This window comes from Podarcis pityusensis, assembly GCF_964106645.2.
Source record: "Podarcis pityusensis genome assembly, chromosome: 2".
Classification (NCBI taxonomy): Eukaryota; Metazoa; Chordata; class Lepidosauria; order Squamata; family Lacertidae; genus Podarcis; species Podarcis pityusensis.
Genome location: NC_138029.1, coordinates 125,566,256 through 125,669,002, shown reverse-complemented (window position 1 = coordinate 125,669,002; position 102,747 = coordinate 125,566,256). Strand labels below are relative to the sequence as shown.

The following is a 102,747-nucleotide window of genomic DNA, read 5'->3' as shown; positions in this document are numbered from 1 at the left end:
AAGGACACTGATGTGTTAGATCTGGAGGAAGTAGGAACTCAATTTGGATGGCATGCATACCTAATAGATGGAAAGGAGAGAGTCCACATGGGTTTTATAAGGAAATCATTGTATAATCAGAGATGACAAAAGAGGAAGAAAAAGGATTTGAGAAAGAAATTTCAAGATTGGATGCGTACTTACTCCAATCTAAAAGTAAACATATTTCCAAACTATATGATTTGCTCCTAGAATGGGAGGTAAAGGAGGAGCAAGTGAAGACAGCGATGGTAAAGTAGGCCCAGGATTTAGGGGAAAATATGATGAGCCAACTACTGTGAGACAGGGATATTAAATTTACGGCATGCTACAATTTAAGAGAGAATGTAACGAAAATGCAATACAGATGGTACTTGACCCTGGTTAGACTGGCAAAAATGTATAAAAACTGTAGTGATGTTTGTTGGAGATAGAACAACGGGGCGGGAACCTTTCTACACATGGGGTGGGAGTGCAAAGAGATAGTGGGATTCTGGGAAAATATTTACAACATGTTGAAAAAGTGAATAAGGAGTGGGCTATCTTCAAGGAAGACATCAAAAGCTATGTGGAAAAAGTCGAACTTTTGACAGATATTGAGTGAATCCAGAACATGATTAGAGTGAAAGGAGAGTAAAGTTAAGATAGAAGAAGAGATTAAAGAAATAATGAAATGTGTTTAAGGCAATTGGAAAAATAAAGTAGTGTAACAAGAACGGCTGGAAGTCAAGTCAGTTTGTGGGTGTTCATGTGGGGTAGATGTGTTGGTATGTATAGTATAGTTAGGCATAATATAGAGTAATGTAGGTATGCTTTATGTTAGGAAAATAACGTATTGTGTATATGTACTGTGCAAATGTAAATGTATGTATTCTATATGTATGTGGTTCTTTGCAGGAACATTTGTATTTCAATAAAGGCCTATCTTTCCACCTGGAGACTCCCTCCTTTTTTTGGGGGGGGGGGTTTCTGTGTGGATAACCTCCAGTCTGGGAACCTCTTTTTGAATTTCTACTACATATACATGACAAGATTTTTTTTTAAAAAATTGAAAGTGATTTATAATGAGATTGAATATAATTATTGGTAGAAACTATTTAAAACATTCAAAAAATGAATCAGCCATACATTTTTTCTTAGTGTTTACAGTTCAGTTTACAGATGGTTGGGGCGGGGGGAGGGAACAACATGCCGAAGCAGAGCCCATCTTTTTCAAGGGATCCTTAGTAAACCTGGGAACGTCTGCATGGGATCCCACCATAAAGAAGGAGGCTGGAGCCTGAAAGGCTAAAGCATTGGCCCCGAAGGGCGATTTTCCCCATGGAGACCTGGGACCCCTTCTCCTTCTAAAGGGACCTCCAAGGAGGAAGCCAGGGCCGCCACGGCAGATCATCGGGTGACGATGTTTCTATTTTACTTAATATATGTGGGGTTTTGTGTCAGCATTGCTTGTGCGGGTTCTCTGCTGTTCACCTGTGTCCCTTTGGTGATGAGAGAGGTTGGGGTTGGCCTAGGGTGTGGTTGTTCATTTGTGGCTGGCTGTGGTGGTCTTTGTTTTCATGGGTGAGTGGGGTGGGTGGGTGTTTTGGATCAGGTTAGCCACATTGATTTGTATGCTGTTGGGGGGGTTTTGTCATTGTCTTGTTGGGCTGTGTGTGTGATAAAGGGGAGTCATACTGGGGTGATGGCGTTAAGAATGGACCTCCAGAACGAATTAAGTACTTAACCCGAGGTACCACTGTAGTGTGTTGTTGTGGTTTAGTGTTGTTCAACACTGATCTTTTAAAAAGAAACTAATAATAATAGTAAACAACTGTGAGGTTGGACCCCAACGGACATCTAGTCCCACCCCCTGCAATAAAGAATCCCTGACATTTGGCCTTCCAGCCTCCATTTGGAAAACCTCCAAAGAAAGCAATTCTGACACTGGTGGTTTACAAACAGAGATCGGGGAAGGAGTGTTTGCTGACACTGAAGATCCGGAGAATCATTTAATTCCGTTTTACTTCTTAACGCAGGAGTGCTGGAAAGGAGAAAAATCAAGTGTGTGTGTGTGGGCATTATAATTAACACATGCCCAGGTTGGGAAATGACGCATCAGCCCCACAGCGAAATGGGTGCAGTTTGCCAGCCTCAGTTGTGGCGCCTGTGAAATGGGTATATCACAGTGTGGCTGAATTTAGAGGTGCTTCAAGGTGAATGAGAAGCAGGGATGGGAAGGGGGCCTGGTTTTTATTTTAAGGGCAGGTCTCCAGACCCAGGACCTGGAAGACCAGGCCAGCCTCAACATCCAGGGGCAACTCAGACTTCAGGGCAGATTCTTCCAGGCGTCTCCTGGGTGGAGGCAGGAACAAAATGGTGAGGCGCTGCTTGAGGGCACTGGGCATGACTGAGCCTCTGCCCCCAGCCTCCTCCAGGAACCAGCAGCCCAGCTTGGCCACCGGTGGCGAGGATCTGCCGAAGGATGCTCCTGCGAGGAGGAGGAAGAAGGGGGTGGACTAGATGGCCCCTGGGTGTGATTCTAGGAGCGGAAGGGCCTCAGGAGAGCCCCAAAGCAGCAGCAGCAGCAGCAGCATCTGGGTCCGGACCAAGGGGACCCCTCCCACCTAGCCCAGCCTCCTGTCCTCACAGCAGCCCAACGCCCCACAGAACAGAGCCGTCTGGGTAGAGTGCCTGTGGGCCTGGAGGCTCCATAAGAAGAGCCCTGCTGGATCAGGACCAGGGCCAACCTAGCCCAGCCTCCTGGCAGCAGCCGACCAGGCGCCCCCCCCCCTCCAGGGAACTCCGCAAGCAGGAGCGGAAGAGCATCCTCCCCTTCTCCTTCTCCCCCGTTCCAAGGTAGACTGGCTCTGTCCATGGAGGATCCCCTTGGGCACCGCGGGGACAAAGCAGAGCCCAAGGGGACCAGGCTCCCCCCAAGCCAAGAGGCCCACGGGGGGGGGGGCAGCGGCACTCTCTGCAGGACTACGCTTCCAGGAAAGGGGAGGGACTATCCCGGGCCACATTCCCCTCCTCCCCGCGCCCTCCCGGATCCTGGCCATGCCGCCCCACCTTCCCCCGCCTGGACTAGATGACCCTCAGGGGTCCCTTCCAGCTCCAGAATTCTACGCTTCTCTGAATTCTAAGATTCTGAAGTTGAATCGGAAACAGCAGGAAGCAAGCTGCCTCCTCCAGAATTTGGGGCGGGGGCGGGAGGGAGAGCAGCCGGGGGGGGGCGCCCCATCTGACCTTGGCGCCTCTGAGTCTTCCTGCCTGAATGCAGAATCCGACCTTTGTCCCCGCTGAAGGTCACTTTCTGAGTCTGGAGCGAGTTCTCCAACTGGGGAGTGTACTGATTTATTTATTTGCATTTCACAGATTCACAGTCCAACCCTTTGCGATGCCTAAAGTGGGGCTTGAACCCAGGACCCCGAAATCGAGTGTCTCCTGCTTTACCAGCGGAGGCTTTTGCTCCCAAGGGACCCGTGTCTCTCTCAGGTACCCTCCTAATATTGCAACAGACTTTCAGTCCGCTAGTGAGCAGGTGAAGCATTATTATTATTATTTTATTTATAGCCCACCCATCTGGGGGCAGGGCACCAAGCGGCATCTGAGCCGAGAATCACAGAGAACTCTGCACATGCCCTGGACCCCCGGATTCTGGGAGGGAAGGAGGACAGCCAGTCAGCCAGGGGGCTGTGCTCAGCTTGTGAAGGGTTAAATGGAACAGAGCCGGAGTCCTAGAGAGGACAGGAAGTGGAGAGTCGGGGCGGGCCCTCCAGAGCCGAATCCCCTCCCTCCGTGCCCAGTCCCGTCTCTTGTCTCTTGTCTCCTCCCCGCGCTGCCTCGGTTTCCCTCCTGGGAAGAATCCGGTGAGTCTCCTCTCTCTTCCCCCTTGGGGTGCCCATGGGAGAAGGGGGTCCCGGGGCTGCAGGGGGAGACCCCCAAGTCTGGGAGCAGAGGGTCCTGCCCCCCAGTCCTCTCTGCCAAGCCTGGGAGGGGGCGAGTTTCCAGGGGGTCTGCAGCTCTGCTCTTCCTTGGCATCCTCTTTGGGGAAGGAGGGAGGGGTCTGGGGGGGGGAGGGCATGCCCAGAATGCCCCTTCCAGTGGAGGAGCCCCTGCCAGGCCGGCCTTTCCCCCGGGCAGATCCTCCTCCAGATCAGCTCAGGTCTCCAGCCCAGAGCCTCAAGGGAAGCCTCTCTGGGCAGGAGCCACGCCTGGGGCTCCTCCGTGGAGAAAAGGGGAGAGCCAGAGGGCTGAGCTGGCTGCACTGGGCTTGCCAGGGTTCAAGGGAAGGGAGCTGCCTTCCTTGAGAGGAGAGGGTGGAAAGGCGCCTTAAGGACCCCAAGATCTTGTCCTGAAGGGGGTGAGGCGATGCAGGGAGGAGAAGGAGGGGGCTCTGGGTTGCAGGTCTGCCAACGTTTCTCTCTCTGATCCCAGAGTGAGCGTTCAAGGATGTTCCCCATCCCGGAGTTTCTCTGCAGCTGCTGCTGTTGCAGAATGTTTTATTTACCGTATTTTTCGCTCTATAACACGCACCTGACCATAACACGCACATCGTTTTTAGAGGAGGAAAACAAGGGAAAAAACATTCTGAATGAAACAGTGGATGTATCATTATTGAGCTTCATGCTGTGGCCACAGACATGTGATCTGGTGGTGAATTTGGGGTGACCCAATGCAAAAATCCTGAGAATCCCTGTGGATCCATGCTTTGTAACCACGTTTTTGCACCATTGCAGCCCCAGGCAACAGTGGGTGTGTGATTTTTGGGGGGCAGGCTGTAGCCATGGACATGCTATGTGCTCTGATGGTGAATTTGGGCTGACCCAATGCAAAGATCCTGAGGATCCATGTGGATCCATGTTTTGTAACCACGTTTTTGCACCATTGCAGCCCCAGGCAACAGTGGGTGTGTGATTTTTGGGGGGCAGGCTGTAGCCATGGACATGCTATGTGATCTGATGGTGAATTTGGGGTGACCCAATGCAAAGATCCTGAGGATCCATGTGGATCCATGCTTTTTAACCACATTTTAAGTGGGGAGGGAGGGAAAAACAGAATGGACAAGGAGCACGAGAGGGGTGTGCAGAGAAGCAGCTGGCTAGGAATGCAGGAGAGGGGTATAACGGGAGGGAGGAAAGGAAGGCAAAAGTTTTCCCTCACCTACCCACCCAAGCCAGCCAGCTCGCGGGCTCTCTCTCTCTCCCTCCCTCCTGCATGTTTTCAGCAGCTTTCCCCTCTGCTTTCCCCTCTGCTTGCCTGGAGGGGAGGGGCTTTCCCTGCTCTTTGTTCCGTTTGAGCAAACACAGCAAGGAAACAGGTGGGTGGGCAGTAAGACCCTGAGGCAGAATGCAGGAAAGCAGCCGCTTCCTCTTTTCAGGTTTCCCTTCTCCGAGACGCGCAATTTGATTTTTGCCTGATTTTTTTTGCCATTTGGCTCCAGGGACCACACATTCGCTCAATAACACGCACAGACATTTCCCCTTCCTTTTTAGGAGAAAAAATCTGCGTGTTATAGAGGGGAAAATACGGTACATTAAACTTACAACTTCCACAGTGCGTAGGTAAAACTGGAACTCCCTCCCGCAGGAGCCAGGGATTGGAGAGACTTTTCTAAAGGGAAATAATCTATACATGGCAAGCATGATTGTGAATAATACTCTCTTAGAAAAATGTAAGATACAGAAGGAGGCATTTATTTATGTATTATCAAGAAGAATAAAGCAAGGATAAACGACACCTACTCCCCACCTTCTGGGACGAAAGAGGGATTATCAGTCATTGTGTGGCTCCTACTACTAACAGGGGACATTGGTGCTATCTCAAAATAGACTAGTTCTATCAAGCTACCCTAAGCCTTTGGGAATCTTGCCACAAGAGGAGCGTAAAGCTCACCTCTGGAGTTTTTGGAGGATATACATGCCTGTTGTTCTTAAGTACACTGCAGATTTAGGACATGTGGAAGATCTATACTTTGATTGCTTCCGTGCCAGGGTGGGGGCCACATTTTGGGACTGGAGACTTGCGAAAATGGCTCCTCTGCTTCCACATACAGATTTGGTCCCCGTGCAACTCTTGACAGAGGTGGATACGGCTACAACATCTGTCTGGCTTGTGATGAGAGAGCTCAAAGATTGTGAAAAGGGCTCTCCATAGAAAGCACCTAGCATGGGGGCACCTACATGTAATATCTACTCTGCTCTTTTCTGCCCATGCTCTGGGGTTCCAGTTTTCAGGCTTGCGGACAGGACGGTGACTGGTTTTTTTTACCAAGTTCTGTCAGTTATCCCCACTGAGTTCAATGGGATCTACTCTCAGGTCACTACTGTGCAGACCATGCCAGGCTTGCAAGTGGGGTGAGGAGCATATGGAAGAAATTGGAATCACTGGAGATGTTTAGAAATGGGGCTTCTCTTGAGAAGGGGCTGCCCCATTTATGCTTCTCCAGGGGCAGGAGAATATCTAGGGCAAGAGGATCCCTGCAGGGCCTCTGAGGCTCCCTTTGTTTCTTCCTCTCTCCCAGGACCCTGCAGCTTGTTTTCGCTTCTTGGTTGCTCAGGAAGGATGAAAGAGACGGATCCTGCAAAGCTCATAAGGATGGAAGGGGGAAGATGGACGGTTGACCTGGTCAGGTTGTCTCCTGCATCCCTCCTCACAGCCTCTGAGCGTTCCCTCCCAGGGACCTCGGAGAGATCTGGTGAGTTCCAGGGGAGGGGAGATGGGGACATGGATGGAACCGGAGAGGTATTGGGGCTTGCTCGGGGGGCACCATTTCGGGCTCCTCCACCTGCCTGCCTGCACCTTTGACATCTGCAGGCAATTTGAGCTAGGAATACATCACAGCTCCCCGACCACCACAATGTATTGGCAGCTCAAAATGTCTAAAACCAGTACCGTGATTGAATGCTCTACCAGTGTCAGACAACTTACCAATCCTTCAGGCAGCACTAGAAGTCATGACTCTTGAAAGTAACCTGATCCTGGGCTTCCGATTTGTCTGCGAAGGGAAATGGTGAGGCAGTTCGAGTTGTCCGTCTAAAAGACGACTGTTACCGGGGCTTTTGAGCAGTGGGGGTGACTGCCAGGGTTAGACACCCCCCAAAAAAAGCCCCAAGGGTAGTGGGGTGTCGAGGGGACCAGCCGGGTGTGAAGAGGCTTGCCGTGATTGCTGGAGCCCTGACGCTGTATCGGCAGGTCAGCAACCACACTACCTGGGGTGTACGAGGCATCCATATCTTTCTGGTATAATTCCTCTGTGTATTCTTGCCACCTCTTTTTCATGTCTTCTGCTTCTGTTAGGTCCTTACCACTTTTGTCTTTTATTATCATAATCTTTGTACGAAATGTTCCTTTCATATCTCCAATTTTCTTGAACAGACCTCTGGTTTTTCCCATTCTATTGTTTTCCTCTATTTCTTTGCATTGCTCGTTTAAGAAGGCCTTCTTGTCTCTCCTTGCTATTTTTTTGGAAATCTGCATTCAATTTCCTGTATTTTTCACTATCTCCCACGCATTTTGCTTGCCTTCTCTCCCCCGCTATTTGTAAGGCCTCGTTGGGCAACCACATTGCTTTCTTGCATTTCCTTTTCATTGGGATGGTTTTAGTTGCTGCCTCCTGTATAATGTTACGAGCCTCCATCCATAGTTCTTCAGGCACTCTGTCCACCAAATCTAAATCCTTAAACCTGTTCTTCGCTTCCACTGTGTATTCATAAGGGATTTGATTTAGATTGTATCTTACCGGCCCAGTGGTTTTTCCTACTTTCTTCAGTTTAAGCTTGAATTTTGCTATAAGAAGCTGATGATCTGAGCCACAGTCAGCTCCAGGTCTTGTTTTTGCTGACTTGTATAGAGCTTCTCCATCTTTGGCTGCAGAGAATATAATCAATCTGATTTTGATGCTGCTCATCTGGTGATGTCGATGTGTAGAGTCGTCTCTTGTGTTGTTGGAAAAGAGTGTTTGTGATGACCAGCTTGTTCTCTTGGCAGAACTCTATCAGCCTTTGCCCTGCTTTGTTTGGAACTCTAAGGACAAACTTGCCAGTTGTTCCTTTTATCTCTTGAGTCCCTACTTTAGCATTTCAATCCCCTATAATGAGAAGAACATCCTTGTTTGGTGTCATTTCTATAAGGAGTTGTAAGTCATCATAGAACTGGTCAATTTCAGTTTCTTCAGCACCAGTGGTTGGTGCATAAACCTGGATTACTGTGATGTTAAAAGGTCTGCCTTAGATTCGTATCGAGATCATTCTATCATTTTTGAGATTGCATCTCAGTACAGCTTTCGCCACTCTTTTGTTGACTATGAGGGCCACTCCATTTCTTTTACGGGCTTCTTGCCCACAGTAGTAGATATGATGGTCATCCGAACTGAATTCAGCCATTCCTGTCCATTTTTGTTCACTGATGCCCAGGATGTCAATATTTATTCCTGCCATCTCATTTTTGACCACATCCAACTTACCAAGGTTCACGGTTCTTACATTCCAGGTTCCTATGCAATATTTTTCTTTACAGCATTGGACTTTCCTTTCGCTTCCAGGCATATACGCAACTGAGCGACCTTTCGGCTTTGGCCCAGCCGCTTCATCAGCTCTGAATATACTTGTACTTGTCCTCCGCTCTTCCTCAGTAGCATGTTGGATGCCTTCCGACCTGAGGGGCTCATCTTCCAGCGTCATAACTTTTATACAGTGGTGCCCCGCAAGACGAACGCCTCGCAAGACGGAAAACCCGCTAGACGAAAGGGTTTTCCGTTTTGGAGGCGCTTCGCAAAACGAATTTCCCTATGGGCTTGCTTAGCAAAACGAAAATGTCTTGCGAGGTCCTGCGGGTTTTTTCCCTTTCCCGCCTTTTTCTAAGCCGCTAAGCCGCTTATCAGCTGATCCGCTAAGCCGCTAAAAGCCGCTAAGCTGCTAATAGCGCTAATCCGCTAAGCCGTCAATGGTCTCGCTTCGCAAGATGGAAAAACCGCTAGACAAAGAGACTCGTTGAACGGATTAATTTCGTCTTGCGAGGCACCACTGTATGCCTGTTGTCTTTCTCCATGGAGTTTTCTTTTTTTAAAAAAATAATATTTATTGAGATTTTCAAAATATTACAAAATGAAATAAAAGCAAAGAAAAATACAAAAATAATTGGCAAGTTAAAAAAAGAAGAAAGACAAAACCCTCCCACCATATAGATAGGGAAAAAGAAAAAATTCAACAATACCACACAAACAATTAAAAACAATTACAAAAAGGGGAAAAAAACAAATTCATTATTTCCAAATCCTCAACTGTCATCACCTTCTTTCTTAGACCTCCTCCTCCTCCTCCCTTTCTTTGTATCCTAGTTATTAATTATCCCAGCAAATCCTTTCCATAATATAAAAAATTCTGTCATTGCATTACCCTAAACAATCTTAATCTTACCTTTCTATAATAAGATAAATCTTAAATCTTAAAACTTAAATCTTGTCCATACCAGCTTATAACATTCTTTCATAATTCTTTGAACATTTTTACTAAAACCAAGTAATTCCATTCCAGCATTTTTCTAATGCTCATCAATTATTATAAAACACTTCTAATAAAAAGAGAGAAAAAAAACAAAAAAGAAAAATACAAATAAGTCTGATCTTCCAAGTTTTGTCAGTCCTCATTATCACATCAATCTAGCTCATTAACCTGGCAACCTTATATCTGACGCCCTCAAATCTCTTCCTTGCCCCTTCCGCCACTCTTCTTCATGTTCGTAGCTATATCTTCCCTTGTCTCCTGCTCGTGATAACTCCAGCTTAACAGTATTTTCAGCCCTTCTCGACATATCAGCCCCTTTTCCATATTCAACCTTAAATTCCATGTGGTATTTAATAGCATATTTCAGAAGCCCTCCAAGGTTAAGATCCCACACAGTCCCAAACATCTCACGGCTCATTACCATATTTGAAAAGTCCAGACATCCCAGCATTGGGGGATCCATCCAGCCCCCCATTTCCAGACCAAACCAGACATTTTCTTTCCAAATCTGGCTTTTCCCAGGATCATTTGTCCAATCCGAAAACTCATATTCCTGTTGGGCCTGATCTGTCAAAACACACTCTTGATGTGATTCCTGAGTGGGCTCCACATATTTTCCCACTGCCTGTTCAAAGTTTCCCACTGCTTGTCCCAAATTTCTGACCGAAGTCTTCATCCATTTCACTTTTTCATGTAATTGTTCCAGTAGGGCATTTGTTTTGTAAAGGGCACACAACAAGGTTTCTGAATACATTGTTCTGCAAGGTCAGATGCCTGTTCCCACGATCGTAATCTATAACAGCTGCCGGCTCCCTGGAGTTAGTTACAGTTTCACAGTCTCCCTCTAGGGGGAAAACTTCTATTTGTTCTCGCAACAAAATTTCCCCTTTTAAGATACTTTGTCAAAATTTGTTCCTTTCAAATGCGAAGAGGGACGATGGAATCACTATGTTTCTCTTCTTTTCACTATCTGTCAAAACCACTTGTTTCTGGTCAATGAACTTCAAACGTCGGTCCTGACACCCCTGCTCCAGTATCAGGACGGAGGAAAATTACTTTGCTTAAACTCACTTTGAACAATCCAAAGATAGTCCTCCCCCTTCTTCTGTCAAAAAAGGGGGGTTGCACAATTATAAATGATGGAATCCAATCCTTTAAAGACGATTTTCTTAGCTCTAGTTTAGATAGTCTTTGCTTTGTTCTGTTTACAAAGGAACGGAAGGCTGACTTCCTGTTTAGACCTTCCCACTCCGTACCAAATAGAAAAAATATTTTAAAATCCAATTCTTTTCTGCTCGTTAATCCTTATTTAATGTCCAATTGTTCAAGATTCTAATTACTCACGGGTGCTTATTTTAGAGTCCAAATTGTCCCAGGAAAAAGGCAGCGCTCCTCCGGCAACAGCTATGTGGCTTCGCTCCACGGAAATAGCAGTTGACTCACAGCACTGCGCCACTTCCCCCTCTTCACTTCGGAGCCCGTTCGTGGGTTCTTTCGTGAGTTGGGGGGCGCTAAAGGTGCCCGCCGAGTCCCATGGTCACAGGCTTCTTCCACCTGTGATTTATGAAAGGGTCCCCGCTTCGCCGTAGCGGAGAAGACCCATTTCCCGCTGAGCTTCCCCTGCAGTTCAGAGGGAGACCGCCATTGCCGGTGGCGCCACCCCGGAAGTCCCCTCCATGGAGTTTTCTTGGCAGGGATACTCGAGTGGCTTGCCGGTTCCTGCTCCAGGTGGATCACGTTTGGTCAAAACTCTCCACTATGACCTGTCCATCTTGGGTGGCCCTGCACGGCATAGCTCATAGCTTCTCTGAGTTATTCAAGCCCCTTCGCCACGGCAAGGCAGTGATCCATGAAGGGGGGAATAACTTTTTATTTGCTTTTAAAAACAAGGATCATAGGACTAATATACAAATATGTAGACCAAGTATCTCTAGCATATGGTTCACCATTAGTGGTCAGTGTATGAGTTCTGGGTTCCTGAATTGGTTTAAATTGAAAGAAAAAAAGGGAAACAGGAGAGAACAGAGAACATTCAACATTGCATAGCTGAATGCCTAGTCAGGAGCTCTTGCGGCTGTTGTGTTTAGATTAAGAGTGAGTTAGTCACTTTTCCTCTTTTGTCACCAATGAAACAATACAGAGTTAGTCTACTCTTGAAAATGGGAGTGGGGTTCAAACTGAAGAGAGTGATTTAGGTATAAATTAAAATTTAGACCAAATTTAGATTGAGGCAACAGCTGGTGGGGAGTGTGCAGGTGAAGATGTTGCTGTTTGTTTCACGGACAATTTGCTGGATCTTGACCAGAGAGCTCTGCATAAGGAAGTCAAGGAGGAGAATCGTGCGGTCATGGACCCTCTTGGTAACGCTTCCTGTTGGATCATAATATCTGTTCTGAAATTAAGCAAGTAACTTTGAAAGTCCATACATACCTCTATGTGATGAACCTTCACTATTTAGGTGGAGACCAACAGCATTCGGGATTCTAACATCCCCACCATGAACCCTGAATGGAGGGATATCCACTGTTTTCTCTGCAATTTTTTCCCTTCTAGTCATGCCTTTTAAAGCAATGACCAGGTTGTCTGAACTGGCCAGGCCTTCTTAAATGTCAGCCTCAGAGCTTTAAGGGAAATTGGAGATGGAGTGGATTCCAGGATTGAGCCAAACAAAATCTATCCCAGATAAAAACCAAGCAATATGTCAGTTAATACCAGCCAACAGTGAAAACTATAGTAAGGGCTCACATCTAACTCTCTTCAGTTCCTCCTCTATCACAAGCATTCATTAACTTTGTTCTTCCTGAGGCTCTAATTAGCTTTTCTCTTAATTGTAGATGGTGATGAATTGGAAGGGAAGACCAAGGGGGACCACAACAGAATTCACATAGCAGAGAAGTCAGATAAATATACAAAGTGCGGAGAGAACATCTGCCAGAGCCCCCAGTCCACCTCACATCAAGGAAAGAGCTTTGTTCGGAGGGATAGAATCTCTTCACATGAAAGAACTAACAGCGGAGAGAAATTGTATCAGTGCAGAGAATGTGGGAAGAGCTTCAGTCACCGTCAGAATCTCACTTGCCATCAAAGAATTCATACAGGGGAGAAACCCTATCAGTGCTTGGAATGTGGAAATAACTTCAGTCGGAAAGAACAGCTCACTTCCCATCAAATAATTCATACAGGGGAGAAACCCTTTGAGTGCTTAGAATGCGGAAAGAGCTTTAATCGGAAGGATGGTCTCAGTATCCATCAAAGAATTCATACAGGGGAGAAACCCTTTCAATGCCTTGAGTGTGGAAAGAGCTTTCGTCACAGTTCCAGTCTCACTTCCCATCAAAGAATTCATACAGGGAAGAAACCCTATCAGTGCTTAGAATGCGGAAAGAGCTTTAATCGGAAGGATGGTCTCAGTATCCATCAAAGAATTCATACAGGGGAGAAACCTTTTCAATGCCTTGAGTGTGGAAAGAGCTTTCGTCACAGTTCCAGTCTCGCTTCCCATCAAAGAATTCATACAGGGAAGAAACCCTATCAATGCTTAGAATGCGGAAAGAGCTTCAGTCAAAGTTCCAATCTAACTCTGCACCATAGAGTTCATACACGGGAGAAACCCTATCAGTGCTTGAAATGTGGGAAGAGCTTCAGTCACAGAGAGATTCTCACTTGCCATCAAAGAATTCATACAGGGGAGAAACCCTATCAGTGCTTGGAATGTGGAAAGCGCTTTAGTCAAAGTGCACATCTCACTTCCCATCAAATAATTCATACAGGGAAGAAACCCTATCGGTGCTTAGAATGTGGAAAGAGCTTTAATCGGAAGGATGGTCTCAGTATCCATCAAACAATTCATACAGGGGAGAAACCCTTTCAATGCCTTGAGTGTGGAAAGAGCTTTCGTCACAGTTCCTATCTCATGACCCATCAAAGAGTCCATACAGGCGAGAAACCATATCAGTGCTTGGAATGTGGAAAGAGCTTTCGTCAGAGAGGTGATCTCACTTCCCATCAAAGAGTCCATACAGGCGAGAAACCATATCCATGCCTGGAATGTGGAAAGAGCTTCGGGTATATGCAGTGTCTTAGTTTGCATCAAAAACTTCATACGGGGGAGAAACCATATCAGTGCTTTGAATGTGGAAAGAGCTTCAGCCAGGGGGCCCATCTCACTTCCCATCAAAGAATTCATACAGGAGAGAAACCATATCAATGCTTAAAATGTGGGAAGAGCTTCAGTCTCAGGCACAATCTCACTTTGCACCAAAGAATTCATACAGGGGAGAAACCATATCAATGCTTAAACTGTGGGAAGAGCTTCAGTCTCAGGCACAATCTCACTTTGCACCAAAGAATTCATACAGGAAGGAAACCCTATCAGTGCTTGGAATGTGGAAAGAGCTTTCGTCACAGTTCCACTCTCACTTTCCATCAAAGAATTCATACAGGGGAGAAACCCTTTCAATGCCTTGAGTGTGGAAAGAGCTTTCGTCACAGTTCCAGTTTCACTTCCCATCAAAGAATTCATACAGAGAAGAAACCCTATCAATGCTTAGAATGCGGAAAGAGCTTCAGTCAAAGTTCCAATCTCACTTTCCATCAAAGAATTCACCCAGGGGAGAAGCCCTATCAGTGCTTGCAATGTGGAAAGAGCTTTCGTCAGAGAGGTGATCTCACTTCCCATCAAAGAGTCCATACAGGCTAGAAACCATATCAGTGCTTTGAATGTGGAAGATCTTTCGTCAAAGTGCACATCTCACTTCCCATCAAAGAGTCCATACAGGGGAGAAACCATATCAGTGCTTGGAATGTGGAAAGCGCTTTAGTCAAAGTGCACATCTCACTTCCCATCAAAGAGTCCATACAGGCGAGAAACCATATCAGTGCTTGGAATGTGGAAAAAGCTTCACTAAGAGGATGCACCTTACTTCCCATCACAGAATTCATACAGAGGGAAAACCAAAAAAGAAAAATAATAACGCAAACATTATTGAACAACCCTTACAAAACACATTTGTATAGAAAAGAGAAAGGGCATGGGAAAATAACTAAAAATACCCTTTATCACATTTGTATCATATCATTTGTCAACACATAGAAAGGCAGGCTCCCCCAGCGCTCCCCTGGGTGCCCCCTCTTCTCCCTGTCTCCCACCCTGAGTGATCGTTGCACTGTAGCAATAATTACTGAGAATATGCACTCCTGGATAAACCTAGCTGTATTTAGTATCCAGCCTTTTCCCTCCCCTTTAGCAAGATGGCACTTTCCCTACATTCTGCCCCCCCCCAGCCTAGCCTTCAAATCTTAACCACTCAGATAGTACAATATGACTCTTATTATGATTGTCTAATAATCCAAATTAGTATTTCTCCAGTTTCTAGGTCCAGTTTCTATAAAGCCTTATTAAAACCGTTCCAACAAATCTCAGTCAAGTCACAGTCCAAAATTATTGTCCTTTTTAATGTTCATCCAATCCTGCTTCCTCTTCTTTTATTAAATCTTCTTTCCTAATCCACTGGGGGTGGGGAAGAATGCATATTAAATCCCTTTCCTCATACGAGATCATAGCTTGTGTTATGAACAGTTTCAGGAGTTGCACTGCATCCCCTTTTGCTGGGTGTACCTTTTTCTCTGCCAATAATTCCCACACCAGCTCATCCCAATGCAGCCTTGTATTTCCATGGAGCTCTTTCTCTCTCCTCCTGTTCTTCCCTTACCTGCTCAACAGAACCTTCTGCCACTCCCAGAGACTCCTTTCCAACGACTCCCAGCTTATGACCCACACATTCACCTCAGTCTCTTTTTCTGGAACCCGTCTTGGTCTTCAATGTCAAGGTGCTCCATGTCTGAATGGAGAGCAGAGCTGCAGAAGTTTGTTTGGAGTGGATGCATCTGGTTCTCCATAAATCAGGCAGAGACAAAGTTCATTGGCAAAAGAAGAACTTTCTACTAAAGGTTTTTCAGCTTCGTTACAGAACAAAGCTTCAGGGGACTTAGCAGATGTGAAAGTTAGAAAATGAAAGTAAGAAAGAGAAACCAGCCCACTGAGCTCACAGATTTATCTTTCTGGCTCTGTGTGACCTTGAGATAACAAAACACAAATCATAATAAATCCAGTTGCCTCAGCAGAAAAGGACAAAACCTTCTGGAAGGAACAAGTGTTTTCCAGTATTTTCGGGTTCCGCCCTCGGGATTTTATCTGTGACATTTTGTTCCACTGCCAGAAAAGCATCTTTAGCTCCCTAGTTCCTGTGGCAACACTTTGGTCCAAGTTTCAAACTTTTTAAATTAGCACGGTGGTTAGCTTGTTGCAGGCTTGTTAAGCCTCTTTGAATATAGGATTTCTGGTAAGTTCCCTTCTACTCCCTCATAAAAAGACACGACACAATCTTGTTAAAGTCAATATAAAAGTAGTTTACTCATTCAGTTCACAGATGCATCCCTGAAGGCAGACTTGGGTTACAAAAGTGTCTAACTATCCACTGATCTTAGCTCCCGGACGTAAGAAGTGGGATTTCTATCTGGAGCAAGACATAAAAGTCCTCCTAAATTCCCCTGAGATCCTAGCCCTGAAAGCTCAGCTGTTAACAATGAATGTGAATCATTTCTCAACTTTCCAGCAAATTCTAGCCTTCTTGCTTCCTTCACTTACGAAACCTTCCCGTGCGATTCTAACCTGGAAGAATCAAACTTGGTTCGACCAAGAATGCAAACAGTGCAGAAGTAGGCTTAGATTTCTTCAGTCTGATATGAAATCAGACAGCACCCAGAGCAAAATCAGGGAGTTAGCCCAATTCCGTTCATACTACAAGAAGCTGCTCCATCATAAGAAATTGTTCTTTGCGAAAGAACGCTGGACGGCACTGTCAGTGGCCATTAAAACCCGTGACGACAAGAAATTCTGGAATTTAATTAATGCAGGTTTAAGACCCCCCTCATTCATCGCTAATAACATCACAGCAGCCAGTTGGCACTCTCACTTTGCTCAGCTGTATTCCGCCCCAGATCCCGAAGTAAATGTTGTCTCCACTCTTCCAGCATCTGCCTTGCCCACCTGGGAGCCAGTCTCCCCAGAGAGATGTATACAACTAATCAGCACGCTTTCAGGGGATAAATCCCCGGGGGAGGATATGATACCACCTGAGGTATTCTTATCGAACCAGACGTGGTGGGCCCCTATTTTAGCATCTCTCTTCACCACTATTAATGCTACTCTTAAGATTCCACCTAATTGGAAACAGAGCATAGTCATCCCAATACATAAAAAGGGGGACCCACAAGATCCGCGTAACTATCGACCTATCAGCCTGCTGGACATATCATACAAGGTCTACTCTAGATTCTTGCTAGAGAAATTAATCGAGTGGGCAGAAGAAACAAAGCTATTCCACCCGGAACAGGCTGGCTTCCGTAAAGGTCACAGCACATCTGGCCAATGTCTTGTTCTATTTACCCTGATTGATAAATACCTAAACAGGTTCAACTGCAAACTACACGCGGCTTTTGTGGACCTGACCTCCGCCTTTGACTCCATCCCCAGAGATAGGCTATGGCAGAAGCTTAGTTACACTAACATAGATAAGAGACTCCTCCACCTTCTTATGGAAATTCATAATGACATATCGGCCAGAGTAAAATTCGGCCCTCTGGGAGCTCTATCTGATCCTTTCCCTCTGAATAAAGGGGTCAAACAGGGCTGCCTCTTGGCCCCTTTTCTATTCAATTTCTACATCAATGACATCGTTACAACCATGAAGGCCCTAAATCAATCTGCCCCCTCTTTACAACAGCTCAAGATCCCCATATTACTCTATGCGGACGACATGGTGATACTGTCTTTAACCAAGCAGGGCTTAAACAACATGCTCAGAGGGCTCATGACATATTGTGACACCAACTCCCTCAAAATCAATTTCGCCAAAACCAAAATTCTTACTTTTGGCATGAAAACTCGGAAGCCTTTCTGGAATTTTGAGGGCCACTCTATTGAATATTGTTCAGCATTCAAGTATTTGGGTATCACTTTTCAGCATGGGCTTAGCTGGTCAGCTCACCTAAATATGACCATCCTGGCTGCCCGTAGAACCATCAAAGCTTTGGAGAAATTCTTCTATGCAAAAGGCGGCCAGTTGGTTCCACCAATCAGAAAAGCATTTATCAGCAAAGTCCTCCCGATGTTACTGTATGGGGTTGAAATCTGGGGGTGGAATTTAAAAACACTACAACGGCTGGAGATTCTGCAAAACTCTTTTGCACGAAAGATACTGGGCCTCCCCAAGGGCTCAGTTGCTGCACAGTTAAGAACAGAACTGGGCCTCCCCTCCATTGTTGCGAGAGCCCACATTAGAATCATTAGTTTTTATTGTAAATTAATCAATGCCCCAGGTTCCCTATTAGCTAGGCAAGCCTTTTTAACTTGTTCTCATACCAACAAATGGTCCAAGGCCATGGAGACTATTACTGCACGCTACTCCCTCCCAGATCTCGACATGCTGTCATCTTGGGACCAACATAAAATCCGGGCCTGGATTCTTACAAGAGACGAGGCCATGGACCGGGCACAGTCCACTACAGCTCGCCTCTCCATGTGGCTCCCTAAAGTGAAAGTGGTAAGATCACTTGCCAACTACTTGATAGACCTGACGGAGCCCAATTTGAGAAGAGCGTTTACTATGGCCCGTTTCCATTCTATACCCACGGCCTTCCTGCAGGGGATTTACTCTAAGACCCCTATTACTCAGCGTTTATGTCCATGCACAATGAATGAAGTAGAGGACTTCATACATTTCTTTTTCTACTGCCCTATTTATGAGCCAATAAGACCTAAGCTCCTCCTCTTGATCCCGTCCACCATTACATCTAAGGAAGACTGTTTGAAATCGCTTCTTGTGGACGCAAATCCCCAAATTTCACGTGGGGTGGCAATCTTTATAGTGCAGGCTCTGAAACTCAGGGCTACTCTGACTGGGTAGTGAGTCCTAGACCTGGACCTGTTTTAATTCTTTTTATTACTTTTTCAACCCAATGTGCCGAGCCTATTTTGGGGCCATTTTATGTTTTATATACATCCGCACTTTAGATTCTTGGCGCTGGCAACTAAATCTTTACATTATTGTCTTAGGGTAATTTAAATGTCATTACGCCAGTAATATCGCTTTGAATTTTGTTTGGTTGCTTGTCTCTAGTATTTTTGTCTTATTTTGCTATGGCTGTATGCTAATGCAATAAAGGTTTTTATTATTATTATAGTGTCTAACTATATGAACTATCCCATAAGGGTGTTAGTCCCAAGTGACTGCAACTGAGCTGTCACTTCTCCTAACATATAGAAAGACAAAATGGAGAAAAAGATCAGAACGTGGAGGACATGTGCTCCTCTACCCAGAATAGGCCACACCTACTTCAAGTCACATGTAGTGGAAGTCTGTCCCAGCTCAGGAGGAAACAGGAAGTTTTCTCCTGAGTAGTAGAAAACATCCCCAAACATGTCCACTGTAGAAATGTTGTACTTGACTGCTATAAGTTTCACATCCCACAGGAAGGGAGCCTGGGTGTCACCGGGTCCTGCCCCCTGCAAGTCAGGAATCTCGTCCAAGACAGATGGCCATCCAACCTCTGCTTTGAAAACTCCATGGAAGGAGAGTCCAGCACCTACCAAGGGAGTCTGTTCCACTCTGGAAGAACTCTTCCTGTCCTAAAGTATTTCCTGAGGTTTAGCTGGAATCTCCTTTCTTGTAACTTGAAGTCATTGCTCCATCCTGAACACCTTGCTCCATCCTGCAGGTGACAGCCCTTTCATAACATGTATACGTTGTAGAAAATAACAATTCCATAAAACGGCATTTGGATGATTCCGATTTCTTTTAAGCCTATGGCCTCACTTAACTGAAAAGGCCTGTGCCTGCCTACCTTTGACGGAACAGAACGAGCTGCTTTTAGGTATTGTATGTAGCAAATGTCTGTTCCAGAACCCTGAAAAGAAAAAAGTTGGAGTTGTATGCATGGAAAGAGAATCAGCCAGGCATGGCAACTGTGATTTATCTTGAACTGTTTTGTAGATGGATGAAAGAGGACGTTGTAAGACATTTAGTGGTTAGGAATATTAGCCAAAGTCTTAAAAAAGAAAAACACAAAAAAATAGTTATATGTCATCACACGATTATATGATGAGGGCTTATCTGAAGAGCCAAATGATTTTGGTTAGCTCAGGATGATGACATTGGGCTGCAACTATTAAGATTGCAGCGATCCTTTGGTGAATAGGAATGATGTGCAATTTGCCATTCCATCCCCAAAAAAACCTAGAACCCGAAACACCTTGGGGGATCTCACATTAGAAATCATGACCGTAAAGAGAAAGAATATGAATAACAACTGGGCAACATATAAGGATTACTGGAAGAGTAAAATAATAAACCTAAATTGAAAGAATATAATAAAGTTAAGAAATATTTGAACAATTGGCTGCAATTTTTTTCAAATTAATCAGAGATTGGCAAAAGATAAAAAGGATTTGAGAAAGAAACTTCAAGATTGGATGAGTACTTAATCCAATCTAAAAGTAAACGTATTTCCAAATTATATGATTTGCTCCTAGAATGGGAGGTAAAGGAGGAGCAAGTGAAGACAGCGATGGTAAAGTAGGCCCAGGATTTAGGGGAAAATATGATGAGCCTATGGAAATGGCTGTGGGAAAGGGATATTAAATTTACAGCATGCTACAATTTAAGAGAGGATGTAATGAAAATGCAATACAGATGGTATCTGACCCCGGTTAGACTGGCAAAAATGTATACAAACTAGTGATGTTTGTTGGAGATGCAACAACGGGGCAGGAACCTTTCTACACGTGGTGGGAATGCAAAGAGATAGTGGAATTCTGGGAAAAGATTTACAACGAGTTGAAAAAGTGATTAAGGGATGGGCTATCTTTTGATGAGTGTGGAAAGAGCTTTCGTCACCGTTACACTCTCACTTTCCATCAAGGAATTCATACAGGGGAGAAACCATATCAGTGTTTGGAATGTGGATAGTGCTTCCGGGAGCAAACCAAGCTCACTTCCCATCAAAGAATTCATACAGGGGAGAAACCCTTTCAATGCCATGAGTGTGGAAAGAGCTTTCATCATAGTTCCAGTCTCATTTTCCATCAAAGAATTCATAAAGGGGAGAAACCATATAAGTGTGTGGAATGTGGAAAGAGCTTCTGGGAGGGGGCCAAGCTCACTTCCCATCAAAGAATTCACACAGGGGAGAAACCCTTTCAATGCCATGAGTGTGGAAAGAGCTTTGGTCACAGTTCCTATCTCAAGACCCATCAAAGAACTCATACAGGTCAGAAGCCATATCAGTGCTTGGAATGTGGAAAGAGCTTCAATCGGAAAGATGTTCTCACTTCCCATCAAAGAATTCATACAGAGGGGAAACCAAAAGAAAAACTAACGCAAACATTATTAAACAACCTTTACAAAACATATTTGTATAGAAAAGAGAAAGGGCGGGGGAGAATAACTAAAAATACCCTTTATCACATTTGTATCATATATATCATATCATTTGTCAACACATAGAAAGGTAGGCTCCCCCAGCTCTCCCCTGGGTGCCCCCCTTCTCCTCGTCTCCCACCCAGAGTGACTGTTCCTCTGTAGCAATAATTATTCAGAATATGCTCTCCAGGATAAACCCAGCTGTATTTAGTATCCAGTAACCTTCAGCAAGATGGCACTTTTCCTACATTGTGCCCGCATAGCCCAGCCTTGCAATCTTAACCACTCAGACGGTGGTCCAGTGGCGCAGCGGCAGCAGGGGTCCCCTATTAGCTAAAGTGGTGCTTCAGTTTAAGAACAGTTTCAGGTTAAGAACGGACCTCCAGAACGAATTAAGTACTTACCCTGAGGTACCACTGTAATACAAATTAGTATTTCTCCAGTTTCTAGGTCCAGTTTCTATAAAGCCTTATTAAAACTGTTCCAACAAATCTCAGTCAAGTCACAGTCCAAAATTATTGTGTCTTTTAATGTTCATCCAATCCTGCTGCTTTTTCTTTTACTAATCTTTCCTAATCCACTGGGGGTGGGGAAGAAGGCATATTAAATCTCTTTCCTCATACGAGATCGTAGCTTGTGTTATGAACAGTTTCTTCCTCCTGTTCTTCTTTCACCTGCTCAACAGAACCTTCTGCGCCACTCCCAGGGACTCCTTTCCAATGACCCCCGGCTTACAACCCACACATTCACCTCAGTCTCTCTTTCTGGGACCCGTCTTGGTCTTCAATGTAAAGGTGCTCCATGTCTGGATGGGGAGCAGAGCTGCAGAAGTTTGTTTGGAATGGATGCATCTGGTTCTCCATAAATCAGGCAGAGGCAACGTTCATTGGCAAAAGAAGAACTTTCTACTAAAGGTTTTTCTAGTTTCTCCTCTCAGGATTTTAGCCATGACATTTTGTCCCACTGCCAGAAAAGCATCTTTAGCTCCCTAGTTTCTGTGGCAACAATTTGACTCAAGTTTCCATCACAGAATCGTAGAATGGGAGAGTCGGAAGTGTGGGGATGTTTAGGGAGGCAGGAGAAGGATATATTGTTTACTAATACAGTGGTACCTCGCAAGACGAAATTAATTCGTTCTGCGAGTTTCTTCGTCTTGCGGATTTTTCGTCTTGCGAAGCACGGATGCACCCTGGTATTAACGGTTTTAAGAAAAAGGAAACAAACTTGCAAGATGTTTCGTCTTGCGAAGCAAGCCCATAGGGAAATTCGTCTTGCGAAGCAACTCAAAAAACGAAAAACTCTTTCGTCTTGCGAGCTTTTCGTCTTACGAGGCATTCATCTTGCGAGGTACCTCTGTATCCTTCCTAACTTGCATTAGCAAGTTCTATAACTTAGCAGAGTTCCAAACATTCCCCTTTTTAAATTTGCACGGTAGTTAGCTTGTTGCAGGCTTGCTTAAGCCTCTTTAAATATAGGATTCCTGGTAAGATCTCTTCTACGCCCTCATAAAAATACACGACACAATCTTGCTAAAGTCAATATAAAAGTAGTTTATTCACTCATTCAGTTCAGAGAAGCATCCCTGAAGGCAGAATTTGGTTGCTGTCACTTCTCCTAATATATAGAAAGACAAAATGGAGAAAAATAGCAGAATGTGGAGGACATGTGCTCCTCTACTTATAATAGGCCTCACCTACTTCAAGTCACATGAAGTGGAAGTCTGTCCCAGCTCAGGAGGAAACAGGAAGTTTTCTCCTGAGTAGTAGAAAACATCGCCAAATATGTCCACTATAGGAATGTTGTACTTGACTGCTATAAGTTTCACATCCCACACAGGGAGAGAGCCTGGGTGTCATCTGGTCCTGCCCCCTGCAAGTCAGGAATCCCAGGAATCTCGTCCAGACCAATTGTGATTCATCTTGAACTGTTTTGTAGATGGATGAAAGAGGACTTTGGAAGACATTTAGTGAATAGGAATATTAGCCAAAGTCTTAAAAAGAAAGACAAAAAAATTGTTATATGTCGTCACATGATATGATGAGGGCTTATCTGAAGAGCCAAATGATTTTGGTTAGTTCAGGATGATGACATTGGGCTGCAACTATTAAGATTGCTGTGATCCTTGAAGATGATGGGTTTTTCGGAGCTAGCCAACCTAACCGGAAGAGTCCGCGACCAGAAGGAGGAGGCATATCAGGAAGAATGGACTAAATTTAATGATTATTTAGTTAAATATGTCAAGTTAGATGAATTGGAATCAGCTTGCAGATACTTAATCGACTTAGGATTTTATATAAGTTAAGTGATGAATTAATAGGTGTAATTTCAAAATGAAAAGATCTAAGGATGTTAATGTTCAAGTTAAACTTTATAAGAACTGTGATTTGGAAAACCCCTTAAAAGGATTAAAAGGATGTGTATCTGAAGAAGTGTGCATGCACACGAAAGCTCATACCAAGAACTAACTTAGTTGGTCTTTAAGGGACTTCCGGGGGCGGCGCGAACGGCAATGGCGGTCCTCTTCTGAACGGGAGAGGAGGCTCCGCAGGCAACGGGTCGTCCGCTACGGCGAAGCGGAGACCCACTCTGGAAAACCCCAGGCGGCAAGAGCCTGGGGTCTTGAGGCTCGGTGGGCGCCTTGAGCGACCCTCCAAGCGCAGAAGGAACCCCGTAAGGGGCTCCGGAGCGCGGAGGGGGGTTGCGGCGCTGAGAGCTGTTTCACAGCCTGAGGAGCGAAGCCGCGCTGCTACTGTCGGTGAGCGCTGATCCCTTTTCCTGCTAAATTACGGATTCGGACGAAAAAGCAACTAACTTGTGAGTAAAAGACTGAGTCACTTGAATTTGAGACTTTAAAGGGAAAATTTAAATTGGCGTGAACTTGGCTGAAAGCGGAGAGACGTGGAAGCAGGAAGTCCGTCTTCCGCAGCCATTGAACTTGAAAAAAGCAATTAGCTGGAGGAGTGGAGGCTGAAAGAAAGAGATCCTAAGTTTTACAGATCTAAGCATCTATTGAACTCACATCTTAAAGTAAAGACTTTAAGCTAAAGATTTGGGATTTTTACTTGCACTTGACTTTCCTCCTTTTATTGGATTACAAATCAGAAGGTGAAACCCAGAGTCAGGAGCTGCCTGAGCACTAAGGGAGCTGTCAGCACTGCAGATTTGGATACTGTATATTGGAACTTGAAACAATCTGAGGGTATTGAGACCTTTTAAATTTGAAACATTCTTTTTGGAGATAAATAAGCACTGTCTGCAACAAAGTGACCATCTATAAACTCTGCTAAACATTTGTAATTGAAGGTTCTTGGACATTAAATTAGACTCTGAAAGACAGATTAAGCTCCCTCTAGAGGATTGGATTAAAACAGTGACTTTACATGCACTTTTTACTTTCGATTCCCTTGCTGTTTGCTTGCTCTGGACCTTTCCATTCCCATGGGAATAACTCAGTGTGACCTTGACTGACAGATAACGTTGGAATGAGTGGCACAAGAAAAAGAGGGAGAGCTAAACAAACAACTTTAACAACTCTAACCTCAGCCTCACAGACACGTAGATCATCTGTGCCTACTTTGCCCTCAGAAGTGGAGGGAGAGGGCGAAGCAGAGCAGTTACAATTGGAAGATATGGCCTCAGGAGCATCTGCTTCTGTTCTAGACAAAATTTTTGAAAAATTGGAAGCTTTGGACAAGAAAGTAGATGCGCAATCAGCAAAGATTGACAAAAACACAGAATGTCTAAATAAATTAACCACACAAGTGGTACAGAATGCACAAGCAATTGGACAGTTAACGGAGGCCTCAGCAGAAAATCGGAAATTGACTGAGGACACCAGACAAAAATTAGAAAATTTAGAGCAAGAGGTAAGACCACTCACTAAACAAGTTGGGGAACATCAGATTTATCTCTCTATGATAGAACTGCGAAACCGTGAGAACAACTTAAGGATTAGATCACTACAAGAGGCAGAAGAAGGACATCTAACTGAGTTTTTGACCAAAGAATTCTCCAAGTTCTGGAACTTGGAAGAAAAGGACTTTAAAATCGTGTCAGCTTTCAGACTTGGAAGATTCATAAAGAAGGAGAGGCCCAGAGACTGTTTGATAACATTGAGATCAAAGGAGGAAAGGGATAAGATTTTGGGACTACATTTTGTAAAATCACTGGAGGTTTTGGATAGAAGAATTGAAATTTATAAAGATATCCCAAGACTACTGCTTGATCTTAGAGCCGCCTATTCTGAACTTGTCAAACTACTAAGGAGCAACGCAATTCCATTCAGGTGGGAATTTCCCCAAGGAATATCTTTTACCTTTAGAGGGAGAAAGGTTAAAGTAAGAACACTGGAAGAGAGAGACAAATTCCTGTCTACATACGGAGAGGACCTTCAAAAAGGAATTGAACTACCTTCTGGGCCTGAGGCAACGCCAGTACCAACATCAGCATCTGTGGAACCTGAAGATCCTGAGAAGATACCACCCCTTGAAAAATAACCAGATAGTTCAGGATGTCTCTGCAACTGTTGAGCTGGAATATTAATGGTTGTAACATTCCGGAAAAAAGGAAGAAAATATTTCATATATTAAAAAAAGAACAATTGGACATTATTTGTTTACAAGAAACACATGTGACGAGGCTCCACAGAAAAGTGTTAATAAATAAAAGATTGGGCCAGGAATTTGTATCGTCCGACAAAGTTAAGAAGAGAGGCGTGGTGATATATGCAAAAGAGAGCCTGTCACCTAAATTCCTATTTAAAGATGAACATGGAAGAATTTTGGCTATTGAGATACAATATCAAGGAGAGAAATTGCTGATATTAGGAATTTATGCACCTAATGAAGGGAAATCGGAATTTTACAAGAAGTTGCAGGAGACAATGCTGGACTATCTAGACTACAACAACATCATAATGATGGGAGATATGAATGGGGTCGTATCAACTAACATGGACAAGTCACAAAGTCAAAATGTTACAAAAGACGGCAGACTACCTAAAACCTTTTTTGAAATGACTGACAATATGGATTTGATTGACATTTGGAGGACAAAGAACCCACTAGGAAGAGAGGGAACATTCTTTTCTGAAGCCCAACTGACCTGGACAAGAATCGACCAAATATGGATTTCTAGAGGCCTGGCACCTAAGGTCAGAAAAGTGGAAATCTGCCCAAAGACCTGCTCCGACCATAATGCAGTAAAGATGGATATGACACTATTACCAACTGGATCCTTTAGATGGAAGATGAATGACAATTTGTTTAGAGATCAGGAAATTACCAAGAAGGCCCAAAAAGTTTTGAAGGACTATTTTGAGATAAATATGAATAATATGGTGGAAAAAAGAATAATCTGGGACGCAAGCAAAGCTGTAATGAGGGGATTCTTGATACAACAGAATGCAGTAAAGAAAAGAACTCAAAATGAGAAAAAAGATAAGATCTTGGATAAAATAAAAGAATTAGAGAAGAAATTAAGAGTGAATCCGAAGTCACAGCCAACTCTGAGAGAAATTAAACTTTATCAAACACAATATTCTAAATTGATAAATCAGGAAATTGAATGGAAGGTTAAATTAATGAAACAAAAAACGTTTGAGTCGGCGAATAAATGTGGAAAACTGCTAGCTTGGCAGCTGAAGAGAAGACAAAGATTAAATACTGTTACAAACTTAGAGGTTGATGGAAAAAACATCCAGAATCCAGTGGACATCAGAAAGTGTTTCCAGAGATACTTCAAAAAATTATACACCCAAGGGCCGCAAGATGATGCTGAGATTAAACAATTTTTGGTAAAAAACGGACTATCTAAATTGTCACAAGAAAATAGGACAATCCTGAATTCTAAAATAACACGACAGGAGATCGAACAAGCCATCCAGAACATGCAACTTGGCAAATCTCCAGGACCAGATGGGCTGACCTCCAAGTACTATAAGACATTAAAAGACTATTTGATACAACCTTTGATGGAGGTCAGCAATGAAATTATGGAGGGGAAGAGGGCACCGGAGTCGTGGAAGGAAGCGTTTATCACATTAATACCAAAGTCGGAAGCTGAAAAGACACAACTTAAGAACTACCGTCCCATCTCTCTTTTAAATGTGGATTACAAAATATTTGCAGACATTTTGGCAAATAGATTTAAAAAAGTTTTAAATGAAGTAATTCATAAGGACCAGGCCGGCTTTCTCCCAGGAAGACATCTGTTTGCTAATACAAGGAACATTATTGACATTTTGGAACTTTTGCAAACAGACATAAATACAAAAGCAGTTTTAATTTTTATAGACGCGGAGAAGGCCTTTGACAATATCTCCTGGAAATTTATGATGGGAAATTTAAAAGAGATGGGAGTGGGACGGGGTTTTGAGAATGGGATCGGGGCGATATATTCAGAACAGAAAGCTAAACTGATAGTTAATAATGTGGTTACAGAAGAGTTTAAAATTGAAAAAGGGACACGACAAGGTTGCCCTATTTCCCCTCTGTTATTTATTTCGGTTCTGGAAGTGCTATTGAACATGATTAGAGAGGATCGGTTGGTGGAAGGAATTCAGGTCGGTCAGAAACAATACAAATTAAAAGCTTTTGCAGATGACCTGGTTTTGACCTTGCAGAAGCCAGAGCCCAGTACGAAAAGAGTATTACAACTGATTAATGACTTTGGTCGGGTGGCTGGATTTAAACTAAATAAACAGAAAACTAAGGTTTTGGGGAAAAATTTGACTGATACAGAGTCAGAACGGTTTCAGAATGAGACGGAACTTAATGTGGTTAAAAAAGTAAAATACCTAGGGGTAAACATAACAGCAAAAAATCTAAGTCTATTTAAGGACAATTATGAAAAATGCTGGACAGAAATTAAGAGAGACTTAGATAGTTGGTCAAAATTGAAACTTTCTTTGTTAGGCCGAATTGCTGCTATCAAGATGAATGTATTGCCAAGGATGTTGTTTTTATTTCAAACACTTCAGGTCTTGGACAAAACGGGGTGCTTTCAGAAGTGGCAGAGAGACATTTCTAAGTTTGTCTGGCAGGGCAAAAAGCCCAGAATTAAGTTTAAGATATTAACTGATGCAAAACAAAGAGGGGGCTTTGCCCTGCCAGACTTAAAGTTGTATTATGAAGCCGCAGCGTTCTGCTGGCTAAAAGACTGGCTACTTCTTGAGGACACTGATGTGCTAGACTTGGAAGGGTTTAACAATGCTTTTGGATGGCATGCATATTTATGGTATGACAAGGTTAAAGCAAATAAGGCCTTTAAGAACCATATTGTCAGAAAATCATTGTTTAATGTCTGGACAAAATATAAAGACTTGCTGGAAAATAAAACACCAAGGTGGCTTTCACCTTTGGAAGCCAAGGCCCGAAAAAGACCCAATATGGAGGCTAAATGGCCAAAATATTGGGAAATACTAGAAAAGGATGGAGACAATTGGAAATTGCAGAGTTTGGAGAAAATGAAAGACAAAGTGCGAGATTGGTTACATTACGCTCAGATTAAAGAAGTTTTTAAAAATGATAAGAAACTAGGGTTCCAGGTGGAGAAATCGAAATTAGAAACAGAATTGTTAGAACCAAAGATTAAGGTACTTTCAAGGATGTATAACTTGCTGTTGAAATGGAATACACAAGACGAAACGGTTAAATCGGCTATGATAAGGTGGGCACAGGACATTGGGCATAATATCATGTTTGAGGACTGGGAGAGGTTGTGGAGTAATGGATTGAAATTTACTGCATGTAACGCTCTGAAAGAAAATGTAATGAAAATGATTTATAGATGGTATATGACCCCAGTCAAACTTGCCAAAATTTACCACCTGTCTGATAATAAGTGTTGGAAATGCAAAGAGTGTGAGGGAACGTTCTTCCACCTCTGGTGGACTTGCCCTAAAGTGAAGGCGTTCTGGGAAATGATTTATAATGAACTGAAAAAGGTATTTAAATATACCTTCACTAAGAAACCAGAGGCTTTCCTTTTGGGTATTGTCGGCCAAGGGGTGGCAAAGAAGGACCAGACATTTTTTATGTATGCAACAACAGCAGCAAGGATACTTCTCGCAAAACATTGGAAAACTCAAGATCTACCCACACTGGAAGAATGGCAGATACAACTGATAGACTACATGGAACTGGCTGAAATGACCGGCAGAATCCGTGACCTGGGAGAAGAGAGGATTGAGGAGGACTGGAAGAAATTTAAGAACTATTTACAAAAGTACTGTAATTTGAGTGAATGCTAAACAAGACGCTAGATCAAAATAACTGAGCACCACTAAATTTAGAAGTTTTTAAGAAAATAAGTAAGATTGTGAAATTTAGCTCCTTTTGAGAATTATAAGATTATGAAATATAAGGGATATAAGAATTTAAATAAGATGATAAATTGCTGACAAAACGTTACAACGATGAAAGTGGGAGCGGGAGATGTGAGGAAGTCTAAAGAAAATGTGAAAATATGTTAAGATCAATGTTACATTGTTTATTATGTTTATTTTTATTGTAAAATTTAATAAATTGCTTTAAAAAAAAAAAAAATAGTTGGTCTTTAAGGTGCTACTGGAAGGAATTTTTTTATTTTGACCTTAAAAGGATATGCATTGAAATTCAACCAAGGGGAAGTGAGGAAGGCACTTAACAATGTTAATAAGTGAAATTTTTAATACGGTTATGATTTATGTTTGTTTGTTTTATGTGTTTGTTTATAATTTTGTGAAAACCAATAAAAAAATTGAAGTAAAAAAAAAGATTGCTGTGATCCTTTGATTGGTGAATAGGAATGATGTGCAATTTGCCATTCCATCCAAAAAACACCTACAATAAAATATAAATTACTTATTGATCGGAGAAAGAGAGGCGGATTTGACCTACCTGACCTGGAATTATATCATGCTGCAGCAGGTCTGACCTGCTTAAGGGAGTGGATTAAGTTAAAGGACACTGATGCATTAGATCTGGAGGAAGTAGGAACTCAATTTGGATGGCATGCATACCTAATAGATGGAAAGGAGAGAGTCCACATGGGTTTTATAATTAAATCATTGTATAAAATATGGATGAAATATACAGGGATTCTAGAACCCAAAACACCTTGGTGGGCCTCACCTTAGAAATCATGACTGTAAAGAGAAAGAATATGAATAACAACTGGGCAACATATAAGGATTACTGGAAGAGGAAAATAATAAACTTAAATTGAAAGGATATAAGGAAGTTAAGAAATATTTGAACAATTGGCTGCAGTTCTTTCAAATTAATCAGAGATAACAAAAGAGGAAGAAAAAGGATTTGAGAAAGAAATTTCAAGATTGGATGAGTACTTACTCCAATCTAAAAGTAAACATATTTCCAAACTATATGATTTGCTCCTAGAATGGGAGGTAAAGGAGGAGCAAGTGAAGACAGCGATGGTAAAGTAGGCCCAGGATTTAGGGGAAAATATGATGAGCCAACTACTGTGAGACAGGGATATTAAGATATTTATTAAAGATTTTAAACATTATTTTCACCAAACACGTATAAAACCATCACCAAAATACAATAATCAAAGAAAAACAGAAAAAAGTAAAAAGATTGACACATAATAAAAAACAAACAACAAAATCAAATACTTTAACAGCCATATTTTCTTCGCTTTTTGGACTTCCTCGCATCTCCCGTTCCTGCGTTCCCAATTATAAAATTATAAACAGCAATTTATCAACTTGTTTCAACTCTTATTTTGTAATTTTCAAATATTATGTCTCCGACTTTAAATATTTTTATCAAAAACTTAAGTACTTAATTTAGACATAATGTTAATCCAAAATTTATCTTTTTCTCAAATCTCATATTAAATTTACGGCATGCTACAATTTAAGAGAGAATGTAACGAAAATGCAATACAGATGGTACCTGACCCTGGTTAGACTGGCAAAAATGCATAAAAACTGTAGTGATGTTTGTTGGAGATACAACAACAGGGCGGGAACCTTTCTACACATGGGGTGGGAATGCAAAGAGATTGTGGGGTTCTGGGAAAATATTTACAACAAGTTGAAAAAGTGAATAAGGAGTGGGCTATCTTTAAGGAATACATCAAAAGCTATGTGGAAAAAGTCGAACTTCTGACAGATATTGAGTGAATCCAGAACATGATTAGAGTGAAAGGAGAGTAAAGTTAAGATAGAAGAAGAGATTAAAGAAATAATGAAATGTGTTTAAGGCAATTGGAAAAATAAAGTAGTGTAACAAGAACGGCTGGAAGTCAAGTCAGTTTGTGGGTGTTCATGTGGGGTAGATGTGTTGGTATGTATAGTATAGGTAGGCATAATATAGAGTAATGTAGGTATGCTTTATGTTAGGAAAATAACGTATTGTGTATATGTACTGTGTAAATGTAAATGTATGTGTTCTATATGTATGTGGTTCTTTGCAGGAACATTTGTATTTCAATAAAGGCCTATCTTTCCACCTGGAGACTTCCTCCTTTTTTGGGGGGGGGGGTTCTGTGTGGATAACCTCCAGTCTGGGCGCCTCTTTTTGAATTTCTACTACATATACATGACAGGATTTTTTAAAAAAAATTGAAAGTGATTTATAATGAGATTGAATATAATTATTGGTAGAAACTATTTAAAACATTAAAAAAATGAATCAGCAATACATTTTTTCTTAGTGTTTACAGTTCAGTTTACAGATGGTTGGGGCGGGGGGAGGGCACAACATGCCGAAGCAGAGCCCATCTTTTTCAAGGGATCCTTAGTAAACCTGGGAACGTCTGCATGTGATCCCACCATAAAGAAGGAGGCTGGAGCCTGAAAGGCAAAAGCATTGGCCCCAAAGGGCGATTTTCCCCATGGAGACCTGGGACCCCTTCTCCTTCTAAAGGGACCTCCAAGGAGGAAGCCAGGGCTGCCAGGGCGGATCATTGGGAGACGATGTTTCTATTTTACTTAATATATGTGGGGTTTTGTGTCAGCATTGCTTGTGCGGGTTCTCTGCTGTTCACCTGTGTCCCTTTGGTGATGAGAGAGGTTGGGGTTGGCCTAGGGTGTGGTTGTTCATTTGTGGTTGGCTGTGGTGGTCTTTGTTTTCATGGGTGAGTGGGGTGGGTGGGTGTTTTGGATCAGGTTAGCCACATTGATTTGTATTGTGATAGGAATTTTATGGTCTTGGATATATGGTAACGTTCATAACCACACGTACATAGATCAGCACAGGAAAGCCAACCTGGAACCATTTTGATTCCTAAACTGAGCAAATGTTTCTCTGCAAGGTTAAACTGGAAAAGCCTCCCCATTGTCTCTTTCCTCACAAATCCTGTCTCAAGGATATGTCTGTTTGAATAAGGTGTGAGCCTGTGACCTGGCCCAGGAAATAAGTATTTTACCACTACAAAAGAATGGCCAGGCTCCCCAGGAAATCCAATCAAGCAACCTGCCAGACAGGAGATAAACAAGGACAAGAGAAAAACAACATTTAAATTTCTGTGATGTAGGTGGGATGTATCTGAGGGGTGGTCTTAGGTTACACCCCTTCTGTGATGTATGCATAATGTTTCTGGGGGTGGTCTTGGTCTAGAGGATGGGAATTTCAAAAGTCTTTATAAGCCCATGCACAGCAATTTTGGGGGTCCTCTTCCTCTCCTGCGTGTGAGGGGAGTACCCTGTTGCAACAGATCAATAAAGATCAAGCTTACTAGCTGCTTTGCTTCTCAATATTCTCTGGTTGGCCTCTGTTATTTTCTCCTACCAATAGGGAACCTATGTAAGGACTCTATATGGGCTCTTGGATACCCCAGAAGGGAAAAGGGCATATTTTTATTTACAACAGATGGCGACCACGCACGAAGGGACTTTTGGTTACCCGGATTCTGGAAACGAGGAAGGACTGGTTATCCAGCGCGCACCAGGCAGTTTGCCAGGAGGAATAACCAGTCTTCCATCGGTCCCAGGGTCTGGAAATAACTGGAGTTTCAGCGGGGCTAACCAGAGGAAGCAACGCTTGATCAGGCCGGCCTTAAACAACCAGTCAAGAGATCGTGGGATCACCAGGAACAGCGCATGCGGAAGTGAGTATTAAGTAGGAAACACGGGTAGTGGGTTGGGTTCTCTAAACCACAGCAACCAAAATTCTTTAATTCTTCCTTTTCCCTTCAATTCTAAAATTTCTACTTTTTTCCTCATCTAAAAATTACCTTCTCCTTTCTGTCCCCTCGATCTCAACACCAGCCCTAGCCCTTCGGAGTATGCCCAGGCAAAAGTTGTGTGTGACTTCTTTCATTTCCCTTCTGCAGTCTATATGCTGACCTATTCCTTCGGAGTTTTGCCCAGAAAAAGGTCGTGCTTTTTCTTCTGTACTGAAAACTATAACTCCCAGGTGCAGCCGCACCTCTGCCATGGCGATCTTTGTTAGAGATGACCTGTGAGCAGAGAAAGCAAGGGCACCTGATTCCTTTCCTTCTTTGTCATTTCTGAGTCCCAATCTGGCACTGCGCTACGCAAGCGTCCAGTAGGGAACTCTCAGGTTAGATTGTAAGAGGCAGGAGGTTGCTGTGGGCTCCCTGGCTGAGTAATGACCAAGGGGGGGGTTTGAGATCGCTGACCGCACTGTTAGCTTAGTAGCCAGGAAAGGCCAACAGCTGTACCAGCCTAGTAAGTCAGGCCAGTCGAACGGCGGTGTGTCACAGTACTAATTCTCGGAGTTGTCCAAATTGAGTGTACTGTGGGTTATTTATTGTGTTTCCTGAAAAGTGGGGATAAAACCCTGACTGCAGTATAAAAGTAAAAGCTAGCGCTATTAAAAATTCTTAAAATGGGTGCACCTCAATCAAAAGAAATGAACCCGCAGACTCCTGATGGGAAAGAAGCCCAGTTGGTGCTTACTTCCCGCCTGGACTCTGACAGTCCCCTTCAATTTGTGTTTAAGAAACGTTTTTCCAGTGTTTAAATTGTACTTAGGTAACATCCAGCAGCTGCTTATCTTAAATGTTTGTTATTTGAGAGAGGCTCTAAAAGAGAGTTTTCCTCCCAAGTGGTAAAATCCTGTATACGTGCTACTTGTGTTCTGAAAGGAGGATTACCCCACCTCCTTCCTCCAATTTAAGTGAGGAGGGTGATTTTAAGTCTAATGGTAAATGATGTTGTGTTGTAACTTTTGAGTTTGTGAGTACACCTGTGTTCCAGTCTATTTTGGAATGTGAAGTTAACCTAATGTTTCTGCTGCAAATGCCTAGTTGAGCCAACTGCTCTCTCAAGCTAAAATGCAGTGTATGTATTTCATTAAGCATATGCCTATGAAAGTATGGTGTTCCTTCTAAGAAAAATATCTGAGTCCAGTTTTAACTTTGATTTGGTTGGACAGAAGAGTTATTGTAAGGCTCCTGATATCAGTCTCTATAAGACTTCCTGGCCTCTTTTCTTAGAAAATGCCCCCCCTTGTTTCATTCTGTCTCTTTCAGGTTTTTTTCCCTTCTCCTTATTCTGTGCCAGGTAAATTTACTCCCGAGTAAGCTTCCTTTAAAGGAAACTGCAGGGGGGGGGCATAGATTAGGCTTACTATTCCTCTGCAAGTTCAGGAAAAATTGTTTACTTTTGTATTCCTTTTAAATCAAATCTATGGCTGTTTTAATTATTTGTGAGTGGTTATATCAATTGAATTAACTTTGCTTTATAAAAGATCCTCTCCCTATCTTAGGAAAAAAACTGTTCAATTCAATCTTCCTTTAAAGATAATTTCTCTAGGAACTTGCATTCTTTAGTCTAAGGAAGCAAACTCACTCAAACTATCTCAAGATCTGCTAAAAGGGTTCTGTGTAAAGTTGGGTACTTTTATTTTCCTCTTCCTTAGTACATGATAGGACCATAGATGTTTCCTTTCCCAGTTGTAAATCTGTACTTAAATGTGTATGTCTCTTTGGTAGTACAAATCTTGCTGCGAAATCTTGCTGTGAACCCTATATTTTGGAGGGTTGGACTAGATGACCCCAGGGTCCCTTTCAACTCTCCCAATTTGTGGCTGTGTGGAAGGCCATGTGTCTGCAAGCATTGGAGGGTAATTCTTAAATTCTGGTGAGGTGATGAGTTGAAATTCAGCCTAGCTTTGCTCTTTGGTTTTAAAAGGTGAGAGGTGAAAGCTGTGATGTTTTTGAAGCACAACTGGTAATATCAAGCACTTGAGTGATTACAGTATTTATCATTTTGTCTACTATTAAAAAAAAAAATCAAACTTAAAAGTCTATTAAAAGTTTAAGCACATAAAAATTCATATAGTCAAGTAGAATGCGCCTTGACCAATCCTGTAAATAAAGGGCAGAAAAAAAAATTGTCTGCAAATGGTAAGGCTGAAATGACTGAGAATGTTAAAAAATCCTATGAATTCTGACTCTGGCCATTTTTACTCATAAATAAGAGAGCGGTTGATTGTTCCGCGAATGACCAGATAAAATGACCAATAATGATAGCCCTTTCCTGTACATAAAGGAAGCACTCCTTTTGCTTGGGCTGAAATTGCTAGCTTTGGTGAATACTTAAATTGCTGAGTTTCTCTTTTTTGTTTTAAAATCTAACCCTATTTTTAAAATCTACCCCTTACCTTTCCCTTCCTTATTCTAATTGAGCCAAAAGATGCAACATTTTCAATAGTATAAAAGGTTTGCTGAGACATGAACTCTGCACATGCACAGAGGCTAAATCAGCTTTTAAAAAAAAAGAGAGCGAGAGAAAGGAGGGGGGGAGAGAGAAGGTTTCCAGAGCTTGGGCTGCAGGGAAAAACCTATCCAAATTTCCTTATGTAAAACTTGGAACCATTGAGGGAAATCACCCTTAATGTGTCTTGCTCCAGGGGCTACGTAAGACAAAAGGTTCGCCTCCCAATGGAATTTAAATTTTATAAGTTTTTTTTTGGTGTGTGTGTGTATATGCCTATGCATTTCCTGACAGACCTCTCACATGAAATAATTTTCCCTTTTAACAGAGTGTCCTTTCCTTTCTCCCACAGCACAAATGATAATGAGGGGATGCAAACAGTGATTTAAATACTCTATAAAAAGTAATTGCATTTGTTTTTCTTTTTGTCTTTCTTCCCTTAAAGCCAAACAGTCACTTTCTTTCTGTTCAGCAAAACAAGTCTGAATCCCGGCTATATTAGTTGATTTCCCTCTATCTCTTTGTGGCTTTGACATTTTTTTTAGGTTACAAATAATCTGTTTTCGTTTATTAAGTTCATTTTATCAGTTCTTCCATTATATATATGAAATTAATCGAAGCACAACCAAACATTGTTTATGGAATGGTATTTGTTTACCTTTTTGCCTGAGCATTTCTTATTAATTCTGTCATTTTGGCTAGTGCAAGGTACTTGCACAACTTTAAATTGCCATTCATTTTTTCTTGGTATTAACTCATTTCCCAGTATTCCGCTATTAACATTACAGCTGATGTTGTCATATCATTTGGGATGTTAGAATGCCAAAACAGATTACTTCAGGTTACTTCAAGTTTCTTATTAATTGTGTGTCTTAGCATTTATTTATTTTTGGTTCCTCATAGGTCATTTTGTGTGTGTGTGTTCTACTTTGGGGACATGTTCATCACATGTTGAAAGTCAGTTTCATGAAGTTCTTTTATCAGCACATGGTGAATTTTAAGTTTTTCCCCATTGTTTTCCCATTTTTTTCAGTCCAGTAGTAATCTGTGCGGTTTTTGATAATATCTTTGTATTATTTAATAATAATTCTTTTCTAAATCTGATGTCTTTGTGTCAAGTCTGTTTTCATCTGACTGGTAATCTAATTTTTTTGCTTTCTTTTTTATTTTTTAACCTTTGTATTTTTTACAGTTCTCTTTCTATACACGTGGAGTAATTTTTTATTTTATAATATGAAAAACAACAACAACAACAAAAACTAAGTGAAGGAAAGCAAACAAACTTAGCAGATAATAACAGTAATTATGTGGAAATGTGATAATAATATTGAAATGAATAAAATGCTTAATGTGCTAAGATTGTTATTATTTGCAGCTTCCCATGGAAACTGGAGGACATCCTTTTTGCCTTTTGCCCCTTCCTTGTCTAATTGTGTTTTTAAGTCACCCCAAAACCCTGCCCCCTTACAGGATATCACTTCTACAGATGTGCAATGATGAAAAGCAGCAACAACCCCTCAACTCATTTCTTCGCCATCACAAGACCTGCAACAACAGACACCAGAGTTTTCAAAATGCCCACAGCTATCTCTTTCAAAGGATATAGACTGACGGGGGAGTGGGGCTGACAAAGGGGGGAGGAGTTGAATTGCAAGGACATTTTCTCACTTTTGAAACTCAAGCCTCTGTGCTCCAGGATTCAAAAGATACATACGTAAAAGATCACAATTGTGTCAAGATATGCAACTGATATTTAATTAGTTTGTTTTGTATTATGTGTTATTATGTAAGAATGTTGAAATGTGTCTGACAGTGTGATTTCCGCAAAGGGGGGGAGGCTATTTTTGTGTGTAATTGTTTTTATGTTTAATGTCTTATTGCTTACACACCAATGGAGAATTCTCATGCATTTTATACTTTCTAATAGCTCACACTATTGTGTAGTCCAATGTTTAGATAACCACATTTCATTGTCCCACCTGGCACTATGCCAACCTTCCCTACCCATTTTAAAAATGTGCTAAAACTTGCTTTACCAAGGAGAAGCTTATAAGAAACATGAAGGTGGATATGCTTTGGTTTAGCAGGAATGATCCCTTATAGACTTAAATTGACTTATTTGGACAACTGCCCTTGTTAAGAATGGTTTTCTTTTAACAGATTGGTTTGAAGAGTTGAGAACCATGGGGCAAGATAAATTCAAATTGGACTCAGTTTGAATTGGGCAAGTGTATCCAGGCTGCAATTAGCTTTTTGGTCCTTTAAGTGCAAGTGAGCAACTTCCCATGAGTGCAAGACCACAGCCTATAATAAAATCCCATAGAAAGGCCAAGGCCAAGGCATCTCCCTCACGAGATGTCCAAACCTGTGCCAGCTATGGTGAATGCCAGGCGACATGGTTAATTGAAAGCCCTGAGGGGATTCAACAGACAGGATGTGTTGCTGTAGCACTGTCGGTGTGAGACCACAGAAGAGCTAGCTTGACACCTGAGAAACACACAGAAATGGCGAAGGACAAAACACCAACTGCATTTTTCAGTCATTAGTGGACCTTCCTGCTAGGTGTAAAGCATAGAACACTATTGAGTAAATGGTCTCTCCCAAAATGTTAGAATGCCACAAGTAATTTAGTAGCAAAACGCAACATGTGTTATTTTTATATGATATATTTATACAAAGACATCCATTTACAACATACGATGTTATTATTTGTGGGGCAAAAATTTTTAAGATAGGAATTTTATGGTCTTGGATATATGGTAACGTTCATAACCACACGTACATAGATCAGCACAGGAAAGCCAACCTGGAACCATTTTGATTCCTAAACTGAGCAAATGTTTCTCTGCAAGGTTAAACTGGAAAAGCCTCCCCATTGTCTCTTTCCTCACAAATCCTGTCTCAAGGATATGTCTGTTTGAATAAGGTGTGAGCCTGTGACCTGGCCCAGGAAATAAGTACAGTGGTACCTCGCAACACGAATGCCTCGCAAGACAAAAAACTCGCTAGACGAAAGGTTTTTCCGTTTTCGATTTGCCTCGCAAGACGAATTTCCCTATGGGCTTGCTTCGCAAGACGAAAACGTCTCGCGACTTTGTTTCCTTTGTCTAAAAACAAAGACATGTTTTGTTTATAAAGTTAATTTATTTTCCCTTCAATTTTTGAACTGCTCTTTACAGTATGTGTGACTTTAAAGAGCAGTTAATAAACTGTTGTTGTACCAAATTTGGCTTTGTTTGGACTTTTTTTGACCATAGGAACGCATTAATTGATTTTCAATGCATTCCTATGGGATTTCGTGATTCGCAAGACGAAAAATTCGCTAGACGACAAAACTTGCGGAACGAATTAATTTCGTCTTGCGGGGCACCACTGTATTTTACCACTACAAAAGAATGGCCAGGCTCCCCAGGAAATCCAATCAAGCAACCTGCCAGACAGGAGATAAACAAGGACAAGAGAAAAACAACATTTAAATTTCTGTGATGTAGGTGGGATGTATCTGAGGGGTGGTCTTAGGTTACACCCCTTCTGTGATGTATGCATAATGTTTCTGGGGGTGGTCTTGGTCTAGAGGATGGGAATTTCAAAAGTCTTTATAAGCCCATGCACAGCAATTTTGGGGGTCCTCTTCCTCTCCTGCGTGTGAGGGGAGTACCCTGTTGCAACAGATCAATAAAGATCAAGCTTACTAGCTGCTTTGCTTCTCAATATTCTCTGGTTGGCCTCTGTTATTTTCTCCTACCAATAGGGAACCTATGTAAGGACTCTATATGGGCTCTTGGATACCCCAGAAGGGAAAAGGGCATATTTTTATTTACAACAGTATGCTGTAGGTGGGTTTTTGTCATTGTCTTGTTGGGCTGTGTTTGTGATAAAGGGGAGTCATACTGGGGTGATGGCGTTTGTTCAACACTGATCTTTTAAAAAGAAACTAATAATAATAGTAAACAACTGTGAGGTTGGACCCCAACGGACATCTAGTCCCACCCCCGGCAATAAATAATCCCTGACATTTGGCCTTCCAGCCTCCGTTTGGAAAACCTCCAAAAAAAGCAATTCTGACACTGGTAGTTTAAAAACAGAGATCAGGGAAGGAGTGTTTGCTGACACTGAAGATCCGGAGAATCATTTAATTCCGTTTTACTTCTTAACGCAGGAGTGCTGGAAAGGAGAAAAATCAAGTGTGTGTGTGTGGGCATTATAATTAACTCATGCCCAGGTTGGGAAATGCCGCATCAGCCTCACAGTGAAATGGGTGCAGTTTCCCAGCCTCAGTTGTGGCGCCTGTGAAATGGGTATATCACAGTGAGGCTGAATTTAGAGGTGCTTCAAGGTGAATGAGAAGCAGGGATGGGAAGGGGGCAGGCTGGGCTTTGCAAAGGGCCTGGTTTTTATTCTATGGGTGGGGGTCTCCAGACCCAGCACCTTGAAGACCAGGCCGGCCTCGACCTCCGGGGGCAACTCGGACTCCAGCGCAGATTCTTCCAGGCGTCTCCTGGGTGGGGGCAGGAACAAAATGGCGGGGCGCTGCTTGAGGGCACTGGGCATGACTGAGCCTCTGCCCCCAGCCTCCTCCACGAACCAGCAGCCCAGCTTGGCCACCGGAGGCAAATGGTGCTCCTGCGAGGAGGAGGAGAAAAAGGGGGTGGACTAGATGGTCCCTGGGTGTGATTCTAGGAGCGGAAGGTCTCAGGAGAGCCCCAAATCAGCAGCAGTAGCAGCAGCAGAATCCGGGTCCGGACCAAGGGGACCCCTCCCACCTAGCCCAGCCTCCTGTCCTCACAGCAGCCCAACGCCCCACAGAACAGAGCCGTCTGGGTAGAGTGCCTGTGGGCCTGGAGGCTCCATAAGAAGAGCCCTGCTGGATCAGGACCAGGGCCCACCTAGCCCAGCCTCCTGGCAGCAGCCGACCAGGCGCCCCCCCCTCCAGGGAACTCCGCAAGCAGGAGCGGAAGAGCATCCTCCCCTTCTCCTTCTCCCCCGTTCCAAGGTAGACTGGCTCTGTCCATGGAGGATCCCCTTGGGCATCGCTGGGGACAAAGCAGAGCCCAAAGGGGACCAGGCTCCCCCCAAGCCAAGAGGCCCACGGGGGCAGCGGCACTCTCTTCAGGACTACGCTTCCAGGAAAGCGGAGGGACTATCCCGGGCCAAATTCCCCTCCTCCCCGCGCCCTCCCGGATCCTGGCCAGGCCGCCCCACCTTCCCCCGCCTGGACTAGATGACCCTCAGGGGTCCCTTCCAGCTCCAAAATTCTACGATTCTCTGAATTCTAAGATTCTGAAGTTGAAACAGCAGGAAACAAGCTGCCTCCTCCAGAATTTGGGGAGGGGGCGGGAGGGAGAGCAGCCAGGTGGGGGCGCCCCATCTGACCTTTGTGCCTCTGAGTCTTCCTGCCTGAATGCAGAACCCGACCTTTGTCCCCACTGAAGGTCACTTTCTAAGTCTGGAGCGAGTTCTCCAAGTGGGGAGTGTACTGATTGATTGATTTGCATTTAATAGATTCACAGGGGAGTCGAGGGTCCTCCAGTCCAACCCTTTGCGATGCCTAAAGTGGGGCTTGAACCCAGAACCCAGCTGAAGCATTATTATTATTTTATTTATACCCCACCCACCTGGGGGCAGGGCACTAAGCTCCTGTCTTGAGGGACTCTGAGCCGAGAATCACAGAGAACTCTGCACATGCCCTGGACCACCCGGATTCTGGGAGGGAAGGAGGACAGCCAGCCAGCCAGGGGGCTGTGCTCAGCTTGCGAAGGGTTAAATGGAACAGAGCCGGAGTCCTAGAGAGGACAGGAAGTAGAGAGGCGGGGCGGGCCCTCCAGAGCAGGATCCCCTCCCTCCGTGCCCAGTCCCGTCTTTTGTCTCTTGTCTCCTCCCCGCGCTGCCTCGGTTTCCCTCCTGGGAAGAATCGGGTGAGTCTCCTCTCTCTTCCCCCTTGGGGTGCCCATGGGAGAAGGTGGTCCCGGGACTGCAGGGGGAGACCCCCAAGTCTGGGAGCAGAGGGTCCTGCCCCCCACTCCTCTCTGCCAAGCCTGGGAGGGGGCGAGTTTCCAAGGGGACTGCAGCTCTGCTCGTCCTTGGCATCCTCTTTGGGGAAGGAGGGAGGGGTCTGGGGGGGGAGGGCATGCCCAGAATGCCCCTTCCAGTGGAGGAGCCCCTGCCAGGCCGGCCTTTCCCCCGGGCAGATCCTCCTCCAGATCAGCTCAGGTCTCCAGCCCAGAGCCTCAAGGGAAGCCTCTCTGGGCAGGAGCCAAGCCTGGGGCTCCTCCGTGGAGAAAAGGGGAGAGCCAGAGGGCTGAGCTGGCTGCACTAGGCTTGCCAGGGTTCAAGGGAACGGAACTGCCTTCCTTCAGAGGAGAGGGTGGAAAGCCGCCTTAAGGACCCCAAGATCTTGTCCTGAAGGGGGTGAGGCGATGCAGGGAGGAGAAGGAGGGGGCTCTGGGTGGCAGGTCTGCCAACGTTTCTCTCTCTGATCCCAGAGTGAGCTTTCAAGGATGTTCCCCATCCCGGAGTTTCTCTGCAGCTGCTGCTGTTGCAGAATGTTTTATTTACCGTATTTTTCGCTCTATAACACGCACCTGACCATAACACGCACATCGTTTTTAGAGGAGGAAAACAAGGGAAAAAACATTCTGAATGAAACAGTGGATGTATCATTTTTGTGCTTCATGCTGTGGCCACAGACATGTGATCTGGTGGTGAATTTGGGGTGACCCAATGCAAAAATCCTGAGAATCCCTGTGGATCCATGCTTTGTAACCACGTTTTTGCACCATTGCAGCCCCAGGCAACAGTGGGTGCGTGATTTTTGGGGGGCAGGCTGTAGCCATGGACATGCTATGTGATCTGATGGTGAATTTGGGGTGACCCAATGCAAAGATCCTGAGGATCCATGTGGATCCATGCTTTTTAACCACATTTTAAGTGGGGAGGGAGGGAAAAACACAGAATGGACAAGGAGCACGAGAGGGGTGTGCAGAGAAGCAGCTGGCTAGGAATTCAGGAGAGGGGTATAACGGGAGGGAGGAAAGGAAGGCAAAAGTTTTCCCTCACCTACCCACCCAAGCCAGCCAGCTCGCGCGCTCTCTCTCTCTCCCTCCCTCCTGCATGTTTTCAGCAGCTTTCCCCTCTGCTTTCCCGACACTCTGCTTTCCCCTCTGCTTGCCTGGAGGGGAGGGGCTTTCCCTGCTCTTTGTTCCGTTTGAGCAAACACAGCAAGGAAACAGAGGTGGGTGGGCAGTAAGACCCTGAGGCAGAATGCAGGAAAGCAGTCGCTTCCTCTTTTCAGGTTTCCCTTCTCCGAGACGCGCGATTTGATTTTTGCCTGATTTTTTTTGCCATTTGGCTCCAGGGACCACACATTCGCTCAATAACACGCACAGACATTTCCCCTTCCTTTTTAGGAGAAAAAATCTGCGTGTTATAGAGGGGAAAATACGGTACATTAAACTTACAACTTCCACAGTGCATAGGTAAAACTGGAACTCCCTCCCGCAGGAGCCAGGGATTGGAGAGACTTTTCTAAAGGGAAATAATCTATACATGGCAAGCATGATTGTGAATAATACTCTCTTAGAAAAATGTAAGATACAGAAGGGGACATTTATTTATGTATTATCAAGAAGAATAAAGCAAGGATAAACGACACCTACTCCCCACCTTCTGGGACGAAAGAGGGATTATCAGTCATTGTGTGGCTCCTACTACTAACAGGAGACATTGGTGCTATCTCAAAATAGACTAGTTCTATCAAGCTACCCTAAGCCTTTGGGAATCTTGCCACAAGAGGAGCGTAAAGCTCACCTCTGGAGTTTTTGGAGGATATACATGCCTGTTGTTCTTAAGAACACTGCAGATTTAGGACATGTGGAAGATCTATACTTTGATTGCTTCCGTGCCAGGGTGGGGGCCACATTTTGGGACTGTAGTCTTGCGAAAATGGCTCCTCTGCTTCCACATACAGATTTGGTCCCCGTGCAACTCTTGACAGAGGTGGTTACGGCTACAACATCTGTCTGGCTTGTGATGAGAGAGCTCAAAGATTGTGAACAGGGCTCTCCATAGAAAGCACCTAGCATGGGGGCACCTACATGTAATATCTACTCTGCTCTTTTCTGCCCATGCTCTGGGGTTTCAGTTTTCAGGCTTGCGGACAGGACGGTGACTGTTTTTTTTTACCAAGTTCTGTCAGTTATCCCCACTGAGTTCAATGGGATCTACTCTCAGGTCACTACTGTGCAGACCATGCCAGGCTTGCAAGTGGGGTGAGGAGCATACGGAAGAAATTGGAATCACTGGAGATGTTTAGAAATGGGGCTTCTCTTGAGAAGGGGCTGCCCCATTTATGCTTCTCCAGGGGCAGGAGAATATCTAGGGCAAGAGAATCCCTGCAGGGCCTCTGAGGCTCCCTTTGTTTCTTCCTCTCTCCCAGGACCCTGCAGCTTGTTTTCGCTTCTTGACTGCTCAGGAAGGATGAAAGAGATCCTGCAAAGCTCGTAAGGATGGAAGGGGGAAGATGGACGGTGGACCTGGTCAGGTTGTCTCCTGCATCCCTCCTCACAACCTCTGAGCGTTCCCTCCCAGGGACCTCAGAGAGATCTGGTGAGTTCCAGGGGAGGGGAGATGGGGACATGGATGGAACCGGAGAGGTATTGGGGCTTGCTCGGGGGGCACCATTTCGGGCTCCTCCACCTGCCTGTCTGCACCTTTGACATCTGCAGGCAATTTGAGCTAGGAATACATCACAGCTCCCCGACCACCACAATGTATTGGCAGCTCAAAATGTCTAAAACCAGTACCGTGATTGAATGCTCTACCAGTGTCAGACAACTTACCAATCCTTCAGGCAGCATTAGAAGTCATGACTCTTGAAAGTAACCTGATCCTGGGCTTCCGATTTGTCTGCGAAGGGAAATGGCAAGGCGGAGTGAGTCGTCCATCTAAAAGACGACTGTTACCGGGGCTTTTGAGCAGTGGGGGTGAGTGCCAGGGTTAGACACCCCCCCAAAAAGCCCCAAGGGTAGTGGGGTGTCGAGGGGACCAGCCGGGTGTGAAGAGGCTTGCCGTGATTCCCGGAGCCCTGACGCTGTATCGGCAGGTCAGCAACCACACTACCTGGTGTGTACGAGGCATCCATATCTTTCTGGTATAATTCCTCTGTGTATTCTTGCCACCTCTTCTTCATGTCTTCTGCTTCTGTTAGGTCCTTACCACTTTTGTCTTTTATTATGGTAATCTTTGTACGAAATGTTCCTTTCATATCTCCAATTTTCTTGAACAGACCTCTGGTTTTTCCCATTCTATTGTTTTCCTCTATTTCTTTGCATTGCTCGTTTAAGAAGGCCTTCTTGTCTCTCCTTGCTATTTTTTGGAAATCTGCATTCAATTTCCTGTATTTTTCACTATCTCCCACGCATTTTGCTTGCCTTCTCTCCCCCGCTATTTGTAAGGCCTCGTTGGGCAACCACTTTGCTTTCTTGCATTTCTTTTTCATTGGGATGGTTTTAGTTGCTGCCTCCTGTATAATGTTACGAGCCTCCATCCATAGTTCTTCAGGCACTCTGTCCACCAAATCTAAAACCTTAAACCTGTTCTTTGCTTCCACTGTGTATTCATAAGGGATTTGATTTAGATTGTATCTTACCGGCCCAGTGGTTTTTCCTACTTTCTTCAGTTTAAGCTTGAATTTTGCTATAAGAAGCTGATGATCTGAGCCACAGTCAGCTCCAGGTCTTGTTTTTGCTGACTTGTATAGAGCTTCTCCATCTTTGGCTGCAGAGAATATAATCAATCTGATTTTGATGCTGCTCATCTGGTGATGTCGATGTGTAGAGTCGTCTCTTGTGTTGTTGGAAAAGAGTGTTTGTGATGACCAGCTTGTTCTCTTGGCAGAACTCTATCAGCCTTTCCCCTGCTTTGTTTGGAACTCTAAGGACAAACTTGCCAGCTGTTCCTTTTATCTCTTGAGTCCCTACTTTAGCATTCCAATCCCCTATAATGAGAAGAACATCCTTGTTTGGTGTCATTTCTATAAGGTGTTGTAAGTCATCATAGAATTGGTCAATTTCAGTTTCTTCAGCACCAGTGGTTGGTGCATAAACCTGGATTACTGTGATGTTAAAAGGTCTGCCTTAGATTTGTATTGAGATCATTCTATCATTTTTGAGATTGCATCTCAGTACAGCTTTCGCCACTCTTTTATTGACTATGAGGGCCACTCCATTTCTTTTACGGGATTCTTGCCCACAGTAGTAGATATGATGGTCATCCGAACTGAATTCGCCCATTCCTGTCCATTTTTGTTCACTGATGCCCAGGATGTCAATATTTATTCTTGCCATCTCATTTTTGACCACATCCAACTTACCAAGGTTCACGGTTCTTACATTCCAGGTTCCTATGCAATATTTTTCTTTACAGCATTGGACTTTCCTTTCGCTTCCAGGCATATCCGCAACTGAGTGTCCTTTCGGCTTTGGCCCAGCTGCTTCATCAGCTCTGAATATACTTGTACTTGTCCTCCGCTCTTCCTCAGTAGCATGTTGGACGCCTTCCGACCTGAGGGGCTCATCTTCCAGCGTCATAACTTTTATACAGTGGTGCCCCACAAGACGAACGCCTCGCAAGACGGAAAACCCGCTAGACGAAAGGGTTTTCCGTTTTGGAGGCACTTCGCAAAACGAATTTCCCTATGGGCTTGCTTCGCAAAACGAAAATGTCTTGCGAGTTCCTGCGGGTTTTTTCCCTTTCCCCCCTTTTTCTAAGCCGCTAAGCCGCTTATCAGCTGATCCGCTAAGCCGCTAAAAGCCGCTAATAGCGCTAATCCGCTAAGCCGTCAATGGTCTTGCTTTGCAAGACGAAAAAACCGCTAGACGAAGAGACTCGTTGAACGGATTAATTTCGTCTTGCGAGGCACCACTGTATGCCTGTTGTCTTTCTCCATGGAGTTTTCTTTTTTAAAAAAAATAATATTTATTGAGATTTTCAAAATATTACAAAATGAAATAAAAGCAAAGAAAAATACAAAAATAATTGGCAAGTTAAAAAAAGAAGAAAGACAAAACCCTCCCACCATATAGATAGGAAAAAAGAAAAAATTCAACAATACCACACAAACAATTAAAACAATTAAAAACAATTACAAAAAGGGGAAAAAACAAATTCATTATTTCCAAATCCTCAACTGTCATCACCTTCTTTCTTAGACCTCCTCCTCCTTCCTTTCTTTGTATCCTAGTTATTAATTATCCCAGCAAATCCTTTCCATATTATAAAAAATTCTGTCATTGCATTACCCTAAACAATCTTAATCTTACCTTTCTATAATAAGATAAATCTTAAATCTTAAAACTTAAATCTTGTCCATACCAGCTTATAACATTCTTTCATAATTCTTTCAACATTTTTACTAAAACCAAGTAATTCCATTCCAGCATTTTTCTAATGCTCATCAATTATTATAAAACACTTCTAATAAAAAGAGAGAAAAAAAAACAAAAAAGAAAAATACAAATAAGTCTGATCTTCCAGGCTTTGTCAGTCCTCATTATCACATCAATCTAGCTCATTAACCTGGCAACCTTATATCTGACGCCCTCAAATCTCTTCCTTGCCCCTTCCGCGACTCTTCTTCATGTTCGTAGCTATATTTTCCCTTGTCTCCTGCTCGTGATAACTCCAGCTTAACAGTATTTTCAGCCCTTCTCGACATATCAGCCCCTTTTCCATATTCAACCTTAAATTCCATGTGGTATTTAATAGCATATTTCAGAAGCCCTCCAAGGTTAAGATCCCACACAGTCCCAAACATCTCACGGCTCATTACCATATTTGAAAAGTCCAGACATCCCAGCATTGGGGGATCCATCCAGCCCCCCATTTCCAGACCAAACCAGACATTTTCTTTCCAAATCTGGCTTTTCCCAGGATCATTTGTCCAATCCGAAAACTCATATTCCTGTTGGGCCTGATCTGTCAAAACACACTCTTGATGTGATTCCTGAGTGGGCTCCACATATTTTCCCACTGCCTGTTCAAAGTTTCCCAATGCTTGTCCCAAATTTCTGACCGAAGTCTTCATCCATTTCACTTTTTCATGTAATTGTTCCAGTAGGGCATTTGTTTTGTAAAGGGCACACAACAAGGTTTCTGAATACATTGTTCTGCAAGGTCAGATGCCTGTTCCCACGATCGTAATCTATAACAGCTGCCGGCTCCCTGGAGTTAGTTACAGTTTCACAGTCTCCCTCTAGGGGGAAAACTTCTATTTGTTCTCGCAACAAAATTTCCCCTTTTAAGATACTTTGTCAAAATTTGTTCCTTTCAAATGCGAAGAGGGACGATGGAATCACTATGTTTCTCTTCTTTTCACTATCTGTCAAAACCACTTGTTTCTGGTCAATGAACTTCAAACGTCGGTCCTGACACCCCTGCTCCAGTATCAGGACGGAGGAAAATTACTTTGCTTAAACTCACTTTGAACAATCCAAAGATAGTCCTCCCCCTTCTTCTGTCAAAAAAGGGGGGTTGCACAATTATAAATGATGGAATCCAATCCTTTAAAGACGATTTTCTTAGCTCTAGTTTAGATAGTCTTTGCTTTGTTCTGTTTACAAAGGAACGGAAGGCTGACTTCCTGTTTAGACCTTCCCGCTCCGTACCAAATAGAAAAAAATATTTTAAAATCCAATTCTTTTCTGCTCGTTAATCCTTATTTAATGTCCAATTGTTCAAGATTCTAATTACTCACGGGTGCTTATTTTAGAGTCCAAATTGTCCCAGGAAAAAGGCAGCGCTCCTCCGGCAACAGCTATGCGGCTTCGCTCCACGGAAATAGCAGTTGACTCACAGCACCGCGCCACTTCCCCCTCTTCACTTCGGAGCCCGTTCGTGGGTTCTTTCGCGAGTTGGGGGGGCGCTAAAGGTGCCCGCCGAGTCCCATGGTCACAGGCTTCTTCCGCCTGTGATTTCTGAAAGGGTCCCCGCTTCGCCGTAGCGGAGAAGACCCATTTCCCGCGGAGCTTCCCCTCCAGTTCAGAGGGAGACCGCCATTTCCGTTGGTGCCACCCCGGAAGTCCCCTCCATGGAGTTTTCTTGGCAGGGATACTTGAGTGGCTTGCCGGTTCCTGCTCCAGGTGGATCACGTTTGGTCAAAACTCTCCACTATGACCTGTCCATCTTGGGTCGCCCTGCACGGCATAGCTCATAGCTTCTCTGAGTTATTCAAGCCCCTTCGCCACGGCAAGGCAATGATCCATGAAGGGAGGAATAACTTTTTATTTGCCTTTAAAAACAAGGATCATAGGACTAATATACAAATATGTAGACCAAGTATCTCTAGCATATGGTTCACCATTAGTGGTCAGTGTATGAGTTCTGGGTTCCTGAATTGGTTTAAATTGAAAGAAAAAAAGGGAAACAGGAGAGAACAGAGAACATTCAACATTGCATAGCTGAATGCCTAGTCAGGAGCTCTTGCGGCTGTTGTGTTTAGATTAAGAGTGAGTTAGTCACTTTTCCTCTTTTGTCACCAATGAAACAATACAGAGTTAGTCTACTCTTGAAAATGGGAGTGGGGTTCAAACTGAAGAGAGTGATTTAGGTATAAATTAAAATTTAGACCAAATTTAGATTGAGGCAACAGCTGGTGGGGAGTGTGCAGGTGAAGATGTTGCTGTTTGTTTCACGGACAATTTGCTGGATCTTGACCAGAGAGCTCTGCATAAGGAAGTCAAGGAGGAGAATCATGGGGTCATGGACCCTCTTGGTAACACTTCCTGTGGGATCATAATACCTGTTTTGAAATTAAGCAAGTAACTTCGGTTTTGAAATTCCATACATACCTCTATGTGATGAACCTCCACTATTTGGATGGAGACCAACACTCTTTTCTCTGCAAATTTTTTTCATCTAGTCATGCCTTTTAAAGCAATGACTAGGTTGTCTGAACTGGCCAGTCTTAAATGACAGCCTCAGAGCTTTAAGGGAAATTGGAGATGGAGTGGATTCTAGGATTGAGCCAAACAAAATCTATCCCAGATAAAAACCAAGCAATATGTCAGTTAATACCAGCCAACAGTGAAAACTATAGTAAGGGCTCACATCTAACTCTCTTCAGTTCCTCCTCTATCACAAGCATTCATTAACTTTGTTCTTCCTGAGGCTCTAATTAGCTTCTCTCTTCATTGCAGATGGTGATGAATTGGAAGGGAAGACCAAGGGGGACCACAACAGAATTCACATAGCAGAGAAGTCAGATAAATATACAAAGTGTGGAGAGAACATCTGCCAGAGCCCCCATTCCACCTCACATCAAGGAAAGAGCTTTGTTCGGAGGGATAGAATCTCTTCACATGAAAGAACTAACAGCGGAGAGAAATTGTATCAGTGCAGAGAATGTGGGAAGAGCTTCAGTCACCGTCAGAATCTCACTTGCCATCAAAGAGTTCATACAGGGGAGAAACCCTATCAGTGCTTGGAATGTGGAAATAACTTCAGTCGGAAAGAACAGCTCACTTCCCATCAAATAATTCATACAGGGGAGAAACCCTATGAGTGCTTAAAGTGTGGAAAGAGCTTCAATCGGAAAGATGGTCTCAGTATCCATCAAAGAATTCATACAGGGGAGAAACCCTTTCAATGCCTTGAGTGTGGAAAGAGCTTTCGTCACAGTTCCAGTCTCACTTCCCATCAAGGAATTCATAAAGGGGAGAAACCCTATCAGTGCTTAGAATGCGGAAAGAGCTTTAATCGGAAGGATGGTCTCAGTATCCATCAAAGAATTCATACAGGGGAGAAACCTTTTCAATGCCTTGAGTGTGGAAAGAGCTTTCGTCACAGTTCCAGTCTCACTTCCCATCAAAGAATTCATACAGGGAAGAAACCCTATCAATGCTTAGAATGCGGAAAGAGCTTCAGTCAAAGTTGCAATCTAACTTCTCATCAAAGAGTCCATACACGGGAGAAACCCTATCAGTGCTTGAAATGTGGGAAGAGCTTCAGTCACAGAGAGATTCTCACTTGCCATCAAAGAATTCATACAGGGGAGAAACCCTATCAGTGCTTGGAATGTGGAAAGCGCTTTAGTCAAAGTGCACATCTCACTTCCCATCAAATAATACATACAGGGAAGAAACCCTATCAGTGCTTAGAATGTGGAAAGAGCTTCAGTCAGAAGGATGGTCTCACTTCCCATAACAGAATTCATACAGGGGAGAAACCCTATCAGTGCTTGGAATGTGGAAAGAGCTTTCGTCAGAGAGGTACACTCACTTCCCATCAAAGAGTCCATACAGGCGAGAAACCATATCAGTGCTTGGAATGTGGAAAGAGCTTTCGTCAGAGAGGTGATCTCACTTCCCATCAAAGAGTCCATACAGGCGAGAAACCATATCCATGCCTGGAATGTGGAAAGAGCTTCGGGTATATGCAGTGTCTTAGTTTGCATCAAAAACTTCATACGGGGGAGAAACCCTATCAGTGCTTTGAATGTGGAAAGAGCTTCAGCCAGGGGGCCCATCTCACTTCTCATCAAAGAATTCATACAGGGGAGAAACCATATCAATGCTTAAAATGTGGGAAGAGCTTCAGTCTCAGGCACAATCTCACTTTGCACCAAAGAATTCATACAGGGGAGAAACCATATCAATGCTTAAAATGTGGGAAGAGCTTCAGTCTCAGGTACAATCTCACTTTGCACCAAAGAATTCATACAGGAAGGAAACCCTATCAGTGCTTGGAATGTGGAAAGAGCTTCACCTGGAAGAAAAGTCTCACTTTCCATCAAAGAATTCATACAGGGGAGAAACCCTTTCAATGCCTTGAGTGTGGAAAGAGCTTTCGTCACAGTTCCAGTCTCACTTCCCATCAAAGAATTCATACAGGGAAGAAACCCTATCAATGCTTAGAATGCGGAAAGAGCTTCAGTCAAAGTTCCAATCTAACTATGGACCATAGAGTTCATACACGGGAGAAACCCTATCAGTGCTTGGAATGTGGAAAGAGCTTTCGTCAGAGAGGTGATCTCACTTCCCATCAAAGAGTCCATACAGGCGAGAAACCATATCAGTGCTTGGAATGTGGAAAGCGCTTTAGTCAAAGTGCACATCTCACTTCCCATCAAAGAGTCCATACAGGCGAGAAACCATATCAGTGCTTGGAATGTGGAAAGCGCTTCCGGGAGCGAGCCAAGCTCACTTCCCATCAAAGAATTCATACAGGGGGGAAACCCTTTCAATGCCATGAGTGTGGAAAGAGCTTTCATCACAGTTCCTATCTCATGACCCATCAAAGAACTCATACAGGTCAGAAACCATATCAGTGCTGTGAATGTGGAAAGAGCTTCAATTGGAAAAATATACTCACTTCCCATCAAAGAATTCATACAGAGGGAAAACCAAAAGAAAAATAATAACACAAACATTATTGAACAACCCTTACAAAACGCATTTGTATAGAAAAGAGAAAGGGCATGGGAAAATAACTAAAAATACCCTTTATCACATTTGTATCATATCATTTGTCGACACATAGAAAGGCAGGCTCCCCCAGCGCTCCCCTGGGTGCCCCCTCTTCTCCCTGTCTCCCACCCTGAGTGATCGTTCCACTGTAGCAATAATTACTCAGAATATGCACTCCTGGATAAACCCAGCTGTATTTAGTACCCAGCCTTTTCCCTCCCCTTTAGCAAGATGGCACTTTCCCTACATTCCACCCCCCCAGCCCAGCCTTCAAATCTTAACCACTCAGATAGTACAATATGACTCTTATTATGATTGTCCCACAGGAAGGGAACCTGGGTGTCACCTGGTCCTGCCCCCTGCAAGTCAGGAATCTCATCCAAGACAGATGGTCATCCAACCTCTGCTTTAAAAACTCCATGGAAGGAGAGTCCAGCACCTACCAAGGGAGTCTGTTCCACTCTGGAAGAACTCTTCCTGTCCTAAAGTATTTCCTGAGGTTTAGCTGGAATCTCCTTTCTTGTAACTTGAAGCCATTGCTCCATCCTGAACACCTTGCTCCATCCTGCAGGTGACAGCCCTTTCATAACATGTATACGTTGTAGAAAATAACAATTCCATAAAACTGCATTTGGATGATTCTGATTTCTTTTAAGCCTATGGCCTAGCTTCATTGAAAAGGCCTGTGCCTGCCTACATTTGATGGAACAGAACAAGCTGCTTTAGGTACTGTATGTAGCAAATGTCTGTTCCAGAACCCTGAAACGAATAAAGTGGGAGTTGTGTGCATGAAAAGAGAATCAGCCAGGCATGGCAATTGTGATTTATCTTGAACTCTTTTGTAGATGGATGAAAGAGGACTTTGGAAGACATTTAGTGAATAGGAATATTAGCCAAAGTCTTAAAAAGAAAGACAAAAAAATTGTTATATGTCGTCACATGATATGATGAGGGGTTATCTGAAGAGCCAAATGATTTTGGTTAGTTCAGGATGATGACATTGGGCTGCAACTATTAAGATTGCTGCGATCCTTGAAGATGATGGGTTTTTTGGAGCCAGCCAACCTAACCGGAAGAGTCCGCGACCAGAAGGAGGAGGCATATCAGGAAGAATGGACTAAATTTAATGATTATTTAGTTAAATATGTCAAGTTAGATGAATTGGAATCAGCTTGCAGATACTTAATCGACTTAGGATTTTATATAAGTTAAGTGATCATAGAATCATAGAAGAATCATAGAATCATAGAGTTGGAAGAGACCACAAGGGCCATCGAGTCCAACCCCCTGCCAAGCAGGAAACACCATCAGAGCACTCCTGACATATGGTTGTCAAGCCTCTGCTTAAAGACCTCCAAAGAAGGAGACTCCACCACACTCCTTGGCAGCAAATTCCACTGTCGAACAGCTCTTACTGTCAGGAAGTTCTTCCTAATGTTTAGGTGGAATCTTCTTTCTTGTAGTTTGGATCCATTGCTCCGTGTCCGCTTCTCTGGAGCAGCAGAAAACAACCTTTCTCCCTCCTCTTTGTGACATCCTTTTATATATTTGAACATGGCTATCATATCACCCCTTAACCTCCTCTTCTCCAGGCTAAACATGCCCAGCTCCCTTAGCTGTTCTTCATAAGGCATCGTTTCCAGGCCTTTGACCATTTTGGTTGCCCTCCTCTGGACACGTTCCAGTTTGTCAGTGTCCTTCTTGAACTGTGGTGCCCAGAACTGGACACAGTACTCCAGGTGAGGTCTGACCAGAGCAGAATACAGTGGCACTATTACTTCCCTTGATCTAGATGCAATATTCCTATTGATGCAGCCCAGAATTGCATTGGCTTTTTTAGCTGCCGTGTCACACTGTTGGCTCATGTCAAGTTTGTGGTCAACCAAGACTCCTAGATCCTTTTCACATGTACTGCTCTCAAGCCAGGTGTCACCCATCTTGTATTTGTGCCTCTCATTGTTTTTGCCCAAGTGCAATACTTTACATTTCTCCCTATTAAAATTCATCTTGTTTGTTTTGGCCCAGTTCTCTAATCTGTCAAGGTCGTTTTGAAGTATGATCCTGTCCTCTGGGGTGTTAGCCACCCCTCCCAGTTTGGTGTCATCTGCAAATTTGATCAGGATGCCCTTGAGTCCATCATCCAAGTCGTTGATAAAGATGTTGAATAAGACCGGGCCCAAGACAGAACCCTGCGGCACCCCACTAGTCACTCTTCTCCAGGATGAAGAGGAACCATTGATGAGCACCCTTTGGGTTCGGTCAGTCAGCCAGTTACAAATCCACTGAGTGGTAGCATAGTCAAGTCCGCATTTTACCAGCTTCTTTACAAGAATATCATGGGGCACCTTGTCAAATGCCTTGCTGAAATCAAGGTAGGCTACATCCACTGCGTTCCCTTCATCTACCAGGCTTGTAATTCTGTCAAAAAACGAGATCAGGTTAGTCTGACATGACTTATTTTTCAGAAATCCATGCTGACTATTGGTGATCATAGCATTCCTTTCGAGGTGCTCACAGACTGTTTGCTTAATGATCTGCTCCAGAATCTTCCCTGGTATTGATGTCAGACTGACTGGGCGGTAATTATTTGGGTCCTCTCTTTTCCCCTTTTTGAAAATAGGGACAACATTTGCCCTCCTCCAGTCTACCGGGACTTCGCCTGTTCTCCAGGAATTCTCAAAGATGACTGCCAGTGGTTCTGAGATCACATCTGCCAGTTCTTTTAATACTCTTGGATGCAGTTCATCTGGCCCTGGAGACTTGAATACATCTAAACTAGCCAAGTATTCTTGTACTATCTCCTTAGTTATTCTGGGCCGTGTTTCCTCTGCTGAATCATTTGCTCCAAATTCTTCAGGTCGGGCATTGTTTTCCTTATCGGAGAAGACTGAGGCAAAGAAGGCATTGAGGAGTTCAGCCCTTTCTGTGTCCCCTGTTTGCATTTCACCATCTTCTCCTCTGAGTGACCCCACTGCTTCTTTGTTCTTCCTTTTGCTACGAACATACCCATAAAAGCCTTTTTTGTTGCTTTTAACCTCTCTAGCAAGCCTGAGTTCATTCTGTGCTTTAGTGATGAATTAATAGGTGTAATTTCAAAATGAAAAGATCTAAGGATGTTAATGTTCAAGTTAAAATTTATAAGAACTGTGATTTGGAAAACCCTTAAAAGGATATGCATTGAAATTCAACCAAGGGGAAGCGAGGAAGGCACTTAACAATGTTAATAAGTGTAATTTTTAATACGGTTATGATTTATGTTTGTTTTATGTGTTTGTTTATAATTTTGTGAAAACCGATAAAAAATTGAAGTAAAAAAAAAAGATTGCTGTGATCCTTTGATTGGTGAATAGGAATGATGTGCAATTTGCCATTCCATCCAAAAAACACCTACAATAAAATATAAATTACTTATTGATCGGAGAAAGAGAGGCGGATTTGACCTACCTGACCTGGAATTATATCATGCTGCAGCAGGTCTGACCTGCTTAAGGGAGTGGATTAAGTTAAAGGACACTGATGTGTTAGATCTGGAGGAAGTAGGAACTCAATTTGGATGGCATGCATACCTAATAGATGGAAAGGAGAGAGTCCACATGGGTTTTATAAGGAAATCATTGTATAATCAGAGATGACAAAAGAGGAAGAAAAAGGATTTGAGAAAGAAATTTCAAGATTGGATGAGTACTTACTCCAATCTAAAAGTAAACATATTTCCAAACTATATGATTTGCTCCTAGAATGGGAGGTAAAGGAGGAGCAAGTGAAGACAGCGATGGTAAAGTAGGCCCAGGATTTAGGGGAAAATATGATGAGCCAACTACTGTGAGACAGGGATATTACGGTAAATTTACGGCATGCTACAATTTAAGAGAGAATGTAACGAAAATGCTATACAGATGGTACTTGACCCTGGTTAGACTGGCAAAAATGTATAAAAACTGTAGTGATGTTTGTTGGAGATACAACAACGGGGCGGGAACCTTTCTACACATGGGGTGGGAGTGCAAAGAGATAGTGGGATTCTGGGAAAATATTTACAACATGTTGAAAAAGTGAATAAGGAGTGGGCTATCTTTAAGGAAGACATCAAAAGCTATGTGGAAAAAGTCGAACTTTTGACAGATATTGAGTGAATCCAGAACATGATTAGAGTGAAAGGAGAGTAAAGTTAAGATAGAAGAAGAGATTAAAGAAATAATGAAATGTGTTTAAGGCAATTGGAAAAATAAAGTAGTGTAACAAGAACGGCTGGAAGTCAAGTCAGTTTGTGGGTGTTCATGTGGGGTAGATGTGTTGGTATGTATAGTATAGGTAGGCATAATATAGAGTAATGTAGGTATGCTTTATGTTAGGAAAATAACGTATTGTGTATATGTACTGTGCAAATGTAAATGTATGTATTCTATAAGTATGTGGTTCTTTGAAGGAACATTTGTATTTCAATAAAGGCCTATCTTTCCACCTGGAGACTCCCTCCTTTTTTGGGGGGGTTTCTGTGTGGATAACCTCCAGTCTGGGAACCTCTTTTTGAATTTCTACTACATATACATGACAGGATTTTTTTTAAAAAAATTGAAAGTGATTTATAATGAGATTGAATATAATTATTGGTAGAAACTATTTAAAACATTCAAAAAATGAATCAGCAATACATTTTTTCTTAGTGTTTACAGTTCAGTTTACAGATGGTTGGGGCGGGGGGAGGGCACAACATGCCGAAGCAGAGCCCATCTTTTTCAAGGGATCCTTAGTAAACCTGGGAACGTCTGCATGGGATCCCACCATAAAGAAGGAGGCTGGAGCCTGAAAGGCAAAAGCATTGGCCCCGAAGGCCTCAAGGGCGATTTTCCCCATGGAGACCTGGGACCCCTTCTCCTTCTAAAGGGACCTCCAAGGAGGAAGCCAGGGCCGCCAGGGCAGATCATCGGGTGACGATGTTTCTATTTTACTTAATATATGTGGGGTTTTGTGTCAGCATTGCTTGTGCGGGTTCTCTGCTGTTCACCTGTGTCCCTTTGGTGATGAGAGAGGTTGGGGTTGGCCTAGGGTGTGGTTGTTCATTTGTGGCTGGCTGTGGTGGTCTTTGTTTTCATGGGTGAGTGGGGTGAGTGGGTGTTTTGGATCAGGTTAGCCACATTGATTTGTATGCTGTAGGTGGGTTTTTTCCATTGTCTTGTTGGGCTGTGTGTGTGATAAAGGGGAGTCATACTGGGGTGATGGCATTAAGAATGGACCTCCAGAACGAATTACCGTAAGTACTTAACCCGAGGTACCACTGTAGTGTGTTGCTGTTGTTTAGTGTTGTTCAACACTGATCTTTTAAAAAGAAACTAATAATAATAGTAAACAACTGTGAGGTTGGACCCCAACGGACATCTAGTCCCACCCCCTGCAATAAATAATCCCTGACATTTGGCCTTCCAGCCTCCATTTGGAAAACCTCCAAAGAAAGCAATTCTGACACTGGTGGTTTAAAAACAGAGATCAGGGAAGCAGTGTTTGCTGACACTGAAGATCCGGAGAATTGTTTAATTTCGTTTTACTTCTTAACGCAGGAGTGCTGGAAAGGAGAAAAATCAAGGGTGTGTGTGTGTGGGCATTATAATTAGAATCATAGAATCATAGAACCATAGAGTTGGAAGAGACCACAAGGGCCATCGAGTCCAACCCCCTGCCAAGCAGGAAACACCATCAGAGCACTCCTGACATATGGTTGTCAAGCCTCTGCTTAAAGACCTCCAAAGAAGGAGACTCCACCACACTCCTTGGCAGCAAATTCCACTGTCGAACAGCTCTTACTGTCAGGAAGTTCTTCCTAATGTTTAGGTGGAATCTTCTTTCCTGCAGTTTGGATCCATTGCTCCGTGTCCGCTTCTCTGGAGCAGCAGAAAACAACCTTTCTCCCTCCTCTATGTGACATCCTTTTATATATTTGAACATGGCTATCATATCACCCCTTAACCTCCTCTTCTCCAGGCTAAACATGCCCAGCTCCCTTAGCCGTTCCTCATAAGGCATCGTTTCCAGGCCTTTGACCATTTTGGTTGCCCTCCTCTGGACACGTTCCAGTTTGTCAGTGTCCTTCTTGAACTGTGGTGCCCAGAACTGGACACAGTACTCCAGGTGAGGTCTGACCAGAGCAGAATACAGTGGCACTATTACTTCCCTTGATCTAGATGCTATACTCCTATTGATGCAGCCCAGAATTGCATTGGCTTTTTTAGCTGCCGCGTCACACTGTTGGCTCATGTCAAGTTTGTGGTCAACCAAGACTCCTAGATCCTTTTCACATGTACTGCTCTCAAGCCAGGTGTCACCCATCTTGTATTTGTGCCTCTCATTTTTTTTGCCCAAGTGCAATACTTTACATTTCTCCCTGTTATAATTCATCTTGTTTGTTTTGGCCCAGTTCTCCAATCTGTCAAGGTCGTTTTGAAGTATGATCCTGTCCTCTGGGGTGTTAGCCACCCCTCCCAGTTTGGTGTCATCTGCAAATTTGATCAGGATGCCCTTGAGTCCATCATCCAAGTCGTTGATAAAGATGTTGAATAAGACTGGGCCCAAGACAGATCCCTGCGGCACCCCACTAGTCACTCTTCTCCAGGATGAAGAGGAACCATTGATGAGCACCCTTTGGGTTCGGTCAGTCAGCCAGTTACAAATCCACTGAGTGGTAGCATAGTCAAGACCGCATTTTACCAGCTTCTTTACAAGAATATCATGGGGCACCTTGTCAAATGCCTTGCTGAAATCAAGGTAGGCTACATCCACTGCGTTCCCTTCATCTACCAGGCTTGTAATTCTGTCAAAAAACGAGATCAGGTTAGTCTGACATGACTTATTTTTCAGAAATCCATGCTGACTATTGGTGATCACAGCCTTCCTTTCTAGGTGCTCACAGACTGTTTGCTTAATGATCTGCTCCAGAATCTTCCCTGGTATTGATGTCAGACTGACTGGGCGGTAATTATTTGGGTCCTCTCTTTTCCCCTTTTTGAAAATAGGGACAACATTTGCCCTCCTCCAGTCTACCGGGACTTCGCCTGTTCTCCAGGAATTCTCAAAGATGACTGCCAGTGGTTCTGAGATCACATCTGCCAGTTCTTTTAATACTCTTGGATGCAGTTCATCTGGCCCTGGAGACTTGAATACATCTAAACTAGCCAAGTATTCTTGTACTATCTCCTTAGTTATTCTGGGCCGTGTTTCCTCTGCTGAATCATTTGCTCCAAATTCTTCAGGTCGGGCATTGTTTTCCTTATCGGAGAAGACTGAGGCAAAGAAGGCATTGAGGAGTTCAGCCCTTTCTGTGTCCCCTGTTTGCATTTCACCATCTTCTCCTCTGAGTGACCCCACTGTTTCTTTGTTCTTCCTTTTGCTACGAACATACCCATAAAAGCCTTTTTTGTTGCTTTTAACCTCTCTAGCAAGCCTGAGTTCATTCTGTGCTTTAGCTTTTCTGACTTTGTGTCTACACGTGCTGGCTATTTGTTTGAATTCCTCTTTGGTGGTTTCCCCCCTTTTCCATTTTTTGTACACATCCTTTTTTAATCTTAACTCAGTTAAAAGTTCTTTAGATAGCCACCCTGGCTTCTTTAGGCACCTTCCATGTTTCCGTCTCAATGGTATTGCCTGAAGTTGTGCTTTTACTATCTCCCTCTTAACAAACTCCCAGCCATCATGAACTCCCTTTCCTTTTAGTATTACTCTCCATGGGATCTCACCCAGCACTTCCCTAAGTTTTATGAAGTCGGCTTTCTTAAAGTCAAGAAATTGAGTCCTAGTATGCTTGGCTGCTCCTTTCCGCTGTATAGTAAACTTCAGAAGAGCATGATCACTTGCGCCTAATGATCCTTCCACTTCTACCCCACTAACCAGGTCATCGACATTGGTTAGGACCAGATCTAAAATGGCTGCTCCTCTTGTTGCTTCTCCCACTTTCTGGACAATGAAGTTGTCTGCAAGGCCAGTGAGGAATCTGTTTGACCTTATGCTCTTGGCTGAGTTTGACATCCAACAAATATCTGGGTAATTGAAGTCCCCCATTACTACTATCTCCCTTCCTTTTGCATGCTTGGCCATCTGTTCCAGGAAGGCATCATCTATGTCCTCCGTTTGGCTTGGGGATCTATAGTAAACTCCCACAATGAGGTCACTGTTATTCTTCTCTCCCTTAATTTTGACCCAAATGCTCTCACTTTGGCTTTGAGGTTCTAAATCTTGGATCTCTTCACAGGTATACACATCCCTGACATATAACGCCACTCCTCCTCCTTTCTTGTCTGGTCTGTTTCTCTGAAATAGATTGTATCCCTCCATTATTACATTCCAATCGTGGGACTTATCCCACCAGGTTTCAGTGATGCCTATTATGTCATATTTAGTTTGCTGTACCAAGAGCTCAAGCTCATCTTGTTTATTTCCCATGCTTTGTGCATTAGTGTACAGACATTGAAGTCCATTAATCATTCCCCCGTTTCTCTTATTTAAGGATTTTTCCCCCCCACCACTAGGTCTGCGTGCTGTTTGCTCCATTTGGTCTATGACATTTAGATGATTAACTCATGCCCAGGTTGGGAAATGCTGCATCAGCCTCACAGTGAAAAGGGTGCAGTTTCCCAGCCTCAGTTGTGGCGCCTGTGAAATGGGTATATCACAGTGAGGCTGAATTTAGAGGTGCTTCAAGGTGAATGAGAAGCAAGGATGGGAAGGGGGCCTGGTTTTTATTTTAAGGGTGGGGGTCTCCAGACCCAGGACCTGGAAGACCAGGCCAGCCTCAACATCCAGGGGCAACTCGGACTCCAGGGCAGATTCTTCCAGGTGTCTCCTGGGTGGGGGCAGAAACAAAATGGCAGGGTCTGCTTGAGGGCACTGGGCATGACTATTGGAAAATTAGCGTAGCGTGGCTAATTGGATTGGACCCCAATTAGGCGCATCTGCTTGAATGGAAGCCCGGCATGCTTCCTTCGCGCCTCGTCTGCTGGTCCTCCGTCTTCCGTCAGCCACAGTAGCAGAGTATCCACGCAGCCTGCTGTTACTTGCGGTGTAAACAGATCAAACACACCTAGGCGTCCGTGTGTTTATAACTCAGTGTTTATTCAGGCAGTAAAACAATTACGGAACTTCCCTGGGCTTAGAGCACACATTTTGTGCTTCCGTCTCTCTTGGCAGCAGAGACAAACAAGCAGTGAGCAAAGCCACTCCTTCCTTCTAGTCACGCCTCAGGAATGGAGAGACGTCACTCAGAACTCCTTAACCCTGTGAGTTCTGAATCCAGCAACACCCCCTCTTCTATCCAGTCCTGAGGTGACTTGGGTGTTTACCTTTACAGACCTCTGTGAGATCAGTCCCCTTCCCAATGCCTTGCGCCCCTTCCTGGCGTCCTTGTCAGGCAACTGTGGAACCTTCTCGCAACTCCCAGGTTCGCACTGTGCGAAACCAACCCACACACCTGTGGCCTGATACCTGTCAGGTGGAATTCCCTTCGTGGCTCGAGAGGACCGCCTGGGTACAAACTCAGGTACTTCCTCTGACTCACTGTGGTCAGCTAGTGTGTCCTCTGCATCACGGGATTCCCCATCTGACTTAAAGCGTCTTCGAATTCTCTGCATTACACTAACAGGAGACGCAGGCTCACTCTTGGGCTCCCCTTTAGCAACCTGTGGAGACGCCCCACCCTGTTCTTGACCCTGGTCATCGACCTGGTCTTCACCAACAGGTTCAGCCCCTGGCTCTCCCTCATCCTCATCCTCAGACAGGCATTCTGAGAGAACATCATGCCTTGCATTGCACTGTGACCTACCATCTGGCTCACAGAACTCAGCACGTTTACTGACCAGAAGCTTGGTCTGGTCACCTTCCGGATATGCAAACCTCCATCCCTTGGTTGCAGGTTCATATCCACAGAAGATCATCTTTTGGAACTTAGGACCACCCTGCTTTTGTTGCGCCTTTGGTACCGGCACCAAAGCCTTTGACCCAAACGCACGGAAGAAATGCACCTGCGGTTTCTCTCCGTAGAGTACGAAATGTGGGGTATCACCTACCACTGAGTTGTAGGACCTATTCCCCGTGAATGTCAGAGTTCTCGTCGCTTCCTACCAAAAAAGCTCTGTGGCAAATCAGAGTCTGACAGCAAAACCTCTGTTGCTCGGACCAGAGCGTCACATCTGAGCTCCGCCACGCCCCTCTCCTGAGGAGCTGTCACCTTGTGACGTATCCCTTTCTGGCGAAAGAACCCTTGCAGAGCAGACCCAGTAAACTCTGCACATCGTTCACTCTTGAACCCCTGCACCTTGGTGGAGAACCTTAGTTCCACCTCTGCAATCCAATCTTTGATCAGTTGTGGTGCATCTTCTTTCGATTTGAGAGCAAAGCACCATGAAACCTGGCTAAAATCATCCTGCACCGTCAGAAGATACCTGGCCCCTCCCAGACTCTTTTGCATGGGCCCAAAAAGGTCTGTGTGCACAAGTTCAAAAGGTTTTGTGGTTACCCTCTCCACCCTGGGATAACTACACCCTTTTACCTTTGCCCTTTTGCATGCCCTACAATTTAGGGATCTGCCACACTCCTGTATTTTGCAACCCTTAGTGCACTCCTGCAACATTTGAATGTCTTCAAGGGTCCCATGTGCCATCTTTTTGTGCCAAGCACACGCACATGAAACATGAGTGGGAACTGTAGCACGCATAGCTTGTGCCCTCTCAGCATTCCCCTCACCCTTCAGAGGCATTTCCAGAACAAAGAGATTATTCTGCCCCTTTTCAACACTGACCAGCTGCTTTCCTCCCTTGGAGATTGTGCAAACATTGTTTTCAAAGCACACCTTATACCCTTCCTGTAACAAACAAGGAACAGATAAAAGACAATGTTGCATCCCAGACGCCACGTACACTTCCAGCTGCGCCTGTAAAACAGAAACATAAACGTTTGCATTTAATAGATTCACAGAGGGGTCGAGGGTCATCCAGTCCAACCCTTTGCGATGCCTAAAGTGGGGCTTGAACCCAGAACCCAGCTGAAGCATTATTATTATTTTATTTATAGCCCACCCATCTGGGGGCAGGGCACTAAGCGGCATCTGAGCCGAGAATCACAGAGAACTCTGCACATGCCCTGGAGCACCCGGATTCTGGGAGGGAAGGAGGACAGCCAGTCAGCCAGGGGGCTGTGCTCAGCTTGCGAAGGGTTAAATCGACCAGAGCCGGAGTCCTAGAGAAGACAGGAAGTGGAGAGGCGGGGCGGGTCCTCCAGAGCAGAATCCCCTCCCTCCGTGCCCAGTCCCGCCTTTTGTCTCTTGTCTCCTCCCCGCGCTGCCTCGGTTTCCCTCCTGGGAAGAACCCGGTGAGTCTCCTCTCTCTTCCCCCTTGGGGTGCCCATGGGAGAAGGGGGTCCCGGGGCTGCAGGGGGAGACCCCCGAGTCTGGGAGCAGAGGGTCCTGCCCCCCATTCCTCTCTGCCAAGCCTGGGAGGGGGCGGGTTTCCAGGGGGTCTGCAGCTCTGCTCTTCCTTGGCATCCTCTTTGGGGAAGGAGGGAGGGGTCTGGGGGGGAGGGCATGCCCAGAATGCCCCTTCCAGTGGAGGAGCCCCTGCCAGGCCGGCCTTTCCCCCTGCCAGATCCTCCTCCAGATCAGCTCAGGTCTCCAGCCCAGAGCCTCAAGGGAAGCCTCTCTGGGCAGGGGCCACGCCTGGGGCTCCTCCGTGGAGAAAAGGGGAGAGCCAGAGGGCTGAGCTGGCTGCACTAGGCTTGCCAGGGTTCAAGGGAACGGAGCTGCCTTCCTTGAGAGGAGAGGGTGGAAAGCCGCCTTAAGGACCCCAAGATCTTGTCCTGAAGGGGGTGAGGCGATGCAGGGAGGAGAAGGAGGGGGCTCTGGGTGGCAGGTCTGCCAAATTTTCTCTCTCTGATCCCAGAGTGAGCTTTCAAGGATGTTCCCCATCCTGGAGTTTCTCTGCAGCTGCTGCTATTAGAAAACAAGCCCATAGCCTTTGGAGTCCCCAGGTTGCCCATCGCCCCCAGTCTTGTCTCCATTGCAGAGTGCTTTATTTACGTTAAAGTTATAACTTCAACAGTGCGTAGGTAAAACTGGAACTCCCTCCCGCAGGAGCCAGGGATTGGAGAGACTTTTCTAAAGGGAAATAAGACAATCTATACTGACACATGGCAAGCATGATTGTGAATAATACTGTCTTAGAGAAATGTAAGATACAGAAGGGGACATTTATCTATGTATTATCAAGAATAAGGAAAACTCCAGATATAAAAGGAGGTGAGGGTGGGGCAACAAAATGACAGACTGAAGTCCTCTGCAGATGATGTGGTATTATCTTTAGGGGAGCCTCTTAGTAGTGTATTAGAAGCAATAAGGCTGCTTGGAAATGCTGCAGGTTTTAAAATAAGTAGAGGGGAACCTAAGTTGTTAGTGAAAAGCATGGATGCACAGTCAAAAAATGAATTACAGAGAGTGAGTGGATTGGTGATAAAGAATAAAGTGAAATATATTGGAGTATCGTTAACAGCATAAACAACAACAACCCTCCCAATATTTCAAGATAATTATATTAAAATCATTAACTTCAAAATAATATATATATATATCGGTCCATAAGCAAGAAGTAGTCAATGTAATGGATTGCTGGTGGGGAACACCACGACGCCTTTCAATGGATGATGTCCAAGACAGTATAGCTTCGTCAGCTGATGTTGAAATTGAATACATTACATACAATGAATGACAACAAAAATAATACTGAGCAACCTGCAAATTAAATAATGAATAAATAATAAATGAAGAATACATACCAAATAATTTTAGTCAGAATATCCATACAGGTAAATGTAATATTTGTGGATCAGAGCTCAGTTACTTACATTGTCTAATACTCGTGTCACGGGATCTTATTTAATTATATGTCCTTGCAACTTCTTGTACATTGGATCCACCACACAAGCGGTAGGTGTTTGTATAGGTGAACATCGATCCTGTATAAGAAATGCAGTAATAGAGGCACCCCTAGTTGAACACTTAATCAAATACCTTCATTCAGACACAGATTTATACACGGTTCTATGGGTCAACCAGAGAAAACGTGGGATCAGGAAAGATTACGAGAGGTTATTGTGACAACAAGAAACTAGGTTGATTTATTTATTCAAATCCACACATCCAGGGGGTTTGAATTCAGAGCTAGATTTCAACTGTTTTATTTAAAGTCTGTAACTTTATGGTTTCAGCTTGCGTTGTGATGCCAGATTTGATACTCTGTACCTTTCAATTTTCTTACATTGTCCTTAATTATTTGTTATTTCCCACACCTGTGGATAAGCTTATAAGTTCTATACATCTGTTTTATCAGTATCAGTTAGCTACACTGGTTAGTGTGCTTACGGGGTCCTTGCCACGGGATCACATTCATCCAGTGCTTTACCAACTTCACTGGCTCCCGGTGGAGTACAGGGTCAGGTTTAAGGTGCTGGTTTTGACCTTTAAAGCCCTATGCGACCTAGGACCCATGTACCTACGGGACTGCCTCTCTTGGTATGCCCCGCAGAAGAAGAAGAGTTTGGATTTGATATCCCGCTTTATCACTACCCGAAGGAGTCTCAAAGCGGCTAACATTCTCCTTTCCCTTCCTCCCCCACAACAAACACTCTGTGAGGTGAGTGAGGCTGAGAGACTTCAGAAAAGTGTGACTAGCCCAAGGTCACCCAGCAGCTGCATGTGGAGGAGCGGAGACGAGACTACAGTTCTTAACCACTACACCACACTGGCTCTCAGAAAGCCCGAGCTTCCCCCGACCCCAACCCCCAGAACGGGTCCGGGAGCGAAGGCGAGGTTGCGCAACTCCCGCCGGGCTCTCCAGGCTTGCGGATAGCTTCTTGAAGCCTGGAGAGCAAGAGGGGTTGGTGCGCACCGACCCCTCTTGGTCTCCAGGCTTCAGCGAAAGCCTGCACTCGCCCCATAGGATGCACACACATTTCCCGTTCATTTTTGGAGGGGGCAAAGTGCATCGTATAGGGCGAAAAATACGGTAAGTCTTCCCTCACCCCTTCTTTCCTTTCTTTCCCGGTTCTCCAGATTACGAATCTACTGCTCTTAACCACTACACCACACTGGCTCCCTTAAGGTCCACAAATGACAGCATTTTGAAGGTCCCAGGTCGCAGGGTGGTTAGGTTGGTCTCAACTAGGGCCTTTTTAGTACTGGCCCCGACTTGGTGGAATGTTCTGTCACAAGCGACTAGGGCCCTGCGGGACTTGACATCTTTCCGCAGGGCCTGCAAGACAGAGCTGTTCCGCTTGGCCTTAGGTTTGGACTCAGTCTGACCCTTATGTTTCCCTCCCCTTATGGTCTTGATTTATCGGCTACTTTTAAAACAAGGCTGCATTTTAAATTGCATTTTAACCTGTAATTTAAATTGGGTCCCCCCCCCATTATGTTTTTACTGTGATGTTGGTGTTAGCCGCCCTGAGCCCAGCCATTTACCTTCCCGCCGGAGCAGTACCTATTTATCTACTAGTACTTTGACGTGCTTTTGAACTGCTAGGTTGGCAGGAGCTGGGAACGAGCAATGGGAGCTCACCCCGTCATGGGGATTCGAACCGCTAACCTTTTGATTGGTAAGCCCTAGGCTCATTGGTTTAGACCACAGCGCCACCTGTGTCCTGATAGGTCCTTGTAAAACCTTTACAAAAAAAATCTAGCAGAGTGTCTGTGGGTTTTGATAAACAAGAATTGGAAATTGGTGCTTTCTCAAAGTATACTAGTTCTATCAAGCTACCCTAAGCCTTTGGGAATCTTGTCACAAGAGGAGCATAAAGCTTAGCTCTGGAGTTTTTGGAGGATATACATGCCTGGTGTTCTTAAGAACACTACAGATTTAGGACATGTGGAAGATCTATACTTTGAAGGCCTCCATGCCAGGGTGGGGACCACATTTCAAGACCGAAGACTTGCGAAGATGGTGTATAAGCACAGACGATATCTAAGGAGGAGGGGTGTATTAGTCTCATGATATTTCAAAAATGTGGCATCACCAGCTCCTCTGCTTCCACATACAGATTGGATCCCCATGCAACTCCTTACAGAGGCAGATACGGCCACAACATCTGCCTGGCTTGTGATGAGAGAGCTCAAAGATTGTGAACAGGGCTCTGCATACGAAGCACCTAGCATGGGGGCACCTACATGTAATATCTACTCTGCTCTTTTCTGCCCATGCTCTGGGGTTACGGTTTTCAGCCTTGGGGACAGGACGGTGACTGGTTTTTGTACCAACTTCTGTCAGTTATCCCCACTGAGTTCAAGGGAATCTACTCCCAGGTCACTACTGTGCAGACCGTGCCAGGCTTACAAGTGGGGTGAGGAGCATACAGAAGAAATTGGAATCACTGGAGATGTTTAGAAATGGGGCTTCTCTTGGGAAGGAGCTACCCCATTTGTGCTTCTCCAGGGGCAGGAGAATATCTAGGGCAAGAGAATCCCTGCAGGGCCTCTGAGGCCCCCTTTGCTTCTTCCTCTCTCCCAGGACCCTGCAGCTTGTTTTTGCTTCTTTACTCCTCAGGAAGGATGAAAGAGACGGATCCTGCAACCTCTTGTTCCAAAATTTCCCAATATCTTGGCCATTTAGCATCCATATTGAGTTTTTTCACAGCTTTAGCCTCCATTGGCGACAACCACCTTGGGGTTTTATTTTCCAACAAGTCTTTATATCTGATCCAGACATTGTATAATGCTTTCCTAACAATGTGATTTTTAAAAGCTTTGTGCGCTTTAACCTTATCATACCATAAATATGCATGCCATCCAAATACATTATTAAAACCTTCCAAGTCCAAGATATCTGTGTTCTCGAGGAGCAATACATACCTCTATGTGATGAACCTCCACTATTTGGATGGAGACCAACACTGTTTTCTCTGCAATTTTTTTTCATCTAGTCATGCCTTTTAAAGCAATGACCAGGTTGTCTGAACTGGCCAGGCCTTCTTAAATGTCAGCCTCAGAGCTTTAAGGGAAATTGGAGATGGAGTGGATTCCAAGATTGAGCCAAACAAAATTTATCCCAGATAAAAACCAAGGAATATGTCAGTTAATACCAGCCAACAGTGAAAACTATAGTAAGGGCTCACGTCTAACTCTCTTCAGTTCCTCCTCTATCACAAGCATTCATTAACTTTGTTCTTCCTGAGGCTCTAATTAGCTTCTCTCTTCATTGCAGATGGTGATGAATTGGAAGGGAAGAACAAGGGGGACCACAACAGAATTCACATAGCAGAGAAGTCAGATAAATATACAAAGTGCGGAGAGAACATCTGCCAGAGCCCCCAGTCCACCTCACATCAAGGAAAGAGCTTTGTTCGGAGGGATAGAATCTCTTCACATGAAAGAACTAACAGCGGAGAGAAATTGTATCAGTGCAGAGAATGTGGGAAGAGCTTCAGTCACCGTCAGAATCTCACTTGCCATCAAAGAGTCCATACAGGGGAGAAACCATATCAGTGCTTGGAATGTGGAAAGAGCTTCAGTCAGAGGGTGCAACTCACTTCCCATAACAGAATTCATACAGGGGAGAAACCCTATCAGTGCTTGGAATGTGGAAAGAGCTTCAGTCGGAAGGATGGTCTCACTTCCCATCAAAGAATTAATACAGGGGAGAAATCCTTTCAATGCCTTGAGTGTGGAAAGAGCTTCAGTCACCGTCAGAATCTCACTTCCCATCAAAGAGTCCATACAGGGGAGAAACCATATCAGTGCTTGGAATGTGGAAAGAGCTTCAGTCAGAGGGTGCAACTCACTTCCCATCACAGAATTCATACAGGGGAGAAACCCTATCAGTGCTTGGAATGTGGAAAGAGCTTTCGTCAGAGAGGTGATCTCACTTCCCATCAAAGAGTCCATACAGGCGAGAAACCATATCAGTGCTTGGAATGTGGAAAAAGCTTCCGTAAGAGGTGGCAGCTTACTTCCCATCAAAGAATTCACACAGGGGAGAAACCATATCCATGCCTGGAATGTGGAAAGAGCTTCAGGTACATGAAGGGTCTTCATTTGCATCAAAAACTTCATACGGGGGAGAAACCATATCAGTGCTTTGAATGTGGAAAGAGCTTCAGCCAGGGGATCCATCTCACTTCCCATCAAAGAATTCATACAGGGGAGAAACCACATCCATGCCTGGAATGTGGAAAGAGCTTCAGGTACATGCAGGGTCTTAGTTTGCATCAAAAACTTCATACGGGGGAGAAACCATATCAGTGCTTTGAATGTGGAAAGAGCTTCAGTCAAAGTTCCAGTCTCACTTCCCATCAAAGAATTCATACAGGGGAGAAACCATAACAATGCTTAAAATGTGGGAAGAGCTTCAGTCTCAGGCACAGTCTCACTTTGCACCAAAGAATTCATGCAGGAAGGAAACCCTATGAGTGCTTGGAATGTGGAAAGAGCTTTCGTCACAGTTCCGGTCTCACTTCCCATCAAAGAGTCCATACAGGCGAGAAACCATATCAGTGCTTGGAATGTGGAAAAAGCTTCCGTAAGAGGTGGCACCTTACTTCCCATCAAAGAATTCATACAGGGGATAAACCATATCGATGCCTGGAATGTGGAAAGAGCTTCAGGTACATGCAGAGTCTTAGTTTGCATCAAAAACTTCATACGGGGGAGAAACCATATCAGTGCTTTGAATGTGGAAAGAGCTTCAGCCAGGGGATACATCTCACTTCCCATCAAAGAATTCATACAGGGGAGAAACCATATCAGTGCTTAAAATGTGGGAAGAGCTTCAGTCTCAGGCACAGTCTCACTTTGCACCAAAGAATTCATACAGGAAGTGAACCCTATCAGTGCTTGGAATGTGGAAAGAGCTTTCGTCACAGTTCCACTCTCACTTTGCACCAAAGAATTCATAAAGGGGAGAAACCATATCAGTGTTTGGAATGTGGAAAGAGCTTCTGGGAGGAGGCCAAGTTCACTTCCCATCAAATAATTCATACAGGGGAGAAACCTTTTCAATGCCATGAGTGTGGAAAGAGCTTTCGTCACAGTTCCAGACTCACTTTCCATCAAAGAATTCACATAGGGGAGAAACCTTTTCAATGTCATGAGTGTGGAAAGAGCTTTAGTCACAGTTCCTATCTCATGACCCATCAAAGAACTCATACAGGTCAGAAACCATATCAGTGCTGTGAATGTGGGAAAAACTTCAGTCAAAGCACCCATCTCAAGACACATCAAAGAATTCATACAGGGGAGAAACCCTATCAGTGCTGTGAATGTGGAAAGAGCTTCATTCGGAAGGATGTTCTCACTTCCCATCAAAGAATTCATACAGAGGGAAAACTAAAAAAGAAAAATAATAACACAAACATTATTGAACAACCCTTACAAAACACATTTGTATAGAAAAGAGAAAGGGCAAGAGAATAACTAAAAATGCCCTTTATCACATTTGTATCATATATATCATATCATTTGTCAAAACATAGAAAGGTAGGCTCCCCCAGCTCTCCCCCGGGTGCCCCCCCCTTCTCCAAAAAATAAAAATAATAAAGCAAATGATTTTGGTTAGTTCAGGATGATGACATTGGGTTGAAACTATTAAGATTGCTGCGATCCTTTGATTGGTGAATAGGAATGATGTGCAATTTGCCATTCCATCAAAAAAACACAAAACACAACCTAGAAAAAATATAAATTACTTACTGATCGGAGAGAGGCGGATTTGAGCTACCTGACCTGGAATTATATCATGCTGCAGCAGTTCTGACCTGCTTAAGGGAGTTAAAAGACACTGATGTGTTAGATCTGGAGGACGTAGGCACTCGATTTGGATGGTATGCATACCTAATAGATGAAAAGAAGAGAGTCCACATGGGTTTTATAAGGAAATCATTGTATAAAATATGGATGAAATATAAAGGGATTCTAGAACCCAAAACACCTTGGTGGACCTCACCTTAGAAATCATGACTAAAGAGAAAGAATATGAATAACAACTGGGCAACATATAAGGATTACTGGAAGAGGAAAATAATAAACTTAAATTGAAAGGATATAAGGAAGTTAAGAAATATTTGAACAAGTGGCTGCAGTTCTTTCAAATCAGAGATGACAAAAGAGAAAGAAAAAGGATTTGAGAAAGAAATTTCAAGATTGGATGAGTACTTAAAGGTAAAGGTACCCCTGCCCGTACGGGTCAGTCTTGACAGACTCTGGGGTTGGTGCGCCCATCTCACTCTATAGGCCGGGGGCCAGCGCTGTCCGGAGACACTTCCGGGTCACGTGGCCAGCGTGACATCGCTGCTCTGGCGAGCCAGAGCCGCACACGGAAACGCCGTTTACCTTCCCGCTAGAAAGCGGTCCCTATTTATCTACTTGCACCCGGGGGTGCTTTCGAACTGCTAGGTTGGCAGGCGGGATGAGTACTTACTCCAATGTAAAAGTAAACATATTTCCAAACTATATGTGTCAGAGCTGCTTCCAGATCCTAGCTCACAGAGGATCACGCTAGCCAGCGATCATTAAATAAAAGTCTTTATTGAGTTACAGTTTCCATTCTCAAGCTGCTGCGTGCAACTCTACGTCTCATGGTTAGATCGGCGAAGCTCCATCTGAGTCTCCGCCCTTTGTACACCAACTTAATATCCTAGCCTTGCTCCACCTTTTCCGCCTGACTGTTCTTCTCTGGGTCCCTCTGCCCCCCGGGGTCTCTTCCTTCCGGGATTCCTCTGACGCTGACGCTGACCCCCCTGACTCTTCTCCCTCCTTTCGGCGGGCTTTAGGACCTGGCTCCCTTTCCGGGCTGCCTACTGCGCCACCTTCCTGTGCATTTGAACTTGGTGCGCGCGCCCAACCTTCCACCTTCCGTCTGACCGTTTCTTCGCTCCCCGATGGAGGTGTGGCCACTCCTGACTCGTGCCCTCCCCCCTGTTGTGAGCTGCCAGCGCTTGATCCCTGGCGCCCTTCCTCTTCCCTGCTCTCTGGCGGTGACGCTGGTCCCGATTTCCAACTGCTCCCCTCTGAGTCCCCTCTGGCTCTATCTTCCTGGGGTGTCCCCCTAGGCTCCCCCCTTGCCCTGGCCACTGGTGCTCCTTTCTGTGAATCTTCTGATTCACTGGAAAGACTCGGAGATCTCGGGTCGTCGTCATCACTCATCTTTTCTTCTGCCTCCTCCCCCTCGCTCTCTGTTTCCTCCCTTGCCCTTGCCTCTGCTCCTGAACCCCTGACATCCATCCCCCCCTCGAAGCCCCCTCTTCCCCCCTCCCCTCCTTCCGGTGCGGGATCTGGGTGCTGCTGTGTCAGGGGGACGAATGTCGGATACAGTTCGCTTCCCGTGTCGGGCCGCCATCCGAAGTCTTCCGGTTCTTCCTCCCTGCTCTCGTTGACGACGGTCACCTCCGCTTCCATCTCTGTGCCGCCGTGCTCGAAACCCGGGTCGTCCCCAAAAACGTCCATGTCCGTCTCTCCCTCGTTGCCTTCTGGAGACGTTGCTCGTCCTGGACCCTCCAGCCACCTTCTGCGGAACTGCTCCTCTGGTCGATCATCCCACCAATACGAGGGTTCTGAAGCAGATCCCGAGGGTGACCCCTCCGGGGAACGGGCGTCTCGTGTCGGTTCCTCGTCCGAGTCGAACCCCCGGAACGTGCTGGCTGAAAGCGTGGGCGTGAAAAGCCAGTCGTCGAAAAAGTCTGCTGGCATTGGCCTATGTGGGAAGAGGGCATGAAACTCTTCTTTGAGCAGAGGTTCGTCTAAAGCGTAGCCCGGCACCCAGCTGTTGGCACTGGCCGGGGTGCCCTCCTTGGCGAGAAGGTATTCTACCCCCTCTTCCCCCCATCTGGAGTCCAAAATCTCCGTGACTTCGTTGATGCGCTCCTCCTGTGCCACTCCCCCTTGCCCGGTTCTCTCTCGGAGCGGACCCGGTGCCGTTCCTGGTTCCTGAAACCTGTGAGGTGCCTTGTAGGGAGTGAGCACCGATCTGTGGAACACCGGATGCATTCTGGAACCCTCCGGAAGAGCCAGCCTGAAAGCCACCGGGTTGACCTGTTCTTCGACTTGGTAGGGCCCCAGTTGTTTATGCCCTAGTTTCTTCTTCGCCAACGACCTGACCGGCACTGCGTGGGCTGCTAACCAGACCCAGTCTCCCACATGGATCTCTTCGCCAACCCTTCTGTGTTTGTCCGCTTGTACCTTGTATGCGTGTTTAGCCAGCTCCAGGTGCCGCCGCAGCTGATCGTGGACCTCCTGCAACTCCGACGCGAACGCATCTGCTGTCTGCGGCTCCCCCTCCCCCATTCTTTCCAGTCCCGGGAAGGTTCTGGGGTGCCTCCCGTTGTTGGCGAAGAACGGCGTGACCCCCGTGGACACGTGCTTCGTGTTGTTGTAGGCGAACTCGGCGAGAGGCAGGTAATCCACCCACGTCGCAGGCTGTTGATTCGCATAACATCTCAGGTACTGCTGCATGATGGCATTGACCCGCTCCGCTTGCCCGTTGGTCTGCGGGTGTCTAGCCGACGCCAGGTTGATCTTGACGTTCAGGAAGCCCATCAGCCTCTGCCAGAAGTTCGAGATGAACTGTCGCCCTCGGTCGGACAGAATAGACCGCGGCAGACCGTGAACCTTGAACACGTGGTCTATGAACAGTTTGGCGGTTTGTTCCGCCGTGGCCACCTTCGCACACGGAATGAAATGTGCCATCTTGGAGAACAAGTCCACCACCACCAGCACAGCCGTCTTGCCCCTCGAGCTGGGCAGATCCGTGACAAAGTCCAGGGCCACTCTCTCCCATGGTTCGAACGGAGTTTGCAGCGGTTCCAGCAGTCCGGCCGGCGGTCTGTGCACTGGTTTGGACCTCTGGCAGGTGTCACACCTCGCCACGTAGTCCGCGACTTCCCCTCTCATTCCGGGCCACCAGAAGTCTCTGGCTACTAATTCCACCGTCTTCTCCTTGCCAAAGTGCCCGGCAGTGGGCGCGTCGTGCAGCTGCTGCAGTACCTTGGCGCGAAGTTCGTCTCCCGGCACGTAGATGGCCCCTTTACGGATGAGCAAACCATCTCGCAGCTGGAACTCGTCGGTCGCTGCCGTGCCCCTGTGCACCTCTGCCATCTTTGCTTGCGCGAAGGAGTCATCCTGCAATGCTCGTCGCACCGCATCCAGGTCAACTGTTGCCGCCGCGCACGCCCACACTGTCGGTGCGAAGATGTGCATGGCGGCCGCTGGCGTTGCCTCCTCCAGATACTGTGGCTTACGGGAGAGAGCATCCGCCATGATGTTGGTGTCCCCCGGGACATATTCTATTCGGAAGTCGAAATTCGCAAAGAACTCAGCCCAACGTATCTGCCTCTGGTTCAGGAACTGTGCCGTGCGCCAGTGCTCTAGATTCTTGTGGTCCGTGCAGACCTGCACCGTGTGCTTGGCGCCGATCAGGAAGTGCCTCCACGCTTTGAACGCTGCATGAATGGCCAGCAACTCCCTGTCCCAGATGGTGTAGTTCTGTTCGGACTTGCTGAGCTTCCTTGAATAAAACGCTCCCGGCCTCCAAACCCCCTGCGGGTCTTTCTGCAGCAGGACTGCTCCCACGGCTCTGTCTGAAGCGTCTGTCTCCACCCTCATCGGCCTGCTGGGGTTGACATGAAGCAGCTGCTCTTCCGACGCGAAGAGACGCTTGAGTGCCTGAAAGGACTGCTCCGCCTGCTCTGTCCAGATGAACTTCTTTTTCTTGGAGCTGAGCGTATCCGTGATGGCCGCTGTCTGCATCGCAAAGCCTTTGATAAACTTGCGATAGAAGTTCGCGAAGCCGACAAACCGTTGGACCTCCTTCCGGTTGCGTGGGCTTTTCCAATCCAACACTGCTCGGACCTTGGCGCTGTCCATGGCGAGCCCTTTATCAGACAACTTGTAGCCCAGGAAATCCACCTCCGTCACGTCGAATTGGCACTTCTCCAGCTTGGCGTAAAGCCTATGTTGCTGTAGCCTGCTCAGCACTTCCTTGACGTGTCTGTCATGCTCCTGCTGCGATTCCGAAAAGATCAGGATGTCATCCAAGAAACAGACGCACGTCTTGTAGAGGAGCCCCGCCAACACGTGATGCATGAAAGCTTGAAAAACGTGGGAGCCATTTTGCAATCCAAAAGGCATAACTCTATATTCGTAGGTGCCCAGGGGCGTGAACATGGCTGTCTTCCACTCATCTCCTTCCCGCATGCGAATGAGGTTGTATGCCCCTCGGAGGTCCAACTTGGTGAACACTCTGCCCTTCCGTACCTTTGCGAGGAGGTCGTCGATTCGGGGCATGGGGAAGTCCGATGGCTTGGTCACACTGTTCAAGATGCGAAAGTCCACTACAAGTCTTTTTTGGGGCGTGTCCCGCTTCTTAACAAAGAATACCGGACTGCCCCCCGCTGCCTTGGACTCTCGGATGAAACCGCGCTCCAAATTATGATCTATGAACTCTTTGAGTTCCTGCAGTTCGTCCTCAGACATGGAATACAGCTTCCCTTTGGGCAGCGCCGCCCCCGGCAGCAGGTCAATTTTGCAGTCATATGGTCTGTGGGGGGGTAGCCTGTCTGCCTCCTTCTCGCAGAAAACCTCCAAAAATTCCGCGTACTTGTGGGGAACCGCTTGCAGCGTGCCTAGCTGCAGCTGTGACTCCTCTTCCCCTCCTTCCTGCCTGGGCACGATGCAGTGTTCAGCGCAAAAGGAAGAGCCGAAGGTCAGCTGCCTCTGGTACCAAGCCAGCGTCGGGCTGTGCTTGTCCAGCCAACTCATGCCCAATACAATGGGCGTGTCCGATAGTTGAGTGACATTGAAGCTGATGATTTCCCTGTGATTCCCAAGTCGCATCACCATTGGTGGCGTCTGCTTCACCACTTGCCCCCCTAGCAGCTCCCTGCCATCCACCGTGACAACCTGCAGGGGCAGCGTGGCAGGCAGCAACTGTATAGCGTGCCGGTCGACAAAGTCCTGCCCTATAAAGTCCGCATTGCTTCCGGAGTCAATGGTGATTGGCACGTCCATGGTGATTCCATTGGGCAGCTGGAGCGACGCGGTGAGCTTCACTACCGGTTTGGGCGGGAGGGGGTCCATGGGCTGTAAAATCTCTGGGGACTGCTTCACTGACACGTCTGGCTGGGCCCCAGTGCCTCTTCTTCCAACCAGACTCCTTCGTTTCCCTGCTGTGGTTGTCCTTGCTGCGTTGCTGCAGTTACCATTGCTGAGGCTGCAGTGTGCTTGTGGAGCCTCTGGGGACACTCTTTCGCCATATGCTGTGGATCATCGCAGATGTAACACTTCCTGTTCCCTCTAGGAGGCTTCGCTTTCACTGCTGCCGGTGCTAGGGCTCTGGCTGCTGACTGAGCCCTTGCACCTCCAACCTCCATAGGTTCCGCTCCTCCTCCTGGCGGAGGCGTGGATTGCGCACGCGCTGCTTCTCTGGGAAGGAAGGAGGAGCCCCTGGCTGGTTCGCGCCCTCCACGCCCTTCGTCCCTGCTCCACGGACGTCCTTCCAGCCGCACCCCCACCGCCAGCGCCCTCTGAACGATCTCCTGCGTGGTCCGGGGTCTCTCCCCCCTCGCAATTTCATCTTTAACCGAGCCGTGCAATCCCTCCCAAAACAGGTCTCTTACAGGAGCCGAATCTCTGTCCCATTCCAGGGCACTGACCAAAGCGAAAAAGCGGGCATGGTACTGCCTTACGCTGGCCCTCCCTTGCTTCAGTCCATGTATCTCCTGCCGAGCAAGATCCACGTCAATGCTTGATAAAAAGCACCCATCCATCGCTTTAATAAAGGCATCCGCATTTTGGAGCGCCGGATCCTTATCTCTCCACAAATTGCGCAGCCATGCTTTAGCATCTCCATGCAAATGGGACATGATGAATCCCACTTTCTCTTGCTCATCTCTAAAGTCTTTGTTCAGCAGTTGCAGTGCACACATTACATCTGCTCTAAAATTGGGGTACTGTTGCAAATTCCCATCGAAGTGAGAGACCAGACCGCCTGTTCGTCTCCCCAACCCAATCCCCTCCGGTTTGGGTGTCAGTTGCCCTTGCTTCGTAAGCACTTCCAACCTGACCTGGAGATCCCTGTAGGCGGCAGCTGCGTCCTCCTCTCTCTTCCTGGATGCAAGAGCCTCGGCATTCAGTCGTGTCACTGCTTCTCTGAGTTCCACTATCTGCTGTTCGGCCGTCATGTTGTCTGCCGTTCGTGAGCTCGCTAGTAGGCACCCGCTTTCTCTCCTCTCCGCGAGGACGTAGATGCCCACAATCTAGAGATGGAGCTTACTGTCAGAGCTGCTTCCAGATCCTAGCTCACAGAGGATCACGCTAGCCAGCGATCATTAAATAAAAGTCTTTATTGAGTTACAGTTTCCATTCTCAAGCTGCTGCGTGCAACTCTACGTCTCATGGTTAGATCGGCGAAGCTCCATCTGAGTCTCCGCCCTTTGTACACCAACTTAATATCCTAGCCTTGCTCCACCTTTTCCGCCTGACTGTTCTTCTCTGGGTCCCTCTGCCCCCCGGGGTCTCTTCCTTCCGGGATTCCTCTGACGCTGACGCTGACCCCCCTGACTCTTCTCCCTCCTTTCGGCGGGCTTTAGGACCTGGCTCCCTTTCCGGGCTGCCTACTGCGCCACCTTCCTGTGCATTTGAACTTGGTGCGCGCGCCCAACCTTCCACCTTCCGTCTGACCGTTTCTTCGCTCCCCGATGGAGGTGTGGCCACTCCTGACTCGTGCCCTCCCCCCTGTTGTGAGCTGCCAGCGCTTGATCCCTGGCGCCCTTCCTCTTCCCTGCTCTCTGGCGGTGACGCTGGTCCCGATTTCCAACTGCTCCCCTCTGAGTCCCCTCTGGCTCTATCTTCCTGGGGTGTCCCCCTAGGCTCCCCCCTTGCCCTGGCCACTGGTGCTCCTTTCTGTGAATCTTCTGATTCACTGGAAAGACTCGGAGATCTCGGGTCGTCGTCATCACTCATCTTTTCTTCTGCCTCCTCCCCCTCGCTCTCTGTTTCCTCCCTTGCCCTTGCCTCTGCTCCTGAACCCCTGACAATATGATTTGCTCCTAGAATGGGAGGTAAAGGAGGAGCAAGTGAAGACAGCGATGGTAAAGTAGGCCCAGGATTTAGGGGGAAATATGATGAGCTAATGGGAACTGCTGTGAGACAGGGATATTAAATTTACAGCATGCTACAATTTAAGAGAGAATGTAACGAAAATGCAATACAAATGGTACCTGACCCCGGTTAGACTGGCAAAAATGTATACAAACTGTAGTGATGTTTGTTGGAGATAGAACAATGGGTCGGGAACCTTTCTACACATGTGGTGGGAGTGCAAAGTGAATAAGGAGTGGGCTATCTTTAAGGAATACATCAAAAGCTATGTGGGAAAAGTAGAAGAAGAAGAAGAAGAGTTTGGATTTGATATCCCGCTTTATCACTACCCGAAGGAGTCTCAAAGCGGCTAACATTCTCCTTTCCCTCCCTCCCCCACAACAAACACTCTGTGAGGTGAGTGGGGCTGAGAGACTTCAGAGAAGTGTGACTGGCCCAAGGTCACCCAGCAGCTGCATGTGGAGGAGCGGAGACGCGAACCCGGTTCCCCAGATTACGAGTCTACCGCTCTTAACCACTACACCACACTGGTGTAGAACTTTTGACAGATATTGAGTGAATCCAGAACATGATTAGAGTGAAAGGAGAGTAAAGTTAAGATAGAAGAAGAGATTAAAGAAATAATGAAATGTGTTTAAGTCAATTGGAAAAATAAAGTAGTGTAACAAGAACGGCTGGAAGTCAAGTCACTTTGAGGGTATTCGTGTGCGGTTAGGTGTGTTGCTATGTATAGTATAGGTAGGTATAATATAATGTAGGCATGCTTTATGTTATGAAAAGAAGGTATTGTGTAAATGTACATGTATGGGTTCTATATGTTAATAAAATATTTTAATAAAAAAAGGAATAATGTGCAATTTGGAAGTTTATTTTAAAAAGCATTTTATCGGATGTGGTTCTTTGCAGGAACATTTGTATTTCAATAAAGGCCTATATTTCCACCTGGAGACTTCCTCCTTTTCTTTTGGGTTTCTGTGTGGATAACCTCCAGTCTGGGAACCTCTTTTTGAATTTCGACTACATATACATGACAGGATTTATTTTTTAAAAAATTGAGTGATTTATAATGAGACTGAATATAATTATTGGTAGAAACAACTCTTTAAAACATTCAAAAAATGAATCAGCAATACATTTTAAAAATAAATTTTTATTATCGTGAAGTTCAGTTTACAGATGGTTGGAGGGGTACAACATGTTGAAGCAGAGCCCAATTTTTTCTTTTTTTCAAATCATTTGTATTAATTTTCCAATAAAAAACATCCGATCCACATATCCAATCATAATCCAAATAAAACAAAAAAACTAAAATTAAAAAAGACCAAATTATAATCCAAATTGTAATTATTGATTTTTCAGGGCTCCCCATAGTCTGGACCTCTGAAGCATATCTCCAATTCCTGCCTCTCCTCGTTTTCATATTTTCCACATCCTGATTTTAACGCTTTAAAGTTCTCCGTCCCTGGCTCTACGATTCTCAATCATGTCAGAAATCATATAGCCTTTCGTCTGACTCAACAAAAAACTTCCATTGTTTGTCCTTTGAATTTCTAGACCGAGATAATTTTTCACTGGTCCCAAATCTCTTACTTTAAACTCTTTTCTTAGTTCTGCAAATTTTTTCACTTATCATCAACATAAGACAAACATAATTCCTGTTTATCACCCTTTCCTTTAGTGTACAAGCAATTATCAGCTAGGCTTTTAATGCCAAGATTTTTTAAAGCATTATTGAGAAGCTCGTTCCAATTTCTAGCTGATTGTTTGAGCCCATAGATTGCTTTGTGTAACCTATATACAGAATTCTGTTCACCTGCCTCAAATCCTGGTCCTTGATTCATAAAAATTTCTTCGTGCAGATTTGCATTAACATAAGCTGTTTCAATATCAAAATGGTTTACCTTAAACCCACGTTGTGCTGCAATAGCTAGCAATAAACGTACACTTTCGCTCCTTGCAGTAGGAGAAAAGGTTTCATCAAAACTTTCACCTTTTCTTTGCATAAAGCCATGTGCTACCAGCCTAGCTTTGTACTTAACACTACCACCAAGTGTTTTATTTTATACACCCATCTACAGTCCACTGCCTTTTTTCCTTCTGGCAATGGCTCAATAGTAAACACATTATGTTCTGCCAAAGATTTCATTTCTGCTCTCACTGCATTTTCCCACATTATTATTTCCTAGTGTGGTATCTTTAAAACCTCCTCATAATCACAAGGTTCTTCACATCAACAGTTTTAACTTCTTGTCTAGTAAACCTTTCTGGAGGTACCCCCTTACTGCTTCTTTGTGATCTTCTAACTTGAACACTCTCCCCCTCTGAACTATCTTCCCCTCTTGATTCATCTCGCTCAGGAGAAATTGGTTCAGCTTTAGGAGATTGTGTACTGGGACCCTCATCCCCTGATTCCTCATCACTATCACTTTCAGAACTTTCTTTAATTTGTGGCTTTTCTTCCTCAGATTTCACAAATTTATCTGTACCATCTGAAGATAAAACAACTTCTGAATTTCCATGTAAACGAGCCCAACCTGCCACACCCTGGTGCAAAATGATACCCTTTTGACCAACTTTGATAACCAAAAAATCTAAGTCTCTTTGCCTTGGGATCTCCTTTCCTTCTTTGTCCTTTTGGGATGTGAACCCAAGCCCAACAACCAAAAGTTTTAATGTGGTCCAAAAAAGGCTTTTTTTCATAAAGCAAAAAATGAGGGGTATTGTTTAAGGTAGAATGAAACAATTGGTTCTGTATGTAAATAGCACAGAGAATTGCTTCTCCCCAGAATTTTATGGATAAGCCAGAATCACATAGCATAGAGTCTACCATTGTTTGTAAATACCTTATCTTGCATTCTGCAATCAAATTTTCTTCGGGTGAAAAAGGACACGATTTACGGTGACTAATACCACGCTTTTTCAACCAGACCTGGAGGGCTTCAGACATGAACTCGCCTCCACGGTCACTCTGCAATTGGGTAACTTTGTAGGGAAACTGCCTTTCTGTATAGTTGACCCAATTTTTAATCAGTTGACCAGTTTAACTTTTGTGTTTTAACAAGTATACCCAAGCATACCGGAAAAAAGAACCAGAAAAAAACTTTGCTCCTCCTTCGGATTCTGCAAATGGCCCACAAAAGTCTGAGTGTACTAAAGCGAATGGCTTCTTGTTAATACCCCATTACTGGAACAGCATTCCTGTTACCTCTGGAAAAGTAACATCTAGAGAGAACTTACTAGCACATAACATTATTGCATTGTACATTATTAATTGAAAATACTCCCCAGCTCTTTTCTTATTATTTAAATATACTTTTCGTATTTTCTTTCCCCTCTTTATTTCTTTACAAATTATAATTTGCATTATTATTACTTCTTCTGCTTTATTTTTCTCTTACCCTCCCATCTTTTCTTTGTTTCTTTCTTTTGTAATTTTTTTGTGTTTTTGTTTTGTTTTGTTTCTCTGTTTGTTTCATTTTTGTTGTTTTTCTGGTTGTTTTTGTGTGGTTTTCAATTTGTGTGGTTTCGTCTTGGTTTTTTTTGTTTCTGTTTTTCGTTGCTGTTTTTTCTGTTTTTGTTTGCTTTGCCTTTCACTATCTATTGGTAGCTAATGCAGCTGATATTAGCATCAGATGTTATTAGCTTTGTCGCAAGGTGCTGATTAACTGAACTGCTAACCTGTTTAAAGATTTATATATATGATCTATTACCCTGAATGAGTAAGTGAACGCAAGGATTGCAATCATTTATTATATTTATTTGATCTGATGAATTTGTGATATTGCTGTATTGATGCTTGGCTGTAACTAATTAGGTAATTGTTCATAATCAATTTAAAATACATTTAGTGAAACTGGGAATATAAAGAATTAGTGGATACATAGGCTGAAGATGACTTATCAGACTGGTAAAATTGTCGTGATTGTATTAAGAAAGATTGAACTTAATTGACATTCATTAATTATCACATTGGAAATATTGACACGATTGTATTAAGAAAGATTGAATTTAATTGATATCCAATCTGTAAGACAGAAGGAAAGAACAAATTACCTAGTGAGCTAATTGAATTTCTTAGTGATGTATGGTAAAAAAACAACTGTGTCAGGTTCTGTGGCAGTTTCAGCCTCACAAATCAGGAGAAGTTCTGTAACTGACATGGATCAATCACTAGATATGAGAGAATTAATTTTAAGTTTGAAGAACGATATCCAAGATTTAAAAAATAATGTAAGTGAAAAGGCAAAAGCAACAGAAGAAAAACTTATTTCAGTGGGAGCCAAAATAGATGAAAATGTGAAAATAGCAGCTGAGTTGACTGGACAGTCAAGGAGGAGGAGGTAACAGTGGCAATGGTGAGGTGGTCCCAGGATTTTGGCCATCCAATAACCATGGCCCAATGGGAAAATTTATGGAAGATCAATTGGAAATTCACAAACTGTTACATGATTAGGGAAACTTTCAAAAAATGCAACATCGATGGTATCTAACACCATGGAAACTTTCAAAAATGTATAAAAATGTGTCAAGTAATTGTTGGAGATGCGGAGACTCAGGAACATTCTACCATATGTGGTGGATATGTAGGAAAATACAGGTATTTTGGGAGAGTATACATGCAGAACTTCAAAAAATGCTAAAGATCTCTTTCAATAAAAAACCAGAGGCCTACCTCCTGGGAATAACAGATTTGGCTATTCCACAAAAGAGGAAGGGTATCTTTTTATATGTGACGGCAGCAGCAAGAGTTTTGATTGCAGCAAAATGGAAGAGTAATGAAATCCCCTCTATACAAGATGGGATCCAAAAGCTGACAGAATATGCCAAATTAGATGGTTTATCAGAAAAAATAAAGAATAAATCAAAACAGGAATTTGTTTCTAAATGGGAGGTTTTCAAAGAATATCTGAAAAATAAATATAGTAGTTTAAATTCTGTTGCCGCATTCGAGGAACTTCAGTGATAGTTGCTAGGTAGATAGAAGAAATTAGATTTATTGAGAATAAGTTTAATTATGAAAAAAAATGTGTATTGGCAATACGTAATATGAATTTGAAATATGGAATAGACGGGAAGTTGGGTCTTTAGTGTTAAGACCAATAGATGTTTTCTTGTTTGCCAAGAAAGTTATGTGTCTATGGTTATTTTTGTGATTTGTGTGTAATTTGGTATATGTGGGTTTTTTGTGTTTTTTTCTTGTTGTATAAATAAATAAAATAAAAAACAAAACAAAAACAAACAGACAGACAAACAAGCAAACAAACCATTCTTTAGTGACGCTGTAACCACTTTCCCAGCTTTCTCTATTTTACAGCCTGAACCAGAGAAAGTTATCTTAAACCTCTGTTTAACAATAGACTGGAAAGAGAAGCTGCTGAATTGCAACTCATTACCAAACTTAAAACCATGGAGAGACCTGGTCTGAACAAAGACATTGGATTCTTATCTCATTATACATGACTAAGCCATTTTTCACCTTCTCACCCCTTGCCTTTTCCTGTAAGACCTATTGCAGTCGTTAAGAGTCGTCAACAGGCTCATCTCAGCTACCTGCCAATCTCCCATTCCCACCACCCTTCTGAGTAATACCCCTCCCCACCTTCTCACTATATAGAAGGATCTGGCAACTTCTGTTTCAGTGTATCTGAAGAAGTGTGCATGCACACGAAAGCTCATACCAAGAACTAACTTAGTTGGTCTTTAAGGTGCTACTGGAAGGAATTTTTTTATTTTGACTCTGTTTAACAAGACTTGCAACTGAAAGCAAATTATTTTCTGAACTTTGTACACATAATACATTGGTAAATTTGGTGTTTAAACAGTTACTATTCACACTACCTTTTCTAGCTGACTCATGCACTGTTCCGTCAGCTAGTACTACATTTACAGATTTACAAGGTAGCTTTTCTACAAGGGCTTGTGCAGACTTAACAAAAATGTTTGTCGTTGCAGAGTCTAAAATCCAGTCCTGTCCAAGGTCGTGACTGGTGCCTCAAACTGCTGCAGAAACATACTGGATTTGACTATTTCTGTCTCCTCGCTTCTCAGCAAATGCAGGCCGCCATTTTCTTGTGTTTTCTCCCACAAACACAGTGCACTGTCATACTAAATGCTTGGTTGACCCACAATGATAGCATATTCTGACTGTGAAAGCTGCTTCCTCTGTGTGGTCAATGACCTCTTTATGTTGCCGCTCCTCATCAGTTGCATATATTTTACTGGACCGCCTCCCATTTTCGGAGTTATGGTGAGGTGTTGTCGCCTTCCTCTCATGGCGTCTTTCCTCCTCATCATGCAAATACCCAGTTAAGAAATGCATCGTTAATTGGCTTTCTGGAATTGCCTCCAGCGTCATCACAAAATTATCCCATGACTCAGGAAGTGAAGACAGCACAATATAAACCTTTCTCTGCTCAGAAAAATGTTCCCCAAGTTCATTTAACTGTGAAAATAAATAATGCATTCTTTGAAGGTGTTTTGAAACACATTCACCCTCACTTAGTCTGGCTTGGTAATTTTACTACCAGCAGTATCTCTAACATGTATCGCTCTCAGTGCTTTCCAAATCTCACTTGGTGTTTCAAGGTCTCACATTTGAGATAACTGTGACTTCTCTAAACTCAAAATTAGATTGACATAGGCTTTATCTTCCAGCCTTTGGTCTGTATCATCTAACTCTTCATCCTCATCTTTTACAGGAGGGTTAACAATAACAGTCCAACATTGTTCTTTCTTGGCTGCATCTGTAAACTCCATGACATATAACTGGATTCTCCCAGTTTCTCTACTGGGAAATATGAAGCTCCCCCTTGAGCTCCAGCTCCAAGTCCAGCCATAGCTCCATCCAGCTTTCAGCTTTCCACTCAGTCTTTACTCACACGTGGCTTGAAGAATTGTTCGGCTCCTGGTCTCAGACAAACACTCCCTGCCAACGCCTTCACACAGCCAGCTGCTTGAGAAACGCTGAGTCACTTTTCGCTTTGCAGAGAGACACGGGTATGATGATGCTTTAAAAAGAAAGAATAAGCACTTACTCAGAAGTAAGCCCAGCTGCTTGTAATTGTGGCGGGGACCGGAAGTAGCGTGTCCTAGATTTATATAGTTCAGGCTTTTTAGAAGCAGTGTGTTTTCTCAGAAGTCAGCCCAGGTGACACTTGGGGACCCTTCTGGTTCTATAGTTCTAACAGTTAATTGGGGCGGGGGAGGGGCAGTTTCTCATCAAAGCCCCAAGAGTAGGAGGGCAAGAGGCAGCTTGTCATGTCTGGTTCCCATCCAACCACAAGCAGGAGCTGCTCTGTAGCCTTAGCTCCATGGTTAGGCAGTCTCCAGGCAGGGTGGGGGATCAGTGGATGGGAAATCAGGAAGGGCAGGGCTGATTGCCAGAGAGGACACAGAGGTAAAGATGCAGAGTGGTGGAAGGGCAAATATATAAAACTGCAAAATCAAGGTAGGTGTCAGTCAACACTGATGGCCTTCTCCTATGACTGCCAGTAATTACGGCCAGCTGATGCATGTTTTGGCCTAACGTTGTGTTATGTACTGAGCTTGGATCCTAGAACAATAGGCAAGTAGGATCCTAGAAGGCAGCATCCTGACTGGTCTGCAGGAGCCGCCCAATCCGGCTCCAGGAGGAAGTGAATCAGCTCCAGGTGGGGAGTTGAATCAGCCGATCATGAGGGAGCCATTGTGTAAATAATGTATATATAGCCAGAGGTTTTTGGGAAAACTTACTCCGTTTGCCATGAGTTGAAATAAAGAACATGAAATCAACAATCGTCTCCAAGTATATTTCACGTTGCCTGCTATTTTGTTCCTTCTGCTTCCAGAATTTCATGCATTTAAATTTAGCAAAGGTAAAGGACCCCTGAATGGTTAAGTCCAGTAAAAGGTGACTATGGGGTTGCGGTCATTATCTCGCTTTCAGGCCATGGGAGCTGGTGTTTGTCTGCAGACAGCTTTCCAGGTCATGTGGCCAGAATGACTAAACCGCTTCTGGTGCAATGGGACATACCTATTTATCTACTTGCACTGGTGTGCTTTCAAACTGCTAGGTTGGCAGGAGCTGGGACATAGCAACAGGAGCTCACTCCGTTGTGGGGATTTGAACCGCTGACCTTCCGATCGGCAAGCCCAAGAGGCTCCGTGGTTTAGACCACAGCACCACCCATGTCCCTTTAAATTTAGCAAGCACTAGTAAAAATACATTGTTACTGTGTGATTGCCTTTTCAAATAAAGAGGTTCCTCACAGGAAAGGGAGAAGTTCTCTGTCCATGAAGTACAGGGAGATTTGGTTTTAAAACCCCCAGAAGGAAGAATCACTCTGCTGAGATACATGGTTTTTGCAAATAAGAAAGGAGACTTGTAAAACCTCTGTTTGTATTAGGAGACAAAGTTGGGTTTAAAGGCTTTCTTATTTTATTTTTCTTTTCTATTCTTTTCTTTTGTATCCTGGGAAGCTTTGCAAATAAGTTGTAGTGAAAGAGGGAAAACAGGAAATCAAATATCAAAATATTAGTTTAGAGGGAAAGTACACCATGAGAAAGTAGAGTGAGAGATTAAGGATGGAATTACAGTGATACAGTGACAGAGTGTGGCTAAAAAACAATTGCAGGGGTTTTATATTTTTCTTTTAAGTATTTCCCTATAATAAAGGACAAAGTGCCATCTAGTGATATTTGGATATAATTACAAGCATTGAAGACAGGAGTGCCTGGCGTGCTCTGGTCCATGGGGTCACGAAGAGTTGGACACAACTAAACAACTAAACAACAACACAAGCATTGATGGGAAAAGAAAGCAATATATATATATCTTTACTTATTTTATTTTCTTTCTTTTCTTTCTCTCCTTCCTCCCTTTTGCTTTTTCTCCTCTCTATACAGAAATCAAAAATTGAAACTTAATACATAAATGTAATTGTTGAAAATTGTTAAAAATCTTTTAGTTATTCTGAATATCTTAAATAATAACTGGAACTTTATTTTTTATTTGTTACTTTGTATTCTGAATATTTGAAAGGAAGTAGGGAAGGGAGAGAACAGCGGGAGAAGGGAGGGAAAGGGTATATATAGATACGCTTTTTTGTGTCTGCTTCTATTGTTGCGGACAAAACTATGGCTAATACAGGCAGAAAAACCACCTCCAGGCCCAACTACAACACCAAGTCAGATAAAAGGATCAATTGCAGAAGGGGACACAAAGTCTGATTTAACATCAGTTTTATTAGAAATGAAGAAAGAGATGAGGAAAGGAATACAGAGGCTGGAACATGTACTGGAACATGAAAAATGTACTAAAAGATATAATTCCTCCAAACCAGGTAGGATTCCTTCCAGAACACCAGATTCAACATAATACCAGGAACATCATCAATATATTAGAATATCTGGAGTTCAAAAATGAAAAACAAGCAGCCATGATGCTCATACACACCGAAAAGGCATTTGATAATATCTCATGGGTCTTTATGAAAAAAATAGATAAACTTAATGGGCTGCAGAAAAAGGTTTGAAAGAGGTATAGAATCCATCTACTTTTCACAAAGAGTGAAACTAATAATCAATGGCAATATCACAGATAGCATTGAAATTAGGAAAGGAACAAGACAAGGGTGCCCCCTATCCCCCCTTTTATTCGTACTAGTGCTGGAAACCTTGCTGAATGAACTGAGGAAAGAAGAATAAAAGGTATCAGGATTGGAGAAAAAACATACAAAATAGGAGCATATGCGGATGATGTGATAGTGACAATCAGAAACCCCAAAGAAGGTATCCCATTGGCAACAGAGATAATTAACGAATTTGGACAACTGGCAGGACTCAAAATTAATAAAAAGAAAAACAATTTAGTAGTTAAAAATATGAGTTCAGAGGAAAAATTGGAATTACAGGAAATTACTGGCTTACAAATTAAGCAAAAAGTAAAATATATGGGAATTTGGCTGTCAAATAAATGTATTAATCTATATCAAGATAATTATGTTAAACTATGGAAGGAGATTAAGAGGGACCTGGAAATCTGGAGTAGGCTCCATCTCTCCTTTTAGAGCAAAATTTCTGTAATTAAAATGAGTGTTTTGCCTAAGTTGATGTTTTTGTTCCAAACCATCCCAATTTGGGATGGTATAAACTGCTTTAAAAATTGGAAAAAGGATATAGCAAGATTCATTTGGAATGGCAAGAAACCAAGAATCAAACACCAAATTTTCATAGACCAAAAGGAGAGAGGAGGATGTGCTTTGCCTGATTTGGAATTGTATCATGAGGCAGCCGGCTTAGTGTGGATCCAAGATTGGATAGTCTTGAAAGACTACTTGATCTAGAGGGCTATGACAATCATTGGGATGGCACGCAAATATGATATACGAGAAGGTGAAGGTCCGCAGGGGTTTTTTTGAATCATATAGTAAGTAAATCATTATATAAGATATGGAATAAATATAAAGACCTTCTGGAACTCAAGACCCCCTTGGTTGACGTCCCCACTGGAAGCCATGGCTGTAAAAAATAAAGAAAGAATATGCAAGGAGATTGGGCAAGGTATAGAATGATTCTGGAAGAGAATAACAACAAATTAAAGCTGAAAGAATTTGGAAAAATTAGACTATATTTAACAGATTGGCTACAATACTTTCAACTGAAGGAAAGATTAGTATTATAGACAAAGGAAAAGGATTTGCAAATAAAACTTCTAAATTTGAAAAGGAGCTCCTCTAATCTAAGAGTAAATATATTACAAAAATGTATAACCTCCTTCTGGATTGGGAGGTAAAGGAAGAGGAAGTGAAAGGATCTATGATATGTTGGGCCCAAGACTTAGGATACAACATATCCATGAATCAGTGGGAAAAACTGTGGAGAGTGGATATCAAATTTACAGTATGCATGAACCTAAGAGAAAACGTCATGAAAATGTTATATAGATGGCATTTGACACCAGCAACACTAGCCAAAATGTACAAGAACAGGTCAGAGTTATGCTGGAGATGTAAGAAAGGAATTGGAACATATATGCATATTTGGTGGGAATGTGAAAAGATCAAAGAATTTGGGGACATCATTTATAATGAGTTAAAGAAAATGTTTTAAGATCCCATTCCCTAAAAGACCCGGAGCATTTCTAATAGGTATCATGACAGCAGAAATTAAGACATTTAGACCATTATTCATGTATGCAACAACTGCAACACAGATTCTAATAGCAAGAAACTGGAAAAGCGAAACCATCCCTTCAAAGATTGAGTGGCAAGCCAAATTGATAGAGTACTTACAATTAGTAAGGAGAATGGGAGCAGTGAGAGGAAACTCCACACAAGAAGGTAATAATGAGTGGATAGTAATTAAGGAATATCACAGCCAAAACGTTTGAATATACAGTGGTACCTCGGGTTAAGTACTTAATTCATTCCGGAGCTCCGTTCTTAACCTGAAACTGTTCTTAACCTGAAGCACCACTTTAGCTAATGTGGCCTCCTGCTGCCGCCGTGCCTCTGGAGCCCAATTTCTGTTCTTATCCTGCAGCAAAGTTCTTAACCTGAAGCACTATTTCTGGGTTAGCGGAGTGTGTAACCTGAAGCGTATGTAACCTGAAGCGTATGTAAACCGAGGTACCACTGTATGGGTTTTATGTTGCTGTTCTTATAACAGGGAGTTGGACTAGAGGATCGTTGGACTCCCCTTGACCTCTACAGTTCTAGGATTCTACAGCCAATCCTGCTTCCTAAACACCACTGTTGTGCTCCATTTCCCCCAACTCTGGATTCCCAATTCTCTCTTCAAAGACCAAACATCAACAGACTCTCAGCACATGTTCACTTTCAATGAGCACTCTACAGTAGCATTCTGCAGCACTAATAGTACATTGTATCTTTCATTACACTTACTATTATGAGACATTACCTCCATTGCTTTAATACATATATGCACAACATTCCATACAAACACCAGAGCACCAAACACAGTACATGATATTTCCCTCTATGGGTTTGTTGACATGAAGCACAAAATGAACTCTGTGTGAAAAACGTGGCACACTCCATACATCTAAATGGGTTCTCCCCTGTGAGAGTCCATGTCTTAATCAATAACTCCATTATAATTGAAACACATTCAACACTCCTTCCACTTAAACCATTGTTCCTCTGTGAGTTTGCTGATGTTTTCTAAGAGTTACACTCTTACTGAAGCTCTTCCCACACTCCAAGCATTTAAATGGTTTCTCCCCTGTGTGAGTTCTAAGATGTATAGTAAGGTGTGAACATCGACTGAAGCTCTTCCCACACTCCATACATCTAAATGGTTTCTCCCCTGTGTGAATTCGTAGATGTGTTGTAAGAGCTGAACTCTGAATGAAAACTTTCCCACATTCCATACATTTAAATGGTTTCTCCCCTGTGTGAGTTCGTAGATGTAAAGTAAGGTGTGAACCGTGTCTGAAGCTCTTTCCACATTCCATACATTTAAATGGTTTCTCCCCTGTGTGACTTCGTTGATGTAAAGTAAGCTGTGAACATTGACTGAAGCACTTCCCACACGCCACACATTTAAATGGTTTCTCACCCGTGTGAGTTCTTTGATGTACAGTAAGTATTCCATTGTGACTGAAGCTCTTTCCACACTCCATACATTTAAATGGTTTCTCACCAGTGTGAGTACGTTGATGTACAATAAGTACTCCACTCTGGCTGAAGCACATCCCACAATCCATACATTCAAATGGTTTCTCTCCTGTGTGACTTCGTTGGTGCACAGTGAGTTTTGCACTACAAATGAAGCTCTGCCCACACTCAAAACATTTATATGGTTTCTCCCCTGTGTGAATTCGTTGATGTAAAATAAGGCTTCCACTCTGACTGAAACACTTCCCACACTCTATACATCTAAATGGTTTCTCCCCCGTGTGAGTTCGTTGATGAATCGTAAGTTGTGAAGACTTACTGAAGCTATTTCCACACTCCATACATTTAAATGGTTTCTCCCCTGTGTGAGTTTGTTGGTGTCTAGTAAGGTTTCCTCTTTCTCTGAAACACTTCCCACACTCCATACATCTAAATGGTTTCTCCCCTGTGTGAGTTCGTTGATGAATCATAAGTTGTGAAGACTTACTGAAGCTCTTTCCACACTCCAAACATTTAAAGGGTTTCTCCCCTGTGTGAGTCAGTTGATGATTTCTAAGCACTCCACTATTGGTGAAGCTCTTTCCACACTCCTTACATTTAAATTGTTTCTCCCTTGTGTGAGTTCGTTGATGTCTAGTAAAGTGTGAACACTGTCTGAAGCTCTTTCCACAATCCATACATTTATATGGTTTCTCCCCTGTGTGAGTCCGTTGATGTCTAGTAAGATGTGAACACCGCCTGAAGCTCTTTCCACACTCCATACATTTATATGGTTTCTCCCCTGTATGAGTTCGTTGATGTACAGTAAGTTTCCCTCTTTCACTGAAGCTTTTTCCACACTCCATACATCTGAATGGTTTCTCCCCTGTGTGAATTCGTTGATGTACGGTAAGTTTTCCTCTTTCACTGAAGCTCTTTCCACACTCTATACATTTAAAGAGTTTCTCCCCAGTGTTAGTTTGTAGATTTGTGCTAAGGTGTTCACTCACACTGAAGTACTTTACAGATGGCCCTTCAATATTCTGCTTGCCTTCTCCATCACCTGGTTTAAAGTGGGGATAGGAAAATATTGTTAGATATTCAATGAATAGAACAAAGCAACTCAACACAGAGCAAGACCAATCAGCATCTTCTCTTCTTTTAACATCTCCTGGATTCCTTTCTCCCCTATGTACCAAATTTATAGGAAAGGTAATCTGAAAATAGCCTCAATAACCCCTAGTATCCAGTTCTACCTTCAACTCCCATGTAACACTGAGCACCAAGAGAACCTTCTATGCTGAGATGAGGCATCTATGGCCCTCAAGATGTGGTTGGACTCTAAGTACCATCAACCCAAGCAAAGATGGCCAATGACCAGGGATGGCGGGAGTTGTAGTGCAGCCACATCCAGAGAGAGACACTTTCCCCCTCCTGTGAAAATGCTATGACTCTGTATTCAGTTTTCTCCTTCCTCCTTGATCTGTAACCTGCACCAGGATGCTGGAAAAGATGGGCCCTCGTTCTGATCCAAAACGGCTTTTTTAATATTCCTACACATGAAAGGAGACATTGAAAGTTACAATCTCACAGCCAAGTGGAAGCATGTACCTCGCAATTTCTCCAGGACAACATCAGTGTACTTTTCTGTTCCAAACGACGAGATGAGCTCAGACTTGAGTATCAGAGTCCCTGCTATGTGGAATAAGTAAAATAGAAGTGTTGTTTATGTCATATGTAACTGTACAAATATTCAAAAATATTAATCTTGTGAAGTAAACAGCAAAGTATCTGGTGGCCCATTAAAAACTATTAAATGACATGGACCAGTAAACCTCATGCCATCATTATTATCCTATGAGTCTCTGCAGAGAGCAAAACCAACCCCTGTATATAGTGTTTATTGACCTGACTAAGGCTTTCGACACTGTAAATCATAATGCCCTGTGGACTGTCCTTCTGAAAATTGGCTGCCCAGATAAATTTGTGAACAACATCCGGCTCCTCCATGGGACATTCGCAGAGAAACCAAAATGCTTGTTTACAAAGCTATTTTACTACCAACCTTACTATATGCTTGTGAAACATGGACCACTTATAAACACCATCTCCAACTCATTGAAAGATTCCATCAACGGTGTCTCCGAAAAATTGGGAAGATAGGAGGACTAATATCAGTGTACTAGAAGAAGCAAAGATTACCAGTGTTGAAGCAATGATTCTTCAACATCAACTTCGTTGGAGTGGTCGTGTTGTGCGGATGCCTGATGATTGTCTTCCAAAGCAACTACTCTATTCCGAACTTAGAAATGGAAAGCGTAATGCTGGTGGTCCACAAAAGAGGTTTAAATACTGTCTCAAGGCAAATCTAAAAAAATGTAGTATAAACACTGACAACTGGGAAACACTGGCCTGCGAGCGCTCCAGTTGGAGAACAGCCTTTACCAAATGTGTCATGAGCTTTGAAGACACTCAAACCCAGGATGCAAGGGAGAAATGTGCTAAGAGGAAGGCACGCTTGGCAAATCCACACTGTGATCAACTCCCGCCCGGAAACCAATGTCCCCGCTGTGGAAAGACATGTGGATCCAGAATTGGCCTCCACAGTCACGGACTCATTGTTAAAACTGTGTTTATGGAAGACAATCTTACTCGGCTACGAGTGATCGCCAAAGAAGATGAGTCTTTTTGTGTATTATGAACAGGTTTTTTTTGTGAATTCATACCACAATATCGGCTTATGAAGAGTTGTCTACCGACAAATATACAGCATTGCTAGAAACTACATATTCAACATCAACTGCGTTGGACTGGTCACGTTGTTCGGATGCCTGATTATCTTCTTCCAAAGCAACTACTACTTAAGAATGGAAAGTGAAATACCGGAGGACAACAAAAGAGGTTTCAAGATGCTCTCAAGCCAAATCTAAAACAATGCAGTATAAGCACAGAAAATTGGGAAACACTGTCCTGTAAGTGCTCCAATTGGATAATAGCCTTTACAAAAGGCTTCATGGACTTTGAAGAAAGACAAACACAGGAGAAGGGGGAGAAACAAGCAAAGATGAAAGCACGTTTGGCAAAGGCTGACCGTAACCTATGTCCCCACTGCCGAAGGATGTGTGGATCTAGAATTGGCCTCTATAGTCACTTATGGACACACCGTTAAGACCGCGTTCATGGAAGACAATCTTACTCGGCTACAAGGGGTCCCCAAAGAAGAAGACACAACATGAATAAATGGCTCAAACAGCAGATTCACACCTTCAACGTCTAACAGCCAGGAGGAATAAAAATATGCCCTTACCTAGAGAGGCCACCATCTCATAATTCTCCTCCATGACTTCCTTGTGCAGAGCTCGTTGGCCAGGATCCAGCAGAGCCCACTCCTCCTCCGTGAAAAACACAGCCACCTCCTCAAAGGTCAAGAGGGCCTGGAAGAAGAAGAGGAAGAAGACAGAGCTTCTCTTAGATCCCCATCATCCCCACTCAACAGAGGGAGGCTGGGTGGTCCCATCTGTGCCTCTTCCCTCCTCCCTGCTCCCGTTGCTCTTTCCCTACCTGAGGAAGCTGCCTGACTCCTCTTTCCACTCCACCTTTAAGAAGAGGCCGTTCAGAGGGGGTCTCAGAGGCCATTGCGCTGCCAGTGGAAAGGACGGAGGAGGAGGAGGAGGCATAAACTGGGCCACTTCTGGGACTCTCTCAGCTGTTGCCACGATGCACTCAATGTAGGGAGCAGCTCTTTATGGAGAACAATGCAGAAATGATGATGATTGTAACAACAACAACAACAACTACAACAACAACAATCTATTGAATTTATATTCCACCCTATAACTGGAGGTCTCAGGGCGGTTCACAGAAAGGAGGGTTTATTTTGGGTGGGAGACATTTACACAGATAGCATACCTTTTAGAAATTACAAATACCTGATGTACAGATGGTATATAACACCAGTGAAACTAGCTAAGATGTACAAAAAAGCCCCACACAAATAATAATAAATGTTGGAAATGTAAGGGAAAAGAGGGTATGTTTTACAATATGTGGTGGGAAGGTAAAAAGTAAAACACTTCTGGGAAATGATTTACAATGAAATTTTTAAAAAATATACATTTGAAAAAAGCCAGAAGCTCTATTACCTGATATTGTAGGTACAGAAATTCATAAGAATGATAAAAACTTGTTTTTAGATGCGACCACTGCAGCAAGAATACTATTAGCCCAACGATGGAATCAGGAGGAAATGCCAACAAAAGAAGAGTGGCAAATGAAATTGATGGACTATGCTGAGTTGGTGAGACTAACGGGGAAACTTTGGAATCAGCAGGACCAGACTTTCCTGAAGGACTGGAAGAAATTTATGATGTATCTGAAAGACAATTGTAACCAATTAACATCACTTGTAGGGTTACAAGAAGTTTTGTAAGGAATTTTACAAATTATTGCGAAAAGGATTAAGAATAGTTGATGTAGAATTTGGACTTATGGCAAAAAGTATAGTAATAAAATGCAAAATGCTGGGAAATATGTGTAAAAACCAACAAAAATTATTTTTTTAAAAAAGAAATTATAATTACCAATATTAATAAAGTAATACTCATAAATTCTATAACAAATACAAAATCCAAACACATATTATGAAAAATATAGGAAGTGTTAGTGAAAACCCAATGTACTATGTACCCCAACTTTGTGAATGTTAACCATTTTTATAGATGAAAATGCTGATTTGAGATATCAGGGATTCATTCCCTTTGTTTTAGTAGCTGCTTATCAACTCATTGCTCAAAACTGGAAAGCTTTGGAACACTTGAGATTATCATAATAGGGACCAGCTCTCCTGTGGTTCCCTTCAAGGGAGTGCAGGCAGTGAACTGGAAAGATGTAATTCTTTCTACAGGAACTTTATAATACTATAAGCTGCATGAGTTTTTAGGGAACATTCAGCTTCGGTTTGTAAACTTCTAGGATCAAATCCCAAACTCTGAATGAAGCTTCGCAGAAAGCATTACGGTCAGTACCTCTGAAGACCTCGCTTTTCCTTTCCTCCAAACAGCCATCCAGGAAACCTGTTTCTGACCATTTGATACATTTAGAATAAAGGAAATTCCTGAATTATGGGCAGAATTTGCAGTCAGAAGAAAAGCAACACCTGGAGGACACCAGGATGCAGAAGCTCCACCCAAGCGGAGCAGATGGAAATATTTAGAGCCCTCTATGCGCTAACATGGACTGTAGTTTAGGGGACAGAGATAGGAAGTTCAGTGGCTTATGGCCCCCTAGTCCTTCCTCTTAGGAACCTGTGTGTGTGTGTGTGTGTGTGTGTGTCCCCTTTTATCTTCCCTACACTGTGAGGAAGGACAGGAGGAGAAATAATCAGGGGGTCCAAACTGGGCACAGGGCATCCCTCCTGAGCAGGGGGATGGGAGACAGGGTCTCCCTGGTGGAAGCCCAGCACCCAAACTGCAGGGTGGGGAACCCCAGACCCAGGGGCTAAATTGGCCCTCAAGTCACCTCTCTCTTTCTCTCTCTGGCCCTCAGGAACTTCCCCAGTGCCACACCCTCTTTCCAATACTTCCCAGCTGCCTCCTGAGGTTTTTTTGTGTGGCTGGAAAAAAAAAAACTCCTGAGGTTTTTTTGTGTGGCTCCTGGACAAAGCTCAGAGTCAGCCCCATAGCCCCACCCACTTTGTCCTCTGGCCCTGCCCATCAATCTGGCTGTCATCCTGGCCCACCTTGCAGGGTTCTGGTGTGAGTATTGCCCAGGTGATGGGTTTTAGATCACCTACAGTATTATAAAGGCCCTCCTGGCAACCTGGATGGGGACAAGGCAGGGAGGAGCGAGGCTGCCAGAACCAGCAGAGAAAGTCCCTCAGCACCTCTGCGCTGGGCCAATCCTGCAAGACAGGCCAGATCTCCCAACCCTGGGAGATTTGATTCTCCTTCCCGACAAATTCCCAACAGGATATCTGGAGAAGCCTCGTTTTGGAAACAAGCAGCATCAAAATCTGCAAGGGGGGGATCAGTTTCATTCCCCAAGACTAGCTGAGGGTCCGCCCCCTTCCCAAGAAGTAAATTCTGGTTTCCTTTGCTTCCTTCTCACATCAGCCTCTTCCTTACTCAGGAAGCTCCGGAGGCCGATTTCCCTTGACATTGTCTATCTCTCACCCCCGCACCCAATTCGAAATCTCCCTCCTCTCTCCCAATCCAGAGGTGACTCTGTTCTCCAGCTGCTTCCACTTCCTCTCCCCTGCTTGCCCTCCGGATCTCCGACCCACTGAGGCAGGGGCTTCAGCAGCAGATTTCGGAGGGGGGAGCAGATCAGGGTCCTGGAGGAGCTCTGCCCCTCCCTGCTCAGACCGGCTCCCTGACGCAGGAGGCAGGGCGCGGGGGGAGCGATGGGGGGGAGCAGTGAGAAGGGAAATGGAGGGTAGCAGAGAGGGGAATCACTAGGTGGAATGGGGCTGCCCCCCCCCTTTGAACGGAGAAGGACTGACTTCTGAGTCAACATGCACAGGGTGGGGCTGCAAATCCCTTTGTAATTAAGTTCCACTGGGGGGGTGTCACCCTTTTGTGGATCGTCTCAAGTGTCTTCGCCCCCCTCCCCCTCCACCATGGGAGCCTGGCTTGATCTCTGCGCTTCGAAAAGGATCTTGCAATGCAAACCCTGTTGGGGGAGGGGGACCCCACTTTGCAACAGGAAGGCCTGCATCCAGCCCCCCCTCCATGATTTCTACAGAGAAAGGGCAGGCCCCCTCCCTGCTTTCTTTGCACACCCCCCCCCCCGCAATCCTCCCGCCTCCTTTCCTAGCTGCCCTGTTTGTCAATTCAGGCAGAGGGAAAGCACATCCTTCTCCTACCCCCCCATCCCCAAATAACCCCCAAATATGCGACACCTCTTTCTCCTCTTCTCCAAGTCCGCTTCTCTTCCTGGAATGAGGATGGAGACCCCTCTCCTCCAAATTGCCTCCCCCCCCATAAAACCCCCTTCCTGCCTCTCTAGGAAGCCCAGCTCATTGACCCAGAGGAAGGGGGAGCGGCAGGAGATCCGCCTCCCCTTCCTTGCAAAACAGAAATTCCCTTCCCAGCCGGCAACCTCTATATTCCCGTTTATTTAGTGAGAAATTCATGGGTTCGATTTCCTGCAGCGGTAGCGAAAGACAACTTTAATAACAAGTGAGCAACAAGACCCTTGACCGCAGGAGCAAAGCCAAACCCCCAAAGATGGGCAAGATGGGGCATTTCTCTCCAGGGAGTGTCACCCCCTAGCTGCCTGGGATATTGCTCATGGTCATTCAGTGAAAGCCCTAACACCAGGGGTGCATTTTGAGGGGTGGTTGCTGTGGTATGTCGAAGGACCAGAAGAGAGCTAACTTTGACACTTGAGAACACAACAAAGGCAGAACAAAACAAAATGCACTGGCAGAATCCGAGACCAGGGAGAAGAGTCGGTGGAAGAAGATTGGAAGAAATTTAAAGACTATTTACAGAAATACTGCAAAATTAATGAATGTTAGAATGATGTCAGAATGAAGTTAAGTGGTTTTAGCAGCAATGTTATAAACGTGTATGTAAAAATGGATTGTTAACAGGTGAGAATCCAAAGTTATAATATATTAAGTTAAAGGATTAAGACAAAAACAAAGAGGGAAAGGAATTGCTCATTTAACTAATTGAATTGGAATACAAAAAAGGGAGGTGTGAGGAGGTCAGGGAAGCAAGGAAATGAAATGTAAGGCATGGAAAGATTGATTTGTTTTTAAGTGTTTTTTATTTTTTTTTATCTGTATTTTGTACTTTTTCTTCTCTTTCTTTCTTTCTTTTTTTTTCTTCTTATCTATGTAATTTTTTTTGAAACCTTAATAAATATCATTCAAAAAAAACACAAAAAAACAAAATGCACATCTCAATCATTATGGGACCTTCCTGCCAAGTGCAGAACATAGACGTTTATTGAGAGAACGTTTCTCCCAAAGTGCTAGAATGCCATAAGTAGTTTAGTAAAAGAACGGAAGATGTGCTATTATTGTATAATATCCCATGTCCACTTGGGTTGCGAACGTGATCCGTGTGGGATGCATGTTTGCAACCCGCAGCGTTCGCAACCTGCAGCGACGCGTCTGCACGCGCGGGATGCAATTCGGCGCTTCTGCGCATGCGCAAAGCGTGATTTAGCGTCTGTAACCCGAGGTATGACTGTACAGTCGTACCATGGATCCCGAATGCCCTGGAACTCGGACGTTTTGTTTCTGAACGCCGCAAACTCGGAAGTGACTGTTCCGTTTGCGAACGTTGTTTTGGAACCTGAACGTCCGAAGGGGCTCCCGCGGCTTCTGATTGGGAAAGTTCAGCATCCACGCAGAACTAGGAGGGAGAGTGGTTTTTTTCCCATAGGAACTGGCAGGAGAGGGAGGAGGGATGTCATCGTCTCTCTTGCGTACCCTCCGCAGCTGCAGCCCAAAAGGAGCCCACGGGCCTCATCTTCACCTGCCTGCCCAGGGCTGAGGCTTGTGGTGGAGGCAAGCACCTCATACCTTTCCTTGGCAGCCAGCTGACTGGGCGTTGGGCAATGCCAGTGGCCGGAGCGGGGTGCCTGAGGCACCTGCAACTCTAATATCCATCGTGTGAATGATGAGATTGATGCGTTGGGCGTACATGCTCTATCAGAAGGCCTCGTATACAACCAGTGTCTAATTTAAGGTTTCTCAAAAAAAAGATGCATTTGACACAATCTCCCTTTCTCTCCTTTGCTTGAAGAACAGGATATTTTAATGCCATGATAATCATTATCATGGGATGCGGGTGGCGCTGTGGGTTAAACCACAGAGCCTAGGGCCTGCCAATCAGAAGGTCGGCAGTTCGAATCCCCACGATAGGGTGAGCTCCCATTGCTCTTGCCAACCTAGCAGGCCGAAAGCACATCAAAGTGCAAGTAGATAAATAGGTACCGCTCCGGCGGGAAGGTAAATGGTGTTTCTGTGTGCTGCTCCGGTATGCCAGAAGCGGCTTAGTCATGCTGGCCACATGACCTGGAAGCTGTACGCCGGCTCCCTCGGCCAAATAAAGCAAGATGCGCGCTACACCCCCAGAGTCGTCCACGACTGGGCCTAACAGTCAGGGGTCCCTTTACCTTTAATCATTATCACGGAGGTATTTGTGGAGGAGATTATAATGACTGGTAATGTCTAGCCAAGCAAATTGGTAGTTGGGTTCCTACTGAAGGTATTGGGGGAGCCAAAATGACCGTGATGTGGGATTGAGGATTGGAGTGGTCATTCTGTGATATTATGGCAGTGGACAAAGCTGTATTTACTTTGAATAAATGAATGTTGTTTTTTCAAATAAAGGTCTTGAATTCAATTCTTTGCATGCAGGAGAAGGTTGCAGGTACAATCCTCGGCAGGTAAAGAGACCCTGGTTGGCACCTGTCTGCTCAGGAGAAGGGGGCCTTTGGGGGTGAAGTCCAACAGTTGGCAGCTTGCAGCACCTGCTGTGGCTGCTTCAGGCCATGGGCAAATGCTCAATGCCGGCAGAGGGAGAAGCTCCAGATCAGGGGTCCTCAAACTACAGCCCACGGGTTGCATCCAGTCCGCCATGGTCCTAGATCCAGCCTGCCCGTCCATTGCAGAACCCCGCCGTGAAGCCACTGTACCGGGTTTACCTCAAGTGGGGATGTGGCATTTGCCCGTTCATTTGAAAATGTCTGTACAGGGGGAGAGAAAGGGTTAATATGTAGACCAATAGAACAGCCAGAGGCGGAGCCTACCTGTTTATAAAAGGGCTTAGCCCCAGGTTTGAGTTTGAGGGTTGGTTGGTTGGTTGGTTGGTTGGGAAAGGCAGTTGGCAGACAGTTGGAAATAGAGAGACAGTTAAATGCAGTTGGTTCTTGTGTGAGGGGAGGTAGAAGAGTTAGAGACAGGATAAAATAAGACTAAGAAGGTAAAGAATAACAGCGTTTGGAATGCAGTTAAAGTTTATTTGTGTTTGCAATAAACGACACTCTTCTTTGTTAACTTAAGAACCTGACTGAGACTAAGTGATTTACCAGGGAAGACCTGGTTGGTGGCAGCGGATTAGTGGTGTACGGGTCAATAGTCCGTGAGATGACCGGGGGCTCCGTACGAACGCCACAGCGGGGACTGACTGAGTGGGCAGGAAGTGAGGGGAGCAGCAGCAGCTCCTCCTGTGAACAGAGCGGCTGCAAAGGCGCCACAGGTGCCACGGGAGGAAGAAGCTCCACCACAAGCCAGGGGAGCCAGCTTGCCCACCCCAACCCCTGGTCTGCCCCACAGCTCTGCAGCCTGTCAGTACGACTTTGAGCTGATGCCAATGACTGGGCTCAACAACTGGTTCTGCCCCGACTGGGCTAGGCAACTGGAGAGCACTTCCAGAGACCTTCCACTCCTGCAAAGCAGGTCCAAGTGCACTGGACCCACAACTGTGAGTTGTGAACACCAAACTCAGCAGAGTATGAACAACATGGAAGGAAGCTTTGAAGCATAACTTCTTTTATTTCTCCCCCTTCCCCCCCTTTTTTTCTTCTTCTCCCCCTAATGTCTCAACAAATGAAATGGATTTGTAAAAATGTTACATGACAAAAACAAAAACGAGGCATTACGCTTACTTCTGTAAAACAAGAAAATCCTTAATAAAATATTTTTTAAAAAACACTTCTTTTATTTCTAATAGCTACTGCAAACTAAAACTAAAGAGGTACTGGCTTGCATGAGTGTTACAGCTCTCAGTCAGCCATCTAATCACTACAGAGATAACACACAGAGTCAGGCAGGAGCGGAAGAAGTGAAGACCAGTTTCCGCCCCCTCCTTTCAGAAAACATCGTATCAGGAGATTCTCGCAATGGGAAGAGACTCTTGCACCACGGAAAGCGACAGGGGCTCCCTCTGCGCGTTCTGTGCGGGGGTTGGCCACCCCTCCTGCTTGCCCTGGGCTGTCCACCCCTCCTGCTTTCCCTCAGTTAATGTTCCTTTCCACCTTCTTTCCCTGAAGCGTTTCCTCTCTTCCAGTACCCGACGCCTTTCCCTTCTTCTGTTTTGCGTCCCCTTCTCTCTCTCCACCCCTCATTCCCCCCCCCCCCGTCTAATGCCTCTTTTACACCGGCGCCTTCTCATGTTCCCCACCATTTAAATAAAAATAAAAACCGGCAGCCTGCTTTCGTTCAAGTTAAGTGCCACAGAATTCAGGGGGAGGTGCTCCCATGTACGTGCACATGGGGTTGTACTCATGATGCGTTGAAACGCCAGGCTGATCTTTCCGTACTGGTGCATAAAGAGGGTCACTTCTCTGTAGGGTAAAATAAAATAAAATACAATGCCCCTCAAGTGTAAGAAAACTACAAACATGAGATCCCATGGACAGTAATACTAAAAGGAAAGGGAGTTCATGATGGCTGGGAGTTTGTTAAGAGGGAGATAGTAAAAGCACAACGTCAGGCAATACCAATGAGACGGAAACATGGAAGGTGCCTAAAGAAGCCAGGGTGGCTATCTAAAGAACTTTTAACTGAGTTAAGATTAAAAAAGGATGTGTACAAAAAATGGAAAAGGGGGGAAACCACCAAAGAGGAATTCAAACAAATAGCCAGCACGTGTAGACACAAAGTCAGAAAAGCTAAAGCACAGAATGAACTCAGGCTTGCTAGAGAGGTTAAAAGCAACAAAAAAGGCTTTTATGGGTATGTCCGTAGCAAAGGAAGAACAAAGAAACAGTGGGGTCACTCAGAGGAGAAGATGGTGAAATGCAAACAGGGGACACAGAAAGGGCTGAACTCCTCAATGCCTTCTTTGCCTCAGTCTTCTCCGATAAAGAAAACAATGCCCGACCTGAAGAATTTGAAGCAAATGATTCAGCAAAGGAAACACAGCCCAGAGTAACTAAGGAGATAGTACAAGAATACTTGGCTAGTTTAGATGTATTCAAGTCTCCAGGGCCAGATGAACTGCATCCAA

General features: G+C 44.4%; 4 protein-coding genes and 1 long non-coding RNA gene across 7 annotated transcripts; 3 read left to right on the top strand and 2 right to left on the bottom strand.

The window, feature by feature from the left end:
- Positions 1-3,254: 3,254 nt before the first annotated feature.
- LOC308469451 (uncharacterized protein) lies at positions 3,255-14,202 on the top strand (the record flags this gene model as incomplete). The annotated part of the gene is made up of 3 exons (XM_080991930.1): positions 3,255-3,869; positions 6,524-6,697; positions 12,338-14,202. The coding sequence occupies exons 1-3, from the start codon at positions 3,719-3,721 to the stop codon at positions 14,200-14,202; spliced, it is 2,190 nt and encodes a 729-aa protein (XP_080848056.1). The 5' UTR covers positions 3,255-3,718.
- An 8,256-nt stretch (positions 14,203-22,458) lies between these two features.
- LOC308470275 lies at positions 22,459-78,712 on the bottom strand. The gene is made up of 2 exons (XR_013982329.1): positions 78,110-78,712; positions 22,459-23,378 (listed from the first exon to the last, which is right to left on the bottom strand). It is a non-coding gene; the product is annotated as an uncharacterized lncRNA (long non-coding RNA).
- Positions 41,513-69,416, top strand: LOC308469905 (uncharacterized protein; the record flags this gene model as incomplete). The annotated part of the gene is made up of 3 exons (XM_080992997.1): positions 41,513-41,533; positions 44,053-44,222; positions 68,299-69,416. Exons 2-3 carry the CDS (start codon positions 44,123-44,125, stop codon positions 69,414-69,416), a joined length of 1,218 nt encoding a protein of 405 aa, XP_080849123.1. The 5' UTR covers positions 41,513-41,533; positions 44,053-44,122.
- Positions 49,593-61,845, top strand: LOC308471939 (uncharacterized protein; the record flags this gene model as incomplete). The annotated part of the gene is made up of 4 exons (XM_080996257.1): positions 49,593-49,709; positions 49,811-50,965; positions 61,551-61,620; positions 61,734-61,845. Exons 1-4 carry the CDS (start codon positions 49,616-49,618, stop codon positions 61,843-61,845), a joined length of 1,431 nt encoding a protein of 476 aa, XP_080852383.1. The 5' UTR covers positions 49,593-49,615.
- Positions 78,713-90,076: 11,364 nt separating the features above from the next.
- Positions 90,077-97,765, bottom strand: LOC308469594 (uncharacterized protein). Of its 3 annotated transcripts, none has more exons than XM_080992281.1 (5): positions 97,677-97,765; positions 94,340-94,519; positions 94,086-94,212; positions 92,390-92,473; positions 90,077-91,841 (listed from the first exon to the last, which is right to left on the bottom strand). In XM_080992281.1, exons 2-5 carry the CDS (start codon positions 94,412-94,414, stop codon positions 90,307-90,309), a joined length of 1,821 nt encoding a protein of 606 aa, XP_080848407.1. In that variant the 5' UTR covers positions 94,415-94,519; positions 97,677-97,765; the 3' UTR covers positions 90,077-90,306. The 3 variants fall into 3 exon arrangements, with proteins under 3 accessions (XP_080848407.1, XP_080848408.1, XP_080848409.1); XM_080992282.1 differs by having other exon boundaries at positions 92,390-92,470; XM_080992283.1 differs by lacking the exon at positions 92,390-92,473.
- Positions 97,766-102,747: the final 4,982 nt, after the last annotated feature.

Coding starts and splice junctions, on each gene's coding strand:
- LOC308469594 (XM_080992281.1), bottom strand. CDS start 94,414: ATGGCCTCTGAGACCCCCTCTGAACGGCCTCTTCTTAAAGGTGGAGTG. Junction 92,474..94,085: donor TGAGATGGTGGCCTCTCTAG/GTAAGGGCATAT, acceptor TATTCCACATAG/CAGGGACTCTGATACTCAAG. Junction 91,842..92,389: donor TGTCCTGGAGAAATTGCGAG/GTACATGCTTCC, acceptor ACTTTAAACCAG/GTGATGGAGAAGGCAAGCAG.